At 42.3% G+C, this 121,896-nt stretch overlaps 1 protein-coding gene and 2 long non-coding RNA genes across 8 annotated transcripts; all 3 read left to right on the top strand.

Moving 5' to 3' along the window:
- Positions 1–6,770: 6,770 nt before the first annotated feature.
- AZIN1 (antizyme inhibitor 1) lies at positions 6,771–73,271 on the top strand. 6 transcript variants are annotated; one of them, XM_077167403.1, is made up of 13 exons: positions 38,661–39,041; positions 43,105–43,242; positions 53,443–53,588; positions 59,764–59,960; positions 62,392–62,565; positions 63,086–63,258; positions 64,833–64,967; positions 66,040–66,121; positions 68,566–68,640; positions 69,184–69,346; positions 71,687–71,802; positions 72,151–72,365; positions 72,597–73,271. In XM_077167403.1, exons 4-13 carry the CDS (start codon positions 59,859–59,861, stop codon positions 72,706–72,708), a joined length of 1,347 nt encoding a protein of 448 aa, XP_077023518.1. In that variant the 5' UTR covers positions 38,661–39,041; positions 43,105–43,242; positions 53,443–53,588; positions 59,764–59,858; the 3' UTR covers positions 72,709–73,271. The 6 variants fall into 6 exon arrangements, with proteins under 6 accessions (XP_077023520.1, XP_077023522.1, XP_077023523.1 ...); XM_077167404.1 differs by having other exon boundaries at positions 53,443–53,600; XM_077167405.1 differs by lacking the exons at positions 38,661–39,041; positions 53,443–53,588 and adding an exon at positions 6,771–6,787.
- Positions 73,272–85,530: 12,259 nt separating this feature from the next.
- Positions 85,531–89,290, top strand: LOC143686420 (uncharacterized). The gene is made up of 3 exons (XR_013177129.1): positions 85,531–87,315; positions 87,905–88,201; positions 89,004–89,290. It is a non-coding gene; the product is annotated as an uncharacterized LOC143686420 (long non-coding RNA).
- Positions 89,291–98,500: 9,210 nt separating this feature from the next.
- Positions 98,501–104,722, top strand: LOC143688925 (uncharacterized). The gene is made up of 3 exons (XR_013178384.1): positions 98,501–99,118; positions 103,257–103,342; positions 103,853–104,722. It is a non-coding gene; the product is annotated as an uncharacterized LOC143688925 (long non-coding RNA).
- Positions 104,723–121,896: the final 17,174 nt, after the last annotated feature.

The raw sequence follows: 121,896 nt of genomic DNA, 5'->3' as shown, positions 1-121,896 counted from the left end.
CTCCCCGCCCCAACTCCCACCCCCACCCCCAAACATGCTGTAGCCTCTACCTGGAATGGCCTCACTTTACTTTCCTGCCAGGCAGCATCCTACTTACATTTCAAAGCTCAGCATAAATGCCCCTTCAGCTCTCTGAAGGTGTTTCTCCCCTCCCCCACTTTCCCAGAAGTTGCCCTCTAGCATCTTCTTATAGATAACGGTGTTCATGGCTCACCCCTAAACTGCGTCCTCCTCATCTCTGGTCCCCACATCTTGCAGTGCCCTGGACCATAGGAGAGGCTCAATGAGCATTTGTTGAAAATCATATAATTGAAGTGTGCTTTCTACATATGAGGGAGTTCCCCGTTCCTAAATTTGTTTTAATAACGATGTTTAGGACGCTCTTCTATTGCCAGGATGTTTCTACCAAACTTATAGGGTTATTGTTATGACGAGATAAAATAGTAATTTAAAAGCACTTTGCATTGTTCAACAGACTATGAAAAAGAAAGCCTGATTATTGACTAACTCTCTGCTCACATTCAGCCGCTAACGGACCATTATGAATTTCAGGAAATGCAGATTTAACAGTCACCAGCTACATGCCTTTTTAAAAGGCTGTCATCGGATTGGCATCTCCTGCCCTGAAACAAACAATTTCCTCATTGCTGTGGCATTCCACACAGCTGAAAGAGCCACCCAGGAATGCGCTATTGAATTTATACTTAAATTAGTTTTGTAAAAAATGTCTCAAGTGTCTTGAGAAGTTCAAACAAAATTGCTTTTCCAGAGATGAGAAAAGAGAGCGATGAGAAGTGCAGTTATACATGCTCATTACGGAGCTTCCTCATTTTGAGAGGATCCTATTAAGCTGAACTTAAAATTAGCAGTTGGGAATGAATGAGATAAAATTTGCCTTTTAATGAAATTATCACGTTGTGGCAGATTCGTGATGTTTGATGTATTCTCATTTTTAATGTTCTCATGCTTGCTAAATATTGTTAAAGGTTACCCTAACTTGCCCCATTTGCTAATGAAAGATTGTGAGTTTTCATTTATGTGGAGTTATTTCAAGTCCAATCCTATAGTCTAGTGCCAGAAAAAGATCATTAAACTGATGATGACATATCTAAAGCATCATAAAGTATGAGGCAGTTGGCAACTCACCAGAGAGAGAGAAAGAGAGAAATGAGAACTAAAAATTGAAATTCTATAAAGAGAACATGAAAGGAAACATTATCTGTGTGGTAATTAGGTTCAGGTGTCACCTTGGCCAGGTGATGATGCCCCATTGTTTTGTTGCTGGGGACTTAAATCATCAGTATGTGAAATTCATTTATGACTGATTAGGTTGGCTAAGGGGAGTGCCTTCTGCAATGAGTGATGTTTAATTTAATTAGCTGGAGACTTAAAAGAGAGAGGTCAGAAGAAAGCTCAGCAGCTCTAGTATACTCATCTCAGCATTCGCTGCTCAACCCAGATGTTTGGAGATGCAGAAAGGACACAGTATCTGGGGTTGCCCTGGTGGTAAAATTTAATAGTTCCATAATTTTTTCTCCCATCCCTCAAGGGACTTTGCCAATTCTTTTTGATTATCTGTTTAATATACTCTGTGATGTATCCAGGCATTACATTAAGCTATCCAGGATGAAAGGCCCTCATTCTTATTCTGGGCTCCCTGTGTTTCAATTGTTTAAATGATCTATCAAGACAGGTTAAGTTACATTATGTGCTACAGAAAACCTAAGTTCTGGACAAAATAAACCTTTTTCCTTTGGTCTCAAAGAGTAGATAAGGTTCTAAAATATAGAGAAGGTCTTTCTTACCCCTGTGCTCTGAATTACCTTAATCCTGACCTGACTGGCTTTGTTCTTTTCTCTAAATACCGAGTTATACATACACAAACAGCCCCTGAAAACCCAGAAATAGCAACTGCCCCTCCGGGCTAAATGTGAGTGCCATAAGAGCTTACAATCTAGGCCCCAGTTTTCTTATAGTCTTATTATTATTATCCACATTTTACACATGAGAAACCTGAGGCCCATAGTTATCCCTGATACTGTGTCAAACATTAGGGACACCCAAATCAGTAGGCCAAGTCCTTGATCTTGAGGCTTACTCTTGTGAAGTTTCTGTATGTAGTGGAGAAGCTTAGCTTACCTATAATTATGCCTAAGAGTTACTTCCAGAGGATCTCTTTTATTGCTCAGATGTGGCCTCTCTCTCTCTAAGCCCAAGTCTGCAGGTGAAATCATTGCCCTCCCCCCAGTATGGGACATGACATCTAGGGATGAAAGTCTCCCTGGTAGCATGGAAGATGACCCCCAGGGATGGGCCTGGCCCTGGCATCATGGGATCAACAATGCCACCCTGATTAAAAGGGGGAAAAGAAGTGTAACAAATGAGGTATCAGTGGCTGAGAGAGTTCAACTAGAGTCAAGAGACTACACTGGAGGTCACTCTAATGCATGCTTGAGTTAGACATCACTACCTATCATAATTTGCCAAACCCCAACCAAAATAATTCCTGCTAATCCTAAAGAATACTTAGGGCATTATATAAGATTCTATAAAGGTTCCATGCACTAGGGTAACTCTCCAAAACCTACAACTCCAGATGGGTCCCTAGACCAGATAAGTCCTGAAATGCAGAGGGGCCAGTCTTTTCAGAACATCAACTAATTCCACCCCTCCCCCATCACATACTATCGCCAGCCCCTTCCAACATGAAAAAGTTGAAAGGACATAGCCCAAATATCCCTAAAGACTAGGAGAAAGATCAAACGTGATAGCAGAGTTATACAGAGAAGACTAGGTTTAACAAATGAGTATGAGTGCTGAATCATTAAACTGATATTTCTTCTAACCTCTGGTATCTTAGAGAAGCTAGAAATAAAAACCTAAAATCGTTGAATCATAACTCATACCAAACTCTGAAATCTGTTCTGCAACTAATTGTGGTGATGTACTTTGAAATTATTGCTTTTATGTAAATATGTTATTTAAAGAGAAAGAGGAGTATAAAAGAGAAGACGGGATTTAACAAATGAGTATAACTGCTGAATCATTATATTGATATTTCTGTTGGTCTCCAGTGTCTTGGAGCAGCTGGAAGAAACAGCGAAAACTCATGGAATTGTGTCCCATATCAAACTTTAAAATCTGTTCTATAACTACTTGTTAAAATATACTTGGAATTGGGAAAAAATAATAATAAGGCCTTCCTCATAGTGATAAAGCATGTAAAATGATTAGAGTAGCTTCTGCCACATAGTGAGTACTCATAAATGTTAGCTATTATTTAAGTAAAATTTTTGAATGCCGATGGTATGTACAGCATAATAGAAGCCTCTGGTAGTTCTAAGTTCATTCTTTGTACAGCCATCTTCTTCTCTTTGGCCTCTGAATATCTTTGTTCGATTACCAATCACCATTTATAGTTGCATAGTTATATATATAGTTACATAACTATATATTATATAGTTATATAGTGTGCTGGTTTAAATCTATGGTGGACCCCAGAAAAACCATGTCCTTTAATCTTCATTCAATATTGCTGGATGGGAGCATTTTGATTGTTTCCATGGAGATGTGACCCACCCAGTTGTGGGTGGTAACTTTTGATTAGATGATTTCCATGGAGGTATGCTTCCACCCACTGAAGGTGGAGTTGCTTACTGGAATCTTCTAAAAGAGGGAACATTTCAGAGAGAGTCCCTTTTTTGGTAGAGCCACGAGAAAGCCAGCAATGCCGCCACGTTCGCCATGTGCCCTTCTAGCTGAGAGAGAAACATTGAACTTCATCGGCCTTCTTGAACCAAGGTATCTTTCCTTGGACACCTTTGATTGGACAGACTTGTTGTAATTGGGACATTTTCTTGGCCTTGAACTGTAAACTAGCAACTTATTAAATACCCCTTTTTAAGAGCCATTCCGTTTCTGATATATTGCATTCCAACAGCTAGCAAACTAGAACATATAGTTAAAACTATATATAGCTATATAGCCATTATAGTTATATTATAGTTATTTATTTAGTTGTATCCTCTGAGCATCCTATGGTGTAAATTTTTAAACAGCTATCCTGTAGCAAGTCCAAAATTTGACTAAGAATAGTTAAGAAAATTCAGGAGAAGCTTACACTTACTCATGAAGTGTAGTATAGACTTGAGAGAATTCAATGATAGCTTGGAAATTCCATTAAAATGAGGATTTATATTTACAATAGGAAGCTGAGGGGTCACAAAGATAAAGTCAACATGTCCAGAACTGAATTAGTCTCCCAGACCCTCCCCAGTCTCAGTCTTCCTCTGTTGCTAAGACCTATCCGGGTCCCCAAGACCTTGGGGTTGAAGTGCCTCTGGTGTATGAAGTGAGGCAATGCTTCCCTCCAAGGCACCGATGTTTGCAACCTGCAAAGAACTTTCTGGAAGGAAACAATGAGACCTAGAGCCTCTCTTATCCACTTCAAAGTTAGTATAATATCTTTGCTGGACCCAGGAGCCACAGACCAAGGGAGCTTGGGCTGAGGTAGGCTGGCAGGCTCGGTGGGAAAGGTGGCTAGCTCTGGAGGCATTGTGTAGCTGGTCCCCTGTGGTCAGCCACCTGGTCCCATGGATGGGCCCAGGGAAAATGGCTGATTGTGGACAGAAAAGTTAAAGTATAGGCCCTGTTGGGTGGGGGTGCAGCCATAGCTGACCTCCAGGGCCCTTCTCACCTCTCCCTGAGCCTGGAGGACCTCAGTGGTGCCTGCATGTTCCACTGTGTTCAGGGTCACGCCTCAACTGTCTGGTGCAGGCTAGCTTGTGTGTCTAAGTTACTGCAGTAGGTCCCAAGGGTGGACAGGACATCAGCCATTATGTGGCCTCCTAAGGAGATGGGCTTTCTGTTTGGGGCTCTTATGCCATATGCTGAGGCAGACAGAAAGCGACCAGTCCTTAGGACTGAATGAGCAAACCTGGGGGTCCTGAACTCATCCTAAGACGACTCCCAAGGAGGAAGGAAAATAAAAGCAATGGGAAGGGAAGAATGTTTAATCACGTTTGCTTGAACAGACATTTTAAAAACCTCTGAAAAGATACTTAAGAAGCTAGTAACAATGATTACCTGTTGCAGATTGGGATGGGAACTGAATGGATGGAGGAAGGGGAACACATCACTAAATACCTTCTCATACTTTCTTGTTTTTTGAACTATCTGTGAAACTGAATAAAAAAATAAAATAAATTTAATTTAAATTATAGTAAAATAAAAGACTATATCTTTAGGTAATCTGGGAAGTCTAGAGACGAGGAAGGAGGGAGCTAGGAACTAGAACACATTCCTATGGCTAGGTTGGCTCTTTGTCACAAGGAGAGGGCAAGGAGAACTTGGCTTTGTAAGCTCCACCTCATTGTAATTCAAAGATGAAAAGAAATGTGACCTCATTTTGGGCCTTGGTCTAAAGTAGTTACAATAATGATCCTGTCTCTGCTGCGTCTGAAATAGCTCTTAAATCTGGGCTTTCTTCATCTCTCACTTTGATTATTTCAGTAACCTACTAACCTGCCTCCTTGCCCGAAGCTTCTCACCCTGCAGACCCATCCACCAAACTTCAAATTTCCTTTCTGAAATGAAATCTGATCATGCTCCTCCCCGCTCCCTCCATGCTTAAAATCCTGCACCAGTTGCCACTGATCACATGCTAAATCTAAATTCCTTCTATGTTCTTCTGAGATCTTGGCACTCTAACTCACTTTTGCTCTCTCCACACGTGGCTGCTGGCGGTTTCCCAGATGACCCATCCCCCGCATGCTATGGCTTTGCATATGCCATTCCTTCCACTGGAAGTCCCCTTCTTGTGTTGTCACCTGGAGAACCTTCTCCCTTCAGGATTTGGCCCAAATGCTATCTCATCTCTGTGACTCATCGTGGCCTGCTTCTTGCCCCGCTGACCCTAGCCACCCCTTGACATTTTGAGCACAGACCTCTTCACACTTAGTCCCTTAGCATTATTTCCACATTTTATTAGTCTCTCAGTCTCCTGAGGAGCAGGGATTATATCTTATTCATCTTTATATTTCCAGAATACAGAAGAAACTCAGGGTACAAAAAGATAAATGATGTGCTCTGAATTAAATTCAGGTTCGGCCACATAGAACAACAGCTAAGGTATTCTGAGGTTAAGCCTGCCTTCCGGAATTCTATAAGCTTGGCTCTAGCCCTGTCTAAATAATGATGACATTTAAACACTACAATTAGCTCTGTCCCTGTCTAGGTAATGATTGAAGTTTAAACTGTTGCCAGATACTTAGCTCACTTTTACAATATGTATTTGAAGCAGATATAGTCTTTTACTAAGGAACCCAAGAGTGATTTTATGTGCTACGTGCAGGCTACAAAAGTCAGGACATGCCACATTCCTTAGAACACAGCACTGAGATGCTGTAGCAACAGGTAGGGTTCAGTAGCAGCTGTGTGTGGATAGATGCACTTTGAGGAAGCTCCGAGGAGTGGGGCAGTGGTGTTTTTTAGTTCCAGTTTGGAGAGCCAAGAGTGCCTTTCATGGGGTATTCCTCTTTGTGGGAAAGTTGTGGTAAATGTGAATGGAATTATAAACTACTGAAAGTTGAAACTCCACAGAATTTTGTAAACTTCACCCCTCCCCTCCAAAAAAAGTAGTACTCTTATCATTAATAGCCATTGGAGTGCCATTGGCTAGCCTTTCAAATACCAAACGAAACTATGGTGCCAGCTGGGAGACTCAGCTTCCTTCCTGTCGGCACCTCAGAAATGGAACTCAAGCAGCCAGCAGCAACAGGTGGCAAGGGTGAGTGCCCAGAGGGTCAGGGGCGGAGGGCGGGGGTGGACAGAGCTGGAGTCTGGTTTCCAGAACTCGGAGGGTCAAGGGAAAGATGCTGGATGCACTGCCTCTCTCTTCTTCCCTCCTGCCTCCCCTTATGTGCTCTAGTAGATGTTCTAAAGCCATATCTGATTCTTCCCCCCAGCGTCCAGTCAGAAACATCAGTTATTGAGTTGACAATCTGGTCAGATTCTGCTCTCACCTTCTTCCCTTGCATGTTCCCAAATTCGTGCAGTTGTTTCTGGCCAGGTTTTCTTTTCACTTTGCTTGTTGGGCCTCATCCCAAGCTGACCATGGAGTAGGCAATAGAAAGGCTGAACGTTCCCATCTTTCTAGAATCGAGCTGTGGTTAGGGTCATGGGCATAGGTGTCAGTATAGCACACTGACACTGTCAGTTTGAGCTGACAGTTTGAGCTGTCTTTGAAGTTAGCTGGCTATAGAATCCTGGATCCCCGTTTACAAGGCCTGTGCTCTTGGGAAATCATACTCCCTCTCGAGATCTCATTTTTCTCATCTACCAAAAGGGGATAATAATAGGACCTACATCAGAGGGTTGAGCTGAGGATTAAATGAGATGGTTCCTGGTATGTGCTTAGATCAGGGCTGGCACGTGGTGAAGGCTTAATAAGCAGCAGCTATTATTATCTTAACTGCCTCCAATGCTCCTCTTAAGCCGTGGAATTGATATGTTCATATGAGTGACCCCAAACATGGCCCCACCTATAGTGCCATACTCTGTGTCTTTCCCAGAGAGCTGACTAAACATTCTATGAGTTGGCAATGATGCTGCATTGAATAATCAAAGGCTGTATTGAATAACATCAGAAACTGAGTCACAGACTAAAGCAAAAAATGTTTATTTGGTACAAAATTTGTATTTTGACGAGTGCATTTCCTAATATAACTTATGCAGACAGCTTAATTGAACACCATAAGTTCATAGAACCTTGAGGAAGACATGATATTTTGTTGGTTTGTCCAGAATGATGCCCCAATAAATCCCAGAGTGATTTGAACAGTGAATAAAAAAGTGTTTGCAGAGTCCCCTTTGGGGAATGGTGTGAGCGGGGGGAGGTTCAACTTCCCCAAGTTGAATTCTTGATATTCTCACAGGCAGTGTAGACAGCCAGGGTTGTAGGCTGAGTCCCAAGTCTTGGGGTTTGTTCATATGAGGCTTGGCCCCATGGAGAATAGGCTAAGCCTACTTAAAATTAGGCCTAGGAGTCACCCTCAAGAGAGCCTCTTTTTTTGCTCAGATGTGGCCTCTCTCTCCAGCCAACACACCAAGCAAACTCACCACCCTCCCCCTGTCTACATGGGACATGACTCCCAGGGGCGTGGATCTTCCTGGCAACGTGGGACAGAAATCCTAGAACGAGCTGACACTCAGTATCAAGGGATTGAGAAAAATCCTAGAATGAGCTGAGACTCAGCATCAAGGGATTGAGAAGGACTTCTCGGCCAAGGGGGGGAGGAGTGAAATGAGATGGGATGTCGATGGCTGAGAGATTCCAAACAGAGTGGAGAGGTTATCCTGGAGCTTATTCTTACGCACTGAGTAGATATCACCTTGTTATTCAAGGTGTAGTGGAGAGGCTGGAGGGAACTGCCTGAAAATGTAGAGCTGTGTTCCAGTAGCCATGTTTCTTAAAGATGATTGTGTGGTGGTGTAACTTTCTCAATGTGACTGTGTGGCTGTGGGGGCCTTGTGTCTGGTGCTCCATTTGTCTGCCTTGTCAGCGGATAAGTGGAACATGTGGAGTAGGATTGGATAAAAGGGAGGACAAATGTTAAAATAAATTTGGTTTGAGATGCTGGTGTTCGGTGGGGGGGAGGGGTGGGGGTGTGGTGTGTATGAATTTTTTTTTTCTGTTTCCGTTTTATTGCTTTTTCCGGATGAGTGCCGATGTTCTGGGAGGTGATCATGGTGATGAATGTGCAGCTGTGTGATGATGTTGTGAATTGCTGATTGTGTATGTGGAACGGAATAATCAAAATGGGAATGTTTGCGTTTGTTTGGTGTTTTTTGGTATTTAAAAAAACAAAATAAAATAAACCGAGTCACAGTGTCCAGACTTCAAGCAAGAAAAGAGGGGGTCCCAGAGGCAGGGCACTCACCCAGAGCCATCCTGCGGACGGGAGCCACAGCTCTATGTGATTTTTCTCCTGACTGCCTAAAGCAACATGCTCACCCCGGAACCTGACTCCATTTCAGCATTGCAGCCAGAAGGCCCGTAGGGCCGCAGCAAGCCCGCTGCAGATAGGGCTGGCACGCCCGGGGAAGAGATGCCCAAGTGAACAACACATCGACTCAGGCTGGAGCTCCTATGGTCAAGCAGCTGAGTCAGGGCGCCTCCAGCCGTCTCCTGACTCTGCTACTCATCAGCTGTGTAACACGGGAGAGTAGCTTGACCTCTGGGCCGCTCACCACTACATGCTGTTTCATGAGGATAAAAAAGAGCACTTGGAACAACGTCTGGTACATATGATAGTAAGCGCTCAAAATGTAACCATTCCCTTTAACAAATGTGCGTCATCCCCTGGATTTGTCAGCTGCTAAACACACAGCAATGACGAGAAACGTTAACTATCAAGGAGAGACAGATGGAGCGTGACCCTGGGTTCAGCCAGCCGCGTGCCCAGCTGCGCGGCTGCGGGAGGAGATGGCTCGGTGCCATGCCTCGGAGCTGCTGCGCACTCGGCGGCTTTGCCTTCGCTATCACGCTGACGCACCTGCAGCTGGCCGGAAGCTGCTAGGCGATTTGCAAGCCAGTGCTTCCAGGTACCTGGGGGGTGGGGACATTCATTTCACTCAAAACCTTTTGGAAGAAGGCCAGTTTGCATTTGCATATTACTTAAACATCAGGTTCTTGCTTCTTTTCCACCAGGCTTTAGCCCAGAGACAACAACATGAAAAAATTAATTCTGAGATAAGCTGTCCACAGCCATCTACCCCTCTGCAGTTTCCAAACCGGCTTAGTGTCAGGCAGTGGCCAAGGGTGCTGGCCTTTTGTGTCTCAAACGGGCATATGGTGCACACCGTTACCCCACTCCGCACCAACACCTCCACTGGGTCCCAGGGCTTCAGCTGCCACTCTCAGGTTTCAAACCCCTGTTGGTCTGACATTCTGGCAGTGGCTCCCTTCCTGGCTTAAGTGGCATTTCCTGGCACCCACTCCTGTTTAATTCATCAACTTGGAACAGCAGGGCAGCGAGGTGACTAAAAGCGTAGGGCTTCAGAATCAAAGAGTTCAAACCCGTTTTCAGCACTTTCCGGCTGTGAGGGCTTAAGCAAATTGCTCCATCTCTCGGAGCCTTAGTTTCCAGTCATCGAAACGGTAATCACCAATCACCTGCACTTTCCAGGGTGGTTGTGAGGCTCACTTGAGGTAAAGGATAAATGCTTAGGGGCACACCTAGCGGAGGGAGGGTTGGATGGGAGGCCTTAGGAATTAGCAGGCACAGGATAAGGCAGCTGGTGTTTTGAATCCCCACCCTTACTTCCTCCTTCCCCCCAGCCACCAGGTTTTAAGAAGAGAATATAATTACTAATGTGTTGAAATCTGGGCGGTGCATAGGGTGTATTTAAAACTACCAACTACTAAGTGACAGACTATTTTAGCCATGCAGAATGGAAGGCTCCCCTTGCCCCAGGCAGCTGATTGTTGGGGTTTCATGATGAAACTTGATCGGGCGTGGGGAGGACTCCACAGCAGGGTACCAGAAGCTCCTCTGCCAGTGGCAGGGGTGGGGGGGGGGAGAGCAGGAGAGCACTCGAGTAGAACTCTCAGGAAGGGAGGGAGGGAGTCCTTACATGATCCTACTGGCTTAATTTGCCAGGTCCAGGGACAACTGAACCAGAAGCAAGGGGTACTAGGATGTGTTTGGGGCACCAGGGAAACCAGACACTAAACTGATCATGATACTGGCTCTTGAAAGAAATAACATGGTGTCCGTGGCCGGTATTAAGCAGTACGTTTTTCTCTGAAGTGACTTCGCAGTAACAGTTACTACAACAAGGAGTGCAGAGTATTTAGGGACCTTTTACAGGACTCACAACTCTGATTGTCTCCTAGGAAGAAACGCATCAGAGATCTTGGGGTCCCCTTAGCTCAAAGGAAAACAGTCTATCTCTTTGAGGTCAGCAGCCTTCCTTCTTGTCTAGCCAAGGACAGCATCAAATGAAGGGCATGAGGCAATCTCCTAGCCCAACCCAGAGCTTTCTTTGTTGAAAGCAAGCTTTTAGAACCTGCCACTCTCCACCAGTTCCAGATAAATCAGCTCATTCTCCCTGGAGTTGTCTGGGGCTGGAACTGTGGGACCCAAGAGTTCCAGAACATTCTTCCCACCAAGAAACATTAAGGTTCATCCTTCTGGCTTCATGAAAGTTGACATAATATGGTCATATAAATAGCATCATTCTTCCTGTGTTATAATTTTTGAATCCAAACCTGAGCTTTCTGTTTAATGGGAGTGAAGCAGAATGGAAAGGGAGATTGGAGAATGAAAATATAGGAAATTCCCTTTACATTTCAAAGTGGGGCCATGATTATACACACACAGATGTACTATCTGCTCTAAAAATAAACCTTGTGATTTTTTTCCATTCAAATCAACCTTCTCTGAAAATTTTCTTCATTCATTTCTTTGGCATTGGTTTACCTTTCTTTTTTTTCTTTCCTTTCCTCTCATCTTTCCTAGTTCCTTCTCCTTTCCTCCTTTCCTCCTTTGCGTCCACGTTTACGGAGGAAGGCAAATCAGCTCTATCCATCAATTTCAGAGCTTAAATACGTGAGTAAAAATGGTTGGGCAAGCAAACTGCATCATAGCTTCAGATCTCCCAGAGGATTCTTCCCAATAGCTAATGCTGAACACAGCTTTCCAGGCACATCAGCAGAAGTCTTGGGTCACTGGCCTTATGCTCTGTTTTCACTGATCTTTAGTCTTCACGCCTGCAGTCATGACCATACCGAAGGGAGGGAGGTGGGGTCCCTGGTTCAGAAGGGGTCTTGGGTCAAGACACTCACACAGCCTCTCCAGAGGCCTTTGGGGCATTCTCAGAAGCAGCACACTTGACCCAGCCCTCTCTGCTCTGTTCCTCCCACTGTGGTCTGGCAGCCTGTTTGGGAAGTTCAAGACTGAGGCCATTAAAACACTTTGGGCCTGCAGCAAGCTGATAACAAGGTACTGCACAGCTGAGCCAAGTAGGTCTGGAATAAAAACAGAAAAAGGAATCCCAGACCACTTTACACCCACCAGGATGGCTAGTATTTAGAACAAAAGCCAGAAAATAACAAATGTTAACAAGGATGCAGAGAAATAGGAACTCTAATACATCGTTGGTGGGAATGTAAAATAGTGCAGCCACTGTGGAAAACAGTTTGGCAGTTCTTTAGAAGTTAAAAAAAAAAATCACCCAGCAATTCTACTTTTAGGTATACATCTGAAAGGAATGAAAATAAGGGCATAAACAGCTATTTGTACACCAAAGTTCATGGCAGCATTATTATTTTTATAATTGTAGATTTTTTCATTGTGAAAAATAATAGAAATACAAAAAAGCAATAAATTTAAAAGCACACCACCACAATTAGTTGTAGAACAGATTTCAGAGTTTGGTATGGGTTACAATTCCACAATTTTAGGTTTTCACTTCTAGCTGCTCCAAGACACTGGAGACTAAAAGAAATATCAATATAATGACTCAACAGTCATACTCATTTGTTAAATCATATCTTCTCTGTTATAACTCCACCTTCTCCTTTGATCTTTCTCCCAATCTTTAGGGATATTTTGGCTATGCCCATTCTGAAATCCCAGAGCCTTTCTATCCAAAAGCATCCAGGTAGGAATCCCCCCATGTATCTTCTTTGTGAGGTAGGCAAGTTTGCACTTCTCCTGTGGAGAAGCTGGGTTTCCCACATTGAAGGGAGGCTTGAGAATCTTCCTGGTGCTCAGGAAAGTGAGAGTCAGAGTTTTCCTTGGCTCCTCTTAGGTGAGCCAGTCGCAGTTTTGGAACTGAAGGGGAGGTGCTAGGATGGTGGAACAATACCCCCTCCCCATAATTGTTCCTTTCCAAGGAGGAAATACCTTTCCTTCCCTTATTCTATCTTATATATGGGAGCCTTGGAAGTAGACATGGTTTCAGTTTGTTTTCTTTATTTCTTGTGTGTGCATGAAAGCCACACATTGCTTTTGTTACTGCCATAAAGATGTTGATTTTACGGTTAAATAAAGGCCTGGAGGAACTTCCCTAAACTTTTTGCTCAGAGGATCAAACTTGAACTTCAGTGTATGCAGGACTCCTGGAGTACTGTTGAGGTGAGTGGGGAATCCCCTTCTGATCTACTTCATGCCCCCTCTCTCCTACAGGGTTTTTGATCTTCACTACCCACACCCCTCCACAAATGCCAAATAGACAATATGTCCTAATTTAAGAAGCTGAAAAGTTTTGTGAAGTTCAACCAGAAAATTGCCTGAAGGACACTGAGCAGAAACAGAAAGAGGAGCAAGGCTGCCGAGGGGCAGTAACTAATCATGCTCAAAGTAGCTAACACTGTTTTGGATTCAGGCACTGTACCCCTTCTATAAACGATTATCCCACTTGAATATCCCAACACCCTGGAAAGGAGGTACTACATTTATCCCCATTTTACAATTCACAAAACAGATGTAGTGTAGGGTAGTGGTCAGATTCAGTTTCTAGAGTCAAATGGCCAGGTTCAATCCTGGCTCCATCACTAGCTGGCCATGTGATAAGTGGGCAAATTACCTAACTATCCCATGCTTCAGCTTCCTGATCTGTAAATTGGGGATAATACTTAGAGTTGCTGTGAAGAATAAATGAGACACAAAGCACTTAGGGCAGTGCCAGATACGCAGTCAGTGTTATCAGAAAGTGATGGTCTTTATGATCTTGTTCACCCAACTGGTAACACTGGAGTCAGGATTAGACCCAAGTCACCCAGCTACCAAGGCATCATCTGACTTCAGGTCATGCAGATAGATTCTCAGAAGCAAGGGGCCATTGACAAAGTCTTGGGGTGTGGCCTTGCTTCTCTGACTTCAGGTGTCTCCTGGTCATGCAAGTCTGAGTTTCCTCTCACATGAAGGCTGAGCAGCCACAGCTCAGAAACCCTCTGACTCATCCATCAACAATGAACTCACAAACAGACAGACAAACCCTGAGTTCCAACCTGTCTCTAGAGGGGCCAGTTTGACACAAGGCCCTGCTCCAAGACCTGATTCTGGGAGGCATATGCTGTACCTTTGGGCCTTGGTGTCCTGCCAAGCACTGTGCTTGAGGTGGCCTCATTCTCAAGCTCTGGCCTCTCAGGCACCACACTTTTCCATGAACAATTCAATGAGCTCTTTCTTCAGCCCAGCCATGCATCAGCGAGGCATGACATGGGCTTGGCTCGCCACCCCCATCAGTGGGATTGCTGGACTCCAATTCCCAGTGGGGGTGGCTCCCTAGCCCCACTGAGGGCTGCTCTTCCTTGGTATTCTCTTGGCTGGTACATTCACCCTAGTGACTTTTCCCAAGGAAATTCTGTGATTGTTACTAGCCACCATCTCTTTCCCCCACTGTTGGGCAGTGCCTCTCTGAGTTTGGGGAAAGTAGGCCATATTGCTTAAGGAACATCAAGGAACTACCACCTCAGTTGTCTTGACCACTGGTCAGCCCTCTGTCCTAAGATACTCACCATTACCTAAAGGCATTCCTTTAGGTATTATTTAGCCTAAACCTGTGTTCCAGTTTGTCAGGATACACATTAATATCTTAGTTTGCCAGGCTGCTGTGACAAGTGTCACACAATGAGTTGGCTTAATAACAGGAATTTATTGATTCCTCGATCAATTCCGTGATTTATCGATCAGCAAGGTGATACTTTCTCCTGGAAAGTCTGTGGCATTCTGATGCTGGCTTGCTGCAATCCTTGGGATCCTTGGCTTGCATTGCTGCCTCTGTCACATGGCAATGTCCTTGGTTTCTACCTGTGACCTTCTCTGACTTCTCTTTATAAGACTTTCAGGAATATAGATTAAGGCCCACTGTCTTTCTGTTGGGCCACATTCTAACTAAAAATAGCATTTTCAAAAGATCCTATTTACAATGGGTTCACATCTGTAGAATGTGAGTTAAGATAAAGAGGGTATATATGTCTTCTGAGAGGGTATATAATTTAATCCACCACACCTAGTTTATATCTGTCAACCTGGCATACTTGTTAACAGAGCCCCTTTCACTCTCAAAAGTGTCTTGATTTGTGCAAGAAACTATTCAGTCATACCACTTTAAGCACATTTTGCCTCTGGGAGACTCCTGTCAAGATGCACATGATCCCTGGGCACTTGCATTTGCTACCTTTAAAAACCAGGGACTGAAAAGTACTTATGAGGACTTGAAGGAATTGCTTTAGGTTTGTTCATCTGGCAGGAGGGTAGAAGGCTGGAGGGTAGGGAGAGTAGAATCTTCAGTTCAACTGGAGTTAAGAAAAAAACTGAAGCTTCTAGGTTCACCTTCCCTGCCAACTCCGATCTGGACTGGAGCCCATCTTCTATGTTTCCTCACCTACCTGGGTTTACTCCAGGTTTGCAATTGTTGATCATCTGTATTTCCCACCAGAACATAAATTCCCTAAGGGCAAGGATTATATGTTATTCAGTGCTCTGTCCCAGTGTCTTATCTAGTGTTTGTACATAGTTAGCACTCATTAAAATATTTTTTTCCTGAAAGAATGAATAAATGAATCTATGACTCAATTTCTTTCATCTGTACAAAGGAAAACCTAGTTTTTCAGGGTTGTGAGGTGTAGAGGTAGATTATGTAAACTGTTTAGCTCATGCTGGCAAATAACAGACTTTCATTAAATAGTCATTTAGATGCTACTGTTACTATTAGTCACTCAGTCAACTTAAAAGTTGTTCAAGCTGGAGGACTGCAACTACCCTGCTCAGAGAATGTTGTGGTTTATGTTTCCCTCTCTAAGCTGCTTCTGATGTTTGACGTCAATTGAGTTCACCTGCACGTACTTGTTGGCATGAGAGGGGAAACATACAAGATAATTTGTCTCACAGCTCCCTTAGGGTCATCAATTCTTAGAAAATAAAGGAAATAAACCAAATGGGCATGGGGAAGCATTTGGTGTTTGGAAAGGGTCTTTAACATTGTTGGCTGCAGGAAGTGGGGATGGAGGTGGGGAGGGGCAGAGCAAATATGAAAAATGGGAAGACAGTTCCAAGGGCAACTTTCGTCTGCTTTAAAGTACCTCCCAGGATGAAAATGACAGCTACATTCCCTATTTAATCCTCAGAAGTCCTATGAGGTGGACTATCATTATCCCATTTCCAGATAAGTATGTCTGGGATTAGGGAGGTGTGCTGGTTTGAAAGGAAGTATGCCCCCTAAGAAAAGTCATGTTTTAATATAAATCCCATTTCTTAAAGGTAGAATAGTCTCTATTCAATGCTGTGTATTTGGGACTGTGATGGGATCATCTCCCTGGTTGATGAGATTTAGTTAAGAACGGTTGTTAAACTGGATTAGGGGATGACATGTCTCCACCCATCTGAGTGGGTCTTGATTAGTTTCTGAAGTCCTATAAAAGAGGAAACATTTTGGAGAATGAGAGACTCAGAGAGAGCAGAGAATGCTGCAGCACCACGATGCAGAGTCCACGAGCCAGCAACCTTTGGAGATGAAGAAGGGAAATGCCTCCCGGGGAGCTTTATGAAACCAGAAGCCAGGAGAGTAAGCTAGTAGGTGACGCCGTGTCTGCCATGTGCCCTTCCAGCTGAGAGAGAAGCCCTGACTGCATTCGCCATGTGCCTTTCCAGATGAGAGAGAAACCCTGAACTTCATCGGCCTTCTTGAACCAAGGTATCTTTCCCTGGATGCCTTTGATTGGACTTTTCTATAGACTTGTTTTAATTCTCGGCCTTAGAACTGTAAACTAGCAACTCATTAAATTCCCCTTGTTAAAAGCCATTCCGTTTCTGGTATATTGCATTCCAGCAGCTAGCAAACTAAAACAGATTTTGGTACCAGGAGTGTGGGGTGCTGCTGCTGTGGTTTGCAAATACCAAACATGTTGGAACGGCTTTTTAAATGGATAAGGGGAAGATTCTGGAAGAATCTTGATAGAGAAGCTTGTGAGAAGCTTGATAGAGAAGGCCTAGAATGCTTTGGAGAGACTGTTGGTAGAAATGTGGACTCTAAAGATACCTCTGATGAGGCCTTAGAAAGATATGAGGCACGTGTTATTGAAAACTGGAAGGAAGGTGATCCTTGTTTTAAAATGGCAGATAATCTGGCAAAGTTGACTAATGGTATTGGCTGGAAGGCAGATTTTAAAAGCCATGAACTTGGATATTTAGCAGAAGAGATCTCCAAATTAAATGTTGAAAGTGCAGTCTGGTTTCTCCTTGCAGCTTATAGTGAAATGCGACAGGAAAGAGATAAGCTGAAAACTGAACTCTTGAGTAAAAAGAAACCAGAAATTGAGGTCCTGGAAAATTCTGGGCCTACAGAAAGGGAGACTACAGAGTATAGTGTGGATTTCACCAAATGTGAAATCAGTCAGCCATTTCAGAGAAAGTCAGGATCGGACATGTAGTTATCCAGGAAAGATTTGTGGAAACTCCTTATGTCTGATGGGCATGATCCAAGGCTACTGCATAGAAAGCCAACGAGAGTGCTGTGGGACCTGCATAAACAGAGCCGCTGCCAGTCTGGACTGAGGGGTTCAGAGAAGGGACACATTGGAGGAAAAATAACTTCAGAGGCAAAACCGTGGAGGCTGAGGTCTGAAGTCAGGAAGCCTCGGGCCAGGAGAGTGGACCCACCCAAGCCCGTGGAGAGGGTGAGTTTGCCCCAAAGGCAGAGAATGGGCCTTCCACCTCATTGCAGTGGAAGAGTCATGCCGCCTCAGGCCTTGGAGAAGATGAAGCACATTCCTTGGGGTTTGGGGGGAGCCTGGCTGCCACCACATGGAGGGGTTGAGCGTGTGCCCCGGAGATGGCAGAGAGCCCGGGTGCAGCCCCAATGCTTGGAGAGGGTGGAGCCGAGAAAAAGGTGGTCTCCCCAATATCCCCCAAGGTTGCATTCAGAGAGAGGCAGGCGTAGGCATTTGGAAAGGGTGGGACTGCCACTTTCTAAAGCCCTGAGGATAAATGACTCTCAGACTTTGAACTCTAATGGACTTTGCCCTGCGGGTTTTCAAAACTGTATGGGTCCGGTGACCCCTGTGTTCCTTCCTCCCTATGGAAATGTGTCTATGTATCCTATGAATGTTCCTCCTTTGTATGTTGGCAGCAAATAACTTGTTGTGAGTTTTCAAAGGTCCAGAGCAAATGGAGAGAATTTGCCTTAGGACAGACCATGCCTGTAACTGACTTGATGAGATTTTATACTGTCTCCAATTTTGTACTTCATTGTATTGCTACTGAAAGGTTTAAGGTTTCTGATATTGTTATGAAGTTAATATATTTGTATATGGGAAAAACATGTCTTTTTTAGGGGCCAGAGGGTGGAATGTGCTGGTTTGAAAGGAAGTATGCCCCCTAAGAAAAGTCATGTTTTAATATAAATCCCATTTCTTAAAGGTAGAATAGTCTCTATTCAATGCTGTGTATTTGGGACTGTGATGGGATCATCTCCCTGGTTGATGAGATTTAGTTAAGAACGGTTGTTAAACTGGATTAGGGGATGACATGTCTCCACCCATCTGAGTGGGTCTTGATTAGTTTCTGAAGTCCTATAAAAGAGGAAACATTTTGGAGAATGAGAGACTCAGAGAGAGCAGAGAATGCTGCAGCACCACGATGCAGAGTCCACGAGCCAGCAACCTTTGGAGATGAAGAAGGGAAATGCCTCCCGGGGAGCTTTATGAAACCAGAAGCCAGGAGAGTAAGCTAGTAGGTGACGCCGTGTCTGCCATGTGCCCTTCCAGCTGAGAGAGAAGCCCTGACTGCATTCGCCATGTGCCTTTCCAGATGAGAGAGAAACCCTGAACTTCATCGGCCTTCTTGAACCAAGGTATCTTTCCCTGGATGCCTTTGATTGGACTTTTCTATAGACTTGTTTTAATTCTCGGCCTTAGAACTGTAAACTAGCAACTCATTAAATTCCCCTTGTTAAAAGCCATTCCGTTTCTGGTATATTGCATTCCGGCAGCTACCAAACTAAAACAGGAGGTATGGTCAGATAATTTACCTAGCATTCAGAAGTTGTGGAGAAGCAGAACTGGATTCATTCCAGGTCTGCTTGAAGCCAAAGCTTATACCTACTCTTCCTACAATGCTGCCTTCCAAGATAGTGATCTTGGGACGGGGAAGGCAAGAAAGATCTGGGTTTAGTCACCTGATTTCTATTTATTGACCAAAGCTCCAAGAGGTTTGGACTCCAATGGAGTCCACGAGAACTGAGTTTAGGTGGATTCTGGCCAGACCATGGCAGCAAGGCAGACAAATATCCAAAATGGAAGTATCATTTGAATAATCTGTAAATGCTGTTTTTTTGCTTCTTCCCACAGGATCTTGAATCAGGAAACTGGAGAGAAATGTAATTCATATATTTGCTTGCGAACATTTACTTTTAATGTAAATTTAATTTAAATAGAAGAGAGACAGAGTATCTATTACATGTGTCTAAAAAAAGGATTGGCCTGAATAAAGTATATATAATTTACAATTCATGCTTAAATGATTTTCTTTTCATTCTAAGAAATTTTAAAATTAGAAATTATACTTATAAATTATAATATTTTGGAACTAGAAAGGATCTTTACATTGATGTGGTCAAACACCTCTCTTTTCAGATGAGAAAGCTGACGCACAATCATACTATGTGCCTTGCTGATGGATGTGCGCTAGGGAATGGCAATTAGAATCCTGGTATTCTCCCTCTAGGCTACAAGTGCTCAAATTGTGGAGAGTGAACCATTTAAGGGCAGTAAAATTAATTTTATTAGGTTATAGCCAACTTTTAAAAATAATATAGAATAAAATATCTGAGTTCACTTCTTATAATAGGGGCATTGTTTCATGACATTTTTGGTTCGGACATGTATGCAAATATATATGTATTTGGGTAAAATGTAAAATATATTTTTACTGGGGGTGGAGTACAAAAAAATGGAGAAACACTGCTTGAAACTGTCTCTTATTTAAAATTCTAGGGAGTAAATTCAGAAACACAGATGCAACATTTCATATATGAAACAGAAATCAGAAAAAACATAACCAAGAGACATTAAGAAAATAAACAAGCATACAAAAATTATCTGAAGGGTGCATACAAAGAGGTCAGAAAGTTAACTGTCTTCCCCCCAAACAATTTTGATTTTAGCTTCTTAGTTGGGACTGCAAATCATTCAGACTGGAAGACTTCAAAGTTCTAAGAGTCCAAGATACGGAAAATTGGTTGAGGGGAGGAACTATGAGTCCATCCTTGCAAATTGAAATCTGCTCAAACTTTCAAAAAAAATGATCTCTAGATGGTAATCAACAAAGTAAAATTTCTTTTCAGGAGGATTTTTTGAGGACTGTTTGTCTCTATGGCTTCACTGAGTTCACTGAGGCTTTATGTTTTTTACTTTCTCATCAGAAATATCAAGGAACCTACAGGGAAGCTGTTTGTATTTTATTTCATGTGATGTCAAGTGTCTGAAAATTTCTAAAGGATTCGAATTTATGCTTGCATTATATTCCACTTTTTTTTTTAATCTTCCTTTCATGTATCGTAATGCTGCATCTGTCCAGGAGAGATGTGGAATCCAGATTTGCTAGAGTTCTCAGAGACATTCTAATGTCACACACTGAATCACATTGCCCAACCATATGGCAATCTGCACTTTGCACAGCAAAAAGACAGCAGGTAGACAAGGATTTGAGTCCCAGGTTCAACTACTGAGCACTGAGTAACCTTGGAAAGGGACTCTTCATATCCTTTTTCACAAATGATAAAAACATTCCATCATTATGGTACAAATATTGAAGGGGCTTCTTATATGAGCAACATACTGAGCTAAGCCTTTGCTGGTATTTCTGTGTTTCTAATCCTATCAGCAACCCTATGGCAATAGAAACTCTTGTCCTCAGTTAACAGTTAAATAAATTTAGGCTCTGAATACTTAAGAAGCACACCAAGGTCACTCTGCAAGGTAGTGGCTAACCTAGGATTGGAACCCAAGTCTGAAAGAGCATGGGCCTATTCCTGTGTGTCCCCAGAGCCTGATACAGTGTTCAGTAGTGTCAATAATTGTTTTCTGAAGGAAGGACTGATGAAGACCAAGGACTTAGCAAAGGCTTTGGGATGGTTGTAAAGATAAATAAAATAATAATTTAAAATACTTGTTTATTGAGCATCTACTTTGTGCCAGGTACAATGTATTATTTTACATACACAACATACATAAAGGTTTTAACACAAGGTATGGTATATAGCAAAGACTTCAGTGCTACTGATATGATCAATATATATCACTATAATGGCAGCTATCATCATTTTAATATAAGAGTCTAGCATTATGACCTCTTCCAATCCACATACTCTGAGACATATTGAACAGGTCTAACAGGGTCGGCCGTTTCAGCAGCGAGCCATTCCCAAACTTGGTTTCTTCTTCTATTGCATAGGCACAATTACAGCACACTGTGTTGTTTAACCATAAATAATATAAGAAGGCCCTGCCCCTCCCCAGTATGAGGGAGGAAGGAGGCAGTGTTCTGTGTTAACACCTAGAAGTGAACTTCTCTTTGGGGGTGAGTTGAGAAAGAAGCCATGTGGTCTGGCAAAAGCAAATCCTGAAAGAAGAGTAGTGACTCAGCAGAATTCTACATGGAACAGTGCAGGGCAGTGCTGGGGAACAGCAAAGGTTGCCCAACCCCACCCCACTCCACCCCTACGCCATCCCTACTCCTGTTGTGCCATGAAGTTGCTATGTAGCCTGGGCAGAATCAGCTCCAGAGGCAGCCCTGGCGAGAAAGAAGGAGAGAAGGAAAGGGGCCTGCAGTGGTACCTGGTCAGGTTGTCTTGGGACACAAGGAAGAAGTTCTGGGGAACTGGACTATATGGTCCCAGCCTAGCATTGAACATTCTTTGTGACCTGAGATAATATACCTTAAAATAGAGAAGCACTAGATATTGCCTATGAGTTTAGGTACCGTCTAGAGCCCAAAAAGCCATGAAATTAAAATTCCAAGTAGCAACTGGACTTTTTCATGAAGCACACACCTTTGGCAGGAGTGTGATGCATATTTTTAGAAGAAATACAGCACTTTCTCCCACAACCACAGATCTTCAGGCTAGTGGGCATACCATCAACTCGGTATCAAAATATTTTTGAAATGAAACTTCCAAGAAAGTGTTGTGGAAAGAATGTTAAATTTATACCCTTGAGGGCCACGGTGGCTCAGCAGGTAAGAATGCTTACCTGCCAAGCCCGAGGTTCCGGGTTTGATTCCCGGTGCCTGCCCATGTTAAAAAAAAAAAAAAAAATTTATACCCTTGAAAATAATTGTGAAGTGAACTTCGGCTCAAGTTGTACTAAGTGTATAACCCCAAAATAATGGGAATCAATGGACAAACAGTAACATGAAGTCACTGTTACCTCTGAGGACCTGAAAATCTTTGATCAAAAATTCTCAGGGATGGGATCTTACAGTTTATTCATTTGTTTAATTATTCATTCACTTATTCAATCAATATGCAAATATTTATCATTCTTTTTGTTATTATTTATATTCTTGGAGGTCAAGTTGAGACTACCTGAATAGAGAGAAGTCAGAACCCCCAGTATCTGAGTCCTAGTTTCACCAGTGCTTAGTTGTAAGATCTTGGGAAATTTTTTTTGTTTTGTAAAATGTGGATAAAAATTCTTAACCTGTGTCATGGTTAGGGTCATATGTCAACTTGGCCAGGTGGTGGTGCCCGGTTATCTGGTCGAGCAAGCGCTAGCCTGTCTGTTGTTATGAGGACATTTCATGGACTTAAATCATGACCAAGTTGGCTGCATTCACAGCTGATTGTGTTTGCAATCAGCTAAAGGGAGTGTCTTCTGCAATGAGCAACACTTAACCTAATCACTGGAAGGCTTTTAAGGAGGATTCAGAAGCAGCAATCTCTCTTCTTACTTCAGCCAGCCAGCCTCTCCTGAGAGTTTATTAAGGAACTTCACTGGAGCTGTCAGCTCATGGCCTGCCTTACAGACCTTGGACTCTACATCCCCACAGTTATGTGAGACATGTTTATAAATTTTATATCTACAGACATCTCCTGCTGATTCTGTTTCTCTAGAGAACCCTACCCAATGCAATCGTATCCCAAGAAAAAAAATTTTTTTAATCCACAGGAGAAAATGAATGAAAAGTGCTTGGTAAATGATATAGTACCATATGAAAGTATTATGTGTTATGTGCTGAGACACAGAGGTAACAAAAGATTTGCCCAAAGTCATAATTAACCAATAAGCCAGATCAAGGATGAGAGATAATTTCAGGTGATCGAATATATTCCAGGTTGGAGTTGATTCAGTAAAAAAGTTTGAAAGTCTTGCAACCAGGATGCACTGACTGTAAGATGCAATAGTCCACTGAGGTATAAAGGGGTGCTTATTGGCAGCATGCTTTGAGCTCACAGAATCCAAGGACAGAAAACAAAGTGGACCAAAGAGCAGGGGTTGCCCTCAGGAGCAGCGTGGCTCAGCCTTCAGCGTCTCTCTTGTCTCTGCTCCTGAGCCAGCCTTGTCTTCTCCACCATCTTGCCTGCCTTCCTCTGTTCATTCATCCTGTGTGAGGCAAAATATGGCCATTCACCCTACACCTACACCATGAGCACTAGGCTGTAGCATCCACCACCAATGGCAATACATATTGAAATTCTTCTGGAAAGTATTGCCTAGCCTGCCTACCCAGAGAGGACCAGGGCATCACAAGTAATTTCTGAGATAGTGATCAGCTTCTCTTGAGTCAGGTGTGCATTCACTGTAGATTCAAACAGCTATAAGCATCCCCATCCCCATCACGGCTCCCCATGCTTAGCAGTCACATTATCTCACATTGGTTTTGCATAGCTGTATCTTCCAGAAAGCTGTGGGTGGCAAGGGTGCTAAATTACCCAGCTGAGCATTATCACATAAAGAAAAGAACTATTTATAATGACTGTTTAAGAATGATTTTACAGTGTTTTTCCATTATGAAATTTAAGACCCAAATTTCCTGCTCAAAAAAAAAAATCAATTTAATAGCATGTTGGGTTCTTGACATATGTCCACAAATAAATGAAATATCAGACAGTCTATTCCTTGGAAAGGAATAAAAAAAATTACATGCAAGCAGAAAAAAGGTATTGAGTCTATTGGGAGAATAAGAAAAGGTTTTCATGGATTTAAAACAATTTGGGATATGCCTTGAAGAATTCATTTAATTTTGGGAGAGAGAAGCGCACATATCAAGTAGGGAGGAAAGCATAAACAAAAATGGGAGGTGGAAAATTGCCTGTCTACTCCAAGAGAATTAAAACTATAGTGCGGCAGAAGAGCAGGATGCAGGAAGGAGAAAGAAAAACCAGCATTAATTGACTGGTCTCAACTATATGCTAGACATTTACAGATGTTACTTCTCTTAATCCTTTCAACAATCCTTGAGTTAGTGTCTGTTGTCCCTATTTTACGAAGAGCCCAAAAGCTAGAGCCTTTTCCTCCATTTCACTACAGTGGGGATGAGGTGGAGAGGATGGCAGAGAGCAGATGGAGGGAGGTCCACCCACCAGGGCAGAAGGTCATGCTCGATTCTGAAGACACTGGGAAATCATTCAAGGTTTCTGGGCAAAGAACAGCACTATCAGATCTGTGTTTTAGAAAAATAATGCTGATAGTAATGTGGGAGATTGAATAGAGTTTTCTTTCTCTCTCCTTCACCCATTTAATGTTAAATATATATTGAAAACTTACTGTGGGCCACGGCTTGTATCAAGCACTGGGGAAAAAAAATGCTATTCATGCTAGACATGGTCCTTAAACTCATGAACTTACAGTAAGTCTTTGAGTGTGTGCATACAGAGCTTATATATGCCTCTCTCATATATAATTTATAACACATACATATATACACATGCACATATACAAACACACCCATATATAGAGAGAATAAACTGTTATATTTTATATCTGTTAACTCATAAAAATAGTGTGATAATATTTTTGTTTTTAAAAATCTAATGCCTAAAATGTTCTAAGAAATGTTCATGATGATAAATATACAAATATGTAATGATATTGTGAGTTATTGATTACACATCAAGAATGGAATGATCAGATGTTTCGGTTTTTTTTTTTGGTTTCTTAATTTTTTTTTTTTTACATGGGCAGGCACTGGGAATCGAACCCGAGTCCTCTGGCATGGCAAGCAAGCATTCTTGCCTGCTGAGCCACCGTGGCCCACCCTGGTTTCTTAATTTTTTAATTAATAAATAAATTTTTAAAAAAAAGAATGGAATGATCATATGGTAAGAATGTGTTTGTATGCTGTAATGTTTAACAAATAAATAAGGTTTAAAAAATCTAATGCATAGAAAATACAAGAGAAGTTAACATTAAGTGATTCTATAGTGAATAAGCATATGAAAAAGATGCTCAAAATTATTAGTCATCAGGGAAATGCAAGTTAAAACCATATAAGAATAGCTGAAATTAAAGACTGACAAGATTCAGTGTTGACAAAGGTGTGGAGCAACTGGAATGCTCTCATACACTGCAGATGGTTCAACCAAGAGAAAGGAATACATGTATTCACATGAAGAGTTGTGCAGAAATGTCCATAGCAACTTTATTCATAATAGCCCCAACTAGAAACAACTCAGTGTGTATTAACAGGTGAATGTATAAACAAATTGAGGTACATCCATACAACGAAACACTATAATGTTGCTGTAATACAACAAAAAAGGAATGAAATACTGATACACACAACAACACAAATTAATCTCAAAAACATTATAGTAAGTGAAAGAAGCTAGACACACAATATATGACTGTATTTATATGAAATTCTAGAAAATGCAAATAACAGTGAAGACAACAGATCCATAGTTACCTGGGAGCTGGAAGTAGAACACAGACTGACTGCAAAGGAGCATGATGGTGGTGGGGGTTTGGGGAGAGATAGTGGTGGTGGTCTCAAGGGTATATAAACATATATCAAAACTCATATATGTTTTGATATTTTATATACTTTAAAAGGTGGTATGTAAACTATACCTCATTAAAATTTATTTTTTTAAAAGGGTTAAGAATGTATAAAAATGGTTCAATTTGGATGGTAAGATTATGGGATATTTTTATCTCCTTCTTGCTTATATTTACTTTCCAAAATGAATATATGCTGTATATGCAACAAAAAGACAACCAAAAATTTTTTTTAGAGGCTGGGAAAAGATATGTCTACATTTCCCTTTTTCACAAAGTAATACAAAAAAAAAAAAAAAAGAAGTAATAGGAGGCAGGCCATGGTGGCTCAGCAGGCAGAGTTCTCACCTGCCATGCCAGAGACCCGGGTTCGATTCCCAGTGACTGCCCGTGCAAAAAAAAAAAAAAAAAAGTAATAGGGGGTGACAGTGTAGTTCAGTGGCAGAATTCTCACCTGCCATGTGGGAGACCCGGGTTTGATTTCCAGCCCATGCACTTCCCAAACAAAGAAACCAACAAAAACAAACAAACAAAAAACTCCAACAAATGGTGCTACAATAATGTGATACTCACATGGAAAAAGAATGAAATGTGACCCTGCCATATATACAAAAAAAAAGGATGAAAAAAAAAGTAATAACTATATACTGATTAAGATTTAGAAGAAACCAATATTAGAATTATTTAATACAAATTGTCACATTACCATGTAAAGCTATTGTGACCATGTTTGGTGATGACCACTCAGTTATTCTTTGTGGAAGAAGGTATAGCAAGAATTCCAACTCTGCCGCTGCAGTTTTGCAATTACACTTTTGGACCACTGACTTGAAATTTTGGCTGTATAGTTAAAGAAAGGTAAAGAAAGTAATACAAAATTTTAAATGTTGGGAAGATGCAATGAAAATAGTTGAGATAATCATGATGATTATAATTGAAGAAAAAACTTAAAAACAAACAAACAACAACATTAAAAACTTGACAGGAGTATATGGCCAGGTTCCGCTCACTGACTGAAAAGACAATCTTGTCTCTAGATCAGTATTTCCTAAACTGTGTTCATAGACTAAGGCAGGACTTCTCCACCTTGGAACTATTGGCATTTTGGTATGGATAATTCTTTGTGGTTGATGATGGTGGGCGTGTGCTGTCCTGTGCATAGGAAGAGATTTGGCAGTATCCCTAGCCCTACCTACTGGATGTCAGTAGCATCCCCTCAGTTGTAAAAACCAAGTATGCTTCTAGATGTTGCCAAATGTCTGCTAGGCAGGAGGAGGCAAAAATCACTTCTGGCTGAGAATTAGTAGGTGCTCCATGAAATAAGGGTTCCTTGATCAAATATGTTTGAGAAAATCTGCATTCAAAAAATTTATACAGATTTCTTTACTTCAGGAATTCTCAGGGCCTTTAATGTGGTATTATGCAATATGAATCACCAAGAGGGGAGTTTTTAGTTTGCTGTTTCCAAACATTTATTCCACCATGGCAGAAACCTATTAAAAACTTAAAAATTAATGTTTCATAGAACATAGCTTGGGAAACACTGCCTAGGCTATGGAAACCAATCTAGACTATTCTTAAGGAAGATACATTATTTTCCAAGTTCTGGAACTGATGCAAAACTACTATGTCTACTACTGTCTTCTCATTACACACACACACACACACACACACACACACACACACAGAGAGAAACAGAAAAACCTGAAAACCCAGGTTCTAGGGCCTGGTCACAAACTCTTACTCTGCAAAGAGTTGTCAGTTTCCTTTAGGAGATTCTATGTATATCCTGGAAGTTTCTTAGACAGTGAAAATAGAGATCCAAACCTTTGTCACTCTTGACGAAACAACAACCGCAATAACTAATATCTGAGAAAAGTGGGCCTTTCTCTTCTCCTTCCTTCTCACTTTGAGAAATAACTGGATACACAGGCTCCAGCAAACTGGCACCTTCTTGATGGCTCTTGGCCAGATGCCCAGGATACTCTCTATCCAAGACATTAGGTAATCGTCATTTCAATGCAATGCAGAAAGAATAAGAGCTAACATTTGTTAGGAACTCACTATGTGCCAAAGCATTGTTTTCAGTGCTTTGCGTGCATGAACTCATTTGCTCCTCACAACAATTGCAAATGAAGTAGATGTTATTAGTCGCCAATCCCCTTTTACAGATGAACACAGAGAGGCTACATAACTCACCTAAGGTCATGGAGCCAGTGAATGGGAGCACCAGGACGCAAACCCAGGCAAGCTGGCTCCAGAGCACACATTCTAACCACTGAGTATATTAAAAACCCAATGTTAGCAGTGGAACAAAACGGTTTATCATTACTGCTTCAAATTACAACTCTAGGCTCTGTTCAAGCTGAACTGTGCCTTAGAAAATTGGGAGAAAATAGAATTAAAAGATAGGGTGATTATACCTCAAGAGCAGGTATGAGACAGCTGGAGGGGAAAGGAGGCTGTGATTAGAGGGAAGACGGTTGGGATTTTAGATCTCTAATATAAAATAGTTCCGGGACACAACAGCATCCCAGTTCTAACCTGGATGTGGATACCTGACATTCAGGGAAGGTGGAGGAGAGAAAAAAGCTGGGAAGCTAGGGTGCGCAAAAGGTAAGCCACAAGCACACTGAATACACAGGGAGACTCCAGCTCATAGTTTAGAAGGAATACAAATCAAGCCGGTGTCGGGGGTCATCATAGGAGTAGGTGGGACAGGACTATAGGGGGTTTTATCTATTGCACAGGTCTTCATGTTTAATATGTGTGTGTGCGCATGTGTGTATCGTAGTACTTTTTAAGGAGAAAGAATACAGGAGAAAAATTATGATTGTTTTTCAACCTATAATTTAGGAGCTTTAATTAGGGGAGAAAGGCTATGAATAGGCACCTTTTTTTTTTAATCATTGTGGGAATGATAGGAAAGTGTTAGATGATGCTGGCCTGGATGGATAGGGGTGGGCATGCCAGCTGACTTAATCTCTTATTTATTTATTTTTATAGCAATGGCCTGGCAGTAGCATTGTGGAGCTGGGAGGCCAACCTTGGCTCCCAATCCTGCAGTCTACAAGGTTTGGTAGAATAAACACACCTCAATTTAAGACAGTGGCAGGGAAAGCTATGCTCTTGTAAGATAACCAAGTTTCAGTTAAGGCAAGGCGTGGGAGTGAGCCTGGGGAGGTATGATGGCTCACTTACATTGAAATGGGAGTTGTAGAGGGTACTGCAGAAAGGTGGGAGAAGGAAAGTAGTGGGAGAATAGTGGAGGGAAGGCACAGGATGGTTCGGGGACAGTGAATAGGATAAGATGTAAGCACTTGTATTTTAGCTGCTTATATGGGAATGACAGGCTCAATAGGGAATAGTGGCCTTAAGGGCCCAGAGAGACTATGATGTCAAGTTCAGGAAGAGGGGAACAGGCCTCCTTGGATCTAAGCAGGATATTGGACTTGTGCCAGGATAGAAGGAAGGTAGAATTTGGGTGGATCACCAAAAACAGCACAGAGTCCCAGAGGCAGACATGAGCATGAGCAAGTTCAGGCCCATGAGCAAACCAGAGTGGCTGACACTGAAGGTTTGTGTCAAGGAGTGGAAAGAAGGCAGGCTCCTGAGGATGGGGCTGGGTTCTGGAGAGCCTTATAAACCAGCAGAGGAGTCAAAACACAATTTGTATAAATAGAGTCTCATTACAGGTTTTTAGCAGTGGAAGGACAGAATGAAAACAGCATTTAAGGAAGATTAGTGCATGCAAAGAAGATCAAGGCAGAAAAAAGTGGACTCTCCTGCAGATTTTCAATGATCCAAACATGATGTGGTACAGGCTTGGATTAGGGAGGAGAAGAAAAATATCAATTCAAAATAAAAACAAAGAGAATTTGTTTTAAATATGGGACAAGGGGTGAAAAAGTTTAAATTTTTCAAAATTCTGAACATGTGTGATTGGAGTTATGACAAAGACATGGTCACAGGGAACCTGAAAAAGAGGATCCATTTAGGGGAAAGAGTTGACAATGATGAACCTAGTTTGGAACCTAGACTTCTGGAATCTTAGTTAAATGAAACTGCATCTGACCACATGGGGACAGCTGTCACATTTCATAGATGAAGAAATTTTGACTTTGAGATGACACAGGACATCCTAGTAGAAATGTCCTAGAGGCTTTTGGCTATTCACAGCTGCATTTTCATTACAGAAACAAAACAAAACAAAATAAAACTAATGATACTAATTTTGGAGCCACCGAATAGTCATATCAAATGAATCTAAAAGAATGAATTATCTGAGGGAGAGAGAATACAGAGTGAGAAGAGACAACCAAAGACCTGAGAAGACAGCAGAGAATTGAATGGAGGCAAATGAGAGACAGGAATTCGGGCTCCGCTATTTGCTAGCTATATGAACTTGACAATTTATTGGCACTCAGTCTGCAGTCATATCAAGCCAAGCTCACTCACCTGGCCTCTGGTCCTTGTTAGTTATTGGCTGGAGACATAACTTCCCTTCCACTTAGACCTCTCCATAGGTTATTCATACCTTGGCAGTTGCCTTCTCTCAGAATGAGTGGGGACTGCACTCTAGGTGAAGCCCCAGGCTTTTGGTGGAACAATCTCAGAAGCAACATCCCATTGCGTACTCCAAATATTATTTGTTAGAAGTCAAAAAGTCTAGCCCACATTCAAGGGCAAGGGATTACACCGGAACCATTGGGGGCCACTTTAGAGACTGCCTACCACAATATCGAATGATTAAGTTCTTAGACACAGATTTCTTTATCTTTGTAACTAGTTCATCTAAATAGGGCAATTCAATAAATTCTGAATCCACAGAAGTGGACACAGGAACAGTTGGGGCCTAAGAAGGCAAAAAACAATTCTACTTAGAGGAAGAATCACAGAAATTTCCAGGGATGGAAATAATGCTTACACTGATTCTTGAAGAATGAACAGGAGTTTATCAAGAGACAAGATGAGGAAGTTAAAAACGTATCCAATGATTATAATTTGGATCATGGAGTTTTTATGTACTCATTTTAAGGCAGAATGGAAATACAGCAGACATGAAGAAAATATTTCATAATCTGCAAAATTTCTTCTCTTATTGATACGTGAACTATTGAGCAAGTCATAGGATTTTGCATTTGATTACAAATATATCTTCAGAAACCCTACTAATTTTAACAGTATACTAGATCTTGAGAGCTATTTTACTAACGTAGTACTCTTAAGTTTCATCTGCTTTGTAGAAATATTTTTATGAGCATGCTGATCAACTAAAAACTTAGTTCCAAAATTTCTTTAAGATTGCAATTTAGAAGGTATTTAGGGAGAACATAAAGGATAGTCTCCCATTTCCAAGGATATTACTATGAAGTTGAAATTCATTTTATTTTTTTATTTTATTAATGCTGTGAGCTTTGTAGACCCCCATAGTTGTCCCACATTCTTATACTTTCCTGTCTTCTTCACCTATAGATTTGTTATCTGGATGTTTAGGATTAAGAATATGGCTGAACTCCAACTAAGTGGGTTTGAAAGTTTACCAAAGTGCCAAAAGTGACAGAATATTACGTAGGCTTTCCAAGGGCTTCTCTTCTCATGCATCATGCCACTGCTGTAGAATAAATAAGTTGTCTCATTTGCTCCTCTGCAAATCTGGCCTTCTCCCAGAAGCTATTAGATCACCCAGGCTTTGGCCCAATCTAACCAGAGTCTCCAAGATCTAAGCAACCGGAGGGCAAGAGCAAGAAGCCATGGGAAGGCCCTAATCAATGCCAGCATATAATATTTGCAAGAATGTAGGGTTTGCTACTCTGACCATTGTTCTCCAACAACTAAAGGGCTTGGCTCATCATTTTACTTCACTATTAACAACGAAATGTTGGATTCTAGTGCTCTACAGTCATGTAACTCTGTCTGCCAGGGGACTAAGATGCCTGGGAAGCAGGAAGCTTCTATTACAGGTCATCTCTCATTAAATCAGCTCCCACTCAAGGGCTGCTACCATCAGCGGGAAATTTGATTTAGGAGCCAATACACTGTTAAGCACTACTGTTTTTGTGTACAAAGAACAATGATTGACACTGTTCTTTATTTTAGCATTCTTGATGCTACACTCTTATAGTGATCCCTATTTTCTATCCATTCACTTTCTTTGAATGGCAAACACTACTTTATTAATAATTAAAGACAAAAATAAACTTGAAACACCTCAGTTTTTGTTAAGCAATTCATTTCCATTTCATGACTAGAATTTAAATTTATGAAAAATAATACTAGTCACTCCTCTCAAATCAGATACAGGCTTTTTTTTTTTAATTGTCTGCACGTGATTTATTTCCCTGTGGGGAAATGAATAAATGGCCAGTCACAGATAAAAACAATCTTAATTTTAGGATAAGTGAACAAAGAAATATAACTTCTTTATATTAATATACAATCATCATATTTAAAGTTAAAATGAATACTAAATTCTAATCTTTAAATATATGATGAATAGTAATGAATATGCTTCACCTCTACATTGTTAAGGAAGAAAGTACTAAGGGATCCCTCTGGTGGAACCCCCCTCCATGTGGAAATTCCCTTTAAATCTCTAACGAATCAAGGGACAAGATAACTTTCTGTTCCATTAGATACTCCATGGCCTCATGAGTTACTTAATTTGCAAGTAAATTAGAGTGTAGGACACTGTACTGAGCGTTCTTACAAGATTGGTTTTAAAAAGAGAGAGAGAAAAAAGAAAGTCCTTGAGCTAAAGAGGCTTAATACTTTGTTTGCAGAGTTCAGGCCATAATTACAGCGTAAGAGTTAAAAGCACCATAAAAGTACATAAATCAAACCTCACGGAAATTCAGAGGGAGGTATGATGAGATTAGCATACCTGGCCAAGGGAGCCCAATGGTCCTAGCTCTGTCATTTGGACTAACACTGTAATATTTCTTGTCTACCTGTCAGAGCTTTACAAACTCAATAGATAAAAGTTGTCCAAAGAGGCAACATAACTGAGTGGCTAGAAGCTTGGTCTTTGGATTTGAATCTGGACCCTCTTTTTTAGCTGGGTGCCCTTAAGCAAGTTACTTTACCTCACTGGACTTGTTTTCTCATTTGTAAAATGGATTAAACAATAATATAAAGTGCTTCAGCACAGGGTCTGTGCTGAAAGAGTTATACAGAGAAGGTAGGGTTTAACAAATGAGTATGATTGCTGAATCATTATACTGATATTTCTTTAAGTCTCCAGTGTCTTGGAGGTGCTATAAGGGAAAACCTAAAATTGTGGCTTTGTAACCCATGCCAAACTCTGAAATCTGTTCTACAATTAATTATTGTGGTGTGCTTTTAAATATAGTGCTTTTGTATGTATGTTATGTTTCACAATAAAAAAAAACAAAAAATAAGAGGATGAGTTATAACAGAAGTTAGGACTGAAGAAATGTATGTGATAACTGAATCATTAGATCAATATTTCTATTTAGCCTCCAGTGTCTCAGAGCAACTAGGAGAAAAAAAAAAACCCTGAAATTGTGGAAATATAACCCACACCAAACTTTGAAATCTGTTCTATAACAACTAATTAAAATGAATTTTAAAATTAAAAAAAAATTTTTTTAATTTCTTAAGGGGAAAAAATTAAATTAAGGTCTTTTCATTTATTTCTGTTTTGTGGGTCTGGACTTTTGGCTGCAAGTAACAGAAAGTTAGCTGAAATTAAGTTAAGAAACAGGAAATCCTTTGTTGAGATAACTGAAAAACAAGAAAAATGGGACAACTGAAATGCTGCCCCACACCGTTTTATGAGGAACACTGGCTTCCTTTTCTCATATGGGCTTCTTCTGGGATCACGTTTGCTGGCAGCTTCCAGCTCATGAGCTGAGCCACAGAAGAAATGACTCACTTTTCTCTTCAAGTACTCCCATTTATTAATAGAAAAATCCCAGGGAAAGAATGGCCTGAATCAAACATTTACCAATCATTATGGAGTTGCCCCTACCCTAAAAGAGGGTGCCAAGCTGTCCACCCTTAGATCAATTCCTGTGGCTGCGGGGGCCAGGGCTAAGAAGAACAGACCTCAGGGTATGGGAGGGGGAGAAGTTCCCTCAAAAGAATGGGAAATACACTTTCTAAAAGAAAAGAACAGAGTTAAGTGGCTTAGCCATGCAGAGGCGGGACTAGAAATAAAATTTTAGTTTTCTTATAGATAGTTGAATGGGCTTTTTTGAGTCAAGATATATAAAAGTGAAATTATTTTTTGTGAAAGCAAGAAAGTTATATTCCCTCTTCCTATTGTGGTAAAGAAAGAACTATTTTATTTTATTTCTAGAATGGACTTTTCTCCTTCAAATTCAAATTAAAGCACATTAGATTGATACAAATATTTACAAGAAAATTTGCAAAACTTCATATTAAATGCAGAGTAATTTAAAATTCTCAGTAAATAAAACGTATCCTGCAGTTACTGTTATTAACAATCATTTCAGAAGTAGAATTAGCTCATATGACAGTACTTAGGTTGAGTTATTACAGAATAACAGCAAATCATAATTCAAACTAGACAAAATTAGATTTCAGAGCGCCTATTTTCTAAGCCCTTAACCAAAAATTTTAGGATACCTTCCAGGCAGCTGTTTTAATTCAGCGATACAACCTATCTTGCTATATACAAATATATAGCAAATACACTTGTAATCAAATGATTCCTGGCAGCAAAGTGAAAATGAAATTTACCAAGGATTATATGAAGAGATAAGCAGCGAATTGCTAAGTATGACACTATTCTAGTCATGTGAGTTTTACATTTAATTTGTAAAACTGGATTATTGTTTTGGCCTCTTACACAGGTTGCTTATGTAGTCCTCTTAAATAACCAGTGAATGATTTGTTTTTTCTTGAAGTAGTAAAATGTCAGTGTATTGACTTGCTTATCACAGAAACCATGCTGACCTATATCTAATGACATACACAGGCACCGAAATGAAAATAGAAAAATCTTTTCTAGAGAAAAAGGCTCTATTGGCCTTTGCTTGTCAGACATACCACTTTGCTGCTTAAATTATCCTGTGGACAGAGATATGGAAAACGGATATGAGCAACTTCCAGCTTGTCAGGGCCCCCAGGGACTCAGCATGGAATGCCATAGAAACCTATTTACCTGGTCCTTAAGTTTCGTGAGGAAAAAAATTAAACATGGCAATAAAAAGTCTATAAATTAAATGATTTCTGATCTGAACTGAAAACCTACCCAGGGAAAAGAATTTCAAACTTAAGGGTTTTAACAATAGCTGCAGAGAAAATAAAGGAGGACAATACCTGTTATCTATTAAGTTGAGGAGAGAATGATATATAATCTAATATATCATTTCAGAGTACAGAATACTCTGTACTCTGAAACATTTTCACCCATTTATACTTGCTTCTTGATAAGCAAGTCTGTGTTTTAGGAAAGTTATCATTGCACAAAAAGATGTGGTCAATGGAAATAACATGACTTTTTAAAATGTGTATGTTTTAACTATTCAGAATCTACATATTTTGTTTTCTTGCAGAATAAGAACTAATCTAGGAACTTTCCTTAACAATAAAAATGCTTATTAAGCTCTCTTTAGCTAAACAGTCCCATTAAACTGGGATTTTTGCTTTCAATTACTAATAGGTTTATATTTGTCACACTTATATTTGTAGCAACATAATACTTTTTGTATAGGCTGGTGATTTCAGGTTTACCTATTGTTTTTGAATGACCTGCCTTTATTAACATAATTCACTCAACCTTTTGTATCTATTGACACCAAAGAAAATGAGCTTGACTCTATTAACCAGGATGATCTAAGTGTGAATGATATTATGTCATTTCATCTCGGGGATCTCTATTTCAGGATAATACTTTCTCTGGCATTACCTGCGTATTTGTGTATGAGTAACCTGACTCGGCAAAAAATCAAAGCGCCAAATCCCCAATACCACAAAATATGCTGTTACCATTAGGCAGCTACCATTCTGTTAAAGTTACATACTATGTCTAGTCTAATGCAGTAGAGTTTTCAAGGTTCTATTGGATTCATCAAAAGCTAGCATTATTAATTAAATCTGAATATACAGATTTTAATTGTGTGGAAAGATCATTTAAATAATAAAATTTGTGCCGTCTGGCTGAAAGAATGGTCAACAGTTAATTTCACTTCAGTTGTTTCTCACTCAAACCTCTGCAACCTCCTGGGTTCCTTCTGTTTCACTGCAATTGTTGTTAAAGGTCGCCCTTGACCTTCTCTGTGGATCACTGTAGTGGCTTCCCAAATGTTCTCTCTGCCATATATATATAGTCCTTTTCCTCTCCACCATCACAATCTCTCCTTTTCTAAAATGCAAATCACTCTGATGAAAACTTTTTGAGGACTTTCCCTATGCCTTTGGAATAAAAACCCAAACCTCTTAACGTAAGATTGGAGTCTGCCAATCATTTCCCATTTACCAAAATCAGGATCCCCTTTTCATCCTGTTTGAGAGCTATGGCAACTCTTACCACTCATTCTGATTTGTAACACTCTCCTTGAATTGCATGACACTGCACTATTGCAATTCTACTTTGACTAGTCCTCTTCTCTTCTGGCATCTTGTCTGTCTGGCATTTCTCTATTGTTGTGTGCTCATATTCTTTTTCCTATAGATCTCAACAACACCTTATTATTACATCTCCAGGAAAGTCTCCCAAACATACACCTAAAAGGTCTCCAGATCTCCAGACATACTTCCAGGGGCCTTTGGAATTTAAATACTTTCAGAGTATCACTGACTCAAACTCTTTATGTTCAAAGCAGATTCATCTTCCCTCGAAAGTGGGTCCTTCTGTTTTTACCTCTATTCATGTGTCCAGAATTCTGTCAATAAGCTTGATTCTCACTCCTCCCTGTCCCAATCATCTGGCATCTCTCATCTCCCTCCATATTCACTACTGCCTTTACTCTGTCTTTTCCCTCCCATCCATTGCAAATCCTCTAGTACCATTCCTATTTTTCTAACTGATGTAAGAGCTCCCTCACTGCTTCCCTCTCCCAAACTTTCAACCTGTTTTCAATCCCAGCTAATAGTCTCAGAATAATCTTTTAATATTGTATCTTTGATTGTATCACTTCCCTGCTTATATGACCCCAGAATAAAGCCCATGCTCAAACCCCTTCTGGATCTCACTCTAACCTACTTTTTCTATCTTATGTGCTACCACGTCCACTATGTAATCTAGGAACTTTCTGAACAGGCCCATTTCTTTCTCATTTCTATGCCTTCCCACATCTTTTCCTTACCTGGAATGTCTGCTCCAAAAATTGCTCTTTATCTTTTCCCAGAAGCTTTTCTCTGCCTTCTACCAAGTTCCCTCATCATTTATGTTTATCTGTCAACAATTTGGTGATTTTGTGTAATTGTCATATCTCCCTGCTACACTGTGAGATTTCATCCAATAGCTTACTTTGTAGCGCTTCAAAATATTCTGCCTTTCCACTCAGGAAGGCTCTTTCTTTCCCTTTTGATGATTTATTAATCAATCACAGTTCTTACAAAGTAAATAGAGGATGGGGATGAATGAAAGGAAAAAAAATCAGGGTCTTAATCTCAAAGACCTTAATTTGTGAATGGGGGAGGTAAATACATATTTCACTTGGGCTGTGGAGATTGAGTTGCAAGACGTTAGCGTGGGAGGACTCAGGGTCTCTGGTCACTAAAGCTTAAGCATTTTAAAAAGATGAGAATGAATTAAAAGCTATCTAGGTCATCCTACACCCCCTGGTAATAGAGTTTGTCATGGAGTAGCAAAATTAAAATGATCGCGAATACGAGGCATCGGGGATTAGAGTAACGTTCACTTGCAATACCAAGAATCTCCACTCCAACACCGGTCCTCCATTAATAAAGACTGGGTCTGGCTGAACCAACCCTTCTTTTATATTAAGACATAAAAGCCGCACTCATTTTTAAAAATTCCTATTGTATCATATTGCAACACACGGGCACAGTGAGGGGGGCATTTTCGCGCGGTCACAAGGCTCTGTAACCGCTTGAACAGTGGACGGATCCCTTCTTGGCCATTAAAAACTCGGCTTCCATACGCAGCGCCAGCACTCCGCGGGGGCAGGAGCCTCACAAACCCAGTGCAATCTCCAGGCGTAGCCTAGAGTTCTCACAAAGCGAGGTGCGATCGAGCGGGAAGGCTCCGGCGATGGCCCCACAGGTCTCCCCTACACCCACTCTAGGGAGCTCCGGGGTCCGGAGAAAAGCAAACCGGGATTCCGCGCCGCGGCCGGCGGAGAGCCCAGATCAGCTCACAAAGCGCGGTGGCCCTCCGCTGGCGAGAGCACAGCGCCCAAGGGGCGGGGGCGCAGGGCGGCTGCACCGCTGCTTCTGAGACACCAACCCGGTCCCCGGACCGCCCACGTCTGAGGGGCGGGCCCTCCGCTAGCCCCCCGAGCAGACCCGGCCGCGAGGCGGGAAGCCGCCGGGCTATCCGCACCTGCACTTGTTTGGTCACACCCTCTCGCGCTGACCCCCTTCCCCTTCCGCCTCCTCTCTTCTCCCTCCACCGCAGCCCAGCCCCGCTCCACCCTCGCGGCCGCCCGACCGGCTGTGACGCCACCAGACCCCGCCCCCTTGCTATAAATACTGGATGCTGCGGGGCCGCCTTCTCACACTCGCTGGCTCTTCGTTCCGCCGTTGGGTTCTTCTGTCTTTTTCTGTGTCGTCGCCTTTTCTACCTCTTCTCTTCTTTTCTCGTTCAGTTGCTCTGCAGTGTGACGAGGCCGAATCTTCTCCCTACCCAGCCTTCGTTTCTCTTCTTTTAACCGCGCTGTTCTGTTTTTCTCCTTCGGCCGCCGCCGCCACTGCTGCACAGCTGGTGTCGGTGCCGCGCTTTTCCCCCCACGTCGTCCCCGCAGCCTATGGCCCAGGCCGCCTTGGGTATTTCTGCTCAAGGTAACCACATCCCTCTTTAAAAATTCCGCCGAAAAAGAGAAGACGCTTTACCCGACTCTTTGGGCCGTTATCTCACGTGAGTACTGAGCCGAGAGGCGTGGGGCGGCGCGGGAGGTGCCGGGGCGCGGGGTTAGCCTCGGGGAGCGGCCGGCTCTTCTCTGGCCGGGCCCCGCTGCCGGGCGGGCGTCCCTGTAGCGCCCCACCGCCGGCCGCTTCTAACATGGCGGCCGGCGCTGTGTGTGGCCGGTGTCAAGTGTCTCTGGCGACGCGGCGGAACCGGGGACGGCGCGCCGCACCTCGGACCCCTCAGGCGGCCCCTCGCGCCTGGAGCTCGAGCGCCGCGGTTGGGGCTAGGGGGCGTGGGGGGGGGGGCGCGCGCGGAGGTCTCGCCGCCCGGGGTCGCCGTGGCTTCCCGGCGGCGTGCGGCCCCCACCTCTCTCCCGTGGTGCATTGCTGTTTCCGGGGAGGGGGCCCGCCCGCAGCGGTGCGGGGCCAAGTCCCGCAGCCCGGGCCCAGAGCGGCGCTGCCGCTGTGGCCTCCTGGATTTGCCCGGCGGGCACGCGGGTGGCGCCATGGGCTGGAACGCCCGGCTTTCGGTTATGAATGGAGTGGGGCGGGCCCCTTGCTGGCCTCTGGTGACAGCTGCGGGGGGCGGGTTCGGATTCTTTGGGGGGTGCGGGAAGCGAGGCCTTCCTCTCGTGAAAGAAAGTTGACGCCACTTGGGGCCCCGCCGCGGGGAAGCCCCGGTGTCAGGTACCGATCCTGAGGCCTTTGGCCCCTTCTGGAAGCCTTGGGGCTGCAGCTCCGCCCCCGGCGGCCCTCCTGATTGGGCCGAATCGCCTTCACTCACCCCAGTCACCTCCTGGAGCATGAGGATTAGTCACTATGGCTTCATTTTTCCTTACACGCCACGATTCCAGGGCAGTAAGAGGGGAACGGTAGGCTTAGGCGGTTTATCGAGTACTATCCTTACTGCAGTAAGTTAATGGTGGTAATGTGTTTGAACCATTGCACAACATATATTCTCCTGGACGTGTATTTCTTAGACTGAGCTTCTGGTTTGGAAACCTGAAACCACCAGGGACACAGGTTCAGCAGATTTAACTGAATTTTGTGGTGGCGTCTTGGATTCATATTGATGTCCAGGGTCTCGTTGTCTTCTCTCTCTGTGTCCCCAGCTTGCATAAAAGGTTGATGTGGCCGATATAGGACTAAAGATGGTCTGGTAGGATTCTTTTAATTCTTTAAATTACTTTTGAAAAAAGAGAGTGCAGATGCTGGTCATGAAGGTAAATAAGCCCGGAGGAGTTAACCTTTACTAGGTAAAGTAGACTTTTCCTATATCATTGACTGTGATGTGAAATGGAATAATCAGGTGCCTTCCATCCAGTGTTTTATTATATTAGTTTTCGCACATACAGAAAAGTTGAACGAATTCCACCCCATCAAAATTACATAATTAACAGTTTGCTATATTTTCCTTATTTGACTATCCAGTCATCAATGTTAATCTTTTTCTGTGCATTTCGAAATAAGTTGAGACATCAGCAGAACATTCCATCCCTCAAACTTGAGCACACACAAATTAAGTAGAATTCAATACGTTTACTATTCTTTTAACACATTTTTTGTTAAAATTCAGGTACAGAAAATACTATTCAATGAGTTGACAAACATACAGCTGTGTAACCTAAACCTCTGTCAAGATGTAGAACATTATTCATTACTTCAAAGTTTCTTCCTTGCCCCTTCAGTCAGCCTCTGACTCTTGATGGAGGCTATTACTGTTTTGGTTCTATAACCATAAGATTTTTGCCTATTCTAGAACGTAATGTGAATGGGATCACATGGTGGTGTGTATTCTTTTGTGTAACGCTGCTTTTTGCTCACCATGTTTTTGATATTCATATTGTTGCATTTATCAATAGGCCTTTTTTATTGTTGAAATAGTATTGCTATATTAATACTTTGACAGTTTTTAAATATAAACTTCATTTCAGAATAATTTTAGACTTTCAAAAATTGTATATAGTACAGAAAGTTTTTGCATATCCCCTACCCAATTTCTTCTGTCAATATCTTACATTACCATGGTACGTTTGTCAGAACTAAGAAATTGTCTTTAGTCCATTACAATTAACTAAACTCCAAGATTTCCTTTGGATTTCTACAGTTTTTAGTGAATGGATCCAGCATCCAATTCAGTCCAGGATAACACATTGCTTTCAGTTGTCATGTGGCCTCCAGTCTTCTCTGTGGCAGTTCTCAGTCTTTCCTTGTTTTTCATGTCCTTGAGAGTCTTGAATACTGGCTAGGTATCTTATAGACTTTCCCCAGATTTGTCTGATGTTTTTCTCATTTTTAGACGGGGGGTTGGGTTTTTTTGAAAGAAAATCACACAGGTGAAGTGTCCATGCTTGCCAAGTTTTTTTGTTTTGTTTAGAGAAGTTGTGTGTTTACAGAAAAGTCGTGCATAAAATAAAGGGTTCCCATTTACCACCCGACTGTTAATACCTTGTGGTACATTTGTTACAGTTGATGAAAGTACATTTTTATAATTGTACTATTTACTAGTATCTTTTTGTTAAATGAAAATATTCTAGAGATCTCACTAAAGAAAATTCTTGCATGTCTGAAGTTTACTGTCCTTAATGTTTCACTTCACGGCTCTTGAATTGTATTAAGCATTAAAGTAGCCATGTGAACATAGCAGAGAAATGATGAATAATGTCTCTATGAAGGATAAGTATCCTCTTCTGTAGGATCATTGAAATGAACTATACCTCTGTCCCCAGATGAGTCAGCTTTTTATTTAAATGATTTTGATGTGGGAAGAATTGGGACTTTTTTTTTTAACTGACCACATTAGGTATTTGGGGTCTCATGTAAGGTTACAATCACCATTGCACATTGGTATGAATTCTTGCCTCATCCGTAAGTGTCACTGAAAGTATGGTCAGTTTCTCCTACTAGATGAAACATTTTTACTTCTTTCATGGTTTCCTCCATCTTGGTTGAGATGAAATGTGCCTTAGGTATACCAAGAATGCTTCTGAAGTCTGACTTGACCTTAGTTTCCGGTTTCCTCATTTTTCTGGTTTTCTTTGTTACCACCCATTTTCTGGCAAATACCATCAGATTATGTTGCTTTAAAACAGTAACCTCAGTGTGCGCAGGTGGTTCAGTGGTACAGTGTTCACTTACTATGCCAGAGATCCGAGTTCAATTCCTGTACCATGCACCCAAAACAACAGCAGCAGCAAAAAACTAATAACCTCAGAATTACATACAGAAATATAGAAACAGCATTTTAGCTTAGAGGTGGTAAGTCCATCCATCCAGTCACACTATAATAAGTGATAACCATTTCTACAATTTAATTTACATTTTGTAGTTCAAACACTTTCACATCATTTGTTAATACTATGGAATGAAGTCAACACAGTTTAGAGATATGGTGGTAAATCTTAAGTTTTTTTTTTTTTAAACATGGGCAGACACCGGGAATTGAACCCGGTCCTCTGGCATGGCAGGCAAGCATTCTCGCCTGCTGAGCCACTGTGGCCTGCCCTAAACCTTAAGTTTTTTGCCCAATGTATGTCAGTTCTCAAATTATTTCAGATATATAGTGTTTGTCATAAAGTTGTCTTAGTATTGAGTAAATGAAGGATTTTACACCTTAAAGCAAAGAAGGACTTCATGGAATTTGAAGGTAAAAGGGTGTTTGGATAGTTCCAGACTACTAGGTCATGGTAGAACATTATGTGTAAAGTCTTGTATAGACACCAGGTTGGTGAGGGGACTTTGAAATTTAGAATTTTAGGTCACTTAAAATTTGGTTTCAGGGGAAAATTAAAAGCAAAAATGGAATTAGAGTAATCATAAGTAGGTCGATAGTAAGATGACCATGACATTAAGTTCTGTGAATTTTGTAGTAAAGCAATTTGAAAGTGTTTAATATGCGAAAAAGTGTTTGGTACTGTGAAAAAACCTTTAAATATGACCCTAATGAAATATGTTAAAACTGAATCTTTGTCTTCTTCCTACAATTAATCTTTGAGTCAATTTATATATGTTGAAGCATAACCTAGCAGCTTTTAACATAACACTGTCAACTAAATCTTTCATTCCTTCTATAGGGCGAACTTTCTGACCAAGTATACAACTACCCAGAGGGCCTAGGAGAAGTGCTGTATAGAGAGCAGTTCGACTTCAACGCTGAGCCACCTTGGGAACCTAGCTGATGATAGCGGGGTTCCATCTCCTGACTTGTCCATGTAAGTATTTTCACATCTAAAATTGAAGTAAAGAAGGTGCCGTGTTGCTTTTAGTCTTTTTCCATACTTGAAGTTATATTTACGACTTAAAGTTCTAAAATAGTTTACAGACTTGACAGTTACAGGTATGCTTCTTCAGTATTCATTGCTTATCAATGACTGGACCACGTAAAACTTTATCTTGAATACATAACAACTATTACTGTATTTAAGTACATATTGCAGGGTAAGGTTTAGGAAGTCTTAGTTCATGTTTTAATAAAGTTTGGAAGAGAAAGTTTTTTCATGGGGCATTAGTTCATTCAACTATTTACTATATTGGATTCAAGTATTTGGGCTTGGTCAGAAAGAAAGATGTTTTTAAATAGAGTAAAGGTTGAGCTCTCCATTTTATTCAATGAACCTATGCTTCAGTGAGCTTGAAATACAAGGTGAATCCTGGTTTTTGTTTTTCTAGTTGTGAGCATCTTGCCAAGGTAATGTAATTTTTCTAGAGTTTGTATTCTTTCTCATAAAGTGTCTATAATATCCAGCTAGTGGAGAAAACTTGCTCTTTTTAGGGTATTTATGTCACAACATACCACCTTCCTAACAAGGATGTATTTTGACTCTACTTGATTGGCTGCTTAAGGATTTGAATTTAGAATTGAACCCCTGTGCAAAGTATAATTCCGCAATAAACTTTGAATTTGAGCCTCTAGATTTGTGTGGAATATTTTAAAAATTTAGTTGTAGTTTATAAACTTCCCACTATTGGAATTTGTTTTTTGGTGTTGAAATTTGGGTGTTTTTAAGTTGGCCAACCTTGGAATAGCATTAGAAATGTTACAGGAAAGTAAAGAGTATCAATGTTTCTTTAGTCTAATCCTGTTAGATGGTTCCATCAAATACTGTTTTCTCCATCTAATTGAATGCAGTACTTGAACTAAACTTTTTAAATACTTTGTTACCTCAAGTTAGACTCAGGTTTTTAAGACTAAAGAGAGGGAGGAAGTAAAGTTTTTAAAGTAGGACTTTCATGAAAGGTCTGCTACTTGGAACACTGAACTGGAGGGTTGCCGATAACTAGCTTTCTCCCAGCTAAGTGAATACATGCAAGTTGCTTATTCTTTGAATCACAGCCATAAAACAAAGCTGGGCTAGAACAGTCTCTTAGCCCTGAACCTTAGGATATTTATTATTTATTCTATTGATTCTGGGGAGAGTGACTAACTTTTATTTATTGTGCCCAGGTACAATGTATATTATGTTAAAAGAATTTCTGGTGTTTGATTCTTTGCTGCAGGTTCACAGTCCCTTCCTTATCCATATAATTCCAAAGTCCTAAGAGTTAAAGAATTTTACAGTTTCCCTGATGGGTAATATCTGATGTGACCTAAACTCATTTTGGGAGCACAATCTTGACCTTAGTGAATTTGAGGCTATTTATTATATCTTAAACCAATTAGTATTAATATTCCAAATTTTACTACAGAAATATAGTGATTATAAGATGCTGACTCATGTCCTCCTGGAGAATGTTACATAATGGGAAGTATTTGTACTATATTGCCCTTCTAAAATCTGAGAAATTCTGAATCCCTGAAGATATCTGACCCCAAAGATTTCTTGACTGTTTTTAGTAACAATGTCAAGAGAAAATTTCAAATTCCAAAAATGTATTGTCCTTAGATATTAATAACAGTTTGCACTACTAGACATTAAAATCCTAAGATTAGTTTTCAATGAATTTGGAAAACTAGAAGTCACTAAAAGATTTCAAACAATTGGCCTTCGTGGAAATTACTTGAATATAGCATTGCACGTATGGAACTATCTGAACTCTTATTTGAACCATCATTTACTAATTCCCCTATCTGAATTCTGTGCAGGAGGTTGGAATTAAAGAATTTGGCTTCAGATTGAGGTTTTTAAATCAAATAATTTAAACTCACATTGAACTCAGTTTGAATTTTGAGTTCATTAAGTATCCCGAAAGTTGAAAGCTTCTTACATGGTAAAATTTTTTTCAAAACTTTTAAGAATGTTTAATATAGTGTGTGACCACTGTAGAAATACCTTGACAAACATTTTAATGCCTTATGAACATAGTGAGATATCCCTCTAACTGTGGAAAAGCTTTTTTGCATGCCTTTTAATTCCCCCTGGCGTTGTGTTGGAGTACAGTTTTTCCAGTGATCTAGAATTTCAAGTTTTAGTTATAGCTCCAATTATAATTAATAAATTGGCCTCATAGAAAATATTTTAAGACTCCAGACAAGAAAACTTGAAATTCTCACTAGTACAATTGCCTGTAGCATTGGATCTGCTGATGAAATTAGATTGAAAAGTATATGCCTTTAATGTTGCAATGTGTTTGGGTATGGAATTAGGGTTCACTTTTTTAAATGTGTAGCCCCTTGGAGTCTATAGAATAGAATCTTAATACTGCCACACAGTTTGTGTGGAGTAGTAAAAAAAAGTATTCTGTGTACACACTATTGGGATAAATATTGTGATGGATAAATAAGATTTGGGGTTATTAGGCCTTTTTCTTTGGGTAATTCAGAATTTTTTCTAGAAGGGCCAAAAAAATATGAGAGTAGTATAGGCCAATTTTGGGGGGTGGGGAGGGCATAGAATGATTCTCTACAGAGGATAATTGAGTCGAGATTCAACAGTGACTACCCATCACATGCTGTTTATCCTATCTTGTTTTAGAATTTTTTATTTTGGGGAATATGCGCCCTACTCACCTGCCAGAGGGCATTTTTGGAGTAAATGAGGTTATTATAATATAGCAGAAAGGCTTGTAAAGCATAAAACCTAGGTAAAATGGAAGACTGCTTTTCTAGGTTGGCAGTGGTTCAGGAAAGCCAAAAGAGGCTGCTCCAAGTGAAGTGCCTCACATACTTACTAAGACCCAGGAAACCTCATTTTGTTTTTCACCTCTGTTCTAGTTTGCTAGCTGCAGGAATGCAATATACCAGAAATAGAATGGCTTTTAGAAAAGGGAATTTTTTTTTATTCTGTACTTTATTAAAATTTTTTAATTTTATTTTTTTAATACCAAAAAACACCAAACAAACACAAACATTCCTATTTTGATCATTCCATTCTACATATATAATCAATAATTCACAATATCATCATATAGTTGCATATTCATCATCATGATCATTTCTTGGAACATTTGCATCTATTCAGAAAAAGAAATAAAATGAAAACAGAAAAAAAATTAATACATACCATACTCCTTTCCCTTCCCTTTCATTGATCACTAACATTTCAAACTAAATTTATTTTAACATTTGTTCCCCCTATTATTTATTTATTTATTTAATTTCCCCCCTCCCCCTCCCCCTCACTGATCACTAGCATTTCACTCTAAATTTATTTTAATATAAAAAAGGGAATTTAGTAAGTTGCTAATTTACAGTTCTAAGGCTGAGAAAATGTCCCGGTTAAAACAAGTCTACAGAAATGTCCAATTGAAGGCATCCAGGGAAGGCTACCTTGGTTCAAGAAGGCCGATGAAGTTCAGGGTTTCTTTCTCAAGTGGAAGGGCACATGGCAAACAGAGTTTCTCTCTCATCTGGAAGGGCACGTGGTGAGCACAGCATCATCTGCTAGCTTCTTCTCCAGGCTTCCTGTTTCATGAAGCTCCCCAGGAGGCATGTTCCTTCTTCGTGTCCAAAGGTCGCTGGCTGGTGCACTTTGCTTCTTGTTGCTGTGTCATTCTGCTCTGCGCTCTCTGAATCTCCTTTCTCCAGAATGTTTCCTCCTTTATAGGACTCCAGAAACTAATCAAGACCCACCCAAATGGGTGGAGACTCAACAGTGTCGAGATTCAACAGATGATCTAATTACAGTTTCAAACATGGAATGCTGAATAGGAATTAGAAGAAACTGCTGCCTTTACAAAATGGGATTAGGATTAAAAACATGGCTTTTCTAGCGTCCATACATCATTTCAAACCAGCACATTATCTATTTCAGGGTCATCCATGCCCATTCAATCAGAAGGACTTTGTTACCACCCAACTGAAGCAAAGAGCCATCCTTTTCTCTCATCCAGTGTTCTTCACATTATGGCATGAGCAGGAAATATCGGTGTGGCAAATTTAATAATTTGTGAATTGGGTTGGTTAGATTTAACCTGTCCAGACCATATCCAGCTACCATGATGACTGAGGGAATCAATATTATAAATACCTGTAAACTAACTTGACTTGAAGCAGGAGCAGGAGCCAGAGCAAACCTTTTTGGAAAGCTCTGTTCTAATCTTTTGTTTTTTCTTCTTTATCTATGTAAGCACACATTTAGAATCTCTATTCACAACTCATTTGCTGTGGAGTTTTGCTACCTTCATTCCTTTACTATTCAGGCTTATGGGTTTGTGAACCGATCTTTGGTACCTTGATAAGCAAAAGCATCTGGGGGCCGTGGTTCTTTTCTTTGTTGTGTGTGGACCTGATTATTAGAAATTCCTTATGAAAACAGCATCCTCTAGAACTGCTCTATTCAGTACAGTGGCTATTTAAATATAATTGGTTAAGAGTAAATAAAATTGAAAAGCAAGTTCCCTGTGTTGCATAAGCCACATTTCAAGTGCTTAGGATCTCTCAGGGACTTAGTGGCTATTGTTTTGAACAGTATAGGTAAAGAACATTTCTGTATTTCAGAAAGTTCTGTTGGACAACTCTGCTCTTGAATAATTGTAATTGTGCATTTGAATGGGCTTATACTGTTCAGATCTTCAGTTGCCTAGCATGTTCTTAGTATACACCTCCCTATTACGATTCTATGTGCTCGTGAAGACTGAAATTAATACTAGTTTGTTGAATATGTAACTTTAAAACCATGGCCTCCTAGATACTAACCCTGACCTACTTCTTGCTCTTGGTTGCAGTGATCCTTTGTGAGGCCCAATTTGCAAAGAGCCCCCAACCTAAATAAATATAATATTTTCTTATATCATCATCTAGATTCGAAGTGATCATTATACTTGATTAAGGAGCATGACCAAAAGTAGGGTGGGGTATCTTAGTATGTTCTATGGGCACCATAACAAACAAGCTTCATATAAATAAGCCTCAAAATGGAAATGTTTGCTATTCATAATTCATTAAAAGCATCTACAAATCAATAAGAGAACGCACAATAGAAAAATGAGCAAAAGACTTGAAAATCATTTGGCATTAATGAATGATTACATTCCCCTCCCAAATATGTTCCCTAGGCTACTGCCATGCTGCTTAAATTGCCAGCTGGCAAGATAGGGTCTCTTGTGCCAGATTGTGAAGTAGCACACTTTTTTCCTTCATTGAGGGAGTCTTGAAAGTCTTGCTGTTAAGAAAATGGCAGCTAAACAGAGATTCTGGCACATAAGCTGCTTTTTTTTTATTATTGAGAAAAATCTTCACACAGATGCTTTCTATACATGTTGCACAATCACTGGCTCACAGTATCATCACATAGTTGTGTATTCATCATCATGATCAATTTTTAGAACATTTGCATCACTCCAGAAAAAAATAAAAACAAACAAAAAACTCATACCATAGACCTTACCTCCCCCTCTCATTGACCACTAGTGTTTCCATCTACTCAATTTATTTTACCCTTTTTCCCCCTTATATATTTGTTTATTTTATCTCCTATTTTTTACTCATCTGTCCATACCCTGGATATAAGGAGCATTAGACACGAGGTTCTTACAATCACACAGTCACCTTGTAAAATGTTACATCTTTATACAGTCATCTTCAAGAATTCAGGGTACTGGAACACAGCTGAAGTTTCAGATATATCCTAGCCACTCCAATACATTATAAATAAAAAAGGGATAGCTATATAATGCATAAGAATAATTTCCAGGATAAGCTGTTGACTCTGTTTGAAATCGCTCAGCCACTGAAACGTTTTTTCTCATTTCTCTCCTCCCCTTTTTGGTCAAGAAGGTTTTTCAGTCTCTTGATGCCAGGTCCTGGATTATCCCAGGCTTTCTGTCCCACATTGCCAGGGAGATTTACACCCCTGGGAGTCATGTCCCACATGGGAGGGAAGGCAGTGAGGGCACATTCTGATTTGGCTTAGGCCACATCTGAGCAACAAAAGAGGTTCTCTGGGGGTGACTATTAGGCATAATTTTCAGTAGGCTTAGCCTATCTTTGCAGGAATAAGTTTCATGGGGGCAAACCCCAAGATCGAGGGCTCGGCCTATTGATTTGGTTTTCCCTACTGCCTGTGAGGCTATCAGAAATTCTCCAAATGGGGAAGTTGAACATTTATCGCCTTTTCCCCATTCCCCCAAGGGGACCCCCCCCCAAATACTGCTTTATTCACTGCCCAAATTGCTCCAGGATTTATTGGAGCGTCACACTAAACTGGACAGACCAACAAAACCTCCCTATTCAAGATTCCATGTACTTATGGTGTCCACCTAAAATGACCATATAAGTTAAATTGGGAAATGCAGTACTCAACATATAAATTTTGCACCAGATAAACATCTCACCCTTTAATCTCACCCAGAAGTTTGATGTTTTGAAATATGAACGATGTCATCCTTTACCTAGTCTTCTAGTATACTGTAGTCCTATCCAGATCAGCTTCATTCATATCTCTAGTTGAAATCTGATTCCTTTTTCACCTTTTGAACAATTCCTGTATGGAGGGGTACTGCTCACTTTCATAGCTTCAGAGCTCTGACTCTGAGGCTCAGGTGTCACATAAGTACCCAAAGTTTCTGGGAAAGACTGTGTTATATACAATACAGCTTAGAATCTCAGACTTTAGAATTAACAGTTATACGTCATGAATATATGTGACTGTTTTAAGAGCTTGCAATCTAGGACCCTTTACAATAAGCCCCAACTTGATAACCCATGCTCTTGACTTTGGTTCACCAAACTTTCATATTTTATTTAGTTCATATGATTGAGGCATGATAATATGTCTTTTTTTCCCCTAATGTTTCATTCAACATACAGCTCTTAAGGTTCATTCACCCTAGTTCATGCCTCACAACTTAATTCCTTCTTGTGGCTCTTCAGTAGTCCATTGTAAGTATACACTGTATTTCCCCTTTCCATTCCTCCATTAGGTCACCTCCATTCATTGTGGATGAGGAACACTGCCACCATAAACACCAGTGTGCAAATGTCTTCACACTCAGTTCCTCTAGGTATATACTTAGCAACAGGGTTTCAGGATTATATGGCACACCCACACCTGGCCTCCTGTGGAACCACCACACTGTCCTCCAAGTGGCTAGGCTCCTCATTTCCCCACTGACAGTGAATAGGTACATCTCCCTCCCTCTACATTTTCTCTAGCACTTGTTTCTCTCTGTTCATTTTTTAAGTTTTATTCACACATCATACAATCTAGCCTAATTGTATAGACGTGCCTTCGCCACCATATTCTATCTCAAGATACTTTCTTTTTTTCCATACCTGTTTACTAATTCCCCGCTTGTTGATATTTAGTTTTGGCATAATGCTTTTGTTACATTCAGTGGAAGCATATTACAGTGTTATAGTTGACTATAGACCCTAGTTTACATTGATTGTACTTTTTCCCATATGCATGTATTTTCAACACTTTGCAATACAGACCTCCCTCATGAGCAAAAAACATTTTTCAATTTGTATATTTAATCACTATCATTGTACACTCTAGGCATTCCTAAATTATACCATGTCAGTCTTTATCCTCCATCTTTCTTTCTGGTTTCAAACGTGCCCCTAGAGTTTCTCCCTCTATCATACTCACATTCAGCTTCATTCGGTGTACTTATATTGTGGCACATAAGCTTCTTAACTTCTGGGCCAGCTAGTTGGCAGAGCACAATAAATCCAAACAATCTGTTATTTAGGTGCCCCTAGAAGAATAGAACTATTATAAAATCATATTATTATAAACAAAAAAGGGCATGATGATTAGAAAAGTCTGAACATGCTAGGGGAGATACATACCAGCACCACCACTTGGGAGAGATGTTTCTTTTTTATATGTATTTTTATTGAGGTATCTTCATGCATATACAGTCCATCCGAAGTATACAATCCATGGCTCACAATACAGTGGTTATATTCATCACCATGGTTATTTTTAGAACATTTGCATCACTCCAGAAAAAGAAATAAAAGACGAAAGAAAAAACCATAACGTTGCATGCCCCTTACCCCTCTTATTGATCACTAGTATTGCAATCTACCCATTTTTTTTTTTACCCCTTATTCCCCGCCCCAAGTTATTCATTTATTTATTGTCCTTATTTTCTTACTCATTGGTCCATACCCTGGATAAAGGGATCATCAGCCACCAGGTTTTCACAATCATCCAGTTACTTTATGAAAGCTGTATAGCTACACAATCGTATTTAAGAGTCAGTACTACTGGAATACAGTTCAGCAGTTTCAGGTAGGTCTTTCTAGCCACTCCAATACACCATAAACTAAAAGGGATATCTGTATAATGTGTAAGAATAACTTTCAGGACAACCTCTCTGTTGAAGTTTGAAACTTTTATTTTGTCTCATTTCTCTCTTCCCCTTTTTAATCAAGTTGGTTTTCTCTCATTCCCATGATGCTGGTCCTGGTTCATCCCCAGGAGTCATGTCACACGTTGCCAGGGAGATTTACATCCCTGGGAGTCATGTTCCATGTAGGGGTGTGGAGAGGCAGTGAGTTCATCTGCTGAGTTGACTTAGAGGCCACATCAGAGCAACAGAAGAGGTTCTCTGAGGGTGACTCTTGGGCATAATTATAAATAGGCTTAGCTTCTCCTTTGCAGGAATGAGTTTCATAGGGGTGAGCCCCAAAATTGAGGGCTTAGCCTATTGAATTGGTTGTCTCTGATGCTTTGGAGAATACCAGAAATTCCCCAGATGGGAAAGTTTAATATTTACTCCTTTCTCCCCAGCCCCTAAAGGGAACTTTGCAAATACTTTTTTACTGAATCTATTTCTTAACCTCAGTGGTAATTTCACCAGTGTTTGCTGCAATAATTATATTGCACAAATGTTTTATATATAATAAAAAGTTTTTTATAAACCTGTGGGGGGGATTGATATCTGCTCTAAAGGGGAGTGGCAAAACTCTAACCAAAATAGTTAAGTGCATTGCTTAAAGGGTTATTCTCTGTGCTGCAATGAAACCAGGAAAGCTGGAAAACTTGGAAATTAATATGGTTATGGACTTCCTGTTGCATTGTCAAAATTGCTGTTAATGTTTCCACGTCTTAATTTACGAAAGAGATTCAAATTTTTTATTTATATGCACACATAATACTTTCTCCAAAAGAAAAAACCAACTTCCCTTCTAATTTGCCAGAATATGATTTTTGAGGGAGCCTACTTATGTCAGTTCCACTTACTGTGAAAATCCTGTATTTCTTTTTCTTATTAAGATCTGTTTTTGAATTTTCATGAGTTATTTTATTGGGCAACCTTTACATGGGCACTTCAAACTTAGTCTGTTGGGTTGATTCTTGTTCTTGTCTTCATTTTAACAGTTCTCTAGCAGTCACATTCAGCCCTTTCTAGGCTCGATTTCTTCCATCCTCAACACCTGAAAAATAAGCATGTTACTGTGGCTTGCTGCTGTTACTGGCTTTTCTTCCTATTGTCATTTGAAGCAAGCCTGGTCCTGGTTATCCAAAGTATTCTATGTAGGCTATCGATACCATCCATTACTTAGTTTGGGTTCAGTATGATAAAAAGTTTGTGGACTTATGACTGCTACCCAATTTGTTTGTACTTCCTATCAACTAGTTCCAGTATGTAGCTTCCTGGGACTGCTATTTTTAGTGATCTCAGACTGCTCCAGGCCTCGTATCTATAAATCCAAATCATCCTTTAGAAACCTCTTCTGTGCTCTTCTGGTGAGTTGTTTTTAGAGGGCATGCTGTATGGTAAGTAACATTTTTGTAGGGAGTAGAGTACAGAGGTCTGTTTGTCAGCATTGTATTTTTTAAAGCTGTCAGTTCAGTGCATATATAAAATAAAATCAGTCATGTGACTAATGTAAAATGCCCATAGATCATCTTCAAAGTAACAGCAGTAGTGTAAATTTTAAAATATCTCTAAGTTCTCATTTTTAATGAGTAGAAGTTAGCCTAGAAAAGTGGTTGATGTATTAAGGTTGGGTTTCCTGCTTAGGTGTCTCTGAAACAATACACTGAACCTTTCAGCTCTCCCTGTTCTACTTCCAGGGAGGTCTTCACTCCAGAAATCCAAGACTCATATTCATCCAGCTTGGTGTCAAGTGGGCTGTTGCTGCCAGAATTATCTTGTGATTATTTGAGAGATGTATCAGTTTCTTCTGAAGTACAATCAACTGTAGAAGCCTTTGTAGCAGGTGTGTAACAAGGCAAGTGCTCAGCTGCTACAGCCACTAATCTTGGAGCTACTGTCCATGAACATGAGGACTCATCGGCCTCATGAAAGGCTCCAGGGAGCAGTGCGGGGTTCCTTTGGAGATTTTTTCTTTGGCAGCTCGTCATAAAAAATGTGATATCAAAAAACACCAATATATTACCAGACCATGCACCACCAAAAACAAAACAAAATTAAAAAAACACACCAATATGAAGGTGCAAATAAGACATGTTATGTCTTACTTTTTTTTCCCAGCTGTGAAGTCCAGGAGGAAATTACTATGAAATTAATGTGATTACAGCAACCACATGAGTGTAAAGGCTGAGTTTTCTCTATTTCCATTTATTGATAAGGTGTTTGGTTGTGAAAATAGAGTAGAAGATCTTGTGGGTAGAGAACATTTTCTAGTGTCTAGTGATACAAATACTATCAGAGCATTTATTAAAAATAAATTTAGTAAGTTCTAAAGCATTTTTATGAGGAAAATCTAAGATTTGCATAGGATAGATTTTCCTAAAGTCAATTTCCAACAGCCCCAGTGGTCCTTAATGTGTTGGAGCCACTATATCAGTCCCATTTCTGATTGGTGAGATATAATAAATGATGCAGTGTCTACTGGGGGGAGTATGACTGCCACCTAGGGTCTGAACATTATGGGGGGGGGGTTTGAGTCTGCATTCTTAGTTGGCGAGGATGGAGAGGTCCCTAGAAAAATTCACCACAGTGTTCAAAATTAAGATGGATTAATTTGGCATATGTGTATTCTACATGTCTGTCATATAGTATAAACTCTCCTCACTTTCATCCCCAATACACACTTCTTTTCTTGCTGGCTCCCTAGTATGTGCTATCATTGTGTCTTAGCTCTTTGGTATAAATAAAGTTATTAGGTAACTTTAATGCCTCTTAAAAATATTTTAGCAAAATATTTCTTATATTATAATTAAGACAGCGGTTAAGTGAGGCAGAGGTATCCGAACAGAAACTTCCTTTTAGTGGCAGTGAAGATGTGAAGAATTTTTGTTAACGTGCAAGCAAAGACTCCATGAGGTATGATTTTTGAACTGCTTTTTAGGACTCATTTGGTGAGACTGGAATGTTGAGAGTGGGAAGAACTGAAGACCCCTGTCTCCTGCCTACTTATCATCCCTTTTCAGTAGGTAGAAATACTGGGCTTTAAGGTCACATTTTATTTGCACAAAGGGTTTCCTGACTCCGGATGCATTAGAAACTTGTCTTTTAGGCATATTTGTTTGGTGGATTCTTTTTTTTTGGCATGGGCAGGTTCTGGGAATCAAACCCACGTCTCTGGCATGCAGGTGAGAATTCTGTCACTGAGCCACTGTTGCACCGCCCTGTTTGGTGGATTCTTTTAAGGAATACCTTTTTTCTGTGCGTATGAGTCATTGATCGTTGACCCTTGCTTGCATTTTGGTCACTTGCTTATCAGGATTTATGGATTCCTTATAAACATGTGAAGATTGGACCTTGTTTTGTTTTTTCCTAATTGGATAAATTTATTTATATTGAGTGAAATTTTAAAAATATAATATTACTATGTGTTCTAGCCCAGTTGTATTGTTGGGTGTCTGGAAAGTATGGGCAGCCCCAAGATCAGTTCTGAGCACTCTGCTGGGGTGCCTGGAAGGGGCTGAGTCTCAGTTTCTTTTGGGGTCTCTGTCAAGTCTGGAGAGGCATCTGGCTAACTTTGGAGTCCTTAGCCAATCTTTGTGTGACAAGCTGTAGTCTGGAATTTGAGTTCGTATGCAGACATTTGTCCCCTACCTGGAGGTTGAGGTCCTATTCCAGGCTAGGCTTTTTGGAGTCAAGTTGGGGAACACAGTGGGAACAAATGTCAGACCTGTTATCTGTCACCTGGACAATGAGGGCTGAGTACTGCCTAAAGTGTTTGGATGTTAGCTGTTGGTAGTCAGGGATATCCACTTCCTGTGATTTATTTTCTCCATGAAGAGAGAAGATCATCACCCCAGGTGTATTAACGGGAGACACTGCAGAGCAGATGGATCTCACGGCATGTAACTTCACAGGAAGCCAAGTTGTAGGTTCTGTTCAGGTCCAGTTCATGCCTCTTGCTGGTTGTGGGGACAGACATTGGCTGACAAGGATATCTGAGTCAGTCACAGGATTCTTTCAATTCCTTCCAATTTTGTGGCTGCTTCTTTTGGATTCTCCTGGGAAATTTCTGAAGTAGAGCATTCCACTGCTCCTCCTCTTGGCTTTGTCTTTGTCCCTCCTCTCTCTGTCTTGTTAAAGGAAACTGGAGTCTGGATGGGCCTTGTGTTTTAGAACACTTTAAAGAGAGTTCATTACTTTATCCTTGCCCAGTTTTAAGAATTCCTGGTTGTGAAGTCTTTTCTTTGTCCATCTTTTTTTGGACCAAGAATGATGGGAATATTAAGAAAAACTGAAAGTAAAACTCACTGCAAGAATATATTTAAAATTTTTTGAAGACTTAATAAGGTTATCTCAGCACTCGTCAACTTTTATGCTTGGGCTTTTAATGGTTTCGTATGATTTAGTTCCTTAATTCTTTCTGTCATAGGCAGCCAATATAGTAAATGGATTTTCTTTCACCAGAGTCCTTTTGTCATTCAGAGATTGGTTAACAACCTTGTACTTATTCTGAAGTGAGAGTTGCATTTCAAAGGTGAATAGCAACTCCACATGTATTATATCCTTCCTTTAGAGCAGAGCATGCTATTCAGTATTTTTCCTATTGTTGATATTATTTGTCAGCTGTTACAGGTTGCCCTTCAATTGATACTGAAACTGATTTCACTTCTATGGAAGTCATCTGTAGTGGCAGAAAGCAGGTCACTAAATGAATGGAATGTGGGGAAGAGATTTATTATGAAAGGTGGATAAGAGGGTACTTTGGGAGGGGTATGGAAAAGTTCTATATCTTTAGGGTAGGTAGTGGTGGCTACATAGGTGTATATATTTGTCAGAGTGGATGCTTATGGCATGTAAATTGTCAATAAAATTGAAAAATTCACATTTGGGGTCTGGATATTGGAGAAAGGGCAAATTATACAGAGGGAACAGCAATATTGATTAAAAGAGGAAAGGTAAAATGGCTATGAGTATGTAATAATAGGATGTTTCTATGCCATATGTACACAGACAATTATGGGAATTACTATCTGATAATTACTTGATTATGGGGATGTAATAAAGCTTTATTAAAGAGACAGACAAAACAATGTTCTATAAAGTACTTAGAACAGTGCTTAGCACACACTGCGAGAAAAATGTTTCTGTTAGAATTAAGCTAGTTTAACAGGGCAATGAGAGTTAAATTTACTAGATAACATAACTTGAAAATAGTCGGAAAAGTCTTTTCCCATGGCTAGGATCCCCCATCTCTGTCTCTGTGACATGAGGATCATGAATGTTAGAGGGAAATTACTCTTTCTGTAAGTGTACTAATTATAGCTTATAGAAATTGAAGTTCATCTTGTTCTGGCTTTTGCATTGTGGCGGCAGTTGCCTGTGGAGGTTCTAATGATAACTCACTGCTCCCAGTAATATACTTAGGAGATTCCTGAATTGAAATGTTAGTCTAAAGATACTGATTTAAATATTTTCTTTCACTGTCTTTGTCACTAAAACTGTTTTACAGAAAAATGTGTAAGGGATGCTAAATTTAACAAGAAGTTCTCATCTTACTCTTTTACCTATCCCTTCACATGCATCTTTTTTTATTTTTAACTTTTAAACAAACACAGACATTTTTACCATATGATCATTTCATTCTACGTATATAATCAGCAATTCACAGTATCATCACATGTTGTATATTCATCATGATCATTTCTTAGAACATTTGTATCAATTCAGAATAAGAAATAAAAAAACAAAAAAATTCATACATACTATAACCCTTACTCCTCCCTTTCATTGATCACTAGCATTTCTATCTACTAAGTTTATTTTAACATTTGTTCCCCCATTATTTATTTTTAATCCATATGTTTGTTTTACTTATCTGTCAAAAGGTAGCTAAAAGGAGCATCAGACACAAGGTTTTCACAATCACACAGTCGCATTGAAATCTCTCAGCCATTGACATTTTATTTTGCCTCGTTTTGCTCTTCCCCCTTTGGGTTGAGAAGGTTTTCTCAATCCCTTAATGCTGAGTCCCAGATCATTCTAGGATTTCTGTTCCACATTTCCAGGAAGGACCATACCTCTGGAAGTCATGTTCCACGTAGAGACGGGGAGGGTGGTGAGTTTGCTTGTCGTGTATGCTGAGAGAGAGAGGCCACATCTGAGCAAAAGAAGAGGTTCTCTTGGGGGTGACTCTTAGGCCTAATTTTAAGTAGTCTTAGCCTGCCCTTTGCCAGATTAAGTTTCATATGAACAACCCCCAAGATTGGGGGCTCCGCCTGTTGCTTTGGTTGTCCCCACTGCTTGTGAGAATATCAAGAATTCTCCGATAGGAGAAGTTGAATTTCCCCCCTTTCTCACCATTCCCCCAAGGGGACTTTGCAGATACTTTTTTATTCACTGTTCAAATCACTCTAGGATTTATCAGGACATCACTCTGGACAAACCTACAAAATCTTACTGCATATATCTTTTTGAATGAGTGACCTTTGGTTATTTTTCTTAGTGCCTATGGATAGCCTTCTGAAACTAAAGTTCTAGCTAAAGTTATTGCTTAAGATAAACATATGACTTTCCAGCCTAAGATGTCTTCTTTCTGGGCATATACTTACAACAGTCCTGCTATAACAGTCTTTAGAGAATGTCCAAGCTGTGATTTGAGTTTCCTGCCAAAGTATTAGGTCTCATGTGGATATATGTAAATCAACTCCTTTGGTAAAATCAAAATATCCTCAAAATATCTTTCAGTAGAAACTGAAGAGTTTCTAGTATAACATGAGTTTTGATTAGATGAGCTGAATGTAGGCTCTTCGGAAATGAAGCTTTATTCATGTTTTAAATGTTAAAACTAAGTGGTATTTGGTATTTCATGAAGTCTTAACTACTACTATAGTTTATCAATGAGTTAGTTTTGGTGTAACTGAAAAGATGATATTTTGGGAACCACTGAAAATGGAGTATACTTTCAGGGTGCAGGTCATCACCCAAAGTGAACTCTAGCATGGAGCAATGTGGACTTATTGAGGACACAAGAAAGGCTAGGCAGGTTTTAAAATAGGCTGCCAAGATTAATAGCTAGTCAAAGCTCATTATTAATGTGACAGCCAGAACTTTAGTTCTGAAGTCATTGTAAGTGAATAGTATCCTTGTAGAAGAAGAGGTGAGAATGAGATATCAGACAACAGCAATATGGGAAATGTTCCTGACAGTATTAAGGTAAGGTAGGAATATATAAAAAGGTGTCTTGTGATGTTTGATGTATGAATTACATATCAAATATTGTATAGCATTTGTTCTTTAGTAGCTTGCTTCAGAGTACTCATACCTTATTTTGTTTTTTTAAATCATTACCTAAAATAATTCTATGAATCAGTGAAATTCAGCAAAGAGACTTCTATCTGGTATGTGCTGCCCAGAGTGAAATAGTTGATCTGGGGGGAGGGGGAAATTTACTTGATTAGGGAGGGGTTAGATTTTGATATTTAGTCTGGTACCTCCACCCACCCACCCTTTTTTTTTTTAAGAGTTGTTCTTTATTTGGAAGTTAATCCAAAGATTGTTCATCATTTCAAGAGATTATGACATTTTACATTGAGTTGACTGTGATATTTGAAAGACCAATACAATCCATTTTAACATTCTTTGAGAAGCAGTTAAAGGTAGTTAACTGCGGTTTAGAGAGCACATCTCCTAAATCACTCAGCCAGAACCAGGTCTTCTAGTCCAGTACATTTTCACCAAATCAAGTCATCTCATAAGAGACCTACGTTCTTATTTAATGTTGCTATATTTTAGCGTGAGGTGAGACCTGCATTAAAGCTATAGATTGTCCCCTAAAATTGCCCTTTATCCTCACCCCTTTCATTTACTGTGTTGGAGACGAAACAAGAGAGTGGTATTTAGAAGACATCTGCGATTACCTCACAGTTCTAGTCCTGTTGTGGGACTGGCAGTATATTGACGTTCATACTAGTATTTTGTTTCTTGTTTAACTAGTAAAATAAGACTTTCTTGAATTTTTACAGTTTGTTGCATATTCTAAGGACCCAGACATAGGCTCGGTGGCCCATCTCTTGTTTTTCCTGGTTTATGACTTTCGGCTTTGTGGAATACGGCTGAGATGAAAGGATTTATTGATGATGCAAACTACTCCGTTGGCCTGTTGGATGAAGGAACAAACCTTGGAAATGTTATTGATAACTATATTTATGAACATACCCTGGTAAGTGTACTATCTCACATTTCTCAAATTGTGTAAGGCATCGATCTTTTTAACTTTTCCAGGTTCTGATAAATGCGACCACACCCTCATCACTGGTCGCTCTGAATGGTGATTTTTATCTAGTTCATATTTAAGCTCTCACCTGGCTCTTGTATATTCTGTTTGTGTGTGTGTTTTTAAATATACATTGCCAGGTATCTATTTAATTGGTACATGGGTTCATAGTAATTTTCCTCAGTTGTATTCTTTAATGAATTTTAACTTACTTTCACATAATCTTAATTGTCTTATGTTGACTGAAAAATTGTACTGAATGCTTAGTCTTAACTGATAAAACTGTCCCAAGTATCAGTTTGTATGGAATCATAATCACTTATTCCTTAAGGCCTTTTTATTTGGCATGGGCAGGCACCGTGAAACTGAACCTGGATCTCTGGCATGGCAGGCAAGAACTCTGCCTGCTGAGCCATTTTTTGGCCCACCCGAGGCCATTTATTTTTGTTTTAAACTTACTGATAGAATAATTTTCACTTATTGACTTACTGATAGAATTGTTTCTTTATTGGAATTACTTTCCTCTATTCCCCCAATTTTTTTTCCATGTTTCCTGGTATTCAGTAGTAGAATACCAAAAAAGCTTTTGTCTTTCCTCCTGATCTGTAAATGTGCTCAAGTCTCCATCACTCCAGCAAAATTCTTTGTATTTCTCTCTTCTCTGCCATCAAACTTCTTAGATAAGTAGTGACACTTTGTTGTGCTAAACCTCCTTCTCCCAAGCCATTCAAGCCATTCCCATGTCACCAGGAACCACCTGTTTAAAATATGGTGACCTTTCTCTTAGTTATTTGACTTTCTTTTTCTGACTTGTACAACACTGTTTTCTCCTGGGTAAGCTATAATCTTTGGAATATTCCCTCTGTGTCCTTGGATCATAATGTCCTTTCTGGTGTTTAATACCATTTGGTAAGGGTTAGTCCTCAACTCTATTCTTTCCTCTAACAGTCTCATCTAATTGTATGGTTCAAGGATGGTTACCGCTATTTATTCTGAGTCACTTAGTTCACCTTTGATTGTCTTCCCTTATCCAAATCCCATTGACCTTTTTCAATCCATCCCTCTTGATTTCCATTATTGCAGTTTACTTTTGCACATGATAACTACAGTGACTTGCTAACTTATCTCCCTTTTCTGTTTTTTGTTCTGTTTTTCCTAAACCTACTTAATCTTGTTGAATGTCATTGAACAGAAAGCTTCTCCTCTCCCCAGATTCATTGGTTTTCCATTGTTTGCTGGAAATTTTCAGTCTTACATCTTGCCTAAGATAAGCAGGAAACAGAAATATCTTGTTTTTTTATTCCAGTTCTTTTGCTGGTATCCGTAATAGTCATTTTTTTTTCCATTAAAAAAAATTCCCCAGGCATTACAGATGGCATGAGTAACTTCAGTATAACTGTCCGAAATCTGCCGCACATGCCCATAATTTCCATCATGTCTGTCTACTGGGCATTGTGGTCCAATAATGTACCATTTTCAAAATAATCTGCATTAAAGACTAGAAAATAGTAAAATTCTTCAATAGCTTTTCAAATGATATTTGAATATTGTACATTCTGATGAGATTTACTCTACCTGCCAACTAACATTTGAGTAGTTTATGCTCTTGTTGATACACAAATTCATCTCTCTAGTCCTAGAATAGCCGCAACTTAATTACTGCTGAAGGAAGAGTATCTTTCAGGCTTCTCCGGTATTGGTTGTACTTCTATTTTTTTGTTCTTTTAAGTTTACCCTTTTTGCACATAAAGAGCAATTTTACCTCCTTAAAAAATTGGTTCGCCCAATGTAAACTGTGACTGTAGTTAACAGTATATTTATAGCAATATTGTTTTATCAATTGTAACAAAAATATCACTCCTAATGCAAAGTGATAATAACAGGAAAGACTGCATATGGGAACACTGTTTTCTGCGAATCTGGCTTGTCTTTTTTAAAAAAAACTGATATAATACGAGTCCTAGTGAAGTTGCTCTTCCTTGTTTTACTAAGTTATTTTTAGGTGCAATTTATAATGGTATTTATAGTTTGTTTCATCATTTCTGATTCTACTTACTGTATTAGGAAATTATATCCTGAACTACCAAAAGTAGGTTTATTTTTAAAAGAATGGGGGGAAGCAGCATGGGAAGAAATAGGTCACACCTCTCAGTTACCAAAAAGTAAAATTGAGGCAATTAGTTCTGAAATAAGAAACAATGATGATTGTTTTTATTTAAATAAAAAAGAAGAAAACTTAAAGTTGAGAGACTGTTTTGTTTGCTAACACAACACAGTAACAACTGTGTTTAGATTCTTGTTTTACTGGGTCTAGCTTAATTGTTCGTAAGCCTTAAATACAATAATGTACATAATTTTTTTTCCATAACCATGATAGACAGGGAAAAGTGCATTTTTTGTGGGAGATCTTGGAAAAATTGTGAAGAAACACAGTCAGTGGCAGAACATAGTGGCTCAGATAAAGCCATTCTACACAGTGAAGTGCAATGCCACTCCAGCTGTACTTGAGATCTTGGCAGCTCTTGGAACTGGATTTGCCTGCTCCAGTAAAGTAAGTTTTTTGCCTTACTCATTTTGTCAGTAAATTGCAATACTATTTATTCATTTTTATCCGTTACCCAGAGAAGTATAACAATTGTAAGGAAATTGTTATTTCCTTGATTTTGGGATGGGGAGTTTAAATAATTATTTAAATTCATGATCTAATATTGGAATTTGCAAACTCTTCAAGGTACTAATGAAAGGAAGTTCCAATGGTATGGAACTTTGAAAGCTTTAATCTCTAATCAGAACCTTTAGTTCTTTGAGGTTCTTACCTAGAGCCAGCGAGACCAGCAAAATACTATGCTGAACTAAGATTTCTCTAGCGATACACCTGTATTTTTGAAGTTCTTTTGTAAAGTTTTTAACACAGAGCGGTAAATGTTAGGAGAATCAGAACTGACATTACGTACTCTGGTTTAACCTTATGTAATTGAAATTTAACAAAAAAAGTCAAAGTGTAAGATGGTAATCAATGAATGAAAAGTAATAGTTTGTTGAATAACACCTTTAAAAATGTATTTTCACAGAATGAAATGGCTTTAGTGCAAGAATTGGGTGTCTCTCCAGAAAACATTATTTATATAAGTCCATGTAAGCAAGTGTCTCAGATAAAGTATGCAGCAAAAATTGGAGTGAATATCATGACATGTGACAATGAAATTGAATTGAAGAAAATTTCACGTAACCATCCAAATGCCAAGTAAGTGTAAACTTAAGCACATCTTACTTACATGGAGTTGGGTTTAGCCTGGGAAAAAGAGGCATTTATATTAGAGCAGTGGAGTGTATTGTAATTATTCTAACTATCTTATTTGAAGTTCCTATATGAAAAATGCTAATAGCATTTTATTGCCTTCTACTTTTAATCATCCTTCATGTGGAGTTGGGATGAGGTAAGGGCAATTTGGAATATGATCTTGTAATCTTTAATTTAAATGTGCTGTGGTATCAAATTAGGGCCATAGCTGTGCTTTATACTTAATTAATTAACCCTTTTATTATTTGGCATGTTGGGAACAAGTTGTTTTGGTTACCTTTGTTTTCCCTGGATGGCTGAGGGTTTAATCCATCCTTGGTTATAGTTCCTTGAATGATCCTTAGTGACAGTGTCTTGGGAACCTAGTATTGGAAAGTTTCTTAATTTAAGTTCTATACATTCTCTTAGAGTGAGAAGTTCAACAAGTTCTTTTTTTCACAAATATTTTTTTCTAAATTTACTTTTTAAAAGCACGAAGTTTTAAGGCATAGTCAATGAGTGATGTCGAACTTGTATATCAAGAAGACATTTGAATTACATATATCCATAATTTTATTATTGACATTACTAGTGTTCTTAGAAAGGTGTCCTGACACATTTTGATTACCCAAAAGTCCTTTGTTTCAGTAAAAAGACTTGGTTGGAAAATTGTGGGGAAGCATTTTCTAAAAAAATCTTCCCATTCTGGGCTTTTCTAAAGACATTGCATACTGTATTAGGTTGTAAACTGAATGGTATATTCTTGATAGAGCTGATTCTACCCTTAGATTGAATAATTTGATATCAGACTTCCTATCTGATCATCATTCAAGAACTTCTTTGAGAAAAGCTTAAAATCAGCATTTGTATATTTGCACTTTTTGGTGGATTGAAATCACTAGCTCTTCTCATAATTGAGAAATTTAGTCAGTTTTGATATTTTTGTCTTTGTTGTTGTAGTTGATAAGGAAATAACAAATGGATTTGAATCCATAATCTAGAAAGCTGCCGTTCAGTCACATGAAATAATTGAAAGCTTTCCAATTTTTTTCAGTTAGAAACATACTATGAGGTAAGAGATTAATAGGAGGAATGTTTCAGAATAAGGGCAGAGGTATGGCTAGCTAGAACAACTTAGGAAACCTGAAGACATTTAAAACCCTGATATTTTTATTGAAAGACAACGATGATGGCATTGCTATTCAATTTAGTCTTTCTAGGTGGATTTATGAACTGATGGACTTCAGTTGAAAGTAATGTCGTCTTTCATTACAGAGCCCATCTGACTCTTGCTGCTACAACAGTCTTAACTTGCTGCATTTTCCAAATTCCCATCCTTGTAAGCGTCATGCTTTAGGCCCTAATTGCTAGTTTTTTCTCTATACAGGATTGTTTTTCATTAGGTTCACTTGATTCATCCGTCGCTGGATTGGGAACACTGGCAACATAATCAACACACTTCCTACAATCTTCAGGCTTCACATGTGCTGATGATGATGTAAACCAACTCTGCCCCAATCATCTTCCCCTTCTCTTAGGGTCTTACTACATATTGCAACAGAAGATAATAGTGGAGGTGAAGAGAATAGCATGAAGTTTGGTACTACACTGAAGAACTGTAGGCATCTCTTGGAATGCGCTAAGGAACTTGAAGTCCAAATAATTGGGGTTAAGTGAGTATTGTTAAAATTTTAAACTCATATATATAAAGCAAAGAAAGAATAAAGCAGTAATTTTCAAAACACACTTCAGCAAGTAGGTACAGAACAGATCCCAGAGTTTGTCATAGACTACTATTGTACCATCTCAGATTTTTCCTTCTAGCTGCTCCAAAATACTGGAGGCCAAAAGGAAAGGAGTAATTATTCAGGAGCCATACTCATTTGTTAAATCCCATGTTCTCCGTTTTACCTCCTCCTCCTCTTAATCCTTCTCCCAGTCAATAGGGATCTGAGTATTTGTTTTAAACTTCATTTTATGATGATAATTTTTGTTATGTTGGTTATTGATTTAAGAATATTCACATGAAATCTAATATATCTCAAAACAAAGAGTTGTATCTGTTTTATTTTTCTTTATATCTTAGTTTACAAAAAAGCAGATATGCTTTGTCTTTCTTCGTACTGTTTTGCATCTGTATTTCCCCCACCCCCAATAAAGGGACAAAATAGTAAATCATATTTTGCCTAGATTAGTGCTGAGAAATTTTAATTACCTTATAAACTGGAAGAAAGGAAAGTTTCCTCTTTCCCGTGTTGACCCCTTAGGTTCACTTCAGCACATGTAAAGATAAATGTAGCCCTGCCAATCAGGTTACAGAACCATGTTTCAGCTAAATTTAGTCTATTCTGAATCTTTGATAAGTACATGTGCTTTGAGCAAGAGTATCACTAATGCTTAACTGAATCAATTTCTGAATTTAGTTCACACTAGACAAGTTTTTATGTTTTGTAAGGATAAAAGTGAATGTTCAATCTAAAGATTTTATAAGCCAGTTTTATAGGAGATTCGCATTTTTACCTCAAAGTACATGGTACCATGAAGCATAGCTGGGGGCTCATATTATCCAAATATTGCATTTTCTAAAAGCTGGTACTGACTTGGATAACTAGAGGCTAATGTATCTAGTACTTTAAACATTTATGTACTATTGATGTGAATAGTTAGGGTGTCAGTTTGATGATAGGAATTATAAGATCTCTAAAATTTGGTGCAGCTTTTAATTTATCACTCTGTTTCTTTCAGAGTTCACGTTTCAAGTGCTTGCGAAATATCTCAAGTATATGTACATGCACTATCTGATGCTCGATGTGTGTTTGACATGGCTGTAAGTTCTTTTTTTAAGTTATTTTTGATATTTAAGATCTAAAATTTTTATCTCTGTGAATTACTTTCATTATACTTAATAGATACAAACTTTATTTTCTGTAATATTAAGCAAAGTTCCATGCACTTTTTAATGTTTTTAATTTTTTTACTTTAAAAATTTTTATTTATCTAGAGAAATTGTAGATTTACAGAAAAATCATGTTAAAAATACAGCATTCCCATATATCTCACCTGCCTTATTAACACTTTGCATCAGGTGACACTATTTTTTAAAACTTCTTTTTAATTGTGTAATATAACATATATACAAAGCAAAGAAATAAAAAAGCAATAGTTTTCAAAGCACTGTTCAAAAAGTGGTTACATGACAGATCCCAGGTTGTCATGATAAATACGATCCTCTCATATATTTCCTTCTAGCTGCTCCAGAATATAGGGGGCTAGAGGGCTTAAATCCTTCATCATCACAATTGACTGTTTTTCCTTCTTTTTTGTGAACAATAACATATATACAAAAAAGCTACAAATTTCAAAGCACAGCACCACGTTTAGTTGTAGAACATATTTCTGACTTTGACGTGGACAACACACTTTTTATTGCTTACTGCTTGGTTCCGTTACTACACTGTAAGCACTTACAAGGTAAAGGACTTTGTTTTGGTTACGTACATATTTCCAGCATCTGTCAGACTGCTTGACTTTTGAATAAAGAATAAATAGCTGAACAGTCACGTTCAGTTTTACACTGGCCATGATAATTTTCAATTTAAGAGTTGAGAACAACAAAGAAAAAAGGAAGAAGACTATTACAAATAAAAATACTGAAGCTCTTGTAAGTTTATGTACTATTGGTCTATTAATTTATGTAATCCCCCCATGTGTAGCAGAACCCGTTGATTGTAAAGTATGAAATTATAAGGAAGAGACGGTTGTGCTGAAATCCTGCTATAAACGTGTCATAATTTAAAATAAAGATTTTAAAATGTAAGTGGTTGTCATCAGGGTAAGATTACAAGTTTCATGAGCTTTAAGAAATACAGTTTACTTAACACCAAGTCAGTCAATGACTTTGTAGCCAATGTGAGTTAAAGCACTTCAGATTCTGATATAATAAGCCTATTAAACTCACAGATTGGTATTTCAAAGTACTGGGCATATTCACCAGGGGGTGATGCAACGGGGCATTTTGAAGGAGCTTTACAATAGGCCAGTTTTTCTCAAATATTTGCTATAGCCATGTTTCATCTTCACTATTATTTAAATAAGATTGTCTTTTAAATACATATATATTAATGGTATTTAAGTGGAAAATTATATTCCTATTATACATGGAAGATAAGTTATCGAATGTTATAAAATAGATAAACATGAAAATACACCAAAAGCAAAATCAGTATTGCCTCTGCTTAGATTCTGCTGGTGACTCTGAGTCCAAGGCTTATGTTGCACCTGTTTTGTTTTTAAAAGAAATTACCAAGCTTCCGTAGAGTTGTTATTAGAATCAAACTGAGATTGTTCTTAATATAATCAGAATAGTTGAAAGAGATGTGAAAAGTGAATAACTCTTACCATTGATTCAGTAATATTTGATGCCATGCTGTGTCAGGTACCATCTCAAATTATTTCACATACCAATTTGAGAAAAAGCTGGAGGAACACATTAAGGGGGTTTGAAACATTATATGTTTAAGTATATGTGTACTTAAAACACTCATTAAGTTAAATATATAGAATTTAAACTAGAGAGAGAGATTTCTTAAAGCTAACGACAAAATCAGACTAATGACTGGTATAGAGAGTTTAGAAAAGGGAAGTCCTAAGAGCCAGAAGGATCTTAGAGGCTGTCTATCCATTGAAAAATGGAAAAACTGAGGTCCTGTAAGGTTAAATGTCTTATCTATGGTCCTGGGTAAGTGGGCCAAAGAGGACTAAAAATCTAGTGTTCTGCCTGTGGGCCAAGGCCACTTCACCTAACCAAGATGACTCCCTTTTATCCGTTTATAATAGAAGCAGTTAGTTTCATGAGAATTTATACTTTTATTATAAATGCAAAGATAGGAATTTTTTTGAAGCATAAGCCCTATAATGGTAAAAAATTTGAACATACTTGTGAAATTTTAAAACATCCATGCAGTCACATTTTTAAGTAGGTGAGGGTGTAAAGTAATAATTAACTTGCACATGTCTAGAAGACAGTACAGTCAGGACCAGGGAGACAATAAGCATAACTTGATTCAGAAGTAATGTAGAAAATATGTAACAGTGAATTAGCCTGGTTTTTTTTGTTGTTATTATTTTCCTTTTAAATAAAAACCCAAGGACTTAATCTGTCAGTAAGATTAGTAAAATAATATTTATGTCCCTGGGAGAGGGGGTATTTGAAATGTCCTGGTATCCATTAGAATTTGGAAAGACAAAACCAGTTTTTTTTTTTCCCTCTAGGGGGAATTTGGCTTCAAGATGAACATGCTAGACATTGGTGGAGGTTTTACAGGAACTGAATTTCAGTTGGAAGAGGTAAACTTTGTTCAGTGGGATAAACATACTGGAATAATCTCTTTGCTACTTTGTGTTAGATATGTAGACTAGGGTTTTCTCAATGGGGCTAATCATGTAAGCAGAAATTGAAGCTAACTTCTGTTTAAACTTTCATTCTAAGAAAATAAACGAACAGGAAATGAAGAGACCTAGCAAACTTTGAAAAGTTTAATAAAATTCTTTGAGCCCTATAACATTTTATCAGGAAAAAATTTCAAATTCAGTTGTGTTTTTGTCCTTTTATGGAGTATTTGATGGCACAAATGAATTTATAGCTTAGACAACTTAAAACTCCAGTTGTATGTGTCACTTCACATTCCTATTCTGCCCTCATATTCTTTAATCATTAGAAACTTTAATCTATATTAGAAACTTTAATTTTACTCCCGGTTGCTAGCAAGATCGAGTATAGGAAAATTATTTAAAAACAATTACCAGTGGAGTTTTGAATTGTCGATATCTTAAAATTGTGAATTATCTAATCCGATATTAAAACCATAATCTGGGATTTAAAATCCATAGGTTAATCATGTTATCAGCCCTTTATTGGATATCTACTTTCCTGAAGGATCTGGCATTAAGATAATTTCAGAACCTGGAAGCTACTATGTGTCTTCTGCATTTACACTTGCAGTTAATATCATCGCAAAGAAAGTTGTTGAAAATGATAAATTCTCCTCTGGAGGTAAGTTATGAAGATTACAGTTTCATTTCTTTTAGGACATGGATTCCAGTTAGTCTGCAGATGTAGTTGCCAGATTCAGCTCAGGTGTAAGTAAACTGGAAGACATTTAATGGGTATTGCTGTTGTGGGTGGTCTTCAACCAGGTTCCACACTAAGACTCCTAAATCTAATGTTTAGACAGCCATAATTGAGATAAACCTTTCCAGGTGATTGATTCTGTACCTGCGATACTGTGATGTCATATTGTTATTCTGGTGATTCACAGGGAGGATCTGCCCCATACTTTATTATATAACAAGAGCCAAAACTAGTCCCACCCCACTTGCCACAGCTTTTATCCATCTCTATTTAAGTTAACAAAAAGGCACTTAATAGTTTGTCTTACTGAGCTGTATCTCTTTAAAACATAATGTAGGAATACTGTTCTCCACTGAGACTGTTTCTTCCAGTGGTTTTTCTCTGTAAATGACATATTTTTTCTCTTGAACTTTATACTTTCTTATACAAGGAACTTCCATATATACCTCATACCCACATTGTCCTATTTTAATTTTGCCCCCATTTGCTTCATTATTCTTTGTACCTTGTATTTTTTCTGAACTATTTGAGGGTAAGTTGGAGATACTGTACTCTCTAGTTGTATTTTCCTAGAACACAGATAAAAGCATATTTATAGTTACAAAAATCAGGTAATTTAGTATTAATATAATACTTTTATCTAATCCACCATCTATTGGGAAAAGTGTCCATTTTCCCAGTATTGTTCTTTATCACCTTTCATTTTTCCTTATTTATGATCCAGTCCAAGACCAAACATTGCATTTAATTTTCTTGCCTCCTTTAATTTGGAAAATGTTACTCAGCCTGGCTTTGTATTTATTTAGATATTCTTGAACAGTAGAATTTTTGTAGAATGCCTCTCAGTTTGGGTTTGTTAGGAATTTCCTCGTGATTGGATTCAGGTTTTGCATTTTGACAGGCAGTCCACTAGAGTGGCATTCTCAGTGCATCATGCTGGGAAACCCATTGATATCTGTCTATTCTAATATTAGTGATACTAGTTTTGATCACTTTATGTTTGCCAGGCTTCTTCGTTATGAAGTGGGAAGATGCATTGAGACCTTTTTCATTTATTTGACTTTTACCCATTCGTTTTCAGTGGTAGATAGTCAATGAATTAAAATCTATTAACACGTTATATTTTAATGTTCATGCTGTCCTTGAGTTGCCTAATTGGAAGGACCTTTAACTCTTGAGTCCTTTTGACATGCCCCTATTATTCTTTTGCACACTTCTTTATTTTCTGGCACATCAGGGTTGTTCCAGGATGATATTATACTTTCCCTGCTTCAGTCCTTTAATCATCCGTTTGTCCAGGGAGCCCTGGTTCTTTTTGGTATTTAAAAAACCAAGAACTGAATATGGGATATACTCATGGCCACTGGAGTGTCAGTGCTTTTAGACTTTCTCACTGGCCAGAGCTAGGAAATCCATGTGTGTGTATTTTTATATGCACATATATGTATATAAATAAACACAAACGTGTATCTATATTAAAAACCTTGATTTTCTACCGGTACTTCCAAATCCAATATATAATTTGATGAGTTGTTTCCAGTTGTTGGCTGTATTAGCTCGGGTTCTCTAGAGAAACAGAATCAACAGAAGATAGATGTCTGTAAATATGAGATTTATAAAAGTGTCGTACAATTGTGGGGATGTAAGAAGAGTCCCAAAATTTGTAGGGCAGGCTGCAAAGCTGGCAGCTCAGATGAAGGTCCTCAGTGAACTCTCAGCAGAGGCTGACTGGCTGAAGCAGAAAGAATTGTCTCTTCTGAATCCTCCTTAAAAGCCTTCTGGTGATTTAAGTATCACTCATTGTGGAAGACACTCTCCTTAGCTGATTACAGATAATCAGCCATGGATGCAGTCAGTGTACTCATGATTTAAGTCCTTAAAATATCCACAGCAACAGGCCAGTGCTTGCTTGACCAGACAACTGAGTACTGTCACCTTGCCAAGTTGACACATGAACCTGACCATCACGTTGGCAATTAACAGTTGTTGGCTATTTATAAACAAAGCTATTAGGAATATTCTTGTCCATGTCTTGTGAACATTTTTTTTCCTTCATTTCTCTTGGATAAATAATTAAGAGTAGAATTGCTGGGTCATAGGGATTTTGTTTAAAATTATAGTGTTATGATTATTTATTTTTATTTATTACACAGTTTTCAAAGTGATGTTTTACTATTTTACCCTCCTGTAATATGAGTGTCTTCTATTATGTATTGGGCATTTTACTATAGAGTTATCTTAACTTTTCTTGTTTTATATCAGTAGGGAAAAATGGAAGTGACGAACCAGCCTTTATATATTACATGAATGATGGTGTTTATGGTTCTTTTGCAAGTAAACTGTCAGAGGACTTAAATACCATTCCAGAGGTTCACAAGGTAAGTTTTATTACAAAATAATGTCAAAGATGTTATTTTGAGATACACATCCCAATTCTGAGAAAATGTTTTAGGGTGGGGAGAATTTCCTTTTTGTTAGGATTTGCATTCCTCCAGCTGAATCCCTTTAGTCTGCTGCCTTCAGATGGAGTTAATGTTACCACTGAGGCTTAAGGAGGAGGCGATCCAAGAATACCATTGCCACTGGCTTTTGGTCTTTCTTGCATCCACAATATGGGCATGTTAGATCAGAGAAAGTGAAAAATGCTTCTTATTCATCTGCAAATTCATTTCCTAAATGTGCATAAGTAAAAATTTAATTCTTGAAAAACTTTTATTTTCCTACAGAAATACAAGGAAGATGAGCCTTTGTTTATAAGCAGCCTTTGGGGTCCATCCTGTGATGAGCTTGATCAAATTGTGGAAAGCTGTCTTCTTCCTGAGCTGAATGTGGGAGATTGGCTTATCTTTGATAATATGGGAGCAGATTCTTTCCCTGAACCATCTGCTTTTAATGATTTTCAGAGACCAGCTATTTATTACATGATGTCATTTAGTGATTGGTAAGGTGGTGTGGATTTTGTTTGAAAGCAGATGGGATATTTGAGGTGCCGTTTTAGACTTGCTAATAACTTGAATTCTGTAATGAATGCATAATTTATGACTAATAAATGATCATCTAAGGGTTATAGGAAGACTAGTAGTTTTTTGTTTTTTTAGTTCCTTTTCATTGTCCATTTGTTATGTGGTCTTTTTGCTAAAATACAGAATTTTGGTTATTTCCTTTTACATAGGTATGAGATGCAAGATGCTGGAATTACTTCAGACACAATGATGAAGAACTTCTTCTTTGTGCCTTCTTGCATTCAACTGAGTCAAGAAGACAGCTTTCCCACTGAAGCTTAAACAGGCATTAACGCTTCTTTAGATCTGAAGTTGCAGGTTAAACTTGTCTGGTCAACATTCCAATGTGGAAATTTTTGAACAATCTCACTCTTAATTTTCTTGGAAACAGAAACTATTAGTAATAGCTATTTGGGACCAGACAAAATCAGCTTTCAACTATAATTCATTGGGGGTAATGGGAGATTTAGATAATGTATTCAGATTTAAACTTACCGGTTTGCCCTACCCCAAGCGTTTAAAATAAAATATGCAACAAAATGGATGACTTAGTGGAGATGGAAGCCCATTAATTGGGTTCCCCCATTAAATCGTTTACATACAAGTACACAGTTTTTATACTAAGGATTCGTGTTAAAAAGTCTTGTAAAGTTAACGTCTTTCACCCAGATATATCGAATGTCAGTGGAAGACCGATGTGACTTCATTAGATACGTTTAGTGTGTTTAGAATATGTAAATTTGTGCTTTGGATTGTAGTTTAATAAATGTACAATTGCATCATAGTATTTGTTGTATTTGACCTAATGTAACCCTTGTATGATTGCAATAAAATTTTTGTGTAGATTTTACTGTTTTTTTTCATGTTAAAATTTTGGGAAAGGGGCTAGCTAGCAAAGGTAGTTTTGAAATAGATGTATATGGACTGTTTTGAAGGTTATTTTTCTTTTTAACCCATTTAAGTTTAGTTTGGCACAGTATAATTTTTCAGTTATTTAATAAGTAATTTAAGTAAAATATTTGGTAAATCATTGTGAAGTTCAGATCCATTATGGAGAGTTGATGTGCAGTAAGCATGATGTTTAACAATTTTAACACCAAAAATGTTAATCCTGCATAAACCAATTGTAATAATAGGTGTTTCTGTATAGATAGAATGCGTAGAGTACTTTAGTAAATCTTTGACTTACAAATCTTTTGGTTGAAATGGAAGAGTCTATTAAATCCTTTCAATAAATCTGGGGGTGGGTGGGAAATAAAATGGCAGAAAACTGCAGAGCACTGTAAAACTTAAAGAAGGGCTACACCTAGATTCAGAAACCTAATGCTCTTTTGCATGGAATATTATTTAAATTCAGAGTAGAGGAGGTGGGGATGAAACATTTTATTTTCAGTTGCAATGATTTCAAACCTTTTTTATTGTTGAAACTATGTATACCTTTGGTTATCTCCAGTTTGTTCAGCTTAGTGATTATTTTTAATTCTTTTGATACTAAAACTTTATGGTGGTTGTAAGAGGGGAAGTAGTTAACATCCTTAACCTGACAGTTGTTGCCAGGAATTTGCATTGATCACTGCTATAGTATGGTAGTAATCCTAGATCTCAGAATCACTATAGTAATAAACAACAGGGGTCATTTTTTCCTAACTTACTCTATGTTCATATGTGGAATTTCTGTCTTCCAAGAGGAAATGTGACTTCACTTTGGTGCCAATGGGCAGAAAATTCTACCTGTGCTACATAGGAGAAGTTTGGAATGCACTTAATAGCTGGTTTTTACACCTTGATTTCAAGGTCGAAAGAAATTAATCATGAATCTCTAATGAATTTCAATCTTTAAAACCAGTAGGTGCTTAATATTTTTTGATTTGATTAATGCCCATTTGAATTTCATGGGTTCTATTAATAAAAAATTTAGGACCCCAATCCATTGTCATATAAGAACCCTTGGATTTTTCCAAGGGTAATTGTGGGGTTTTATGCAAAATTCCAAACTACCATGCAACTTCATTTAACTAATTAAGAGGAATTGTTCATTACCTTCTTTACATATTGTGCTTTGTTGTGGTCAGAAATACCAATTCGTTTTAAAGAAGTTGCAACTTTGAGTCCTTGGCTTGGCTGTACAACCTTGAACTTTTCATGGCATGTCAGTTTTGCCATATCTGTAGGAAAGCTGTTCTGTGTGCACCAGCTCAGAGTTGCAAATACCACAGGTGTTTGAAATGGTAACTTTTAAAAGATGTCTGTATTGTATTTGAAGATTGTTTGCCATTAATCTGAAGTTTAAACCTATGTATTTCAATTTGATATGCTAAAATAGAACTGAATTTATGTAACAATTTTTTTTCTTTTTTTACAATATTGTAAATCTCAGTTCAGAATTTAACTGAAAATATAAAACCCAGATGATTTCTATATAGTAAATTGAACTGTAAATGTAACTTGTGTGTGATTCTGAATATGCAGATAAAATGTTTTTAATTCCTCATCATATTTTACTCTGGTGGCTTCTGTCATGAAATAGAGTTGAAATGTTAGATATCAGCTTTGGATATCTAACTTGCAAGCATTCTTATTTACTACAAGTAACAAATTGAATCTGGCAAAATAATGCTGGAAATTATATATGAAACAATGAGAAAATCTTAGTTCAATATGTGAGAATTAAGATATTTCTAGGGCCACCTTTCCTAAACATATTAATTCACCAGCCTCCTAACAATAACTTCTACTTGATGGAGTGTAATAATTAGCTAGCCTAGTGTTCCAAGTAAACTTGGGCACTGATACTATTCAATGCAAGTGACAGTTATCCTCCCAACTTTCTTTCTGCCCAGTGTAGAAATTATCTGCTACTTCCTCACAGTAGTGGTTAGTCACTTAACCAGCACAAATGACCAATTTGTTGTAAAGGATGCTTGCTTAGTTTGCTTCCAGTATACTGGGTACGTGGATTGCTGTGCTGGTTTTAGAAAGTGTGATGGTATGACACCATCTAAGTAGGATTTTTTTATTAGTATTATCATTATTGACATTAACTTTCAGGGGCCACCCTTCTTAGATCCTTTAGGCACGGCAATAATACAGAGTGGTAGTTAAAGAGCTTTTTGACTCCAGTCTCCCTGGATTCAAATCCTACCTCTGCCACTTAACCACCTCTGTGAACATAGGCTAGTCATTTCACCCTTCTGTGCTTCAGTTTTCCCAGATACAAAATTGAGGTCATATGGTAATATGAGTACAACTTCATAAGGTTAGGAGGATATAACATTTGTAAGGTACTTAGATCAGTGCCTGTCAATATGAGTTCAATAAATATCAAATCTTTGTGACCAATTAGATGATATTCTCCCAGGCAAGTTGCTCTGAGCCTTGATTTCCTCATTTGTAAAATGGGATGAAGCCCTAATCTTGCCAGGTCATTGTGAGGATTAGAGGTGAAATGGCAGCTGTGGTTTAATGCTTTCCATATATATGACCTCATCCATTTTACTTTGTCCTTGCAAATTGGACTTGATTGGAAGAAAGTGTGTGTTACTATTTGCTTTTAGCTGAAATCTGGCACTATAGTCTAAAAGCATAAATTAATATTTTGTGAACACATTTAAGTTGGTAGGAAATGTGAATGCAAAAAAAAAAAATTTTATTAGTTTCCACATTCAAGTTGCCAATAAATCCTTCTCCAAACACTTTAATTCCTCTCTTGTCTCTCCTTTGAAGGCAAAATAGAAGTATGGCACAAAATGTTTACAGATGGAGGCTTTGATAAATGGGGATAAATCTGGCCTAGGTTTATCCCCATATACGTTTCTGATCTTGACTGGCATTTGCTGGAGGCTGAGAACCTACAGGTTATTAGGGTGGTTGTATTTTGATAGCAAAAGTAAACCGTCCAATTTCTGGAGCCTTTTCTCCCTGGTACTGGAATCAAATTTGGGCCAAGGATTATTTGGACACTGGATTATTTCTAGTACTTATGTTTTTATTTGATATATATAGTAATAGTAGGGCAGCGTTTAGTTTTAAAAGTTTGAAGACGTTGTGGTGACATAAGTTTAACATAAAAGGGTTTCTAGCAGAAAAGTTAGTTCCTCTTGTTTTTTCTTCCCCTTTACCTAATACAGATTGTGAGTACTATATATCTTCTAAATTATAGTGCATATTTTTACCTAGAATGGGTTATTTTATTAAGTTACAAGTTCCAAGGTCATAAAAATGTCCAAACTAAGGCATCCGGATAAAGATACCTTAACTCAAGGTATCTTGAATCTGGCAGCTGGGAAGGCACGTGGCTGGCATCCACTGGTCTCTTGGCTTTTGGTTTCAAACAGTTTCCCGGTGGGGGGTGGGGGGGCAGGTTTCTTTCTGCATCTCCAAATGTCTCTTGTGTTGGCTCTGAACTTTCCTCTGAAAGGACTCCAGTAAGTGGATTCAGATCCACCTTGAAGGGATGGAAATAATCTCCATGGAAACCACCTAATCAAAAGGTCTCATCCTAAACAATAGATCTGTCTCAATAAGACTAGATTAGGAGAAAGAACAGTTTTTCTGGCGTATGTAACAGCTTCAAGTCAGCACAGAAACACAATAAACTTGAAGTCACCCCAGGCTCAAAAGGCACTCTTGACATCAGTCTTGCACAGTTGGGGGATTTGTCTACTGGAAACTGACTGGTCAGACTATGTTATTTTTGTTTTTTTAACCTCAATGATTAGGAGTTAATCTACTCAGCATGCTACTTTGTGTTATATGAAATGGAGCCCCTAAGAACTATCTTAATTCTTTGAACTGTATTGATTTGAGCCATGGCTTATATGATCTTTCAAACCCCAGTTCTACCATAATACTGCTTATTCCTGGCACAACCATTTGTAGTTGGCTGTTTGCTGATGGACTAATGAAAAGATTAGCACTGGCTCAGTTTCAGGAAATTGAAAAGTTAGTTCATACTTGATTAGAAGATGAAGTGATCATGCGTTGACAGTAAAGAATGTTGTATAAGAATGAAAAAAAGATCTCATTCGACTCAGGAATAGGATCTAATTTGGTTAAATTTTAGTTGGTATTACAAGGTTTTGTTACTCCAGGGTGCACTTTAAAGGTAATGTCCCTAGGCCTTTATTGTCCTAAGAGAAAGACTAACTGGTTGCCCTTTGTGCACATGGCTTCAAGCTAAGAAGTAGGAGGGCCACGTGAAAGATTTTCTAGACATCTTTTAAGTCCTGGGTATTTGATGAAATCCTTTAGGAAAAGCAGCAGAGGAGCTTCTTCAAGATATGGGGGATTATAGGGGTGAGAAAGTAGATTGGGCAATGTCAAACCTTCCATGTCTTGGCAGGCCTTATCTATAGGACCCAAATCCTTGGCTATTTCAAGTTTCACTCTTAATCTTGCCTTATGGTCTTTACTGTTTATGACCATTGGCCTGTAATGGGTGATAACAAACTGATGATGTCCTCTTTAAAGAGTTGAGGGCCTGTCCTTTGCAGGGATAAATTTCAGGTGGACAACCCCAAGATTGAGAGCTCGGTCTGTTAAATTGTTGTCCCCACTGCTTGGTGAGAACATCAGGAATTCTACAGATGGGGAACTTGAGTTTTCTCCCTTTCTCGCCATTCCCTCAAGGAAACTTGGCAAATACTTCATTATTCACTGTTCAAATCGCTCTGGGATTTGTCGTGGCATCACACTGGGCAAACCTACAGGGTCTCATGCCCTATTCAAGGTTCCATAGCACATGAATTTTTAATAAAACTTTATTTTTAAATGAGTAGAGAAAATGCTGCGAATTGAGTAGTTGGACAGTTTTCATCTTGGAAAGCAAGATTTGAATTAGTTTCACCTCTGAGTACAGTCTAGCAGAAAAGAACCTTAAGAATGTTTATCAAAAAATAAGAGATTGAGAGAACCCTAGCTGTTTACAAGTAGAAGTGAAAGGAAGGCATTTCTGGTCTCAGAAGAAACATGACTCGCCAGCTCCCTGTGGCCCTCTACTCCTGTGGAGTGCTTTAAAATTCTGGGTTGTATATATATTGTACCAGAATAAAATTTAAAAACAATGTGGGACTGTACAGCACAAACTGAATCCTAAAATAAACAATAGACTACAGTTAATTGTATAGTTATAAAAATGTGCTTTCATCAATCATAGCAAATGTACCACACCAATGAAAGGTGTTAGTAATAGGGTGTTATATGAGAATCTTGTATTTTATGCATGACTTTTCTGTTGACTCACAACATCTCAAAAAAGTATATATTAAAAGAAAAAAAAAGTGTGGAAAAGATCCTCAACTGTTTTGGAAGCCCTGTGCTTTGGCACTGTCATTGGAGTAGCGCAAGTCAGGCTTAGTTGCACAACTAGGAGACCTGTCGATGTTAAGTCATACAGCCATAACAACACTTTGCTCCCAGTACTATTAGAAGGACTTTAATTGTCCAGATGAACTCTCAATCTTCAGAGCCACCCTGCGAAATAGAGATTCTTGTCCCTGTTTACAGATGGGGCTATTGAAGCACAGAGCATGGAGTAATAAATGGCAGAGCTAGTTGGAACTCCAGGGAAGTTCTAGTCAGAATACTAGAATTGCCAACCAACTTTAGAATTTCCTACAGGGAGTTCTATTTAACTGTAAAATTTGGGCACAGAAAACATTGTGTGAAGACCCATATCTTTAGTATTTAAAAAGAATTCAGGGCAGGCCACAGTGGCTCAGCAGACAACATTCTTGCCTCCCATGCCAGGGACCTGGGTTCATTCCCTCCCCACCTCCCCCCAAAATAAGAGTTCATTCACTTACTTTCAACTTTAAAAACTGCACAAACCCAAAAAGAGTAAGAAACATCAGTTATTTAGTATTGTGGTCCTATTCACCAGTTCTACAACTACAATTGCTACCATTTAACGTTGATATTTACTATCAATAATTTGAATGACTTTTGTGTCTCAAAGTATCTTCCCCAAAATACTAGGATTAGAGATAACATACTGAAGAAGATGGAATTGCCATCTGACACTTCACATCAACCAAGACTGAAACCCCCTTACTGCTACTCCCTTTCTCACCCAAAAGATGTTTTTTAGTAACCAGCTATAGACTTGATACATATATAAGCCCCTAGGCATTGACAGTAGTGGTTTTAAAAGGCCCTCCCTGGATGAAAAAATAAAAATAAGAAAAAGGCCCTGGATGATTCTAAAGTGTATATAATAATACTACATATGCAGCAATGTCATTAGTCACAACACAGCAGAGGTATCAACAAATGAGAAACCTCTGACGATGTCAAAACATGCCATGAGGTTCTGTTACAAAGTTCATCCATCTTGTTCTGGAGAAAATGTCACTGAAGCCTTCACTGAAATAAAATACAATTCTAGTTTGAGCATCTAATTTTCTCAAGTTAAGCCTATTATAAGCAGAATATAAAGGGGAAGAGAGGCAAATGACAAAAGTTTGATGGCAATTGAGCAAAGAAAAGCAATAACCTATAGGAAGCAGAAACGAACTCAAAGCTCAGCCTTAAGCCATTCAAAGGCCAACACATCTTTACAGCCTCATTACACTGCTGAGTTATAACAGCTGATGGTAATAGAGATGAATTGCTGTGTTTTAGAGATTTTCTAATCTGCCTTATTTTACATTTGAGGAAATGGAGACTCAGATAGGTTAATGGGTTTGCCCCAGATTCTACAGCTAGCAAATGTCAAAACCTAAGACAATGATAAACCTGTTTCATTTTCTTGGACATAGTCACTGAGGCAGATAGATGCATTCACAAGATTTTTTGGTAGGGCTCTGGGGGCACAGTTGCAACGCAGGAGTGGGAGAGGAAAAAGCTGATCCACAGTGCACTTCCAAGAAGGGCCCCAAACAGATCCCAACAGGAGTTCTGGTGCTGGGGAGGCCCTTCAGAGTTGACAAGATTGAGGAATGGGAGCTGGGACTTCTTAGCCAAGTGACCCAGTGGGACTTCAGTAGCCCACTGTCAGCCAGTCATTGGCTACACCTGGTGAGGCGGCAAAAACTTGGAAAGCAATACCCTGCAGCAATTCTCAGGGGAAAATGGTGAGCCAGTTGCTGGTGAAGAATGCAGCTGTGTGCTGCAGTTCTGGACTCTTAGCAGCTGGACTATTTGCAGCATCTGGGGGATGGAAGTGTCAGTCCTGAAGATGGGATCTTAGAACCACACAGTAGCCTCTGCTAAGATATGTATGTTTGTGGCCATTTGGAATAGGGCCAGTATTTTGACCCTTAACCCATGGCCCCTCTGCCTTGGTGACCCATGCCTGCCAACTCCCCCTCTTGATGACTATGCCCCTCCCTTTTATTCCTTACCATATTTCCAAGCTCCCCCTGCTTTATTTTGCTTACCTTCCTTTTTTTTTTCCTACAAAGTTGAGATCTTTGGGGTTTTTTCCTACTATTATAAAATTAAATTATAAACATTTAAATAGTATGAAAAAACATAAAGAAGATTTTTTTTTAATCTACATGAAGGCTCTCCACCAGTGATAGCTGCCTTTAATAATCTGGGACACTTTGGCTTCTAGACAACTGTATATGTTTTCTTTCTACCATTACAAATCCTTTGCTCCACGCTTCCAAATCAGGAAAAGTCTGGCTTCGACACTTTAACACTGACTGCCAGCATTTCACTTATGCCTTCCAGTCATTTTAAACTCTTTATCTCTAACAGTACAGTGAATTGGCCTTCAGGTATTTCAGGTGTCCTGTGACTGTGAAGGAGAAAATCTGGAGAGACAAGGTGACCTTTTCTCTGAAGCCAGTTCATCCCTCAGACTATGCCCTCAGGTAGATGTGCCCTAGTGTTTTGGGAGGCTTGGAAACTGTAGATCACAATGTACCTTTGCAATCTTGCAGCTGCTTCTCCTCTAAGGGAAGTTGGGCCCAGGCCTAGTCCAGAAGGTAACGGCAGGTGTGAGAACATGTCCAAAAAACTAGTTGCTTCAATCTGAGTGGGCCTCCGCCGCCATTTTTAATTGGGATTTTATTGAATCTATACATCAATTCGGGAAAAGCTGACATCTTTACAATATTAGTGGTTAACAAACATTTTCTTAAAGGAACAGATAGTAAATATTTTAGGCTTTGTGGGCTAGGTGGCAAAACTGAGAATATTATATAACTATTTCAAAATGTGAAAAACATGGAAAATAAGTATTGGAGAAAATGCAGAGAAATTGGAGCTCTAGTTGCCTTCTTGGTGAGAATATACAACAGTGCAGCCATTGTTGAAAGCAATATGGCAGTTCCTCAAAAAGTTAAACATGGAATTACCATATGACTTGGCAATTACACTTCTAGGTATATTACCCAAAGAGAGTGAAAATAGGGTCTCAAACAGATACTTGTACACCGATGTTCATAGAAGCATTATTCACATTAGCCAAAAGGTGGAAACCACCCAAGTCCATCACCAAATGACTGGTTAAACACCATGTGGCACATATACACAATGGAATATTATTCAGACATAAGAATGTGTGTTCTGAGATGCTGCAAATGGAAGAATCTTGGAAACATGATCAGTGAAATAAGCAAGGCACATAGGGACAAATATAATATCACTTATTTGAGATGACTAGAAATAGCAAATTGCAGGGTCAAAATGATTAGAGGTTTCCAGGAGATAGAGGTACGGGGATGGGGGGGCGGGGGGGTAGTGTATGTGTGGTGGATATGGTGTATTTGTAATAAAAGTAATTTAAAATTTTTCACTCAAGTATGAATATAACCAGGTTGTCAGTGATAAAATCCAAGTCCCAAGACTTACCAATATCTAAACATGCCAGCATTTTCACTTTCATTATCAGTTATCCAGTAAGTTTGAATTAGGAATGTCAATTCTTTAAGGATGCCTTCATTTTTTTTTTGTCATTAAATTTTGTTTATTTTATTCTCTTCTCCCAATACACTTTCTTTTTTTTTGCTGCTCATTTTTTTAAAAAAAAATTTTAATTGTATTATATAACATATATATTAAGCAAAGAAATAAAAAAGCAATAGTTTTCAAAGCACTCTTCAACAAGTAGTTTCAGGACAGATCCCAGAGAGTTTGTCATGGGTTACCATACCATCATCTCAGATTTTCCTTCAAGCTGCTCCAGAACATTGGAGGCTAGAAATAATATATATTTTTTATCATTACTTTTTTTTCTTTTTTTGTGAAAAATAACACATACAGAAAAGTAATAAATTTCAAAGCACAGCTCAACAATTAGTTGTAGAGCAGATTTCAGGGTTTGGTATGGGTTGCAATTTCACAATTTTAGCTCTTACTCCTAGCTGCTCTAAGATACTAGAGACTAAAAGAAATATCAGTATAAGGATTCATCAATCATACTCATTTGTTAAATCCTACCTTCTCTGTACAACTCCACCATCACCTTTGATCTTTCTCCCATTCTTTAGGGGCATTTGGGCTATGCCCATTCTACCTTCTTCATGTTGGAAGGGCTGTAATAATAAGAGGTAGGGAGATGGAATTAGTTGATGTTCTGGAAAGGCTGGCCACTCCAAGTAATTCAATTTTTTTTTTTATTGTATAGTTAACATACATACAAAGCAAAGAAATAAAAAAGCAATAGTTTTCAAAGAACTCTTCAACAAATAGTTACAGGACAGATCCCAGAATTTGCCATGGGCTACCATATAATCCTAAGATTTTTTCCTTTTAGCTGCTCCAGATATAGGAAGCTAGAAGACTTAAATATTTTTTTATCATCACAATCAACTTTTTTCCTTCTTTTCTGTGAAAAATAACATATATATAAAAAAGAAAAAAATTTCAAAGCACAGCACCACAATTAGTTGTAGAACATATTTCAGAGTTTAACATGGGTTACAATTCCACAATTTTAGGTTTTTACTTCTAGTTGTTCCAAGATACTGGAGACTAAAGAGATATCAATTTAACGATTCAGCATTCATATTCATTTCTTAAATCCTATCTTCTCTGTATAACTCCACCATCACCTTTAATCTTTCCATCCCTCTCTTTAGGGGTGTTTGGGCTATGGCAATTCTCACTTTTTCATATTGGAAGGGTCTGTCACTAATATGGGGTTGGGAGATGGAACTATTTGATGTTCTGGAAAGGCTGGGCTAGGTTGCAGGACTTATCTGGACCAGGGACCCATCTGGAGGTTGTAGGTTTCTGGAAAGTTACTCTAGTGCATGGAACCCTTGTGGAATCTTATATACTGCCCTAGGTGTTCTTAAGAATTGGCTGAAATGGTCCTGGTTGGGGGTTGTGTTGGTTTGAAAGGAAGCATGCCCCCTAAGAAAAGCCATGTTTTAATATAAATCCAAGTTCATAATCTCTATTCAATACTGTATGTTTGAAACTGTAATGAGATCATCTCCCTGTTGATGTGATTTAGTTAAGAATGGTTGTTAAACTGGATTAGGGGATGACATGTCTCCACCCATTTGAGTGGGTCTTGATTAGTTTCTGAAGTCCTATAAAAGAGGAAACATTTTGGAGAATGAGAGATTCAGAGAGAGCAACACTACAAAGCAGAGAGTCCACCAGTCAGCGACCTTTGGAGATGAAGAAGGAAGACGCCTCCCGGGGAGCTTCATGAAATAGGAAGCCAGGACACAAAGCTAGCAGATGATGCCATATTCGCCATGTGCCCTTCCAGCCGAGAGAGAAGTCCTGACTGTGTTCGCCATGTGCCGTCTCACTTGAGAGAGAGACCCTGAACTTCATCGGCCTTCTTGAACCAAGGTATCTTTTCCCTGCATGCCTTTGATTGGACATTTCTATAGACTTGTTTTAATTGGGACATTTTCTCGGCCTTAGAACTGTAAACTAGCAACTCATTAAATTCCCCTTGTTAAAAGCCATTCCGTTTCTGGTATATTGCATTCCAGCAGCTAGCAAACTAGAACAGGGGTTGACAGGTTATGATAGGTAGCAAGGTCTAACTGAAGCTTGGGTAAAAGCAACCTCCAGAGTAGCCTCTCAACTCTATTTGAATTCTCTCAGCCACTGATACTTTATTAGTTACACTTCTTTTCCCCTTACTTGCATGGAATTGTTGATCCCATGGTGCCAGGGCCAGATATCTCTGAGAGTCATCTCCCCCCCTCACCAGGGAGGCTTCCACCCTTGGATGTCATGTCCCATGAAGCAGGAGGGCAATGATTTCACTTGCAGAGTTGGGCTTAGAGAGACTGAAGCCACATCTGAGCAACAACAGAGGTCCTCCAGAAGTAACTCTTAGGCATGCCTATAGGTAGTCTAAGCTTCTCTGCTACCTACATAAGCTTCACAAGAGTAAGCCTCAGGATGCCTTCATTTTAAAATTATAATCCCACATCTCTTAATGTTTTCAGTATCCTTCTTTGGAAAGAAATTTCTTGTAATTAGCAAGTAAAAAAAAAGTTTTTTCTTCAAGATTTGAGCAAGAATAGAGCATGCTTTTCACTGCCTTTTAAAAAAGTACTCTATCTCTTTCATAACAGAACCTAAACTATGAATTTAACATTGTATGACTGAAAATATATGGGAAGTGACTGAATAGTTTAGGGGCTGCATTGACTCCTCTCCTTTACTAGAAATTTATTCTCTTCAATTTAGTAGAATTCTTAGGGTCACTTGGCATTGGAATATGAGAATCTGAGTTCTGTTACCACTTACAGCTTGCCTAAAGATGAATCTAAAGTTTTTTTTTTTATTTTAATTTCATGCAACCAGTATTTTAAAATAAGCACACACACCCCAAAAGCCACTGAAAAGCTAACCAAACCAGGTAGCTTGCTGAATGGATTTCACCCATAGGTTATAGTTTGCTGACCTATGAACTTGTTTGTTTTCTTTTAATTTCTCAGTAATGTTGTATAATATTTTGTATTGCACTCTTACATGTCTGCTGGTAGATTTATTCCTAGCTACTAGTGGTCTAGTTCTCTCTTCAGCTGTGTGTAATCTGTAGTTAAAACCTGACATTGAATTCTTAATCTTGACTACTGAACTTTTGCTCTTTAGTTTTTTTTTCCTTTTTAATTATTTTGAACTAATTTAAAAACTTACAGGAAAGCTGCAAAAATAATACAGAAACAATAAGTACTCCCACCCAGATACTCAAATTTACCAACTATTAGCATTTTGCTGAATGGGCTCTTTTTCCCCTACAGGTATAACTTCCCTAGCCCCGTGCAAGGCAAAGGCACATCTCTAAAGTTGACCTGTGTTATGCTCCGAGCTCTTAGGTGGTTGTTGTACAACTTTATTGCTTACCTTTGTTGTAAGCCACCTCATATATGTGAGTAGCCCCTTTTTAGTCCCAACATTTTAATCTCCCTCTTCCCATAACCCAGCCCCTAGATGCAGACACCAGCAATTCAGAAGCCCACCAGGGAGACTGGGCTGGGCAGGAATCAACTGAACAACCCCAAACACCTGTGCTACACACATACACATGCCCACACCCCAGCTCTCTCTGCTAGCAAGTGCCTCTTCCAGCCTGCAACCCTGAACCAGCACCCAGCCCCTCGAGTCCCCACTCTGACCTCAGTTGATGCCTGACTTAGGGCTCAGAAAGCAGCAGGAGAGCCTGGGCCGCTGCTGGGGCTATCCTTAATCCCACTTCTACTACTAGCTATGTGACCTTGGGTAAGTTATATACCTCTCGGAGCCTCAGTTACGGATTCCATAAAAGGTAGATATTTTCTATCGCTGCATAACAAACTACCCCCAAAGGAAAAGGATAAAACATCGTTAAACATTATCTTGCTCAGGTTCTGGGCCTCAGGAATTCGGGAGCAGCTTAAATGGGTGGTTCTGCTCAGGGTCTCTCAGCAGGCTCTTGTCAAGCTGTGGGGCAGGGCTGCAGCTTCTGAAAGCCTGAAGGAGCTAGGGGATCTGCTTCCAGGATGGCTTAGGCACGTGCCAGGTCAGCCATGCTGGTTGTTAGCAGGAGGCCTGAGTGGAGCTGCCCATAGGGCTGCTTCAGAGTCTTCATGGCAGTTGGCCTCCCCCAGAGTGAGTGATCCAAGAAAGTGCCAAGACTGTTGGGTGCCTAACTCAGCTTTATTCAGTTTGGGAAACAACCTCAGGAAGAGAGGCAAAAGGCAGGTGACAAGAATCACTGGAGCCATCTTGGAGACTGGCCACCACAGAAAGCAAGTATGCTTACTTGCATGATTGGGAGAATTAAATGATGACGCATTTAAGCTTCGAGCAAATAGTTACTTAAGTGAGTTTTTGCCATATAGTGAGATAGAGACAGACTTCCCGGGTTCAAGTCTTGAGCTGTTATTCAACCTGCCTGAGCCTCATTTCTTCACCTAGAAAAAGGGTGTTGTAAGAAATGAGTTTACACATTTAAAGTACTTAGAAAAGTGCCTGGCATATAGAAAAGGTTCAATAGGTATTAACCATTATCCTGCTCACTGGCTCGCCCTGGAGCTCTGACCCTTCCCGTTCTGGTGACTCCTGAGTAAGATGTCTTGAAGAGCAGAAGACTCTGGGGAATTACTGATGACTCCACCTTGCCAAACTTATTTGAAACACTATATGTATATACATACATGCACACACACACAAAAACACATACATATCTATACATAAATCTATACCTAAATATGTATATATTTCAATGAAAGATAAAAAGCCCACTTGGCCATAAGGCAAAATCAAGCCTCAAAAATTAAAAATGAAAGATAAGATTAGTTCATAAAGTGATTATCATAATGCACCTGCTAAAAGGTGGCCGATTTGGGGTCTAAGGTTCCTAGGGACAGGGGTTAAGATTGAAAACACTCACGGAGTATCTTTCTATAGTGCAGAGCCCAGTGCCTGGACAAATAAGCTTGCAGTGCTTTCCCCGACAAGGATCCCAGACGTGAGATGGTAAGCCTGGCCTCTGTGTTGGTGCACAGAAGGTAGACATTCTGCAGCGCAGGCTGCGGCTAAGAAAGCTCAGGGTGGGGGTAGGGGGGGGCGTGGAAAGGGGTGGAGTGTGGGAGGGGTGGGGCATGGGAGTGGGGGCGAAAGGGGCAAGGGGGCTCTGAGGAGCCTCACAGTGAAACCATCGGGATCTGACTTGACAGTAGCAGATCTTCCCACTAGATGGCACTCGTGGATTACCTTTGTTCCTGGTGCCTTCTGTTCCCTGTGTTTTCACAGGTACACAGCTATTGTCACATTGTATCAAATTCTTATGTTCTTTTACTTTGGAACATAACAAATACTCTGCCTCCTTCCCTTTTGCATTGCAACAATGTTTTTTGTGTGTGCTGTTTTCTACTTAATACTTTAAGCATGTTAAAAACAATCACATCAAAAAAATATATACAAAGTGTCATAGATGGCCACCTTGTGTTTTGAAGTGGGGAGGAGCCAAGAGGAAGAGGGGATACCTGATCACTTCTCCTCCCCTCCCCCATCTACCCACTCCTAAGAGCAACAGCCTGCCTTGTATGTCCCAAACCCACTACAGGTTTCCCGTTACCATGACAACTGCCCAAGCTCTGAGCACACTGAGAACGGGCGGTGGGGATCTGAGAGGGTGTTCCTGTGTGCAGAACAATGAAACCAAAGGCTAGAAGACGGGTATGCTCAAGGGATGTTGTCCTTAAACATGTGGTGCGAGGCCTGGCTTTTTCCAAAGTGGGCTACGAACAACTTCAAGTCAGAAGAACAAGCCTGTGGCCCAAGAAAGCCAAGTTCATTTCGCTTGAGGCATCAAAGGGGCCCATGCGGCAGGCAAACCTTCAGAGCCTCTCAATCTGCAAAGGTTAGGAAGGGCTTTTCCCAGGGTGCGGTGGGTGGCTCAGGGGGCTTGCCTAACACGGAATGGTGGAATTGGTTGTGTGGGAGAAGGGGAGCCTTTGCTGATTGCAGGCTTGAAGGAGGAACCTTTTTATCTTGGGCGGGTATGTGTGTGTGTGTGTGTGTGTGTGTGTGGAGATCCCAGTGTGGCAAATGTATTTTTGTGGCTTCTTTGCGCCTAAGTCATGGGTCTGTTATTGTAGCTGAGAAGTTCGGATCTTGAAGATGGTCAGTCAACCAGGTTCTCAGAGAAAATGTTGTTGTACCCCCCAGCGGGACCAGCTTGGTGTTTCCCAAGCATAGTTTGGGTGTGGTTTTTTTTTTTTCTCCAAGGCAGCTTTCTGATTTACACTTAAGATACTGATTCACTTCTTGATATTCTCACAAGCAGTGTGGACAATCAAAGCTATAGGCTGAGCCCCCAATCTTGGAGCTTGCTCATATGAAACTTAACCCTGCAAAGGATAGGCTAAATTAGGCCTTAAGAGTCACCCCCAAGAAAACCTCTTTTCTTGCTCAGATTCTCTCTCTCTCTCTCTCTCTCTCTCTCTCTCTCTCTCTCTCTCTCTCTCTCTCTCTCTCTCTCCCTCCCTCCCTCCCTCCCTCCCTCCCTCCCTCCCTCCCTCTCTCTCTCTCTCTCTCTCTCTCTCTCTCTCTCTCCCTCTCTCTCTCTCTCTCTCTCTCTCTCCCTCTCTCTCTCTCTCTCTCTCTCTCTCTCTCTCTCTCTCTCTCTCTCTCTCTCCCTCTCTCTCTCTCGGTGGACACAGCAAGCAAACTCACTGTCCTCCCCCCCTCTACGTGGGACATGACTCCCAAGGGTGTGGACCTTCCTGGCAACGTGGGACAGAAATCCTGGAATGAGCTGAGACTCATTCCATCAGGGGATTGAGAAAACCTTCTCGACCAAAATGGGTAAGAGTGAAATGAGACAAAATAAAGTGTCAAGGGCTGAGAGATTCCAAACAGAGTCGAGAGGTTATCCTGGAGGTTATTCTTACACATCAAATAGTTATCGCCTTGTTAGTCAAGATGTAGTGGAGAGGCTGGAGGGAACTGCCTGAAAATGTAGAACTGTGCTCCAGTAGCCATGTTTCTTGAAGATGATTGTATAATGATATAGCTTTCACAATGTGACTGTGTGATTGTGAAAACCTTGTGTCTGATCCTCCTTTTATCTACCTTATCAACAGACGAGTAAAACATATGGAATAAAGATGAATAATAGGGGGAACAAATGTTAAAATAAATTTAGAGTGAAATGCTGGTGATCGGTGAGGGGGAGGGGTGGGGGTTATGGTATGTATGAATTTTTTTATTATCTTTTTATTTCTTTTTCTGAATAGACACAAATGTTCCAATAAATGATCATGATGATGAATATGCAACTATGTGATGATATTGTGAATTACTGATTATATATGTAGAACGAAATGATCAAAAGTTACGAATGTTTGCGTTTGGTGTTTTTTGGTATTTTTAAAAAATTAAAAAATTATAAAAAAAAAAAAAGATACTGATTCACCAAGGTGAGAACAGCATCTCTGACCTCCACCTCTCCAAGAGGTCTTGCTCTCTTTTGCACTTTTGTAGATTCAGAATGGGTCCCAGTACATTTGCCTCTCATGTCCTCAGGCAGATTTTCCCATTGGTATCACCTCTTGGCAGGCACAGCCCATTCTCAGAGGCTGAGTGAGACAGCGCTTCCTTTTCTTTGTCCTAAATTCACCTGACCTAAGCACCGACATTAGAATATTTTGCAATTGGGCATCACCTTAATTTGTGACACCCCCACCCCCGCTTCTGAATGTGCTTCTGAATCCTTTCAGCCAGCCCCGATCCTGTCCAGACCAAGCCTGCACTCCTAGTGCCTGTGGCTGAGGTGACAACCCTACATATTCTTCCAGGCCAGTGTGTACTTGGTCTCTGTGCTGGTAGCTTCCAGCTGCCTCTCCCACCCATTCTCTACCTTTCTCCACCTTGCTTTGCATCCAGGAGGTGACGCTTGTGGTCCGTCTAAATGGGTGCCTCTGTCCTCAGACTTTCAGTTCAAGCAAAGCAGAGGGAAAGCCTGAGCGAAGAGAGGAAGGCGGGACAGTCCTTCTGGGCTTGCTCTCTGCTTGGTCACACTCGGCTGTCTGAGCCCAGTGAAGGCCTGAGCTGCAAGGCCCTCCTCCACCCAGCCCTCTCTCTTTCTCTGGGTCTAGTTAGCCACTTTTATCTTGCCTTGCCCCTCTGGGTCCCCAAGGGCACTGGAGCATTGGTCACCTGACACCTACCCACACTCTTGTAAATAATTCCTTTATGGAAATCTCCTGAAATTACCCAAATTGAATGTGCCACCTGTTTCCTGCTCACACTCTGGCTGGTAGATCCTTCTGGTCTATCATCTTTTCATAGTTGAGGATAGAGGTCGCATCCGTTTTAACTCCCCAAATTAGCACAAAGCCTCTGTTGGATGGATGAACTCCCCCCACCCTCCATGCCCCAGTGATTCTGATACTCTTTCTGACCCAAGATGTGGTGACCAGAACTCCCGCATTACTCCAGGGGCAAGTAGGGTGGAATACTCATCATTCATTTATTCAGTCACCCATTCCTCGCTGGGTCGGGGGCTGGGAGAGCCACGGCTGGCACACAGACCTAGTCCCGGCTGCGGGAGCTGGCAGTCTCTGGGGGAGAAAAGCATGGGTCGAATCAACAATTACATGTAGATGACAAAAGAGGCACAGCTTGTGAATGGAACACACAGCATCTCCTACCGGACCGTGGAGTAACCTCGCCGCGGCCCTCCTGCTCAGACATCCCTTCCTGTAACACCCTGGGAGCAGGCCGAGCTCTAACCTCGAGCGCAGCCTCCCCGGAGCGCAGCCCAACACGGCCCCTGCTCCCGCACAGCTCACAACTGGTGGTTTTAGTCTATACAGACGGCAGCACACAAAGGTCTGCGCAGATAAAGCCCTGGAAAGGCAGACACCATAATTTTCAGAGTGGTTCCTTCTAGACACAGGCATTATGAGCGATTTATTTCTTTTTTCTCCACGTCCAAAATTTCCTGCAATGCGCATGCCTCGCTTTTTAATTATTATTTTTAAGAGAATAGGAATCTTTCATCAACCAGTAATTTCTACTAACCAGACCCAACCCCACCCGCCTCCTCCAGTCGGGTCTTCTCTGTGGGTCCGGGTGGACCCTGGGGGTTCCCAGGCGGCACCAGCAAGGACGCCGCGCGCGCTGAGCTCCCGGCGGGGCCGCGGCGGCGCTTTTCTCCCCAGCAACACCCGCCGGCGCCGCCTCGTGGCTTCCCCCGCCGGGCCCCGCCCTCCGCCCGCCGCGCCGGGCCCAGACCTGCGCCTCGCCCTGGGGGCAGGGCCGTCCGGGGCGCAGCGGGACGGAGGAGCAGCCCCAGCACGCGGCACCGCCCGTCGGGCCCCCCCTCCTCCCCTCTCCCGCCCGGCCCCGCCCACCCCCGCCCCCGCCCGCTCTCCTACGGGGTCGGTAGGGCCGCGGCTGACTCGTACTTTGGAGCCGGATGGGGAGACGTGACCGCCGAGACGCAGGCCGCGCTGGGAACAGGCGCGGGGGCGGGAAGGGAGGTCGGGCCCCTGGGCACCTGGCGGCCCGGGCGGATAGGGGGTGGGTAGCCGCCAGGCCCGTTCTCGGCGTCGGGTTCCCAGGGCAGGGGGAAAGGGGAGCCCGGAGGCGGGGAAATGGGCTTCTCCCCGGCGCTCGTGGCCCCCGCCTTGGGCCTCGGAGTATGCGCGCGGAGACCCTCCGGGGCCCCTTTCTCCTGCTGCCCTGCACCGCTCCGCTCGGGCCACCGTCAGCGGGGAGAGTCTGCCTCGACAGGGAGGCGGTCGGTTGTCAGGACCCTCCTCGGGGACGGGGGAAAGAATTTATGGTGTCAGATCCATCCGGAATTGAATCCCGGCGGTGCCTCTATCCAGCCTCAATTTCCTAATCTGTAAAATGAGAGGACGAATACCCACGTCCGAGTAGATCCGCAGGTTCTTACACCAGATGCCTGTGATACCGGGAGAGGTGCTGGGGAGACTCCCAAGGGTGTAACTGCCAGTGGAAAGGGGCGGAATTGTCCAACCCTAATCCTAAGAAGGCACCGGCCTGTGGTCCCTCTTCTGCATTTCCCAAGGCCTTGACAATCTGTCATTTGCCATCATTTGTGCCAGCAAAGATCCTTCAATAAACACCAATTACCTTTCATAAGAGTTTTCTCTTCAGTGTCTGGGGTTTCAGTAACATGCTTTCCCCTTGGAGTTCATGCCCGGCCCTCAGATCAGGTGCAGTTTTTTTTAGGGCTGTGATTAAAAGTTTGAGAAACTCAAAACTTGGGATCCTAGAGAGGAAAGGCAGGGACAACTTGCCCCATTTTAAAAACTACTGTTCTTTTCAGATTTCAATCCTAGGTCTGCCTCTTGCTTGCTGTGGCCACTTCCACAAGCTACTGAATGCCTCTCAGCCTCAGTTTCCTCAGTTGTCAAATGGGAACAGCTCTGCTTGGTGGTCCCAGGACTTGGTGCTCTGGAAATGCGGATTTCCGTTCCATTTCTTAAGAGTAAATATCACAATCTGATGAGTCTCCTACTTTCACAGATTCCCACAAGTCCCTTAGGCAACACTCTCAGGAAATTCTTTTTTAGTTCTCCTAGATCTTCCTCAGATTCACAGCCCTATTGCTGTTTTCCAGTCCTAGGAGAAGTCTGATCACCCCCTTGGTAAATGATGTCATTTCCCTCGCAGCACAGGAGCCACTGCCAAGTTCCTCAGCCTGACTTTCCTTAGGCAGGAATTCAGATATGGCTCCTCACAACCTGTAGACTGGGGAGGGGGCAAAGGCTGAGCAAGGAGTCTTGAGGCTCAGATGTGGAAAGAGTGAAAAGAATTACTAGCAAAACGGGAGGTGGGGGGAGCCCTTACTGAAAACTATCCCCCTGCTGAAAGCAGGGTGATTTGTTATCTTCAGACCCTTGGAGGAAGGAGTCATCACCTCCATTTTGATTGTAAAAAAGTGGAGGACCTGTTTCCCAGGCCCCCAGTCTATCCTCAGCTGGTTCCCTCTCTACCTGTGAGGGCCTCTATTGCAGGAGATGGTGCCATCTCCTCCTGGACCCCTTCCAGGTCTGTGGAGCTGATGGGAAAAGGCTGCAGTTCCTCCTGACTGCCTAGTTTTCCCGCCAGTGAGGTTCCTCATGGTTATCACTGGCTTGAAAGGTCAGTTGGCTCTTGGGAAACAGAGGCCTCACCCTCCCTTCCTGTTGGAACCTTTGGCCTCAGCCCAGAGTGGCAGCCTGGGAAAGGCATGTCAACTCCCAGCCTCAGGGAAGCCAACTGCTTCTGGACATCTGCCAAGGCCACTCAGCGAGCTGAGAAGCCTGGAGGCCAAGAGGCTCGGCTCTGAGTGCGGGCCTGACCTGGACAGACTTGATAATGACCATCTGTATCTGTGGGTCTCACTCCCGGGGGCCTGATAAAAGAATGTGGATGCCAGGGCCTCACCCCAGAACAGTGAAATCAGAACCCCGGGGGTGGGGGGGGGGTGAGCGGGGCATGCACTAACACTTATGTTTTCTAGAGCATCTCCAGGTAATTCCAGTGTGCTGTCAGGGTCGATAAACACATGGACCCTGGATACACATGGATGGTGATCAAAGGGCAGAATAGGAAAATTATTTGAAATCTAAAGAAAAGAGGATTTGAATTAGACACCAAATAATAAAAGCTGTCCAAGGCAGAGGGTTCCAGCAGCTGTGACTGAGCAGGGCTGTGGAATTCTTGGAAAGAATCCATTTGTCTGGGAACTGGCATGCCTCAGTGCCCAGGGGCAGAGGGGACAAGCCCGTGGCTCCAGGTCCCTCTGGGCCACCGTGCTTGCTTCTGCGGTCCACATCAGTGCATCTGGTCCAGTCAAAATGGACTGCTTACCATTCCCAGAACTCAACTTGCTCTTTCCTGCCTCTGGGTTTTGGTTCCAGAGTGTTTGTCTGGAATGAACTTTCCCCATCTGTTCAAATCGTTCCCCTTCATGGTCCCTGTTCATATGCCAGCTCCACCATGCAGTCTCCCAGTCCCACCACCAACCAGGTCTGCATGCTCCTGCACCTTCATCACTGCTGTTTCTCCAGGGTTCTCTCTCTGGCCAGACTGTGTAAATGGGGGGGTGGGGGTGTGTGAAGACCTATCGGCCGGTCACTGGGAAGGGTGGGACACCTTGCAGAAAGCAGCCTCACATAGATCTTGAATGCTATGTAATTTGTCCCTGTTCCAGAACTCGTCTCTGCCCACACCCCTTCCTGATAGTCCTCTTGCCCCTCTGCTCCATTTCCGGAGGCAACTGGGCCTTGCGGTTAGCCGGTTAGTCTCAGAGGCAGGAAGGAGCTGGGGCCAGGCCATGACCCGGCCTGTGGTGCAGAGCCCCATCTGCTTCTCTGCCAGCGCCAGCGCAGCTTCCCCTAGAGAACAGGGCAGAAAAAGTGAAGCTGGGAATGGAAGCTCCAAGCCCCTGACGCCGGTGCAGGCTCTTCGCGCAGTCAGACCCAAAGTCCTAAGGGAACAGGAAAAAACTCAGTGACCTCGGGCGCCACCGACGCCGGCCTGGTGATTAGGAACCGCCTGCCGCCGCCGCCCCTCACTCCCATAATAGGGCGCGCGTGACACCCGGGGGAGCCTCTCGTGCCCAGGCTGGGGGTAAGGGGTGGGGGGGCAGGCCCCACGCGGCCGGCCGGCTCCAGGGGGTGGGGATTTGTTCCCCCCTGTCGCCCGCCGCCCTCCCACGCCGCGAGTTACCCGGACGGCAGGATGCCAGCGGTCCCCGCTTTCTCCACCCCACCCCCACCCCCCACTCCCCGGCCGCAGCCGCCTTATTGGGGGGTTCCGGGGCGCCTCCGACGACCTGGGCCGCGGCCTGCCGGGGTCCTTCACCCAGCCCTCCCGTCCGCGGACCGCGCCGCCCCCCAGCCCTCCTCGGCAGCGCAGCCGGGCTTTCTGATGAGTCAGCAGGAGCCCGGGAGCCTCCAGCCGCCCGGGGCATCTGCTCCGGTGACGCAGCGTGAGTCACGGGCGCCCGGGCAGCCGCAGAGGAGTGGGGAGCCTCGAGCGCAGTCCCCCGCGCCCGCACCCCGGCGCCCACCCGGCTTAGGGCCCCTTTTCTGCGCATGCAGCCCCGGCGCCTCCCGCCCCCCTTCCCGCCCCGCCCGCCCACGGCCCGCACCGTCCTCCCCTCCTACGCCTCCACCTCCCTGGCCCCCTTCCAAGCTGACATCAGACGCTGGTCGCCCCGCCACCCTCTGAGTCAACAGTTTCCGAAGCGGAGCCCGCTGCCAGGGGCGGGGAGAAAGCGCGGCCTCCGGGGGAGGCCGGAGGTGGGTCGGCGGTGCGGAGCCTTTTACGAGAAGTCACGGGGGTGGGAGAGGAGGAAAAGGGGGAGGGGAGGTGCAAAACACCCTAAGGCGCTGTGGGGGCGGAGAGGAAACCCGCCGCCCCCGGGCCACGTGTGGAAGCAGGCGCTGGACCCGCCCCAGAGCGGCTTGGGGAGAGGATCCAGGGGTGGGAAGGCCGGGCTGGGAAAGGTCTCGGGCCAAGTTTCTGGGGGAGGAAAATAACCACTGGTACACACCCTCGGCCTCGGGATGTCAGGGACATTTATGTTTGAATAAGCGGACCCGCTTCCCTCTTGTGGGAGTACCTGGGGTCAAGCCCCTTACCCGGGTGGGACTCACCCCGCCCGCCTGGGATTGGCCCCGAAAAACCCCACGGGCCTAGTCTAATTCGTTCCTTGGACCGCTGTGGGGGCACCACGGTGGGGTGGGGGTAGGAGGAGGCACCCAAGACTTAAATTTAATTCAAGTACCCCAGTAAACTGAGGGTAGGTGGCAGTCCAGTGAAATTGAGGTGTGTGTATGGGGGGGGTGTGGGTATGAAGCATGAAGGAGGTATAAAAGGCAGAATTTTTTTCTTTGGCTGAACATTAACCTTAAAATATATATATATATATATATATATATATATATATATATATATATATATATATATATATATATATATATATATATAAAATATTATTAGAGAAGTTGTAGGTTTACAGAAAAATCGTACAGAAAATACAGAGTTCCCATATACCTATTAGATGGTAGAATTTTGAGAGCATGCAAAGGACATAACTGGAGTCCTTGAAAATCTGAGTTTCCTGCTACATGAGAATTTAGGCCAAAGCCTAAAGGAAAGATGAAAAGGAAGGGAAAAGGCCTTGTGAGAGGCTGGGTTACCTCCTCTGTGTGCAACGTGGCCTGAGGGAGCTGGGCGGTTTGGTCTGCCACTGAGACCCGACTTTGAGAAGCTACCTCTGTCGTTCCAGGATGCCCACGGAGGGCACAGGATTCCTAAAATGGCATCTACTAAGTGGCCTCTGGAAGCTTCTTTAACCTGCACAGGAAAGGAGAGGAGGAGCAGCAAACATCCACAGGCGCTTGGGTTTTCTCCCCTCCCCTCCCATCCCACCTCACCCCTCCCCTCCCATCCCACCTCACCCCTCCCCTCCCATCCCACCTCACCCCTCCCCTCCCATCCCACCTCACCCCTCCCCTCCCATCCCACCTCACCCCTCTCCTCCCATCCCACCTCACCCCTCTCCTCCTATCCCACCTCACTCTTCCCATCACATGACCCGCCCCCCCCCCCCCCCCCCAGGATGAGCAACACAAATGTCACTTGGTGAGCCTCCAGCTGGAATGAATTTTCGGCTTCTTTCCGGGATCTGACTTGCTGCTCTTTCTAAAACCAAACGCCATCGTTCAACAAGTGATGCCAGCCCGGGGAGGGGGTGTCCGTGTCTCATCTTACAGGCAGAAGTAGCCGACAGCTGGAAGAACAAAACCTTCCGGATCTGTCCAGAGCTGTTTGTCAGCACAGCCTTGACAGGGACCATGTGAGCTTCTCCTTTGCCCCGAAACGACCCTCCTTCACACTCGTGCAGAATAAGCGCTCCCGCCCACATCCCATTGGGCAGCCTTCCCCCAGCGTGCTAGTGGGTGGTTTATTTCTGCCATTCCAATCTAGCTCAGAATAGCATTGAACCAGACTTCTGGGAAGCCTTGTGCTCCGGGCCTCTGTAGAAAAAGAGTTAAAAATGACAGTTCTTCGGAAACCAAGGGGTCTAATTTGCTGAGATGGGACAAGAAGCAGAGTCCAGTTACCTCAGGGGGCAGAAACAATGGCCAGGGATAGGTATGGAAAGTGTTAGTGGTGGAAGGTCCCAGGCCATATGTGGTTGCCCTTTGGGGAAGTTCTTGGGCTGCACCCGTGGGGATTATCCTGGAAACTAAGATCAGGTGGAGGAGGCGGCTGTGGCCGGATATTTAAGCCACATACACTGCTACCCCCACCGTGACACTTTTTTTTCAGGCTGAGAACCCAAACTCTCTTGGTAGGAGATCCCCCCTTCATTGTTTCGAATTGTGATTTCTCATGTCCTGATTTGGGCTACGTTCTCTGTGAAGCTGCTCTCTTTCATTTCTTCTCTGAATACACTTGGCCCTCAGCATGTCTTCTGTAACCCTTACCATGCCTTTCAGCTTCCTTTTCCACCCAGAAGCAGCCCACTGGCAGGCCAAGAACTTCATCCTTGTAGCTTCCTCCTGGGGGGAGGGGGTGCTCCCCTGGGACAGCTCTGCCCTCCTCTGCCCCTAAGTTTGGTCCCTACTTCCTCAGTGCTTCACGAGCTTCCTGTTTGCTGTGCCTGCTTCCACCAGAGCTTCATCTTGGCTTTAACCCAGCCTGCACTTTGCCTGAGAGTTCAGCCCAGCTTTTCTGACCCTGGCTCATGATCCTAACGGACCCCCAGTAGTTGTTCAGCAAGAGGAGCCTTAGCTCATTCCCTAGACTGGAGGGTCCGTGGAATACAGCTGTGCGTCACTAAAGCCAACTGCGATGTGTGCATCTGCACGCAGAAACACAGCGCATCCCGCTGTGCGTAAATTCACATTCATACAAAAAATAAATTAGGGGCTGCTTCCCTTCACAAAACTTCTTTCCAGAGGAATCTATTAAATATAAGATTCCTTGTATGCATTTAGAGGACTCACTTTTTCATCACTTTTTGGGAACAGATGTGTTGAAAGTGAGATATAAAATCAGGAGATGAATTAGCAGGGATTAGATCATTTTCAGGGACCATATGATGACCAGATTTTGTATTGCTGCAGACACCAGAAAAGATGGAGATGACACTGAGCTGAACTAGGAGCAGCTGCCCCAAAAGGGTTAGCACAGACTTTCCAAACCTCTGGCCTGCCTGGTTGGCTTTTTTTTTTTTTTTTTTTTTTGGCATGGGCAGGCACCAGGAATCGAACCCAGGTCTCCGCCATGGCAGGTGAGAACTCTGCCTGCTGAGCGACTGTGGCCTACCCTGCCTTGTTGGCATTTATCATCTCACTAGAAGCTGCTTCCATTGGTTCTCCAAACCATTCTTGACCACATTATAGGTCGGAGAGCAGTGGACTCTGCATTAGAAAGTCTCGGCCCCACTTCTGGCTCTACCATGTCCTACGTCTGTCACCTTGGGCCACCCACTGACCTTTTTGGGCCTCGCTTTCTTTACCTGTAAGACCCAGATCATTATACCAACCTGTTAGGGCTCCTTTGTGGAGCAGAGCAAGTGGCACAGGCAGGCACTCAGTAAAGGTTAAAACACTCTAAACTTTCTAAGTGTTGGGGTAACAACTTCCTGAAGTATATATTATCTTTTCTGTATGGGGTTCTTCAGCTCTGTGTCTGTCCAGGGTCAAGGTCAAACTTGAGAGAACAGTGAGGAATCTTATTTTCCCAACTATGCCCCAATTTCAGAAGCCGCTGGAGACTGACATTTCTAAGCAAGGTAAGGAATTTCGTAGTAGCACGGGCTGTCATTTGATCCGGGGCTCGGGCCTGAGAGAAGCCTGATAATGAATCAGTCTGGGGCCTAATCAGTGAAAAAGAAGACTTTTTCCCCTGACACTGGGCATGTTTGAGCCACCAGATGAGGCTTTGCCTGGCTTTAATCCAAGAGGTGCTGAAAGAGACAATAAACAGTTGTTCCAGAGAGTCAAATCCGAGAGTTTGGAGAAAAATGCCCTTTTACCCTGTGAGATGTGATCTTGAGGAAAATCCTAAACCAGACCCCACTCTAAGGAGTGCCTTGCTGGCCCTGGACAGGTCCTGGCTGGACACCTGCTCCCATGAATAGGAGCAAAAAATGTTCCCAGGAAGGACAGACTACCGGGCTGGATTGGGCACCTTCTGAGAGAGCAAGAACTGCCTTCTGTGCCTCAGCCCTTTTTGGCTTAGTTGACGCCAGCCCAGGAGACATTTAAGAGGGATATTCTTTATAAACCTTAAAAATACCTTCAGGCTGAGCAGTGGTGAACACAGAAGTATTCTACTATATGCTGGTGAGGGGTGAATTGGAAAAGTTGGCAATGTCTGTATCAGGAGCTGCAAAAATATTCACATCCTTTATTGCAACAACCCCCTGCTAGGAATCCAGTAAAAGAAAGGCCCCCAAAATGTTGATAAAACTTTATACACAAAGACATTTGTCACAGTTTTTAAAATATTAATTAATTATGGTAACATCAATATCCAACAGTTAAGGGAAGGTTATTCAAATAGTGCACATCCACATGATGGGAATAGTATGCAGCCTTTAGAAATTATCTTTCCAGAAAAAAAATGAATCACATGAAGGAAAATGAAATGTTAGGTTTTAAAAGGATACAAAATTACATATTCAGTATATTGTCAACTTTATATAAAGCATGCAAGGAAGAAAAGGAAACGCAGTAGTATTAACAGTCTTTTTCCCTCCAATGCAGGAATCATGAGTGCTTTATTATTATTATTTTTTATTATGACATTATCTGAGTTCTCTGCATTAACTTTAGGGGGAAGAAGAAAACTAATATTTTTAAGTCTATAAAAACAATCTCCTGGTTGTTCTAGTTTGCTAGGCTGCCAAAAGGCAGATACCATGAAATGGGTTGACTTTTACAACGGGAATTTATTAACTTACAAGCTTATGTCTTGAGACTGAAAAATGTCCAAATCAAGGCATCATCAGGTGATGCTTTCTTCTGGAAGACTGGCTGCCGGCAATTCTGGACACCTCTGTCACATGGCAAGGCACATGGTGGGGTCTGCTGGTCTTTCCCTTCTCTTTTGGGTTTCCTTGCTTTCAGCTTCCTATTTCCAGGTTTTCTCTCTCTTTGTCTGTTTCTTTCTCTTATAAAGGACTTCAGTAACAGGAGTAAGACCCATCCTGTATGAGGTGGTTCACATCTTAAGATCCTACTCACTGAAAGATCCCACTTAAAATAGGTCCACACCCACAGGAATGGATTGACTTTAAGAACGTACTTTTCTGGGGTCACACAGCTTGAAACCATCACACTGGTGTTCTCGAGAAGTTCTGGCTGGATACAGAGCATCAGCAGCTGTGCAGCGGCTGTACTTATAAGGCACAGCCATAGACCCTTCTGGAATTTTTCAGCATGCAATCATGAGAGTACTTGCATCAGAATTACCCATGATGCTTGTTTAAAAATACAGAATTTGGGCCACTACCTCAGACTTAATAAATCAGAATCTCTGGCTTCTGGGCCCAGGAATCTGCATTTTAATAGGCTCTGCACAGTTGGGTTTGAGATCCTCCGGCCATAGAGGCTATGGACAACCCAGTGATCAGAAATCCAGTGTGGTTTGTTAGCCAGCTGTTCCTGCTCCCTCAGCTCTTCCATACTGTATACTGTGCTTTGATGAGAAAAGCCAAATAATCAGGAAGTGATTCTTATTATAAGGTCATTTAGTAGTTGTACCAAAGATGGGAAGCCACAAAGTACAGTGTTCAAAATAATAGAAAATTCATAATTATATTCTATATTTTGGATCCAGTGCTTAAAATTTATTAATCCAGTGATTATAAAAGATGGTTCTTCTTAATTCGTTAGGCTGAAAATTAAAGTGAGTTAGTATTTTCAGCCTCTATTCTAGTTTAGAATTTTTTAAAAGGCAGGAAAACATTAGCCGGCAATTAAAGGTTTCCCCCCCATTAAAAAGTGGGTTTTCCGTGTGTAGAGTTGTAATTATAGACATGATTACTTTTCACTCACAATCCCGATGTTTCCTTTATTGGCTGGCTTAGGGGAGCAATAACTGAGGTCAGTAAAAAAGTCTCCACTTCAAGGTGTGCCCTGGTCGAGAGGCCTTCCAGCCCTGAGATGCTGTAACTTGTCAAGACCAAGGGGAGTTGTAACATGTTGAGAGGGCCGAACAGCTGTGCAATTAGCCTTCTCATCAGCAGGTGAAATTCAACACTGCCTAAAGAGGCAATAATTCAAGATATTAGTCCACACTTGTTGCTTCAGGAGTTGGTCATAGCCTCTTAGGAGAACGGATGAGCCATCCCTAGAATGAAAATATCTGTCTATGTGTGGGAGCAATCAGAAAGAAAAAAAAAGAACCAAGAATAAAACGGCAACTGTGAAATTCTGCATCTAATCTCCTGCAGGGTCGGGTTCCCTTTCTGAACCTTCACACTAGATGGCTGCAGGAAACCATGGCCACCCTCCATCCACCTGACCGTCCCCGTGTATGCAAAAGGAGATCGGCTCAAGTGCCTGGCACTTAAATGACACCTTCCATTTGTGCTTTGTCATAACCCTGGCACTCTGGCAGGAGCCGAATCTCCCAACAGTGGGAAATAAGACCGGACTGGAAGGGCCCCCACTGGCTGGCTGGCTAGGGGAGGGCCTGGGCAGGGCTGGCGAGAGCTGGCTCCTTCCACGGGGAGGAAGCAGAGGAAGGCAGTCCAAAAGGTTAGAACCCATCAAGAAGAGAAAAATGCAAAAGGAAGCCCTGTATCTTTCGCACAACATGTAATTAGCTCTCAGTAGAAGATGCCACAGATTCATAATGGAAGCTGGCAGTGGGGGAGGAGGACTGACAATCATGAGATTTCTGTGTGTGTGTGTGTGCGTTTGTGTGTGTGTGTGTGTGTTAATTTAAAACTTTAAAGAAACATGCACAGTGGCAGTTATAATCAGGGACCTTCAGTTGCTGGGGCCGCCACCCCCAGTCCCGTCCCCCCCACCCCCACCCCGGCAGCATGTGCCTGGAAGCGTTCCTTGGCTTTGAAACACCAGCCACAGGCCCTGGCCTGGCCCCTGGTGGCCTTTTCTTGACCCTGTGCCCCAGCGGCCTTCAGCCTCCTCTCCATCACAGCCATCCTTGGAGCACCCCCGCCTCTGGCCAGGGTCCCCAGGATCGTGCTTCTGGCAAGGCCCAGGCCTCCTCCCATGTGCACTGCCCACAGTGGGGTGTCTGCATCCTGGGAGGAAGGGAGGCGCAGCTGCAGAGGAAAGGTGGGGAGCCCCGGGGCGGGGTGGCAGGGTGGGGGGAGAGGGCAGCGCCGGGACAGCAGCCAGAACAAACGGGGCCAACCCTCTGCCAGGCACAAAGGGCTCTCTGTGAGGGACACACCCCGCCTGGAATCCAGGAATCCAGGAGGCTCACGTTTCTCAATACAAAGGAGGCCCATTCCCAGCCCCAGCTGTAGGCTGAACCCTGCACTCCCAGTGACCCTGCTGGGTAGCATCAGTTCTCGTTAAGATCTGGTTATCACAGGGAGGCGCAGGACGGCTGGGACATGCAGCTAACCTTGCAGGACGTGGGCAGCTGCCTCTTTTTCTGGGAAAGAGCCTTCCTAAATCTGACACACACACACGTACACGCACATATGCACTCACATATGTGCCCTCACACACATATATGTGTGCACTCAACCTAAGTCCAAATGAGAAGCTTTTCAGCCTGGCCATAGTTAGCCTAGCAACTCTGCAGCACAGACCCTTTCCCCCACCCCCAAGTCACTACCATAGACAAATTAGACTGAACCTGAAAGAAATCAGGCTAGGAAGTACGTAACAAGAATAATCATATGGACTGTTGGCATGATTATTATTTGTCCTCAAATCCCACAGGCTTTCCTTGCCACTAAGTGCCTCCTCAGCGTGACTCTGCTAAGCATGGGAAAAAGAACCCGAAGAAAGAAAAGAGAAACCTTTGGGTAAGCACCACAGCATGGAAGATCTATTGAAATAGTCCACACAGACGCGTCGTTCCAGCTGAGCTTGACATTTAGTCTGGTGTAGCTCTGCCGTGGGGTGGAAAGGGACCACTCAGGGGGCTAGTTAAACCCTCACTGGGTCTAGGGAACTTTATCTTTTTAAATGAAAGAGTTGGGGTAGGATTTCTAAAGCCCTTTCAGCTCTCAGCCCTGGGTGAAGGCCACAGGCTGTACTGCATCCCATCAGAAGCTCCTGCTGCCACAGCCCCCCCGGGTCCTCATTGCCTCAGGTGGCTCTGCAGATGCCACAGCTGAGGCCGGAGGGCAATGGATGAGAAGTTTGGGGTTTTTTAAATATTAGGGCCTTTCTTTGTCTTCTGTATCCTGCACTGTGAACCATGAAGAACAGTCATTTCTCTTGGGGAACTTCTAAGTGAATAAAACAGACCAAATTCCCTGTTCTCAGGAATTTGGTTTGACGCAAAATAATAGGCTCTCCCTCTTCTATAGGAAAGTGGAGGAAAAGCATGGGGGAGAGTCTTTTGCCATTGGGCTACCTGAAGTCTCCTGCTTCTTCATATCGCAGCCCCTAACCTAGGTCTCATCCGAAGGCGTCTGAAGACAGAGCCTGTTTCATGTGCCTGTTCCAGCAAGGGATACTGGGAAATAAAGTTTCTGGCTTCTCCCTCGGGGAGTAATGGGCATCCAATATGAGATTTCTACCAAACCCAGCTACAGCTGTCACGGGATTCTGGGTGGCCACAGAGCACGATAGGAATCTACCATGCAGATTGCTTTTGGGTTTTATTCCAGGGAACCTAAGAACTGAGAATGAGGACCGTACCTTTAATTACTTATGTCTCCCCTTTGGTGCCCCATGTTGTGAGTCAGTGACCACAGCGGACTGTCAGCCAGTCTGCTATTAGCCAACATCTAACGTTTATTAACTACTCACTCCGTGCCAGGTGTTTTTCTAAAACTTTTGACATGCATTGCCTCATTTAATCCTCACAACAGCCCTATGATATAGGGACCGTGATTATCTTTCTCTGAGACACAGAGATGAAGTAGCTTGCCTAGGGTCACTTAGGTAGCAAGTGGGGGAGCCAAGATTTGCACCTAGCAATGTTGACTCTGAGATGGAGAGCCTACCTCTGTGTCCTTAGCTGGAACAAGAAGATGGAAAATGGAAGAAAAACCTTCCCAGCCAGTGGGAAGAGAAGGGAGGTGAGTGCCGTTAAGCCCCTGCCCTGCTAGCAACCTGAGACTTGATGGGGCTCCTCTTGGGTGGCATACACCCCGTGTCACACTCTCTGAGCCAAGCTGGGTGTGATGTTGGCATGGGGCAACCTTGCTTCATTAAGGCAACTTGACAAAGTCCTCGGGCATCCTGGGAGGGAGGCGTGGGAAGAGGCAGGGAGGAAACAGGGAGGAGAGATTCTGCATCTGGGGAACTGGAGGGCCAGCCCAGGGAGGCTCTGCCTGTGGGAGGGTGAGGGCGGCGGCTGGGCTAAGAAGGGACAAGTCAGAGGCCTGGCTTCTGAACTTCCGGACTCGGCTGGGTTGGGCAGAGGCTGGCTCCCCAGCAGGGGGAGGGAGGGCCCCACACTGGTCTGGCAGTGACCCAGAGGAACAGCTGGGCATTCCTCGATGGCTGCCAGGACAGACCCTCCAAGCTGAGGGGCCTTTCAAGGTGGCTCAGGTCCCGCCATATGCACAGAGACAGAGACCCTGGGACCTCTTATGTCTGCCCTAGAAGAGTAATGGCCGTACCAACTCCCCTGACCCTGAACGTTGGAACCCTGACATTTCTGTTATCTTGGAGGAAAGGTGGGGAAAGGAGCAGAAGGGAGCAAAGATAGAGGGGACACAGTCCCCACAGCCCCACGTGTACCCAACAGAAGATGCCACATTGGTCCTGGCCCATAGAGTTGGGCCTTGGGTTTCAAGAGTGCACACACCAGGGTGTCTGCACTTACCAGTGAGCCCCTGTTGAGAAAGCTGGGACCTGCCTAACAGCTTCCCTTTAGGGCTGTGGACCAGTGTGCACGTTGGTGACTGGGCATGTCTAAACAGAGAAGAGAGAAGTGAAAGGATCCTTCCCTTTAATGGCATTGTAATAAAGTAAGAATAGAGCGGTTTCTTACATCCTAGCTGGACATTTCCAAAATATGTATGGATGACAAAATAAAAAAAAGAAAGAAAGAAAGAAAGAAAAAATATATATCCAGTAGAGGTTATTGCAATAGGTGACTGTAAAGTATGTTGTTAATAAAAAGTTCAATTTTTTAAATGTTTGCAAACATCAGTCATGTTCCAAAGCTTTCAAACCAAATTAATATTGACAGTAACACGGGAAACAATTATGACTGTGTGTGCCCTTATTTTCACATCTTCCCCACAAATAAAAAGCAGAAAAGAGAGATGCTTGAAATTTAAACAGTGAGGTGGGGCTAAGGGTTGCCAGATGACATTCAAGACAACTGGTTAAATTGGAATTTCAGATAAACAATAATTTTTCAGTCTAAGTATGTCCCAAATAGTGCATGGAGCATATATACTTAAGAAAAAAGTTTCATTTCGTTTAGGCGAAATTCAAATTTAATCGACCACCCTGTATTTTCATTTGCTAAAGAGGCTCTCATGCCAGAGACTGAGGAGCTCTAGGGAGGCAAGATCTCTGAGGAGTGAACACGCAGGCTCAACAGCTGCAGTAGGAAGCCTTGAAAACAACCTGAAGACAGTTCAGGCTTCTCAGGGCTGTCGCCAATGCAAGAGAGGCCAGGCAACCACAGGTGCCCAGAGCCCTCAGACACCTGCCGTCCTGTCCCCCGGGGACTGGAGGGGCTACCCTGACATCAGATACCCAGGGGTATAGTAAATACCCAGCTCACTTGATAAACTCCCCAGCCTGTGCTGCCCTCCCCTCCAGGCCTAGCTGTGCCCTGCCTCACTCAGAATTCCCCTACATTCTCTGGGGCTGAGGTCACTGCATAGCCCTGAGCCTTTCCTGTGAGGCCTGATGTGCCAGCCTGGAGGCAATAGCTATGTTACTAGTTATTTGTGCACTGCCCAAAGGTGCCCTGGCAGGGGGAGGTGAGGGCACGTTCCTGTCCGAGCCCATGGAAGCTGCAGCCCCCCATCCCACATCGCAGGCCACCTACTATGCTAGCTCCGGTGAGGGTCTGACCCTCGCCAGGGCCCTCTCTGTGGACTGTGGGGGCTGCTTTCCTGTCCTTTTCCAGTGAGCATGGAGGTAGGGCGCAGCAAGGCCTGGGGCTGCCCTGAGGGACTTCGGTTTGAGATGTGGGACCAGACCATCTTCTGGAGGACCGAAAAAACGAGGGAGGCTGGTAACTAACAGCCTATGAGCGTTTAGCCTCAGAGAGGTTACAGAACTTTCCCCAGGTCACACAGTAAGTAGTAAAGCCAGAAATCCCAACCAGACCACTCTGACTCTAAAATCTGGGTCCTCGCTATGGCACTGTGCTGCCCAGGACAATTCTGATCTAGCTCAGGAGAAAATACCTACCCTGTTATTCTATGACCATCAAGTTCCTGCCTACCCCCACTTCAAGAGTTGGCTTGTGACTATGAAATTTCCACTAGAAAATAATGCTAAAAGGAAACAGCTGCTCTCTGCATCCACTCCAGGAACTCCATCTCTTTGGCTGTCAACCCTCTTCCCTCAGAGCTGCGTGAGGGATGTGTGGGCCAGGCTGCAGTGGTCTTAGCTCACTGGGGCTTGTCCCCAGGCTCTGCCCTTGGACATCTCGTTTGGTAATTCCTGACGTACTGGAAACCACACTCCCTGTTGACCAACCTCATAAATCTGGCCTGTGTGATTGGTTGCATTTGGTAAGACTGTGGGGCTGGTAATTCAAGTGCCCTCCAGGATCCCCTTTTCCTCTGGCATAAAGTGGTTCTCCGGCGATACAAATAGGGGTCCCCATGGTGTGTTACCCCTCCCGGCCCCCACTCCCTGCCATTCCAGGTATGTAGCCCTGTCCCCTTAGCCCTTTGCAGATACAGAGGTCAAGCCACCCTTATCTCTCCCATCCGGCCTTGGGCATTTCTTGTGCCGTCTAACAGTCCACCTTGGGTCACTGTTCCTCCCCCAGAAGTCCCTAATCAAGTCAGTGAGATAAGAAACTCTCAGTTCTGTGTGTAGTGGGAGGAGTGGGGGGTGGAGTCTTGAGGAGGGGGAACTGGGAGGAAAGAGAGCTCCGTTTCTTCTAATCATGAACTTCAATCATGTATTCATTTATTTAGTGAAAAATGAATGTATGTTGGATTGGATGGGGTAACACGGAGGGGAGGGAGGCTAGACAGTGTCATAACGTCCCATGCCTCTGCTCGAGGTCTGTTTGAAGAAACACAGTTCATCAGCCAAAAGTCACCAAAATGGAATTCCAAGCCCTCCTCACACCTCCTGTGCTGAAGACTCAGTATCACTTCTCAGAAGCACCTCTCTCCTCTCACCTCCTGCAGCTGGCCTAAGACTCCAGAGGTATCTGGCCCACACAATGTCTTCTGTTGGTCTGAATGTGGATTTGGGAGCTAGACTGCCTGGATTCAAATCCTAGGTCTGAGATTTATGACTCGGGCCTGTTACCTAACCCCTCTCTGCTTCAGATCCCTCACCTCTGAATGGAGGTAGTAACACCTGCTTCCTAGAGGGGTGGGGATGGGGGGGCGGGACAACCGTGTCAGCCATAAAAAATATAAAATAGCCCCTGGTCCCTCACAGGCCCTGGACAAGTGCTGTAGCTATTACTTTAGTTACTGTCATTATTTGCTTACCCCTTCCATTTCCTCCCGTGTTTCCAGTCCGCGCTCTGTCAGCCCGGTGTCCTTCCAGAGCCTCCGGCCGGCCACACTGAGCAGAGCCGTCCCTCGCGGGGTGGAAGAGGGAGTGGGGGAACGGGGCAGGGCGGGGGCTGGGGGGGGCTGCAAACCCTCCCACAGGAGTGAACTCTGTGCCTGAGGTGGGATGATTCTCAGGTGGGGAGGAGCAGGGCAGTCTCCCCAGGACTGGAACGGATGAGGGGCCCGTACAGCCTCATGCCTGCAGCAGAGAGTCTTGTCTCCTGGAGGTGGGAGAGGCTCTGCTTTAGTTCCAGACAATTCAGTTTAGAGGAGAATCAGTCAGGCGGTTGCTGAGTGAATCCACACGAGGGGCAAAGAGTTAGGACACTCATCTGACAAAGAAGAGTGGTCCCCATTCCAACCACTAGAACCTGTGAACATGATCTTATTTGGAAGAAAAGGTCCTTGCAGATGTAATTAAGAATCTGGAGATGAAACCATCCGGGATTGTCCAGGTGGGTCCCAAACCCAATGGCAAGTAACCCTACAAAGGACAGAAAAGCAGAGGCGCAGAGAAGGCCGTGTGCAAATGGAAACAGGCTCGAGTTAAACAACGGAAAGGCCAGAAAATGCCTGGAGTTCCCAGGAGCTGGCATTGGGCAAGGAAGGACTCTCCCCTAGAGCCTTTAGAGGGAGCCTGGCCCTGCAGACCCCATCATTTCAGTCTTCTGGCCTCCAGGACTGTGAGACAACACATTTCTGTTGTTTTAAGCCATCCAGTTTATGGTAATATGTTCAGGCAGCCACAGGAAAATAATGTAAGGAACCACTGCAGAAATCCCCACAGAAGGGAAAAGATAAGTGGCCATGTTCTGAAAATGAGGAAGACAGAGAAAAGCCGAGTTAAAGGGACTGACGAAGGACTTTCCTCATTGGGGCTGCTGCATATGGTGGCACAGGTTGTGTCCTGCCCAACAGGGTGTGGGGTGCCATTCCCAGCGCACTTTTGGATTTGTACATTTATTGCTACATTTTTCCTGCAGGGGGCAGTGAGATGTCCTAAGGAAGGGGTGCCTTTTCCTAATACACTCAAAGACACCCTGTGGCCCTATTGGGTTTTAGTGAGAAACATCTCGATGGCGCCGTTCTGTGAGCCTTTCTCTGAGAATGAAAATGCCATCCAATAGAGTAGTCACTGCCCTGCCCACATGCAGCTCTTGAGCACTTGAGATGTGGTTTGTGCAACTGAGGAAATGTATTTTAAAATTTATTCAATTTTAATTAATGTAAATTTAAATAAGCAGGTGTGGCTGGTGGCTACTACATTGGATGCACGGGGACCAAAAGAAAAAAGGAATCTCAGGACTGCTTAATGCAGAACTTAGTCCCAGAAGCACCGACACCATTCCTTTGATATTGTCCCAAAGCCCCTCGGCAACCCTTGTCGAATGGGGGTGAGGGGGTCGAACAGGGACCCATGGTGGCGGTGGAGGCAGTGGGGAGTGACAGAGAGTATGAGAAATGTCCAATTGGGTTAAGTTTCTGGCACTAGAAGGAGGAAGAGAGAAAGGCTTGCCTGAGAATCCTCTCTAACCTCCTGGAATCCCCGCCTTGGGGGGATTATGAATCTGTTAGCTATTAAGTTAGCTGAGCTCTTTTGAACCTATTTATGTCTACATCTCTGAACTTGACTAATGCACTTTTATATGGAGGAAATCGTGGAGATGGGCAGGAAGGTGCCAGCCTGAGGGCTCAGGGTCATGAGCTCCTTGAAAGGGAGCACTTTGAGAGCAGGTCTACTTAAGCTTTCAGCTAAGTCTGCTGCTGAAAGTTCAGGGGCCACTCCCACTCCCCCCACCTCAGCCCCCACCCACGGCCCATGCCACACCATGACTCCCAAAAGCAGAAAGGTCTGTGTTGTCAAAGCTCCCATCTTACCTGCTAGAGAACAGGGCATCTAACCAGTGCATTCACCCCTTGAAAGTTGCTGAGGGCTTGTCTCAGGTGGAACCAGGCAAGCAACCAGGGCGGATATACCTGTTCCTTTTACCTTGGGGGACCGTTGGTCCCAGCCAGACGGTGAGGTCCCAGCAGCACCTGCGGCATCACAGCACGGCATCCCTGGAAGCTCCTTAGAAATGCAGAATCTCGGGCCCACCCCAGACCTAGGGAATCAAGATCCCATAGGATCCGGGTCCCCAGGTGATTCCCGTGCACAGCGAAGCTTGAGAAACACTGAGCTGAGTGTGACCAGGTGTTGATTCAATGGACTTGTCTTGAATTAATTCATAAAGCACCACTGACCTTGATGTTTCGAATTTCTGTTGGCTTCACTGCAGCAGGGCGCCTTCCTCTGAAACATAAATCTGTCAAAATGGTTTCCAAGCTTAATTGTCCCAGAGTCCCCTCTGCTGCAGTGGCTATTCTGAAAGCCGAGGGTCAATGCGTCCCACCTCCCTGACTTTTGTATGTGACACATTGGAGGTGGGTGGGGAGCATGAACCACACCCCCCACCCCCCGCTCAGGGTCCCTTTCCTACCACACAGCAGGGGCCTGGGTCCGGCCGCATGGGGGGCGGCTGCAGCCTCCCGCCCTCACCTGTGGCTTCCCACACCTGAAGCCTGAGAAGGAGGCAATCCCTCGGCGAATCTGCTGAGGAGGGCCGGCGCCACGGGCTAATATATAAAACAAAGCATAGGTGCTGCTCCCCAAGGGCTTAAACACGTCATCACACGAACAGAAAGCGGTATAGGTAAGTATAAAACACCTATACAGCAAAACATGCAGCTGCCTGAAATGATAATCCTGAGATTAACTTTTTTTTTAAAGCGGATGCAAAATATGATAGTGTCCTCTAATTTTTTAAATAAAAATATATGGTAATGCAAGTGTAGTTCAGTGGTAGAATTCTCGCCTGCCATGCGAGAGACCCAGGTTTGATTCCAGGCCCGGGCACTTCCTGCCCCCCCCGCCCTCCCCAATTTAACAAATGGTGTTGCAGTAATGGGATAGTCACATGGAAAAAGAATGAAATGTGACCCCATCACATAAAAAAGTTATATAAATATATAAAATTATATATATTTAGGAAATTATATATATATGTGTATATATATATATATATCTAGGAAAAAATGCCTGGAAGTATGTATTCAAAAACATTTATAGTATCAATGCCTTTAGCCCAAAGACCACCAGGAGTGCCCTGCGTCAGACTTATGTGCTTGTGGTGACAGGGAGAATTCACACCGTGGGGGACTGTGGGGTGTCATGTAAGAGGATGTTAGAAAGGATTGAGTATTTGAGTTTGTGCTTTTGGGGAGGGTTCAAGTGAGCAGGGTTTTGCTCTTGGTTGGGTGATGCCAGGAACAGGGGGTGGCTGTACGATTGTGTCTCTGAATGCTTCAGCTGTTACTTATTAGCCAGAATAGAGAACGTAGGAGACGTCTGGTGATTTTTGTGGTTTGGACGGTGTTCTTGTTTTTGTCTGTGTTCAGACATGGTTACGGAGTAGTCTTGTCTGTCGTCTTGATCATTACAGCGACAGCGGTCTCGCCTGTGAAACTGTTTATGCTCAGTAGGAGAAGATGGGGGGTGAGCACCAGGCCAGCTCCCTCTTTCTCCAGGAGGGTCGGTCACCCCTGGGTTTGGGGATTAAGGAGATTTTCATCTTCTGCTTCATATCCTTCAGAAAAAAAAAATTTTTATGGCAATCCTGTACTACATTTGTCTTTAGGACAACAACAACAAAAAGCTAATTCCTTTTCAGACAAACTGTACTAGAAAATGATAAACTGGTTAAGTCACATATCCCTATGCCTGTGCAGTTTGGTGGGAGGACCAGACAGGCCAGGACACTGTCTGAGTTCCCAGGAATAAGAAACACACCAGCAGGCCAGCCGTAGGTCCTGCAGAGGAGCCCCATGCCAGGGTTTTCCCAGAAGGGAGGTTGGGTGTGTCTGTGTCAGGATCTCGATTGGATGGCAACTGGCATTGCTCAAGACATCATCCCAGGGTTCAGGTGGTGAGAAATGTGGCTGGCTTGCCAACCCTGGGTGGAGACCATTGGACACCTGCTTGGTGGGGCCAACAGGCATGAAGCTGTGTCATGCCCAGAGCCTTGTCTGCCCATCAGAGCCACCTGGGTCATTTTTACCAACACCCCTCTGCCCCCCCCCCCCCCACACACACACCCGGTGCTCACCTAAGCCTAGACCAACTAAACCAGAACTCTGCAGGTGGGGCCCAGCTGTGAGCCTTTGTCGAAGCCCCCCAGGAGACTCCACTGTGCAGATAAGTTGACAACCACTGGCCTGGAGCAACTTCTCCAGCTTTCCCCTGCTCTACCTTAACTGGGCTTGCACCCTTGTTCATCCTTCTGTGATTTCTAGCTCCTGCTTTTCCATTCCCATCGTCTCTTCTCCAGGTAAGGCCCTCCCAGCTCTCCTGTGAATCATCTTTGTCCTCCACATTCCCTGAAAGAGCTTCATAAATTCAAATTGAGATCCCTGGTTCTCAGCCCTGGCTGCTGTTAGCATCACCAGGGGAACTTTAAAATAAACTCCCAATGCCTGGGCCCTACCCTCAGAGTTTCTGATTCCATTGGTCTGGGATGCGGCCCAAAGCTTCTTGGGAAGTTTTTCTGCCACAGTTGATTCCCGTAGCTTTAGATACTTTTACTCCCTAACCCAGCAGGGGCTAAATAAGGAAGCTAAAGCCAGTCCAAACTGGGGCACAGGCTGCACTTCTTTAGGACTCCCCTGGTGGTGTGCGTCACAAAAGGGAGAGGACCCTCCCTCCCCTTTGCCATGAAGACCCCATGGCTATTAGCCCTTTCCATCTATGAGCAGCCAGGGGGTGCCCTATGGGAGGGGAAATCTGACAGATACAGTGGTAGTCCCGGATGGTGGGGTGGTTCCCAGCAGAGGAGGCCTGGGGGAGGAGAGGAGAAAACAGATGGGAATTACGTCCCCTCCCCGCCGACGTCCAGAGGTATTGAGGCTGGCTCCTGTGGCAGCAGATGGGGCATAAGGCGGGGAAACAGAACAGACATCCCCAGCAAACCTTGTTTGCAAACAGCTTCGTGCCAAGAAGTCCGTGGTGCACGTTGTGGGCCTTTAAGACCCAGGCATCCATTCCCTCCGCTGCTGGGAGTGTGGCCTGCTGGCTGCCCTTAGCTGAGCCCCCTCCCAGGAATTGCCCTCGACTGAAGAGAGCTGCCTGCATGCATCCCTCTGTCAGAGGTACCAAGGCCTGCGGCCCCTTGTCTGTTGTGAGCACAGGTCAACTTCAGAGCTCCCCATGGGATCAGCTGAGGTCTCTGTTCAGTTTGGCTATCTCTGGTCCCAATCCTGCTTCCTTGACTCCCCCAGAAAGGTGTTGCTCCAGCATCTCCCCAATAAACCACTCACATGTCAAGCTCCTCCTTAGAGGTATGTACCCTTAATATATGTGTGTTTTTGAGCATGAACAGGGTCAGAGAGTTGTGAAGTGGAGAGGCCTGACAGCTGGTTTTTTTGGACCTCAAGGAATATTTGTAGCTTCAACATGACATGGAAACTGCACATTTGATCATATCATTCCCTTGCTTAAAATCCTCCCCCTGGCTCCCTACTGCCTCAGGGATAAGTTCTGAGCTCTTCAGCGTGGTGTGTGAGCTCTTTGGTCATCTGGCCTGACCACCACTGTAGGTAACTCGGCCTCGCCCTTGCTCTCCAGTCATTCAATTATCTATGGTTTTCCAAACCACCAGGCTCTCTCCCATCCCTGCCTCTATACCAGCCACTTGCTCTGCCTGGAAACCCCTTCCCCTTTTTCACCTGCATCACTCATAGCCCCTCTGCATTGCAACCCCCTGTCTCCTTGCTGCTAGACTGCTTGTTCTATGATGCCCAGGGCCACACCTCTGTCATCTGCCCCTCCAGGGCCCAGAGCAATGGGTGGTCCTTAATAATCTCCAAATAACTCTTGTTGGATAAATGAATAAATGACTGGATGGGGGGCAAACCTTGGCATCAGATAGACTCAGGTTCTAATCCTACCTTCACTTCCTGATTATGTGATCTTGTGCAGGTTGTTTAACCTCTCAGTCTCATTTATAAAGAATCTGTCTCATGCGGTTCCTGAGAAGATTGGACCAAAAAGGATGACTTTGAGAAGATGCCCGGCAGAGTGACCCATTAGAATAGACACTCAAAATTGCAGTGGAATTACTAGAAAATAGTCTGGTTTCCCATCAGTCAAGGCCGGGATTCCCTGAAGTATTCCAAACTGGGACAAAGTGGAACTTTGATTTACATCCAGCTCCAATACAAAAAGAACAGAATGTTAAATTACTAAATTCGTTATGCAGTCATCACCCACATTAGGTTTAGGCACATGTCGTACAATAATATAGACGACGAGGAGGAACGATAATACTATTTTAGGGGTCTTGGGATTTACTTAAAGGAGCTCCCTTAAGATCCTCAGGAGACTTAGAGAAATCAAGGTGCAAGGCCACCAGGTTGATGACTGAAGCAGGACTCTAAACCCAGTGCCTTCTGCTATCCCGCTCTACACCGCCACTGCAGCCTTTTGGCTGCTCCAGGATACACCACAGCTCTACTTGACCCCGCGACCCCAGCACCTTTGCTATGCCACTGCAGGTCTCGGAGGCCTCACTTCTATTTCACTGCTCTCTGCTGTCCCAGCTCCATCACTCAAGAATGGCACAGCTTGTGGCCTGGACCATCTTTGGGGGATGAGATTTCCCATGCTGAAAATGAGGCGTGCTATCATCGAACCTCAAGAAATTAAGTAGTATCAGTTTTACATTGTGCTCAGCTGTGACAGGGTCTGTGGGGCCTCCCAAGTAGGGATGTGGGCCAGATAGAACTTTGGGGGATGGCACTCTCCGTGGTCAAGCTGCCCAGCAAAACCTCTGTCCAAATGTCTGGACTCAGGCTAGGATCCAATAGCCTTTATCCATTCATTCAGCCTGCAGGAAGGGCTGCCCGTGTGTCCACCATTTATCAGAGTCGCAGCTGGTGAGCAGAATCCCTTCTGCCTTCAAGCTTTCTTTTAAATAAAGCATACCTGCCTATTATTGGGGAACTGAAGGGAACTGGCACTTACTGTAGGCCTACTATATACCCAAAATTTTTCGCTATGTTGTCTTACTTAGTTGTCGCAACAATCCTGAAAGGTGGGTGCCACTGCCGCTCCGTTTTCCTAGCCCTCCCAGAATAGATGGTGTGTATGGGTGTGGGTGGGGTGGGACTGACCTGAGATAATCCAGAGTGTCCAGGTCAGCACCTGGTCTCTGGGATACCCACAGCAGTGACTGATTCATTCATGTATTCATTCATTCTCTCTCTCTCTTTCTATAAATACCTATAACATAAAATTCACCATTGTAACCATTTTAAAGTGTACAATTCAGAGCCATTTAGTATATCTACAATGCTGTGCAACCATCACTACTCTTTAGCTCCAAAACATCTTTATCACCCCAAGAGAAAATTTGATTCTCCCCATTCCTCCCCTCCTCAGCCCCTGACAACTGCTAATTTACTTTCTGTCTCTCTCTATTCACCTATGTCATATAAATGAAATTGCATATGTGACCTTTGGGGTCTGGCTTTGTTTATTTGGCATAATGGTTTCAAAGTTTATCTGTGTTGTAGCATGTATCAGTACTTCATTCCAGCTTATGGCTGAATAATATTCTATCGTGTGGATATAGCACATGTAATTTATCCATTCATCGACTAATGGGCATTTGGGCTGTTCCTACTGTGAATAGTACTGCAGTGAACATTGGTGTATATGTTTTTGTTTGAACACCTACTTTCAATTCTTTCGAGTATGTGCCTGGAAGTGGAATTGCCCTGTCATATGGGAATTCTGTATTTGACTTTTTGAGGAACTGCCAGATTGTTCTCCAAAGTGGTTGCTCTATTTTACATTCCCGCAAGCAATGTGTGAGGGTTCCAGATTCTCCACATCCTTGTCAACATTTATTTTCCTTTTGTAAAACATTATAGCCATCCACATGGGTGTGAAGTGGTATGTCGTTGAGGTCTTGATTTGCTCAGTACATGTTTTTGAACCCTAGTGGGTACCAGGCACTGTGCTAGGCAGGCACTGGGTGCACTGCAGGGAACAAAATGAGGCAAAGCCCCGGCTCTCGTGGGAGGTGTGTTCTAGTGGGGGGGGGGGGCGCAGCACAGAAAAGCAGATTTAGGAAACTAGGCAGGGAGAGAGTCATGCCACTTGGTAGCAGCTGGGGATTCAGAAAGGAATTCTTTGGGCCTCTTGGACTTCTTGCCCTGTCATTGAGTAGAGGTTGCAAACTCAAATGCTGTAAGGGGTAGAGGGCCAGAGGGGCGAGAGCCTGTGTTTCGCTGGCTGTGTGTGTGGAGGGGGAAGGAAGCTGGTGGAGTCGGCCACAGTGGTCACTGTGGGAGTGGTGGACCTGGCACCAGCGCCGCCTCGACAGGCAGATGTTCCTTAGCACCAGTCTTCCGCTGCCAGGGGTCTAGATAGAAATGCAGTTTCTGCAGCATCTCTCCCAAGTTTCAAATGCCGGCACAGACATTTGTAAAACATTGTCTGGAGGCCAGTTTTCGTGGTCAGTTTTGGCCATAAATTTGTGATTGTGACGTGGAAGATATTTCTCAGAAGCAGAGTCTCGTCCACAGGGTCAGAATTCCCGGGGGGCAGGCCGGGCAATCTGCATTCTTAACAAGGCTCCTCCCTCCCCCCCTCCCTCCCTCCCTCCCCCGGGCCCTCCTGGTGGTCTCAACGTGGCTTGGAGCACCAGACTGGGACCTCTCAGGAAAGCAGCTTCTCACATAGGGGAGGGCTGCGCAGGCAGGATCACGTTCCCTGTTTATGTGGGCACCGGGCACCCCGTGGCCTTGTCCCAGTTTCTCAGGGCAAAGAGCCGTCCAGAGCACATTCCTCTGTGTGCCAGGAACAAGGAGGGGCTGGAAGAGCACACCCCTTCCCTCCAGCCACGCTCTAGGGCTGCACAGCCCCACGTGGCTAGACGCCCGGCCCAGTGGCTTTTACCCTAGTGGGCAATGGCACGGCAAGCCCTCATGCTCCTGCTTCCTGGTGAATGCTCCCTTTGCCGGGGAGATGACCCAGATAGAGATGTCAAGTCCTCCAAAAAGTCAGCCATAGGGTAGGTCTGCCGCAGCAGGGCTGTTGACAGACGGGTGTTAAGCAACATGTTTGCAGGGCTCTTTCTTAATTGTCACAACTGCGGTTAAAACTAGCAGTTCTCTGGCAGGGGTGTCAGTTCTGAAAATCCACAGCCTCCACTTTGGCAGCTGCGAACCAGCCAGCGACTGTGGATGTTTATTCTGAAACTACCGTGGACCTGTCGCCGGGTTCACCTGGCGGCTTGGCCAGCTCTGTGAGCTTAGTATCCTAACCCAATATTTACAGGTTCCTGTAGTTGAGAATTCCAAACAGGCTCATCCTGCCTCAGTGTCCCCTGTCAGCTCTAGTAGCAGTGAGGCAAATGAAAGGAGGAAATATGAATGCTGGCAAAGACAGCGAGACAGAGGAAAAATATAAACTGGGTTTCTCACTATGGGGCTGATCATCAAAGACATCCATTCTATCCACCCTGGCAGCCCCCAAACACTCACTCACATGGTACAGTGGAGAAAGAAACGTTGGCTAATAGCCCCAACAGGAAATAACAAGGAATAAATTAATAAACTGTGTTTCTATGTACATTTCTATCCCTAAGAGTCCTATTTAAATAAAGTCGTCTGCCTAGATTACTCTCAGCAAATATTTTTTAGCTGTTAAGAACCATAATCAACATAAAATATAACTGCTGTAAAGCTGTACAGTAGTCTTAATACCTGTAATAAAATATCAAGCTTAGTTGAGCCCATGGGTGATAATAACAAGAGTTAACATTTATGGTGCACTTACTATAGGCCAGGCTCCGTACTGAGAGCTTTACTTGTATTATTTCACTTAATCTTTACAACCCTATGAGATTTAATCATCAAAACCACTCCGTGAGTTTGCAGACAAGGAAACTGAACCCAGAGAGAGTGAATGAGCTAAGTGCCTCACACACCAACTCCCAACCACCCCGGGAGGCACCACTACCCCTTTTTGCAGAGGCAGGAACTGTTAAATACACCCACAGTCACAGAGCCTTTAGGTGGAGGAGATGGGATTGGAACCCAGGGAGATGTGGCTCCAAAACTCACACCCTTGAGCTCTGTTACATCAGGTTCATTTTCCCCAGTGATGCGCAGCTCGGGCAGACACTGGCATTTATGTTTGTTGGTGTAATATCTGTAAAAGGAAAAAAGTTGGGAGCAACCTCAAGGTCACTCAAGAGAAGAAAAAGGTTACACCAGTTAGGACATGTGTTCTAGGTGGCACAAGCAGATTTTTAAAAGGTGGATCCTATTTGTGCTTGATGTGGAAATGTATAAAGGCATATATGATATATCATTTGAAAAAGGCAAGTTGCTAAATAATATACAGAACATCCTGTTTTGAAATGTGGGTGTACATTAACGTTATGGATTGATCGTGTCTCCCAAAAAGATAAGTTTAAGTCCTCACCCTGGGTTCATCGATATGACCCTATGTGGAAAGAGGACCTCTGAAGATGTTAGCTAAGACAAGACCAAACTGGGTTAGGATGGGCCCTAATCGAATATGACTGATGTCCTTAATAAGAGGAAACTGGGCATAGACAGACAGACAGAGAGCCGATGGGCACCTGACAGAGACAGAGATTGTGTTATGCAAACCAGCCAAAGAATGCCATGGATTTCTAGGAAGCTCCCCTCAGAACCCTACAGAATTCAGAGGAAGCATGGCCCTGCTGTCACCTTGGCTTTTGACTTCTGGCCTCCAGAACTGTGGGACAATAAATTCCTGTCGTTTTAAGCCACTCCGATTGTGGTGCTTTATTACACCAGTCCTAGGAAATGAAAACAGTTGTAGCAATCAGGAGCCAGGTAAGAAATGGATGGCATGCTTGTACTGGGTAATTGGAGGAGAGTTTAATTAAAGGAGTTTTTTTTACAGAGTTGTGGGAAAGATTTAGGGAAGCCACAAGGAAAGGGACAGTCCCTTGGGGTATATAACATGGGGAGGACAACCATCATTAGCTGGAGCCCAGAGACAGGGATGCCCGAGGAGCCCAGCTGTGCCGGGAGTGGGGAAACTTCGCGTGACCCAGCCCCAGCCATGGTGGGACAACCTCAAGAAAGACCCCTGGCCAAAGTCACCCAGGTAAGCAGCAACCAAATTCCTGGGTCATAGGAATTTTGAGAGATATTACTCAAAATTACTGTTTTATGCCATTAAGTTTTGGAGTAATTTGATACCCAAGATTAGATCAGTCCGAGCTGGGTGGAAGCGTGAGGACTAATTTTCCAGCAGGTATCCCAAAGTTCCTTGGCACCTGTCCTTTTATAAAAGAACAGAGCAGAACAGGCATCCCCTTTGACTTCTCACCCTTGACCCAGGATTCCAAGAGTGTTTCGTCTTTCATACCCACGTGTTCTGAGCCAGCCAGCGTCAGGGACCTTTTCCTGGCCAACATCCGTTCTTCACTTTCCCTTCTTTTCCAACCTTCTTTGTAGTCCTGTTTCCTCTGTGCCCCCACCCTGCTGCCATCTACTCTGGGAAGAGGCTCCGGTGCCTGGTGTTTGGAGAAGCCTGGAAATGGAGGCCCTTCTCATTCCTACCACTGGTGCTGTGAACATCTGGTGAACAGCTGGTCTGCGTGCCCAAAGAAGGCCACTCTACCCCCTTCTTCTTGGAAGTGGCACCTTCCGCCATTCTCACCCGGAATTTGAGTGGGAACCCGTTCCTCACTGTAAACTGGCTGGGAGTGAGTCCCAACCTAACAGGACCAGCGGAGCCCATTTTTGTAAATTTTGGCCATAGGAGCACAAAGGGCAGTTAATTTCTCTGTGGCTGCGGAGCTTTCCCCTTTGTGTGTAGAGACGAGTCTGCAACAGGTAAGACCAAAACCAGCCTACAGGAAAATAGGGACTGGAGACCAGGAGGGAGTCCTGAAGTTACACTGGTTCCTGTTCCCTGCCTCGAAGACCACCTGCATCCCGCCTTCCTGTGACTCAGTTACCCAAGCTCATCACCATGAGCTTCATTTTGCCTGTTTCACCCCAAGAGGCCGTAGAATGCAGGGGCCAGGAGGCGCCGCAGGGTTGGGTTTTAATCCTGGCTTGCCAGGCGGTGCGGCCTTGGCAGGCTGCTCAGTGATTTTATAAAATGGGGATGATGATGATACTTCCCACCTCCTAGGGCTGCTGGGAGAAATACGCAATGAATGTCTAAAGGACTTGACAGGGTCTGACACAGTAAATACCTTATGATTTAGCTGTTGTTACTTTTATTTGAGTTAGATTTTCGGTCACTTAAATTGGAAGGGTCTTGATCAAGACAAAACCTTTGCTGTGTGCCTCTGTGTTAAATTGTTCCTCAACACTCATGCCTTAGGAGCAGGAAATCACTGAGCCGCTCAAGTATCCTGAGAAATATCGATCGGAAGCAACTTCCCCACTCTCGTCTCAGTGTCTGTCCTCTGACGCTCGACTGTCCTGTTCCAGCGTCAGGAAGGGTGTAGCCAGCACGGCCCCTCTCCCTGCCCTTTGGCCTACTTAGGCCGTTTACATGCTTCTTTCCTCTGGCTGTGGAATCTAGACAGCGCCCCTCCCCCCTCCCCCTTGCTCCTGGCCTGGGCTGAGCAGCCTGGCCCTGCCTGGGTCTCTGAACCCACCGAAAACCAGATGTGCAGCTGGTTTACAGAGCAGTGAGTAGAAAATACAATCTCTCAGGATGTTTGTTCCAGTTTCTTTCTGTTTTCTTTTTCTCATTCAGTGTGCTTATGTTATTGTGCTACAATTGGGTAGGATTGCTCTATCCATTTCTGAATTTTTACAATCAGTCCTGTTGCACAATCCGTATCCCTTTTAACACCAAATGCCCAATCTCTATCTGCTTTCTATCTCCTGATAACCTGTGTTCTGAACTTCAACTCTCAAAGTTCACTCATTAATGCTAGTTTTTATCAGTGAGACCATACCGTTTTTGTCCTTTTGTTTCTGGCTATTTTCACTCAACAAAATGTCCTCAATTTCATCCATATTGTTACACGCTTCATGGCTTTATTCTGTCTTCTAGCTGCGAATATCCCATCGTTATGCATATACCAGGGCTTGTTTAACCACTCGGCCGTTGATGGACATTTGGGCTGTTTCCATCTCTTGGCAATTGTAAATAATGCTGCTGTAAACGCCAGTGTGTAAACGTCTGTTTGTGTACACATACCTAGTAACAGGCATTCCCACAACAGCGGATAAGTGTGCCTCTTTCTCCACATCCTCTCCAGCACTTGTCGTTTCTGCTTTTTTTTTTTTTTTTATAATGGCCATTCCAGTGGGTGTCAGACCCAGTTTCTTTGTAACTCTGTCATCTTATCCAGTTATTTGGCCTCAATTAAATATCGTGCTCACAATATCCAGGTTATGGAATCAGAGGAATGAGAGGACTTCTGGGAAGTGAAGGAATGGAAGGAAATTCAGTTCATCGGGGATTTGCTGGAGAACCTACTATGCTCACATCACTGAGAGTAAGAAATAGGAACCTACAGAGGCCCTCAGGAAGGGCAATGACTAATCAACAGCTCCCTGTGGGATGACCTCCTTCTACTCCATCCTCACCTCTGCTGCCCCCCCTTCCA

Source organism: Tamandua tetradactyla, chromosome 6 (genome assembly GCF_023851605.1).
Source record: "Tamandua tetradactyla isolate mTamTet1 chromosome 6, mTamTet1.pri, whole genome shotgun sequence".
NCBI lineage: Eukaryota > Metazoa > Chordata > Mammalia > Pilosa > Myrmecophagidae > Tamandua > Tamandua tetradactyla.
Note: the sequence above shows the minus strand (reverse complement) of the source record. Positions and strands in the feature narration are given on the sequence as shown.

Excerpts from the sequence above, each read along its gene's own strand:
- AZIN1 (XM_077167405.1), top strand. The coding sequence starts at position 59,859 with ATGAAAGGATTTATTGATGATGCAAACTACTCCGTTGGCCTGTTGGAT. Across the intron at positions 66,122-68,565 it reads GATGTGTGTTTGACATGGCT|GGGGAATTTGGCTTCAAGAT; the intron begins GTAAGTTCTTTT and ends TTTTCCCTCTAG. Across the intron at positions 71,803-72,150 it reads CCATTCCAGAGGTTCACAAG|AAATACAAGGAAGATGAGCC; the intron begins GTAAGTTTTATT and ends ATTTTCCTACAG.